This window comes from Meriones unguiculatus, chromosome 2 (assembly GCF_030254825.1).
Source record: "Meriones unguiculatus strain TT.TT164.6M chromosome 2, Bangor_MerUng_6.1, whole genome shotgun sequence".
NCBI lineage: Eukaryota > Metazoa > Chordata > Mammalia > Rodentia > Muridae > Meriones > Meriones unguiculatus.
In genome coordinates, this window is record NC_083350.1 from 95,479,181 (window position 1) to 95,623,359 (window position 144,179).

Consider the following 144,179-nt stretch of genomic DNA (forward strand, 5'->3'; position numbering starts at 1 on the left):
CTTTCTGAATCCCACAGGAGAAATTAAATTCCATTCCCTCTGATAATGCTGTTTGTTCTCTTTCTATGGATTTGTCCTGAGAGTCAGATTGCATGCATGTAAAACTGTTTACAAAAAATTTCCATTAGTTCATGTGTTGGATATAGCAAAAGAGGAAAAGAAAGAAGCCTCTGTAAAAATAGATGTGAAAGGGGGCTAGGATGTCACCCCATATTCAGTCAACATTTAAAGTCATATAAACAAAAAGGGTTATAAATATATGACCACTAGAATTTGAATTTTTCTTTTACTTACCAACTGTGGGGGATGGGGTGAGGGTGGTTATTTTGCACTGCAGTATTCTGGTGGTTTAGAACAGAACCTGGGAAATATTTGTAGACTTAATAATGACTCTAGTAAACACATAATAAAGTGATAGATACAAGAAAGGGAGAGAGAGAACTGGAATTGATGGGTGAAGGACACGTCTGAGAGGAGCAGGGTCTGTCTCTGACTCTTGCCTGGATCCTTTTCCCCTAACTGGGCTACCTTGTCTACCCACAATAGAAGAAAACGAGCCTAGTCCTACCGCAACCTCATCTGCCAAAATAACTTGATATCCATGGGAGCTCTCCCTGCCTCAGAGGAGAAAGGGAGAGGGAGATGAGGTGAAGTGATGGGAGAGAGAAGGATGGCAAGACAGAAGGGAGGGAAAGCTGTGATAGAATGTAAAGTAAATAAACAATATAATCAAAAAAGTTATAGATACAATGTTACTTTGTGAAATATTTAATCAGATGTTGGTTGCTTTCATCTGGTAATGAGTATGTCTTCTTTGTAATTATGGATTATTATATATCACTTTGTACTTATGAACCATTATATACCAGAGATACATTCTCATGTTGGTAAGCACAACTCTACATCGTCACTTTAAAAGTTGGACCACAGGGCCTATGGGATGGCTCAGTACATAAAGAGATTTGCAGCTGAGCCTCACAACCTAAGTTTGAGTCCCTGGCCCCGCACAATGGAAGGAAAGAATGCTCCTGAAAGTTGTCCTCTGACAACTTCATGCAATGACAAGTGTATGCCCACACATACCCACAAAATAAGTGTAAGAAAATTTATGGAATTTCCAGCCAGCGTCAGAGAAGTGTCCTTCTGCAGCAGGTGGGAACAAATATAGAGACCCACAACCAGATACTACACAGAGAATGAGAAACCTTGGAACACTCACCTCAGAAAAGGATGTCTCCATCAAATCTCCCTGCCCCCACCAGGAGCTCAGGGAACCCTGCAGAAGAGAAGACAGAAAGGATGTAAGAGCCAAAGGGGATGGAGGTCACCAAGAAAACAAGGCTTTCTAAGGCAACATGAGCAAAGCTTACATGAACTCAAGAGACAGAGGCTGAGGCGGCACGCACAGAGTCTGCATAGGCCGACACCAACTCTTCTGTGTTCATATTACGGCTTCCCGTTTGTTGTTTCTATGGGATTGCTGAGTGTGCGAATGAGTGAGTCTCTGATTCTTGCCCCTCCTCTTGCGCACTCTTTTCTTCTTGTTGGTTTATCTTGTTCAACTTCAATGTGATAGTTTTTGTTTTATCTTATATTTTATTTTTATATATTTTTAAAATGAATGAATGAAAGGAAGCAGTGAGGAAGGGAAGAAAGAAAAACAAAGAAAGAAGAAAGAAAGGAGAAAAAAAAGAAAGGAAGGAAGGAAGAAAGGAAGAAAACCTAGCCACGGGATAAATGTTAACAACTGAACTGTTTGCTTATACCTTCTGGAAGAGGAAAAATTCATTTTCTTCAATGGAGTGATACTGGGTGTATCACCACAGCTTTTTGTGCACTTTTATTTGGTTACAGTTTGGTTGGTTTTTTTTTTTTTTTTTTTGGAGGAGGATGAGAGTTTATTTTGTTTTCTTGGTTTGGGAGAGAGTTCTGCTGTATTGGGTTTTTGCTATTTTGAGAAAGAAACTAAAGTTGGGTAGAGAAGAAGGGGAAGAGGATCTGGGTGTATTTAGAGAAGAGGAAGAATATTATCAAAATATATTTAAATGTAAACATTGTTTTAAATGAAAAAACATTAATGCAAATTTTTGGAATTATATATTACTTTTAGAACATGAAAATAATTATGTGAACCAGTATTTTAAAGTTACAACTAGCTTCATATATTTAGCATTTTAAAAATCTGCAAAAACAAAACAATAAAAAAACTACTGACCATCCATATTTTGAACTTGTGTGTTTTTTCCCTCATAAGCAGGTATCCAGAATTATATCAGAACTAGAAGATCTGTTGTCATTATTAGAAAATCTCTGACAACAAATGAGCTATGCACAGATGTCACCCAGTAAATATCCCTACTTTATGTGCCTAGTGGAGCAGAGTGGCAATGCTGAGGGTGGACATGGGCATAAGTCAGGCATCTTCTTGGTCACTTCCAGCAGGAGAAAGTGATTTAGAGAAAGATGGCATTTCTACTGGTTCCAAGTTGTATATTCTCCAAAGAGTGGTCATTACCCCAGGAAGTGGAGATATGAAGCCTGAGCCCTGAAGCTGAACTGGCCCAGGTTACTTTTTCCAGGGCTAAAACATTTGGTCATAATAGTTTTTCGTGGGTTTTGAAGAGCAAAGAGCTCACCACTAGTTTGTATGGCCCAAGGCTGGTCTGATTTTGCACACTTGGTTGGTAGCCATTTGAGCTGTCCTAGGTATGATGCTGATGTGCAAGAGGCTGGAGTCTTCTTCACCAGATCAACCTATATTTCAAACATTACTATAATTTTAGAGTATTCAGACAACTTATTTTCATATAACATGCTTTTGACCCTCTCTCCCTCCATTACTTTGGCCAGCAGTCCACGAGATGATAGTTGTGAATCTGGAATGCAAAGATGCTTTTCCAGAGAGAGAGAGAAAAATATGAGACAGACCAAAGCAGACAAGTTGAAGATCAGCCCTGACCTCTGGAAACCACAACATCACACAGTGAATTGCTGTAAAACTGAGAAGCTGAATAACTTTGACACAAACTTTTAAACACATTTGGGATTATAAATAGTAGCTTTGCTTTCCTTTTTCTGTTTGTATTGGTGTTTGGAAACTGATATAGGTAGATTCAGAAACAGGTCCTGACACCAATTCTGGAGTTTAGGAATCAACCAACATTTAGTTCAATAGGAATAATAGTTATCTCCTAGATCTCTATGTATGGTTTTCTGTAATGCTTCCTGCCAATCCCTGTGGAGGGCATCTTTATTCTGATCCACTCTAACCTGGAAAGATGGCAAGGATTCGGAGATGAAGCAAGAGCAGCAGCTGATTCAAATGCCCAGTGTTCATTTTCTCCTAGCAAAGTAGTTACTTCATGGGGCTCCAGTATTCTCTTCTATGAAAGGGATTGGCAGTGATTCACCTACCTTTACTGTGGAATTCTCTGCTCTTACAGGAAGCCAATAGCTGATTCCTATCTTGGAAGCACCCACGAGTGTCGCTAACATTCCAATAGCAATATCTGCTTTAACGTGAACAGTGTTGGCTCTGTCAACACCACAGAACAGCTGTACAACAGCTGGCAAAATTCCCTGTGATTCAACTATCGTTCAACATGTGTGTTGTTGCATGCGTGCATAGACTATGCTTTCTTGGTACCTAAAAAAAAGACCTAACTCCTATTTCATTTTTCACTGACTTTTTTGAGCATCTATGATGTGGTTGACTTCATGTGAAGCATTTACACACAGTTTATTTTATTCTGGTTTCACCATGGCCCTAACACATAGCTATCATTATCTCTGCTTATGCAATGAGCATTCATCTCGATAACTGATAATCCCTGGAATTCTAACTGGATCTCTTGACTCAAAATCAAATATCTTCTGGAACAAAGTAATGTTCAAAGGAAATCACAATGATGTTTTTAAAGAGTTCCTCTCTTTCTACCTTCCTTTCCCCTTTCTTTCCTTCCACAACTTCATGGCTGTCAAATATCTTGTGCCAAATCCTATCTAAACCAGGGGATATCCTTAATATATTAGTTAGCTTCTTCATTGCTGTGACAAAACACCTGATGGAAACAGCATATGGGAAGGGAGCTTTATCTTGACTTACAGTTTCAGAGCTACCAGCGAATCACAGCAAGGAAGCAATATGACTGCGAACAGGAAACCAGGTGGGTCAGAAGTGAGACAGCCTTTGGCTCTCAAGGCCTACCCCCTAAGGGTGGGTGCTACAACCTTCTATCTGCTGGCCCCTCCCCCATGCTTCAAACACTTCAGAACCTTCCCAAATAGCACCACTCACCAGGAGATCCAGAAACCGAGCACATATTCTCATGGTGGGGGTTTTATATTCAAACCTTGACACCTGGGACTGTATGGAAGACGGCTGAGAACGTGCTTGGATACCAGTGACACCTTCAGAAGCACATTTGCATCGTATTGCTCCGAACATTTTATTAGCAAAACAAGAAGTTAAGCTATGGTGGAAAGCCTGTGAAAATTGGAGTTAGGCAAACCTGAGTTCCAAGTCTGTCTCCGTAACCACCTATAGCTGTGTGGCCTCGGATAAATGATAATGTTTCCCTGTCACACTCCGTTTTTCACCAAGAAAGTAACTATAATATATACCATAACATTCCATCTTCAGGGACTGCTCCAACCATAAGTAAAATAAGATGCTTGACACGACACTTGAAATGCGTTCAGAGGATGGCTTATAAGAACATAGTCATCATCAGACACACTGGTCCACACCTTTAATCCTAGCACTGGGAGGCAGAGGCTGCCACATGTTTGTGAATTCAAGGCCAGCCTGGTCTACATTAAGAGTTCCGGGACAGCCAGGGGCTATGTAGAAAGACCCTGTCTCAGGAAGAGAGATAAACAAAACAAAACCAAAAAAAGAAAAGAAGAAGGATGTAGTCATTCACCTACATAATCTTCCCCTATAAAACGAACAAGCAGGCACCGCCTCGCCTCGCAGCCTTGGTGAGCACCTGCAGGCCTCTGCTGACTTCCTCCAGGCACCTTGAGGAGAAAGTAGAGCTGAAGACATCTCCGCACACCTAGGCTCTGAACAGAAACAGCACTCCTGTGGACCACAGCTCCTTTGGCTTGCAAATCCTTGCTCCTTTGGCTGGCGACTTCAAGGGGTGGAGGGCCAATTCGCCATGGCGGTTTGTATGTGCAGGGTGCCTGACAGGCTGGGAGAGGAAGGCGTTAATGTTTTCTGACAGGCGACCCCTAATTGTGGGAGCTTTTCTTCTGGGGCTTTCTGTGAAATCCTGACTTAGGCGAGCAGCATAACGAAGCGCTCAGGCATTGAGCAGGGCTTGCCCTACCCTGAGCTGGGGATCTTGGGGGTGGCGGTGGCCCAGGATTATTCATGAAAACTTTCAGCTGGTTTTGTCTTTTAACTAACCTTTGATTTGATCAGAGGGCTGGCCGGCCTCCCTTTCGCCAAAGGCCCTGCTGGCACCTGGACAATGGAGACAGACTGTTTTTCTAGTAAAAAGCGATAGCTGGGGGAGGCCGAGCTGTGTGGACTCTGAGGGGAGGGGCACAAGCCACCATTGCTTCTGTCTGGGTCTTCTGGGTAGGGAAGGTGGTTGACAGAATTCTCACCCCCCAACACGGAGACCACCGTTCTGTCTGCTGCCTATCCACACTCAACAACTCTATCTCCCCCATGCAATGCACGCAGTGGGCTGATTTTCCCATTAAAGTCACAAGTGCCACGCTTTTCTGCTGCCGTCTTCCTTTGCTCTCTCTTCCCCTCCACCTCTTCACTTCTTCCAAAAGGCTTCTTGGCTAAAGCTGCTCCAATGTAGAAATGTTTGGTTTTGCTGTTGGGATTTTACACAGGAAATGGCGAGGGGGGGAAAGGTAGAAAGAACAAATGAGTGGAGAACGGATGAATTAAGGAAGAGGGTGGGGTCGACATCAAGGGCCGCTGCGGAATGATGCAGATGAAGAGCTCCTGGGACTGCGGAAGGACGGCCCAGACGGCAGAGGCTGGGACTGGCGCTAGGTCGGTCCGCAGGGACAGGAGTTGGGGAACTGGACACTACCCCTTGCTTCGGGCAGGTGCAGAGCTTTTGTCTCCTACGTCCACTTCCGGTGCCGCACAGCTCAGACTCAAAGCCCAAACCACTACGCCGTACTTTACAGAAAGTGACTCCCTTCAAGAAGCGTGGGTTGGCGCTTTTCCTCCAGCTCATCCCCAAAATAGCCCTGATAGCCACCGCATCAAAGGCGGCTTTGTGAGCCGCTGGCCGCCTGCAGAGGGGCGCGCGCCGGACGTTCTGGGCTCTGCCTCTGCAAGGACTCTTCCCCCATTCTTGGCGTCCTTCCTCATTTCTCCCTCTCCCTTTTCCCTCTCTTCAATCTCTCCTTTTCCTTTTCCTCTCCCTTCCTTCAATCCCTCTAATTTGAGTCTCATCTCCTACCTATTCTTTCCTTTCACACCTCCCTTGCGAAGGGTCCCCAGTCTGCTCTCCCTTCACCTGGGCCCCTTACCCCCCTTGCCCACCCCCTCTGGATCAGGTAGCCCGGCTAGTCCCCAGCGCACGCAGCTGACAGCAGACGCATGCCTGCAGCCAATCAACGCCCGGATGCGCTGCAGTTTGAATAAATCATTAAGCCCGACACGCGCTCAGGGCTAGCGCTGCACACTGCAACTTGCTTCCTGCCATTAACCTACACACCCTCTTTTGTAACAACCTAATCTTGCATACAAAGGAAGAACGCAGATAACTTGGGCCCGCGCTAGAGCCGAGCCTTTCTCTCACGCAGCGGGGAAAGCTCTTTAGAGTTAGGAAATACGTTTACTTCCCTCTCTTTGCCTCCAAAACCTGGAATTTTGGGGGAGAAATCTGAAAAGTCATTTCTCTGCCCAAGAGTGGAGGGGAGTTCAGAGGCTGCAAAGCAGTAAGAAAAGAGAAACACATGCAGCCACTGCTTTCGCACACGGAAGAAACCTCCTTAGTGGGTTTTTTGAAGTGGAAGTAGATACGCTTCCTAGAGTGCTTATATTGAAGAGTCAAGTTATGACTACGAAGCTGTAGAGATGCTGGCTACTTAGCAGCACTTCCTCACTGCCCACTCCCTTTTAGCGAATACTTGCTAATGACCCTGAGGGCTAACTGGCTCCACCTGCCCCAGCCTTGCCTTAGCTTACCTGTGAGTCCCAGGACCGCCTCTGTACCGGGTTCCGAAAGATCAGTGGGAAAGGAGGCGGCTGAAAGACTGCCCTGGCAGCTCTAAGGCCTCTTCATGTTGTATTCATCCCATTAAAGTTATTATTATACTCCACTGTCATGAATCACATAAGTAACTTCTCTTCCAAACTTGCAGGTAAGTCATTGCTGGTCTAAAAAGATGGAGTGGTTTTCCAGAAATGGTGTTGAAGAGAGTTTTGTGTCAACTTTAGAAAGTCTGTTACTTGAAAACCCTGAAGAAAATCTTACACAACAGCAATCCATCTGCCTGATCCTGAGGCATGGTGGTTAAGAAGCAGTCAGGGGGAGCAGAAGATAATGGTCGCTCCTTAAAGGGGCAAATGAGGAGAGTTAATAAAGAGACAGAAATACATACGGGTGAGGGAAAGTAAGCCTGGAAAGGCAGCCCCTGACAAGCCCAGGAACAAGGAGAAGCCACAGTTAGTCATCTCTGAGCCTGTAAGAGGAGGGATGGTTACTGACTGCCAGCAAAAGCTGTGCCTGTGGCAGAAACAGGTTAGCAAGCTGTGGCCTTGGACCTAAGAGTGTCTACCTCCAGAGCAAGCAAATAAGAGAATAAGGACACCCCCTAACCCATCTCCCCTTGCTTTGTGGCCTTCTTCTTGGTGCCTCTCCCTAGCCAAGCCTAGCAGGAATTTTAGAGAGCATAGGCGCTCTGTTGATGAACTCTAGGTCATCTTGCTGAGATACGGGGGGGGGGGGGGGGGGCAGAAGAAGACAGAGAACAAATAACTGAGGGTCCAAGTTGTCTGTGTTCTACCTTTGCAGAATGGGACACAGTGGAATACTGCAGACCACCCAGATTCTTTTCCCCAAGCAATTGTTTCCAAATGAACCAAAGGGTTAATAATAAGCAAGACAGGTATGGTCCAGTCTCGTGGTCCCTGTCCTTATGCGTGGAGCTCACTGCTGCATACATGGCTCAACAATCATGCTAAGAAGCAACAACACAGAATTTTCACCGTGTGGCTAAATCCTGGGCAGAAATGGAAGGGGAGATCACAGAAAATGACTGACAGGTGAAAAGACAGGGTGGGGGTGGGGAACACTCTTGGAGGAATGATACAAACTGGAGTTTCTAAAAAAAAAAAAAAAAAAGCAGACTTTGATTCTCCTCCAGCACTCAGATACTGTTCTGTGTATCACAGTCTGAACTGTGATTTCGATACGCCATGAAAACTAGAGTGGGAAAGAAAACATGGGGCCCTGCTTACCGAGGGCTTGTAATTTCTACTTGTAATTTCTTACGAGCATTTCTTAGATCCCTTTATACAGCTTAATGTACTTGCTCTGCGGAACAAGGACTCAGGTCGTTTCTTCCCTGTGCTCTGATGTCCCAGTGGTGAGGCCGGTTGGGGAGCCATGCTTCCTCCTCTGCTGTGTGTCAGCCTTTGAAATTCTAGGTAGAAGATAGCAAAATATTTTCCCCTGTTGCCTGATGGGGCTACCTGGATCACCCTCCAGGCATAGGCTTCTACTCCCAATGTTAAAAGATAAGGGGGGGGGGATGTGGCCTGGTAGCTCTCTACCCCAGGCTGTGAGGAATAGCTATGCAACCAGCTCCAGTGCTAATGAGGACTCCTTCCCTCTCTCATCCCATTCCCTAGCTCTCCCTCCTCTGTTTCGGGAGGATTTCCAGCCTTAACTAGTGGTCTTGGTCTCTGGCTGTTTACAGAATAGGTAAGATCTCCCAGTCAATAACCGAGTCTTCCCAGAGCGCCCCCCCCCCCGGCACAGAGGCTTAAAATGGGGCGGAGGGCGCGCGATTGCTGGCCGCTGGGGTCTACATTTTGTATTTCGCTGACAGCCCTAAGCCCGCCGCGCAGCCAATGGGCAGCGGTGATTTATGGAGCTGACTAATGCTAGCTGAATGCGGCCTGTCAGAGCTCCGTGAATGGCTTCCCTTCGCTGCACAAGCCCCGGCTTTGTGTTGCTAAGCGATTAGAGCAGATGTAATGAGATTTTGCCCATTCCGAGCTTCGGCAAAATTGTGTGTGTGTGTGTCTGTGTGTGTGTGTGTTTTGTGAATTTTTTTTTTTTTTTGGAGTTTGCTTTCACATCGTGACAAACAACCAGCTAACTTTGCTCAGAGTTTAACCAAGTCTTGATATTTCCCATTCAGAAGCCGGTAAAAGAACACCTGTCCTTACAGGCACAACAAGAAGAAGAAAATCCCTTTTGTAGGGTTGAAACATTATCCTAATGTTATATTCATAGCCACAAATGACTTGCAACACTTTCTCTGCTTACCTTAGGCAGCTAAGCCAAACGGAGCAGGAACGGGGCGGAGGGGCGCCCAGCTCCGGTCTTCCAAATGGGATAAAAACAAAGCCCGCACTACAGACGCAGTGCTTCCCCCAAGTAAGCTCTAAATTGGCCCACTGCTGGCAGCAAGTCCGATTATTTATGGCGATGGGGAATTTACTGATTTTTTTCCCCTTAATTACGCCCATCTCTATGAAAGGGACCGAAGCCTCCGTGCGCATTCTATAGAGGGTCATTTAGCAAAATGACATCAGACGCTGTGGCATGCTCCACGCATAGCAGCTTTAAAAAAATGGTTATTCTGTGCCGCTAAATGGTATAGATATAGCAACACAGGCTAGATTTTTAACTCTGGGAGCCATGCGGGGCCCCACTCTTTGTTGGGTTTTGTAAGATGCATTTTGCGCCTGGCTTTCCGCTTGGGTGGAGACACGCAAACTGAATCTGCAAGGGATGCAGGCAGCGAGCAAGGAGCAGGCGAGAGGCCGAGTAGGATTCCAATCACGTCCTTGCTAACTGACAAGAAGCAAGCCAGCCAAAAACCCACCAATTTCTTTTTGAATCTTGGTAATTGGGTACTTTTACACGCTGCTCACGCCATTGGGATGGAGTCAGAGGCTCCGATAGGCCAGCGTCTCAGAGCGCCCACACATTTGTTCGGCATTCGCATATTCAAGTCTAAGTCCTCCTGCGAGGAGCTTGTATCTTGTGGGTCTTTTGCTTAAAATTGGTATGTAAAGTGCCTAGATCCACTGAAAGGAAGTGTGTATACACTGAGTGGAAACTGTGCAGCAAGAAGTGAGGGCAGGACTCTACCCTGTCCCTAAAGTTTGTTTGCAGGCAGGGAGACCCACTCCAAGCCCCACTTTGAGCACTACCCTTCCAAGGACCCAGGCCTAGACTAAACCAGAACACCTAGCCCTTCCACCTCCTCACCAGGAAAACTTCAAAGGGGCTGAGAGGAAGCATGGAGGGAAGGCGGTCCCTCCCAGGTTACTGTGTGTGGCAGGGTGCGGTGGCTGGGAGTCACCTCTGCTCCCCTGGGGGCTGTGCACGCGTCCTGGGAATGGGACCCTGCACACACGGCCATCGCAAAGTTTCCACCAGGGCGGGGCTCCACCCAGTCCTGCCACCAAGCACCCTTGGCACCCCCCCCCCAGCCTCCCTTCGGGTATTTTGGTAGCTAAGCCAGCAGCGGCAGAGACGAAAGAAGACATAGAGGCAGCTGATCATTCTCTCTCTCGCTCTCTTTTTTATAAAAAAGGAAAAAGTTTTATTACAAAACTAGTTTGTATAAAACAGGGTTATACATGTTCTTGTAAGTTTGTAATAAAACAGTAAGGGGGGAAAAGGCAGTGGTAGAAATTTCCAAAAGGCAACCATGGAAACCAACTGGCTGCCACTTTGCGTTTGGACAGTAGCTGCATAAACTTTGTTCTCCTTGAACAGTTTTTAATAACATCATTAATACATTAACAACGTTTCTAATAAGTAAGACACATTGGTGCTGAAGCCATTCTGGTGGCATTTAGATCTCGCCTATGAGGAGAGTTCTTTACAGAACCACATGGGGGAGGGCAATGGCAGTTGTGAGATGGACTACACATCTACAGTATGCAGAGGTAATTGCATTCCATGTTAAAGTATCAAGATATACACACTTTAAACCATTTGTACAAAACTTCTATAAATTCTTCTCTCTCTTTCTTATGTACAAAAATATCTTAATATATCCCCAAACTGGTTAGGATAGATACAAATAAATTTTTTTCTTATAATAAAAAAAATTCACAAAGATTGGAAGCATTCTATGATGAAAACAGAAGCAAAGACAGCGGAAGGGCGATTGTAGGGTTCGGGGAGGAGGCCACCAGGATAAGGACACGTGTCCAAGTACTGAGCACAGCACAGCATAGCTTCACTGCAGACCACGTCCACAGTTCGCTGGGGTGGGGGCGACCGAGGAAAGACGCCAGCCCAGCTCCAGCGGGCTAGGACAGCTTTGACAGAGGGTGCGAGGTGAAGGCACGGGCCAGCGCTTTCAGTCCCGCCTGTTAGCTGTCGGCTGGGTGTGTATGGCTCTCTTGCTCCAGGAAAGGAACCCACTGCATTTGCACACCAGCTGCGACTTGGGTTTAGAGTCAGGCGCCACTCACTCTTCTCAAGTCCGAGAATGATTGGAGTGCAAAGATCCTGTCGGAGCTCACCCCTGTTTGCTGAGAGCATCGCACGTTAGTCAAGGTGCCCCTTGAGGTTGTCTGTCTGCTTGTGTTTGTTTTCTGTTTCTTTTCTGGCTTTTCTCCCCCTCCCCCCAACTTCAGCGTTGCTGGCGAGAAACACTAAAGATGCGGGATCCGCAGCTACCCTGTAACAGAAACAGAAGAGGTTAGTGCAAGTTTGGAGGGGACTGGTGGAGGCTGGGGGGTCTGTCAGGCAAACACGTCTCTTTGGACAAAGTCCCAGAGCCCAGTGCCCAGAGTCTCCCTCCGCACCTCACCTCTACCCTCCATTCTGGCAAAGCCACTGGCAGGGGCCAAGACTGAAGCCAGCTAGGATTTGAAATAGACTAATAACAATAATTACCGCCCCCACCCCCCATTCCTGGAGACACTCCCCTAGTTTCCATGAACCCTCAAAAGGAAAGGAGGGCCCCACAAGAAAGCCTCTTCCCACCCCCCAAAGGGAATGTACCTGCTCCCAGGGTCCATTCTCAGCAGGGCCTGGCAGCCGCTCAGAACCAGTTGGTAAAGTCCAGCAGCTCTTGTTCCTCTGGGCTGAGAGGGTCGTAGGACCCCTCGTCGGAGGAGTAGGAAGAGACCGGAGAACCCGCCATAGAGTTCAAGTCGTTGGAGTAGTTGGGGGAGATGGTGGGCGACAGGACGCCGGCCTGGAAGGCGGCGCTCACCGCGTCGTGCTCGTCCAGCAGCTGCTGCAGCGCCCGAATGTACTCGACCGCGGAGCGCAGGGTCTCCACCTTGCTCATCTTCTTGTTGGCGGCGCCGTTGGGGACGTGCTCCCGGAGGGTGGCGAAGCCCAGGTTGACCAGCTTGACGCGGTTGCGCTCGCGCTCGTTGCGGCGCGCCACGGCGGCGGGCTGCTGCTGCGGCAGGCTGTAGCCGAAGCCGCTGAAGTTGAGCCGGCGCTTGCAGCGCATCAGTTCCGGGGAGGACGAGCGCTGGCGCTTGACCTGCTTGGCCGCCGACTTGTGACCGCCCCCTGAGGGCTGGCCGTCGGCCGCGGGGCTCAGCTGCGGCGCTGGCGGCGGCGGCGGCGGCGGCGGCTGCGCGCCCTGGGCGGCCGCCGCAGCGAAGAAGCAGGCTGCGGGCGGCAGGAAGGGCTGCGGGGGCTGCGGCGGCTGGCCCGCGCCGCTCTCCATCTTGCCGGAGCTCTCCATGCCGGGCCGAGGAGTCGCGGGGGACAGAGACAGGGGCGCGCGGGCCGCGCGGAGCGCTAGCGAGAGGGGCGCGGGAGGAGCGGTCAACGGGGCGAAGGACAGGGAGCGGGGGACCGGCCGCCGAGGGCAGTCGGAGAGGAGACGCGCGGAGGCCGAGGCCGCCGAGTCCTCGGGCTGCAGCGAGGGAAGGTGCCCGGCGCCCGTCCTCCCTGTGCGCCGCCTCCTCCCTCCCCTCCTCCCGCCGCGGCTGGCTCCGGGAGCCTCGCGTGGCACTCGCGTGTGCGGCCGCCGCCGGCGCCTTCTTGGTATTAAAAGAAAAAGGGAAAGGGAAAGCCGCAGCCGAAGTCAGCGCCGTGCGCGCTCCGCCAGGTCGCGCCGCTCCGCTGCTGCGCGCTCCTGGCTCCGCTCTGCCCTGCCCTAGCCCAGGTGGAGCCTGCTTCTGGGATTGTTTGGTTAACCCTCTTTCTTTCTAATTTCGCCCCCCAACTCGCCCTCCCTGACCGGCTCCCGGCCGGTCCGCCTTCCACGTTCCCTTGCCAGGAGTGAGAGAGTGCTGGGCGGCTGCGCCGCGGCCGCCTTTTCAATGGGACACCCAGCCCCACGCGCAGCCCCGGCCCCGCCTTGCCCCACACTCCCCGCTGCTGCAGCGGGCGGCTGCGGCCCCCACCCCCCCTCCCCCTCCCCCGGCTCCCCCCTCTCCTCTCTCCTCCCCCCTCCGGGTGCCCGCGCCCGCTCCTTGCAAACTCTCCATTCAGCCGGGTTTGTTGTTGCAGTGCGTGCGCCTGGCGCGTGCCGGACTCCCGGCTGAATAAACAGGCTGCGCGCTCGGGGCGGCGGCTCGGGGCGCCAGGGGGCGGCTCTGCAAACGGGGGCCTTCTCTTTTAAAAGGGTAAATGGCTCTCCGACTTGGGGTGCCTAGGTGGGAAGTCTGGGGGTGGGGGAAGTGTCTTTGGAGTCTCCTAAGTACGTGGAAGAAATTTCCAGGAGGATTTAGGCAGGAAAAAAGTAACAAAGTCACCTTAGGGAGGCAGAGGACTGGGGCTGTGGCTTTTCCCTTTCCTCCCTCCACAGTTATTCCGGGGGATTCTTTGCTAACCCTAAAAAAACGTATTTGCGAATTAGGTTTAGGAAGATGGGAGCGCTTGTAGACAGTGAGGAAAGTACCGGCCACTGTGTGGGAACTGGGGTTCGAGTCCCTTGAGCCAGCCCTCTTACTAGTGCTGTGGCTCTCTCTAAGCTGTCTTTCTCTCTGTAGCGCTATAACGGTGCATTAAGGCCACTACTATTCCATCAGCTTCAAGAACAGGACGTGCTGGCCACAACTCCGCAGGTGTGAAGACGGCAGCGGTGGGCGGTTGCCGGTTCTCTAAGTAGCTGAGGCAGGAGAATCTTAAATTGGAGGCTAGTTTGAACTACATTGTGCGCTCATCCTCAGCTTTAAAACGATGTGCTGTGAGAGAGAGAGAGAGAGAGAGAGAGAGAGAGAGAGAGCGAGAGACACACACCACACACACACACACACACAGAGAGACAGAGAGAGACAGAGAGAGACAGAGACACAGGGCGCACAGGCGCGAACCCTCTCGCAGGTGTGTGGCGCGATTATTGTGGTCAGTGGTGTGGGGAAACGCACAGAGGGCAGCTCTCGCGGTTATCTGTTTCTATTCTGTAACAACCTCCACTCCTCTGAAAAATGCTTTCTAGTCCGCATGCGAAAAGAGAGCACTCCCGGGATATTTAAAATCTTCCAGAGTAAGAAGGTGTGGGTTGTGCGGAATGGTGGGTAACTGAGTATGGGCAAACGCAAAGGCTTCCCTCCTTGTCCCGCCCTGTAGCGGGCGCCTCGGGGGCCTTGGCGCAGTATCCATCCCACCCCAGGCGTGTGCCCGGCGGGCTGGTGGCAGGCGACTGGGAGCCGAGCCCGCTGGGGCTGTGTGCTGGCAGCGCCAGAGAAGAGGAGGCGCCTGCAGCGCTCGCCCGCCCGGCAGCTGGGACGGTGCCTGCCTAGGCGCCCTTCCTGGGCCTCCGGCCTGGCACTCTCTGTCCGACCCAAGTCCAGCTCAGAAACGCAGCCCCTGCAGGCAAAGGTCTCAGACTATTATGGGCTATCTTGGGCTGGTCTTTGGTTGGGTCTACCAACCAAATGAGAATGACTTCCGCACCAACCCAGGCTCATCCCTCAGTGCCTGCCTCTGCTGGGGCATGAGGAACCATGGTACAGGTGAAGAAATGGGGAGGCCAGCTATGGGTTGTGTGAGCGGCGCGGGGCGGGGGGGGGGGGGAGCGCGTAGGAGGGGGGATTGGCCTGGCTACTTCCTGTGCTTCCCAGACCTATCCTTCTACAAAGAGAAAGCCAAGGCAAAATGTGTGATTCACACCCATACTTCCTGCACATGAGTGCCTGGGTCATCCCCGTGAATCCTTTAGGAAGATCCATCTACACACACATCATCATCATCATCATCAGCAGCAGCAGCAGCAGCAGCAGCATCTAGAAGTAATCATCCTGAAAGGGAAGTGGTGGCCAATGCTCATATCTCAGTACCGGGGAGGCCAAGGTAGGAAGATTGCCAACAGCTCAAAGCCAGCCTAGGCTATGCCGGGAGACACTGAAAAATAGCTCCAATAAGAATAACGACGACAACTAGATCTATTCTTTTGACTTCACCATAATCATCAATGAACTCCAGTCCTTGGTTAAAGCTGAGGACTTCCGGAGAAACCCACCAAAGGATTGCCGTCCTGTTTGGTTCTGCCTGTGTTTGCTCTCCAAGACTCCTTTATGCCTTCAAATCCAGTACAACTGAGGCCTGGCACCACACAGCAGGGCTGGCGTCCTCTAAGATAAGCCTTTGGTGAAGGTGCAGCTTCACTTAGAGTGGAGACTCCAATACAGCGAAGACACAAGTAGCACGAGATTACTGCCAAGGACAACAGCAGCTGAGGAGTGGAATCACTGGAGCCTCTGAGACAGGTTTTGTGTGCGTTGTAGGCCAGAGCCAGGGAAATGGGGCTGCTCCGGCTCTTTGGAAGCCAGAAGATTATAAGTGAGTCCCAAATGTTCCACACTAAGCTACTTATACTGCATGTAAGAGTTTGGCGTGGCTCTGACTTGATCGCGGCTGTGCCCTGATTCTTCTCTCTTAGAGTAAGAAAGTATTTAACTTATTTTTTTATTTTACAGGCATCTACTTTTAAAGAGATGTTTAGGGAAAGCACACTGGTTTTCCAGTGCCACAGGGTCATTCTTGAAAATGCACAGACAAGTAGTACTAGACAGGTTTAAGAATATAGATGTGTAAACATATTTGTATGCAATAAACATTAATGAAAAATAGGCTATAGATTTGAATGAGAACAGGGAACCGTTTATGGAAGGAGTTAAGGGGAGAGGGAAGGAAGTAATGCTGTCATCAAATTATAATCTCAAAAATAAAAAATAAAGAGATGTTGGATTTTTAAAGAAAACGGTGGCCTTTTAAAGCATTAAGAAGTTTATGCCTGAGACTTTTAAAGTTATGCTATATTTATATTGTGATTTTAGATCATGGGGATGAACAAGAAAGGAAAGGTTTGATAAATGATGTGTTTGTGTGTCTAGTCAACGACAATGGATCAATTGTTCTGGTAGGGTTTGTCAACTTGACACAAACCTAGACTAATGAGGACTCTTGGCTGAGAAATACCTCCATCAGATTGCCTGTAGAGAAAGCCTGTAGGGCATGATTGGTGTTGGAGTGCCCAGTCCACTCTAAGTCTTGCCACCCTGGGCAGGTGGTGCTGGGTGGTATAAGAAAGCAGACTGACCAAGCCATCGGGACCAAGCCAGTAAGAAGCCTTGTTCCTCCATGGCTTCTTCTTCAGGTCCTGTCTTGACTTCCTTCAGTGGATATTTCTTCATTCCTTCTTTCTTCAATATGACTCAGGATATTTAAGCCAAAAACAAAACAACACAACAACAACAACAAACCCTTTCCTCCTTAAGTTGCTTTTGGTCATGGTGTTTTATCACAGCAATGGAAACTCTAGCTAAAACAGAAATGGGCTGAAACCCCACAATCCCTTTCAGGCCTCCTGCCTCCAGGGATGTCCAAGGCTCCCAGGAGGCCTTAGCTCTTAAAGGTTCTATCACTCCATAGCATCACCCTGAAGAAAAAGACCTTTAATTCATGAAGCTTTGGGGAATATTTAAGATCCAAACTAACAAACGTGGATGGAACAGGAGACTCTCAGCTCTTGGCTTCCTGGAGCCAATTGCTCTAACTACCGGAAATTCAATACAATATCTTCCTCCCTATCACTTAAGGCTGAATCATTCCTTTTACTCTTGAAGGCCAGTGATGCTGCTGGTGAATCAGGGTGGTGGTTATTTTTTTTTAAAGATTTATTTATTATGTATATAGTCTGCTGTCAGCATGTACACATGTGTGCCAGAAGAGGGCACCAGATATCATTATAGATGATTGTGAGCTACCATGTGCTTTCTGGGAGTTGAACTCAGGACCTCTGGAAGAACAGTTAGTATTCTTAACCTCTGAGCCATCTCTCCAGGCCCAGGGGCCACATTTTATAACACTAATAATCTTGATTATGTTAAATACAGATATGCTATGTGATCGCTCATGAAGGATGGCCCAGCACTCCACATCAGCTTGGTGTGGCTCCCTTGCCACCCAGTGGACTGCTTCTCAGCACGTCCCCAGGATTTTACTTGACCAGGTCACTCGAACAAAGTTCCATTTATCTGGATATGAATGAAGAAGATATCTCATAGAAGAACTGAATACCTTGATCCCAAATAGGGTAGGGCACACCCTTTGCCTAGATGTCAAAGCTGTTATAAGAGTGAAATCAGAAGTTGTTGATGAGTTCACTCTGTACAGAGCACTGTGCATATCAGGAACTGTTTTTTCATTCTTCCAACTGGCAGTATACAATGAGTGTACTGTCCTTTGATGGGCGACTGCAATACATTGACCCACTGTTTGCTCTTACCCAGGACACAAACGTTCCTGGGAAAGGAGAATGTTGGTCTTATCTTTAAATATTATAAGGGACTTAATTTCTACCCTTGGTATTTTTTTTTGTAATATCCTTGAGCTGGACCATACTTTAAATTGTTCCTTGTCTATATTCAGTGATGATATCCCATAGCAGAAGTCTTTTCTAGTGAGCCATAGAAACTGCTTTATAGATGACCTGAGACTAAGCCTGTGCCTTTAGTCCTGGAATCTTAATTTTCACCCACAGTAGAAGGTCAGCCAGATAACACTTTATACAACTCAGAACCCAGTGACTTCTCTCAGTAGAAATGAGATATGTCTCATCTCTTTGAAAAAGTTCCATTTCTGCCACATTTGTGGGTGAGTTCAATACTAAAGACCAAACTTGGCTTTCCTTCCTTCCTTCCTTTTTTTCCTTCTTTCTTTCTTTCTTTCTTTCTTTCTTTCTTTCTTTCTTTCTTTCTTTCTTTCCTCTCTTTCTTGGCTTTTTGAGACAAATTTTCTCGGTGTAGCTCTGATGTGCTTTGTAGACCAGGCTGCCCTCAGACTCCCATGTGCTGGGGTTAAATGCATGTGCCACTGACACCTGGTTAAACTGTTTTCCATGGAACATTATCTTAATAAAATTGTATGTATAGTAGTTTTTAAATGAGGGGCCAAAATTAAAAAAAAAATGAAATGCTGTTAAGTCTTGGGCTCTCATTTTGGTCACGAGATTTTTAGTGCAATCATCAAGTTGGAGGTGTTTGAGTCCCAGAGTTCCAGGTGCTCTGAGAAACAGAGTGTACAGTTCCTGCCAGCCTCATTCCTGGAGGGTAAGCTGCCCTAAGCTCTTGCTAAATACTATCCTACCCAGGGAAAACTAGCAAGCTCTCCTTGTCAGGCTAACCTTTCCCAGGTAACTTTGGGGAAACTGCTGGGTGTCCATCAGAGGCAGAAAGAGGCACTCAAGAGGATGGAGGAGTGAGCATAAGCCTCACATTTGGCTTTGTTTTGCAGCTTGTCTGCCAGCCTGGCCTGCACCTGCATCAGGAACTCCAGACTTCTAATGAGTCCATTCACTTTTTCAATATGTCTTAAAAAGAAAAAAAGTTGTAGAAACAAATGAAACAAAACAAGCACAAAGTATATTTTATTGTGGCTTTTCGGATGAGAAGGGAAGATGGGGGGGAGGGTAATTTGCAGTTACCCTCACAGGAGCTTTTGAAGTTCTCCAAATAAGGAGAACTAATGCTAACTCTTTTTTTTTTCTAAAGCCCCATTTACATTACGATTAAATACCTTCCTTGGATGAGCATAAAGAAAGTCGTTAATCTATATAGCTCTCCAAAGAATCAATACATTCTAAACTTTTGTAGGATTTGTTACACTCTATTTTGTTGTTACAGTAGTCGGCCTAGCTCTGTCTAGGCACATGGTTCTTCTTCCCTCCCGGCTCTGTGCCTCCTCCAAGAATGAAAACAAAGCAAAGGTCTTTCACCGTAAACAAAACCAGCTGATTCTTCACAGAGAACCCCTGAATAGCTTGAGAAGGGGGGAAAAAGAAAAAAAAAACAACTTACAATAAATGGTGCATTTTTTTTTTTCTCTGCTGGGTATAGTATTCAAGGATCAGGGCAGTATTCAAACAGAGGTCCATTTTTTTTTTTTTTTTTTTTTTTGCTCAGCAAGAGAGTTTAGAAAAGAAGCGTGGGGTCCATTCAGAGCTTCCCCCTCACAATCACAAGGCTCTGTGAAACCTATCTTCCATGCCTTGTCAGAGTGTTTCTGGGGACCAATTAGCGCTTTGTTGCACGGCTTCTTTGCTGAATCTTTGAGCAGCAGGAAAAAGCGCTCTTGAGTCTCGCCTTATTTTGACCATTTCAGTCATTACTCAGTGTAATAATTAATATGACAACTGGACGCTCCGGTTTGTATAGAAACACCTCAGCGACAGGAGCGAGTTTGCAGTGGGTGGTAATGAGCCGCACATCGGCCTCAGAAGCCACACACAAAAAGGGAATGAATGGCGACAGAGAAAGAGAAGGAATAAAGATAAAATAGTTGGCACAACGCAGAGAGACATAAAACAGACTGGAATGGGGAGAGGGAGGAGGAGCCAGGACAATTAGAAGGGAGGGGTGAACCCTACGGAGGTTAACTTATTTTGAAACTGTTTTGTGAATAGAATCGCGGACGTGAGTGGCCAGATTTCAGCCTATTGCCCCCATCCCGCCCCCCACCCCCGTTCCGGACCATCTTGGAACGTGGGGTTGGAGGCGGGGTGGGGACAGGGCCTGCTGCAATCTTTAGGTTGATCTCAGTGCACGCACTGGCTGCAAAGCTCAAATCCCAACAGCCCATTCGGTGTTCAGCAAAAGCCAGGCTACCACGTCCGGACCAGAGCTACTTTACCGTCCTGGGGAGGAAGTTTGAGGAAAGGATATTCGAGACTTGCATCAACTCTGAGTAGGGCTTCACTTCAGGGCTCCGGAGCGAGGAGGTCGCTCCCGGCCAGCAGCAGTTACTGCCTTGTGCTGTGCGCCCCGGGCGGCGACCCCTATGGGAAGGCTTACTAAGTAATTAGAAGATTTAAGTGTGTTGGCCCCAGCCCATGCTAATGAGGCAGATGAGAGCTTACGCTAAGCCCAAGGGACAGTTTGCATATTAGACAAAACAACCAACCAACCAAACAAACAAAACTCCCCACACCCAAACCCTGCTCTTGTGGCCCCACCTTGCTCCTTCTGGAATTTCTGTCCCCAAACCTTTTACTTAATTCTGAATTTTCGCTCACACCTCTCCTTCCTCAGCCACACACTCATTATTCCATTTACACAGGGGTGAGGGTGGGGGTGGACGCAGGGGCTGGGGTGGGGAGGCTCCCTGGGAAGCCATCCCACCCTCTGCCTGCCTCAGACCTCTGAAAGTTCACTTCCGGGCACCCTGCCTGGCGGATCACCTAAGTGAGGCCTTTGGACAATATGGAAGGAGTCCTAGCTTACATTCTGAGGGTAGGACCTGAAAGCTCAGGAAGCCGGAGCTTCCTTCCACAGGCCGTGGACAGGTTCCAGGGGCGAGGAGAGCTTCCTCATCAGTGAAGAACAGGGGCACCAGGAGCCGAGGAATTCCTGAAAAGCTCCTACTGCCTCCGGAAAGCAGGGACAGTTTACCCAACTGTCTGAGGTCAGTCGTGTGCTCCCATTGTGTGGCCACGTGTCCTGTGTCCATCAGCACCTCCTCAAAGTCCAGACTCAGCCTGACTCCTTGTGGTGCCTCCTGGGAATACTGTGGACAGGGGAACGGGTATGCTGGCCCTGATAGCCAAGGGGAAAGTTGACTGGCAAGCAACAGGTTTCAAAGAAGGCACAAGCCACTCACTGCGAGCGCAGCCTTTCCTGCCTGGTTCTGCTCCTGCCACCTTCCACAGGCCTATATGCAGCGCAGACGAGGGACAGCAACCAGTCAGCTTTCAGTCCCTGTGTGTGTGCGGTCAGGGAGTAACTTTAACATGGACATTCCTTGACATGAAACCTCGACATAAACCACAACAAAGACAAGATTCAAGGACTTATAAAATTTATAAAATTCTGACAACTTGACAAGCATACAGAACCCCCACATGTGTGTTGAACCCACACTGAAATATGTATCACGATGCACACACTAGTCCTGTCAAGTGTGAGGAAATACTATTTAATTCTAAAGGTGATTTAGGCTGATATGGTCATTAATCCGTCACGTAACCATCACACGCTTGACAGGAAGAGAACAGGTCACAGTGCTGCTTCCCATGAAGGTGCACATGGCACAGTGGAAGGAAAGTGAGTCCGTGGAGACACAGCACAACAGCAAAGGACATCCTCCATCTTTCTGTTTCCTCTGGACTCCACCCTCCTCACATACCTGAATACCGCTCAGATACAATTTTCAGGTATAAACAGTGGGCTGCAAATGCATGCCTCTTCAAATCAGCCAGAGTCTCCCTCCCAAGCAGATGTTCTGACAGGGAACAGAATACCAGCCTGACCACACGGTGCTCTAGCACAGTCACTTTCCTCTTTGAACCTTTTTTTTTTGGCTAGTCTTCAAAATAACTTTCAGGGGCAAATGATGTCATCCTCAGCCTGCATTATGTGGGGTGCTTGAATTATGGGTCCTGCTAGCCAGAAGGCAACCCTCTGTCAGAGCCCAGGATAAATATCAGGTCTTTTCTTCGGTGCATCTTGGTTAGCATGCAATGGAATGAAGCACCACTGTTCCCTTACAGCTTTGCTGGAGAAACAGGACACTCACCTGTGATTAGAACAATTTCTCATGTGGGATTTGGAGACCGGGTAATTGCCAGGTGTTTATTATTTATTTATTTTTCCTCTGAGGGATGTGTGTGTGTCGCTTGCCACCTGCTGGGATTTTGTCGAACTGCAGCAGGATCTGTGGGGAAAAAGTCTGCAATGGGATTCATTCCACATCACTCAGCTCGATTCTATTAATTCCACTTTACTTAACACAGTTTAACTGCAGAGCACCTTGAGGTGTGGGTCTCCTTCACCGTAATGGCCACATTAATGAAATCTCTCTCTGTGTGTACGTGTGTGCACGTGTGCATGTGTCTAGAAGGAAGAGGATGGTAGGTCAACCCTGAACACACTCCTCCTCAGTCAGGCTCCACCTCACTTATTTATTTATTTATTTATTTATTTATTTATTTATTTATTTATTTATTATTTATTTATTCTGACACAGTGTCTTTCACTTTACCAGTAGCTCATCCATTTGGTGAGATTATCTGGCCATCAAGCTCCAAGAAACTCCCGTTTCCTTTTCCTCACCACGACTGGCATTTATTTCACTTTATTTTTGCTCATCTGAACTCAAGTCCACATATTTGAGCTGCAAGAACTTTCCTGATCTAGCCATCTCCCCAAACACTTGAGGTGCGTTGAACGTTTGGACTCTGAATCCTCATCCCGTGCCCACTCAAGTTCTCTCAACAAGCCACACTTGCTATGTTGAGGATGGGGACTGCCACACCTCAAGTGTGCCAACAGGTAAGGCAGCGACAATTCTGAACATTTTCTAATAAGAAATTTGTATTTGTCCTGTAAAGTACCTGGTGTTTGAAGGCAGGAGAAATGGCCACGTTGTTGCTGAGATGGCTTTTTGTGATAGCCTTAGTGGTCAGAAACCTGATTCAAAGGGAAAGGGGCCACACAAATGGCTTGCTCAGTGTCAGGGATTTCTCTTTCTTGCCTTTGCTTCCACTCTGAGTCCTCTACTGGAGGCTGCTGCAGAGGAAATTTTTGTGTGTTGTATGGATGTAGCAGCTGTCAATAAAAATCTGAGTGGCCAATTAGCTGGATAGAGAGAGAGACAGAGAGAGAGGTAGGGGGTGAAAACAGGACTTCCTGAGAGGGGAGAATTCTGGGAAGGACAAGGAGGAAGGTCTCTTTTTTTTTTTTCCAGGAGACATAAGCCCAACAGGATACTTCTTGGCCTTGCTGTGACATCATTCTCAGGTTCTTCCCTACATAATTTTATGGTCACCACAACATGGGGAACTGTATTAAAGGGTTATGGCATTAGAAAAACCCTGATTTAGAGGATCTTATTTCCTTGGTGTCTTCCTTCACCTCTGGTTCTTATACTCTGCCTCCTCTTCCGAGGAGTTCCCTGAGATCTGAGCAGAGGAATTTGTTTAAATAAATAAATAATAAATAGTTTGACTTAAGTCTTACTTAATGAGATGTAACACATACCCGACATTGTTTGGGTGACCAAGAACCTGTTCCCTGGGACCTATGGGAAACCACGAAATAATGGTTAAAAAAATATGTAATGATGAAATGACTCCCAATGATATTTTCCTCTTCTCATAGATCAGTGCCTGCTCAGCCAGCATCAGAGAGGCTTCCTCCTACAGCAGATGGGAGCAAACACAGAGACCCATAGCCAGGCAATATACAGAGAGTGAGAGAGCTTGGGACACACAGCTCTAGATGAGATGTCTCCATCAAATCCCCCTTTTTCTTGATTCCATGCTAAAGCCTGTATCACAGATTTAATAGCTTTATTAAACCGTAATTGTGCTCATCAGATAAGCAAATAAAAAGGCTTTTTTAATCATTCATAAAGAAAGGTTACTCCATCCCCTGACTTTATGTCTACTTCACCCCATTTATTTCTCACCCCTGCTGATGTTTTCACTCCACCAAAGGTCCTCAATTTCATAGTTAAGTTTGTGTGTCAGCTAGGCTGGACTAGAGATGCCCAGCTAAATGTTTTCAGTACTATGTCTGTAAGGACTTTCCTGGATGACCTTAACAGTGGCATTGTAGACTGACTGTGACAAATGACTTTCTCTAGGTTGGGACCTCATCTAGTCTGATGATGACCTGAAGAGAACAAAAAGGGAGATTTCTGTCTCTGCCTGACTGTGTTCTCACTTTTCATCTCTTGCCTCCAGTCTTGGGCTTGGATAGAACTGGTGTTGCGGGAATCTTTCTGCAATAGGCACTCCGACATCAGTAAGAGTAGGAGAGGAAATGTATTTACTATGGACTGAAGCCAGGACAGCTCCTGAAAGACCCCACATTTGGGCCCAGTTTATATTCTCACCTTATACTCTAAAACCACAAGCAAGTGGGGTTAACAAGCAAGTGAGATTTTTACAGAGGCATACGTGGCAGTGAACCTTTTGTTTTGAAAGGCATCTATTATAGTTCACAGGTGTAAGCTTTCGTGGTCATGTTATTACGGGCAACAACCCACCATTTCGACTATTTCTCCACATCATTCTGTTCCAGGAAGCAGGTGAAGTCATGCTCAGAAATCAACAGTACATTCAATGCTTTGAGAAAAATCATTGAATAAATCAATAAATTAGTATCTAATAATTGGTTTTTTTTCCTACATTACGGTACTTCACTTCTTCCTGGGTCTCTAGGTTATAAGACTTGAGGCTGAATGAAGTAATTCTTAATATATAATGTCTTATATTTTTTGGTTGTGAGCCTAGCCTTTAAAAGCTGAGCAATCTTCATTCAGAAAGGCAAACGGGATAGACATCGGAAGAAGATGAAAATAAGGAACAAGACAGGAGCCTACCACAGAGGGCCTCTGAAAGACTCTATCCAGCAGGATGTTAAAGCATATGCTGAGACTCATAGCCAAACTTTGGGCAGAGTGTAGGGAATCTTATGAAAGAAGGCAGAGATAGAAAGACCTGGGAGAGTCTGGAGCTCCATAAAGAGAAAACAGAACTAATAAATCTGGGCCTAGGGGTCTTTTCTGAGACTGACACCCCAACCAAGGACCGTTCATGGAGATAACCTAAGCCCCCTGCACAGAGGTAGCTCGTGGCAGCTCAGTCTCAAGTGGGCTCCCTAGTAAGGGGAGTAGGGGCTGTCTCTGACATGAGCTCAGAGGCTGACTCTTTAATCACCTCCCCCTGAGCAGAGAGCAGCCTGACAGAGGAAGACTATGAAAGACAGTGCTGATGAGACCTGATAGGCTAGGGTCAGATGGAAGGGGAGGAGGACCTCCAGTATCAGTGGCCTAGGGAAGGGGCATGGGAGGAGATGAGGGAGGGAGAGAGGGTGGGATTGGGAGGGGATAAAGGTGGGGCTACAGCTGGGATACAAAGTGAATAAATTGTAATAAATAAAAAATTATATTAAAATATGAAAAAATAAACAAGGACTTCTAAACCATCTACTCCAACACTCAAGAAATGTAATGGATGCAAAAAGGACATGAAATGAGGAATGCAAATTGCCTGCTTCCAGGCTATACATGTAAAATACATACATGTATACCAGTCTATCTTTCATCTATATATTATCTATTGATCTACATCATCTATTTATCTATCGATCTATCTATGTACCCATGTATGTATGTATCTGTTTACTATCATCTACCTGTCTATCTAATCTATCTATATACCTACCTATCATCTATCCATTCATCTATTCATCTGTTTTTCTAACCTCTTCCTGTTCTGATCCTCAGAAGCATCCAAGACTGATACATTCACCACTGACTTCATTTTTCTCAATGGCTCAGAAATGCTTCAAGCCCTTGACTGGCAGGGTACATTAGGCACTACCAGCTTGTGATGTTTAGTTTTAGTCATCAACATAACTGTATCTGAGACCAATTAAAAGCCAATACCTTGGGCACTCCTGTGACAGCTTGTTTTTTCTGGATCAGCTTATTTGAAGTGAGAAGAACCTACCTTAAGTAGCAGCCTAGATAAAAGGAAGCTTTTCCTTCATTCTCGCCAGCAAGTTCACACGCCTTATTGCTGCTGCTTACCTTTGCTGCTGCTAGAACCCACCTTCTTTGTCCTTCCAATGCGGACTGAAGACCAGTATCTCTTCATGAATACTCTCCTCTTTCAGCACTCTGCTGGAATTGCTGGGGCACCTAGGGTTGTGGACTGAGAAGCCACCCGGTGCTTCACCTCTCCCGTGTGAGATATCCATTGTTGGACTATCCAAACCATACAGTGTAAGCCAATCTAATAACCCCCCCTTCAAATGTTTTCATTTTACCGATTCTGTTCCTCTAAGGATGTGATTCCCAGTATGGATACCCATTTGGGGATACATAGCCCCTCAGCCCCTCTTGAGCTCCCTTCCTTGGGTTGCCACTGTTCTTATCCCCTTGATCCTAATAAGAAAGAAAAGAAAATGAGAGTGTATCTACATTTATTTATGCTTTATTATCAAGAACACTCCTCCTTTTCCATGCTCCCCAGGGACAGGTTCTTGATCCCAGTTGTAACTTACACAATGTATGGAGCCCTTGATGTCCTGCAGATGGAGGAGGAAGATATCCTCAAATTCCTTGTATCAGGAACCCGCTTAAGTGGCACCAATCTTGACTTTCAGATGGAAAGTGATGGTGACTGATCCCAGCTCGACACCCCCAGCCCCAGTGTCTTATGTCAACTGTCCACTGCTGCTCTGGGTAACACCGACTCTCTGCATTAGGTGGACATTGCCATCCCGGCAAGAACAAGGGAGCCCACTCTGTGGGTCTGATGTGGTGGATGTTGGCCCCAAGTACTCCGCATGTGTGACACCATGTTCCATGAGCAGCCATGGCAGGTTACCCCGATCTCTACCTTTATAGAGCCCCCGGGAGACTGAGGAGGAGCAGGCTGATGCTGAGAAGGCAGTGTTGTCCAGGAGCAATCCCAGGGCAAATAGACCATGCCAGCTCCTTAGTTCACTGCTGCTCAGCCAGAGGTGGCAGAATGGTCTGAGGGTGTACAGGTGCCCTCTGTGCCTATCCAGCATTTCCCTACTGAAGACTGGAATGACTGGTCAGCAGCTCCCACAGCGCCAGCTGCCAAGTGGGTTGGAGCCACCACTGACAAATATGCTGACTGTCAGGCCTGGACGCTTCAGGAACCCTTTTACACCTGAATGCCCAGCTTCACTCAATTGTCCACGAAGCGACTTCATCACACCACTAACCACACAGGAAATGTGTCCTCATTGCAGCTTACCGCCTGGCTCTGGGAGTCCGTGGCCCCCGTGTGAGAAACGTGGTGGGTGAGAACAGACACTTAGTAGCATATTGTGCCGTGTTGCCACCTTACAAATACCCTTATGAGCACAGATGGTAATGAAATAAAGTGAAGCATTAGAGAGTAACAGGTTGAGTGTCACGGATTTGATATACATACTTTATTCAATTAGGAGTTTATGTCATTTATCTTTAAGTTACAATTGCATTTAGCACCAGGGTTACCAAATGCTTGGAAAAAATCAGCTCCTAAAAGCATGGATAAGCTTCTAGTGCAGCATGCTTGCAGCACAGCAGTTGCGTGAACCTACCTTGTTCTCCTAAGCTCAGCTCACACCCTTCTCTCCTAATCCAGGTACGAGCTACCTGAATGTCTCTGACAAGTGTCCATTAATTCAGCCCTAGAGATTCTATATAGGTGTTCCTTCTATTAGAAACCCCCTTTGCTTGCAAACCTGTTCATTCAGAACCTCCTGCTGCCTCAGTTCCCAGCTCAAAGTTTCTGTGTTCAATAAACTGCCTCTTGTTTTAACCAGCCTCCCTCAAAACCCCTTTTATAATAGCTCTTCCTGAAATGCTATTTCTTAGCTGGGAGCAGTGGCACATGCCTGTAATCCCAGCACTCAGGAAGGCAGAGGTAGGTGGATCTCTGTGAGTTCGAGGCCAGCCTGGTCTACAAAGTGAGTCCAGGACAGCAAAGGCTACACTAAGAAACCCTGTTTCAAAAAACTGAAACACAAAACAAAAGCAAAACCAAAAAAACCCAAACACATTATTTCTTCTTTAATGCTGGGCTGGTTTATTTTACTTTCATTTATTTTTTTTCCTAGTCTTTGTGTTTACTGTTCCTGTTCCCACTAGAATGTGGGAAATCAATAGGAACAGTAACCTTGACAGTCCTGATCCACTGTCTAAAACAGTGCCTGGTAAATAAGTATTCAAGAACCATTTACCGAGTACATGAGCAAACAGATAACAATACCCAGTGATCTCACTATGATGCTGCCCGGGAGAAGACACTGAGGTGGCTCCAGAAGCCGAACTGCATCCACGCATATCTTCTTTTCATTTAATATACCTTTAATCAAAGGCATTTGATGTACTAACTGACTTCATTACAAGCCAATCTAATGCCTGCATTCTGCTAATATTTCCCGGAATAGCCAGCCCTAATTAGTATTCTGATAAAAGCGTGACTTCATATCGTAATCGCATTTATTGTACAGGGGCATTAGTCAACAGTGATCTACAGATTTCTGGGCTGTCTATGTGGAGAAGAAGATTTCAAAGAAAGGTGGGGTAGAAATAAAATTCTGTGGAAGGTGCATGCTTAGTGGGAATTTTCTAAGATTTGAAGTATGGCATTAAAGCATGTCCTTTCTTGTGAGGAAAGAGCAGTTTTCCTGATGGTAAATCCATTTCATATCTCCTCCCCCTCTATCACACCTTGTCAACATTAGATGTGGCTGTGAAAGACATTTCAAACAATGGCTTTAAATAAAGCAGCAGTTCATTTTTCTTTTCTACAAAATTCCAGATCAGCATGTTCCCAGATGTCAACTATCACGCCCCTTTTCTCTTATGCCTCCTCTTGTTCTGTTTAGAGAAAAGCAGAAAATGGCTGATGTTTCTAAATCTGTCTCATAATCCAACATGGCAGCTCCTGCTTCAACAGAATTTCTGCATTGGAATCTGCAAGGAAAAAAAAATGGAGGGAGAAGGGTGCACCTCCTTAAAAATCACTTCCTGGTAGCTACACAGGTTTTCTCCTTGTATTTCTTGGGTCACACATTTGATTTGTAGCTATGCTTAGCTTCAGGAAAGTCTGAGAAAGTCTCCTCCTGTACAGGGAGTTCCAGCGTAGCTCACCCTCCGGTTTCCACTCTGTAAGTGAGAACACGGCTGGACCATGTAGGTGTGTGTGCTGCAGCTCCCTCCCTGCCGAGGAGCCGGCTCTGCAGTTCCTGAAAGTGGCCTTGCCGTGCATCCATAAAGTGGGCCAGTGGGAAACGGTTAGCAGAGATGGCATCAGTTTGGTGCTGAAAATGTAAGAGATGATTCTGCTTTCATTGGTCCCTCTAATCAACTTGGAATGCCTTCAGGCAGAATCTAAGCCTGTAGTACTCTGATATGGGAACAGTCTGACGGGAGCAAGGAGCTGATGACAAGTACTAGATGCTCTTTGCCAAAGACAGGCATGACTTTTTTTTTTAACTTTTTTTTTTCTTAATAATTTACTTAATTTTATGTGCATTAGTGTGAAGGTGTAACATCCCTTGGAATTGCCTTACAGACAGTTGTGAGCAGCCATGTGGGTGCTGGAAATTGAACCCGAGTCCTTTGGAGGAGCAGACAGTGCTCTTAACCACTGAGCCATTTCTCCAGACCCAACAGGCATTATTTTTAACTCCAGAATAAAGCAAGTGGTTTTTGTCTTGAAAAAGGAGGGAGACATTAGTAACTGAAATATCTTCAGAGTTGGAGATGCTTTTTATTCTTATTATACTAACCTGGAAATGCCCTCTGACCCAATGGGAGAAACAATTATCAAGGCATTTATAAAATACTGCATCAGAGAAATACTTAGAGTAGAGTCTAGACTTTTTTAAACAGAAAAATCTAGAGGGCAATAAAATGTCACATTACAAAAGTTAGGACATTCCCACTGCCTAACACCTCTGTGGCTAGATAGGTCCTAGGCCTAGGGGAGAACCCAGTATGATTATTCTGCTAAGTGGATAGAGTATTTTTTCCTCATTTTTATTGATTCTCTAGGGAGCTTCACAACATGTACCCCGATCAAGATCCCTTCCCAGTCCTTCTATGTCTGCCCCCACCCTGTGACCTCTCCCACAAAAGAAGTAAAAGATAAAAATGATTTTAAAAAATTAGCAGGATGTGGTGGCACACACCTGTAATTTCAGCACTCGGATAGGCAGATGCAGGCGGATTTCTGTAAGTTCAAGGCCAGCCTGGTCTACAATGACAAGGACACATAGAGAAATCCTGTCTCAAAAAAACAAAACAAAGAAACAAACAGTGCGCTTGTGTTATCAATATATTCTCTGGAGCATGGACAAGTTCTTAGTGGCCTGCCTCTTAAACAGAGCTGAGTTCTTCTGCTCCCAGGATAGAAGCCATCTATCCTGGAGAGGTTCCCTTCAGCACCTCTGCCACACTTCCTAAGAATTATCTCAGTGACTTCCTGTCTAGGTTGTTTTCTGGTGGTGATGGGTGCACAGCTGGGGGAGGGTGGGAGTTGCCACAGAAGCCTTCCATGTCTCTGCTCAGCTGTGCTTCGACTGTGATCGATACCACAGGGAACATGGCCTCCTTGTTCTTCACAGTCAGTGGGAGCATGGCTCATTGGCCTTCACTCATTATCTGGTGATAGCACAGACATTGAACATGGCCCCTCCTACAGCAGAACTACCCACCCAAACAGGGTCCTTGCGGACAGCCTGGACCACAGACGTCAACATGGCCTCAAGGTGGCGGTATAGGCCACCCACGTCAATATGGGCCTGGGCAGCAACAAGGCTTCAAACATCAACATGGCTTCAGGCTGCACCATAGACCGTGGGCATCTGCCTGGCCTTTGGAGGTAGCTTGGGTCATGGACATCAACACAGACCTTAGCTGCAGTAGGACCTCAGACCCAGATATGTTCCCTGGTGGCAGAATGGGCCCAGACATTACTATCTCTTCCATTGGCAGCTCAGGCCACACTGAAAATTATGGTCCATGAAGATTGACACAGCTCATGACGATAGCACACACCACCACAGACATCTGCCTGACCTTTGGTGATAACATTGGGTATAGACATTAATGCAGACCCCGGCTGCAGTAGGTCCTCAAACCCCTATTTGCCCCCCCCCCAGTGAGAACATGGCCCATAGACATTGACATGGCCTCAGTGGACATAGTCTTAAAGCAACCCACAATAACATATTGCTATTCCCATAGATCAGAGCATCAATCAAAACTAGAGATGTTTCTGCTTTCAGTAGATAACACAGACCTACCCCCACTTTCTCCCCACCAGCGAGCATGCACAAGATCCCAAATTCAATCCCCAGTACCACAAATACTACATTTAAATATAGAAAGCATTGCTTAAAATAAATAAAAGATATAATTTAAACTCATAATGCATAAAGAATGATGAGAATTGTTAATTGATATACCTGTAACCAGCACCTTTACACTTGTTTTACTAATTGGTCTTATTGTGAGGTAACTCAATGTCTAAGTTCTTCTAAGAATTCTTAGGTCTCCTCCCTTTTTATAGGTATAGAATATAAAAGTGATTAAATTCTTTTGGATGACTGAAGGCCACACATCCACATATGAACCTAGAACCATTCACTAAATTCGTGATGGCTATTCTTTTCAATGGTTCACATTCACCCTGCAGACTGACTGTGGTAGGCGGGCAGTTCACTCGGATGGGTATCCTTTCTGTCTGAGTGTGCAGCACAGTATGGTATTCGAGTATTATGTCTGCTCCAGGAGTTTGTGTCTAGGCAAGGTTCTTCCCAGAATTCCTTTGGTGTCCTGTCCATTCGTCTGGGGATGAGGCAGGGAAGTAGGCTGCCATGAGGTCTGATACTCACTCAGGCGTCGTTTCTGAGGAGAGCCGACCTGGTAAAGAAAGCAGGCTTGTCCCAAATAGTGTAAATGACCTCTTTTCTGTGTAAACATGGCTAAGTAGACCTATCAGCTTTACTCAATTGATGCTTGGTCTTTCTTTGAGTTTGAACTTGTTGATATTTATCACTAAAGTTAGATTCCACCTCACACTGGGTGAGAATAGTTTTAGAGACAAAGACTCACATTTTGCCAGTGAACAATAAATTGGTAGAAGCCAACAGAAGAGAAAGAGCAAAGCTGAGAATAGTCTAAGTACCTGGAATTTAAATATTATACTCTTTAAAACTCTTAGGTTGGGGCTGGGGAGATGGTTCATGGTTAAGAGCACTGGCAGTTCTTCCAGAGGATCCGGGTTCAATTCTCAGAACCCATATGGCAATTCACAACTGTCTGAAACTCCAGTTTGAGGGAATCTGACACCCTCACATAGACATACATGCAGGCAAAACACCAATGCACATAAAATAATTAAAATATAAAACTCTTAGGTTATTGAGAAGATTAAATTCAAAACCTCAAACTGAACAGGAGTAAAACACACATGTACCACATTAATGGAACTGAACTACAATAATTCTAGAAATGTTTCACTTTAAATATATTTATTAGGAAACAGAGAGGACTGAAAACAAATTAGTGCTCAACCCAAGAAGCTGGAAAAAGACTAGCAAGGCTAACTCAAACAAAATAGTAAGGGCAACTAGAAAGCAATCAGTGAAAGGAAGGACAGCACATAGGAGATCGGTGTTAGGAAATGCCCATTCCTCTTGGACAAATATCAGGCAAAATGAGAGGAGACACAAATAAGTAAGACACAACACTGGGGAGGTAGCCAGTTTTCAAGGTGGTCGTTGTGCAAGCAGTAGGTTCAAAGCTGGATCATCAGAACCCAAAAAAGACAGGCACCGTGACAGATGGTATGTGCTCACAATCCCAGTACTGGGGAGAGAGAGAGTGGAGAGTGCCTGGAGTTTGCTCTCCCACTAATCCAGCCTAATCAGAGAGTCTAGGGATGATGGGAGACCGCCTGTTGAAAGACAGGTGGATGTCACCTGAGAGCCATCCTCTACTCGGACACACGTATACATGTACACATGCGCCCCACAGCACAACAAAACAAGGAAATCTAGAAAAAGTGAAAATGAATACAGATATATGGGAAAATAATGTTATGAACGGTAATACATTCATTTCATGGAGCCCCTAAGAAGCCACATTGATTTCTGGACAAACATGAATGTAGGAATGAGACAGTAACAGTTAAAGAGACTGAAATGCAACCTTGAACTTTCCCTGAACACCACCCTCCATCCCCTTATGTCAGGCCCAGTATATATAAGAAGGCCTATCAAATTCTCAAGAAACAGATAACCTGTATTTTCTGTGGATGATAACATTATGAAAACAAAAAGCTGAGCAAGGTCTTTCATAAAGTAGCTCACATCTTCAAAATGAGATGACAGACACATAAGGCGGTGAAAGTTCCACTTTCTCCATAAACATAGGTAGAAAAATGCTACATGGAATATGAACAAATGGGCCAGAGAGACAGCTTTACTAGTGGGTAAAGGAAAGGCTCTTGCCACCAAGCCTGATGACTTGAGGTTGTCCTCTGTGCCCTGCGTAGTGGAATGAAAAAAAATAGACTCTTCAAGTGTTCACTGGTCTCTACACAGGTGACACAGTACATACATAGTCACAATCATACACAAATAAATACAAAAATGAATGTAAGAAAATTAAAATGTATGAATGAACCATATGTAATAAAGCATTAAAATTAATAAACCATGAATAAGGGTTACTCTAGAATGAAAACAATTCAATGACTAAAAAATCTGTGACTGTAATTTTACATGTTATCGTATTAATGTTTAGCCACATTAACAGACTAAATGAAAATAGATCACATACTTTCCTAAGTAAATTCTAAAAGTCATTTGTTCAATTCAGCATTTTATGATGAAAACAAATGAACCTCGCTCTACAGTCAGAAGGATGTTGCAGGTTACAAGAGCAGAAACACAAATTAAGCAGCAACGATGCTGGTTACACACAGAGAATGTTTTATACCAAAACAGATCATCAGAGAACTAAGTTCACATGCCTGGGCATGCCTAAGTTTCAGAGCAGAATCTGAACTCCGTAGCACGTCTACAAGCCATAATAACTCTACAGTGCGCCACCACCTACCAGGAAAGCTCGCTCCTATTTACACAGGTGTACACCTAACATCAAACACAGTTGTGAAGGTACCCAGGGACATTATTTATCTTGAGTAATCAAGATAAAAGAAAATGAACCAATCAGGTAAGAAAAGGGACTTTAGGTTTTGATTATGTGCCATGAACTCGTGGATTATGATTAACTCAGCCCTGCGTGCACCAAGTTAAGAAGAAAGAAGCCAACTGACCAGCAATGGTTGGGAAATCTTCAACTTCTAAATGAGTTAAGTCAGCTCTAAGATTGCCAGGCTGAGAGCTAGCTGCCCACCTTGCTACACAGTGAGCAGTTCTGCACACAAGGTGCCCCAGCGGACTGCGGACATTTTCATGAACACTTCGGCACTTCTCTTTCTAGATGCTCCCAGCACCCGCCCCTGCCCTTGTGCGTCACAGTACACATTCTAGCCGGTCATCTTCAAAGTTCCCTTCACCAAGCGATCTCCTATGACGTCAGCTTATGTGCTGGTCCACAGACAAAGGTGATCCATCTTTTTGCCCAAGTAAATTTTTGTTTGTTTGTTTTTGGAGAGCTGTTTTCAGGTAGCTCTGGTTGGGCTTGAACTTACTTCGTAGCCAAGGGATAGTCTTGAATTTCTGATTTTCCTGCTTAGACTTCCCAGGGCTGAGGTTACAGGCATGTACCACCAAATCAAGTTTTCGGAAGAGCTAGGGATCAAACCTAGGACTTTTGGCATGGTAGGCAACTATGCTAACGTCTAAGCCATATCCCAGGCACAGAGGTCTTTGTGTATTTATATTTATTTTTTAAAGAAATGCTTAACATCCTTTTTCTTTATTTCTTTCTTTCAGGAGAGCAAGGGGAGTATACTGTTTTTTTCAAGATAGACTCGGAGCAATTTTTAAAATGTGAAATAGGATTTAGAACTTTATTTTTGACTAGTGTGCACAGTAAGGAGAAGGGCCATCATTCTGTATTCCAAAAAAAAAAAAGTGCTTGTTTAAGAGCCACGGCTTTAGGCTTGAATCAAACATTGTTTGAATTCCAGCTGTGGATTTAAATGTCCTGGGCAGACATTGCTTTGTTTGTGCAGAGGACAGGCTCTGTCTGCAAGACTGATGACAGGAAGAAGTGAAAGCCTGCGCTTGAAGAGCTTGGCTTGGTGTTTCAGTGTACATGCAGATAAGGCTGTGGACACTATTGCTGTCATTCATTGCTTCACTTTCACATTGCAGGCTCTTAGGACAGCACTGCCCTACGCACACCAGCGACAATAAGGGACAAAGGAGCATTTCTAAGACAGTCCTGAACTGGGGACACACCCTGTGTTACACCTACCGCCTCTAGAACCGAAGGTTCTCAGCCTTCCTGACCCTGTGACCCTTTTATATGGTGCCTCATGTTGTGGTGACCGCTAACCATAAAATTATTTCCATTGCTACTCCATAACTGTGATTTTGCTACTATTATGAATCAGCATGTAAATACTTTTGGAGCTAGAGGGTCGCAACCTCCGGGTGGAAAGCTGCTGCTCTGTGGGAATACTGGACAGAGGGGATGAAAGTCAAGCATGTGGCCTTGCAACTCATCACAGGGAAGATTAATCAGATACCCAAGGACGCCTTTTGGACAGAAGTTACTCTTACAGTATTTGTAGTCTTGCAATTCAGGAAAATCTGTTGCATTATAGAGATTCAAGAGAGCCTAAACAACAGCCCTAGACCCAAGACGAGGAATCTGGGTGGGAGTTGCTGTCCATCCAATCAGAAATTAATCCACTTGTTTTGAATCTCAAACTTGAAATTCTGTTTTGTTTTGTTCTGGTTTTTTGGCAGCTGCTTGCTTATTAGGTCAAAGAATTGTGGGAGGGATGGGGTGGACTCCGAGCACCTTCTATTATTGGCCTGTTTCCTCACAGCCCATTAACTTTGCCTGGGTAAATATTAAGCAGGCTTTGCGTCCCTTGATGCTCCCGACTTCTCAATCTTTCTGAAACTGATCCTCCCATGTTTTAATACTTTGTTTTCCCTGCTAGCAATGAATGTCTCTCTTCAGTTTCCTCCTCTAAAAACAAACAAGCAAACAAACAAAAACAGGGTTCTGATGTGCCATCTCATGTCCACTTGAGACCACTCCCCAGTACCTATCCCCAGCTCACTCCTAGTTTGAGCTTCTGTTTTCCTCGCCCCTGAGCTTTAGCTCCAACCGAGCTTTCTTTCTCCTGAGCGCTAGAACGGTGCACTGTTGGCAGGGAGGTTGTTTGCTCCTACTGCAGTCCCAGTGCCTAGGACACCACCAGGCACATACAGCAAGTGCTCAATAACTGTTGTCACATTTTTGAGACAAACTTTCAAGCGTTTTCTTCCATTTATCCAGTGTACCCAGTAGAATAAACAGTGCTGACTGAATGTTCAGCGCATCACCTCATGTGCATATGTGCAAGTTCCCAGCCATCACAAAAGTAACTGAAGAACCAGCTGGATTCTGTCCCTGAAACCTCCTGCCTCTGCTCATACTCAGCTTCGCAGTGTCATCTGGTGTGGTTTTCTAAAGAAAAGTATGGCAAGTAGGTTGACTTGTTTGGTGACTAATACAGATGAGTTGAGGGCGGAGAACATTTAAATTAGGATCCTGGCTCTATGTCTCTGCTTGCAGGGAACAATTGTCCTTAATTATTATCAGCAGACGTCTCTGGTTTCCTCTAGTCGTGGAGAGCTCACAGTCCGGGCACTCCAATGCCCAACATGTCTGAGCTCCAGGATGGAGCTCTCTGCCTTCTCTGCTTTTCCAGGGCAGTCTGCCAAGTGGGTCCTGCTGTGGCTGTCACCCTTTCCAACACACCTCCCCTTGGACGGCCCAGGACTGCTGACCTGGAGTTGGACATGGACTGCTCTTGACTCTTCTCTGCTACGTCAGCAACGCCCACTGGAAGAGTGACCTTGTAGACTACAGATCCTTTGAAACCTCTCTTCTCCTGTTCCCTGTGAGAGCTTGGTTAAAACCATCAGCCCCACGACCTGAGTGCAAGCCTTTGCGAACCTTCTGCCAAGAGCTAGAGATCTCACTCACTGAAAGCCAGCATGGCAGCTGTGATCCCGGAGAACAAAGTCCTGAGCAGAAAATTTTCAGACTTTGGGCAGGTAAGCCTGGTGGGCTTCCACTGCGGGGAGAGAATTGGCTCCCCAAATGGGAAAGTAATCTGGAAAATGCTGGTATTTTCTAGTTTCCTAAGGCCACTAAGAAATATGAACTTATTAAGAGATGATGATAATTCCCAGGAACTCAACTGAAGAGACTGTCCTTAACAAGTAGAGGCACATCTGTCATTTGGGCATCTGAGCTGGTAACTCCATGGCTTCCTCTGTTAGCTGTTTTATCTTCTGTACCCTGAAATGAAAAGGCTGGTCCTTAATCATCTGGGGGTAGGAGTCCTACTGCAACTCTTCAGTGATATTTCTACAATCTTTTCTTCTGGGTATAGAAATGATAAGAGTATAAGAAACTTTCCTTCTTTAACTTCCAGGAGATGATCTTGCATGAAGAGATTTTAGGGGGACTTACTCAGATCCAAGGAGGGAGAGAATAAGCAGAGAGAAGGATGAAGAGGAGTTAGCCCTGGGAGTGAGCGTGCTTTGGGGCCTAGGCATTTGCTGTCCTCTCCAGGGAGCACTTGCAGAACATATTCTTTGCTACGATTTATGTTCTTGCCCCAGATTGGGGCATCATGGTTTGTACACTGAGACTCAGACCCTGGAGGTGACGTGAGTGTGCAGGCAGCTGCTCTATGCAGTCCTAGGAAAGCCACAGTCTCTGGAGAGCTGGGAGGTTCAGGACATCAGGAAAGAGGAGATGTCAGAGTCAAATGTGTACTTGGCAGCATGTCATGGACTAGGAGAGATGAGATGCTCTTTCAATCAGTTCCTCTGGCAGGACTGAGGAGTGCTGAGGAGTGCCTGGAGCTAGAGACCCCAGTGTATGAATGGCAGGAACAGCTAGGTAGACTGTAAAGTCTGGAGGCGGCAGCATGTCCTAGACTAGGAGGGCTGCCTTTCTGAGCCCTTCCCCTGACAGGATTGAGGGGCTGAGGGGCACATGGTGTCAGAGACTTGCTGTTGAAGAAGGATGGTATGAGAGGCAGGCATGTCAGTCCATAGATCCTGGCTCTACCCTATTCTAGGCTCCTACGATGCTGGCAGCTTAGCCCCTTGGCAATCTGGGGAGTCTAAGCCAGTTATCTAGGGGTCTCCCAGATTAGGGGAGGGTCTTGCAGCTTTGTTTATAAAACACTTAGGTGTTTCTGAATCCATGGATTGTCTCTACTAATAATAACAGGGACACTCTAAGAAGGGCTCAGCCTCAGCCTCAAAAGCAGAGCATTTTCCTTTGAAAAATAAAAATTCACTCCCATCCCACATGTTCTAGGGTTAAGATGAAAATTAAACAATGCCTATAAATCTCTTTTACAGTTTCTAGAACATTTGAAACTGTCAATGTGCATTTGGCCAAAGCTAATTTGTTTGTTCAACGGAATGTGTCTTGAAGAGCAGGAAAGACAAACAGCGAGGCAGATGCTGTGCCTGGTGTAGCTTACTCATGGGAAATCCAACACACACATGCACACACACACACACACACACACACACACACACACACACACACACTTAAGCTATGTATTGAGAATTCACTTGGCTGAAATGAGAAGGTTGTTTAGTGACTGTAAAATTGAGGGGGGGTGCTAGAATAGGTTAGCATTTAGAGTGTCTTTTATTTCTATCTGTCTGCAGAAGAAACAAATTTATGTGTTCTTATATTGTTAAATTATATCTATTTATGTGTGTGAGGAGGTGGGGTATGTGCCATGGCGTGTGTAGAGGTCAGAGGGCAACTTGGAAAGTCATCTCTCTCCTTTCACAGAGTGGGTCCTGAGAATTGAATCCAAGTTTTCAGGCTTTATTTGCTGAGGTATCTTGCCAGGCCTGTTTGCATTGCCTTAGAACTTTTCACCCAGATAGATAGCATATGTATGATTTAATTCTAAAGAGAGGGATACTTAAGAAAGGAGCCACCATTTGTTGAAGGCATATAACATGTCAAAGTTGTACTCATATAACAAGCATAACCAGCCTGTGGGATTTAGCACCTTCACTCACCCAATAGATGCAGAAGCACCTACTATGTGCTGGTCAAACCTACTGTGTGCCAGTAACAATAATGTTTTTCTTTTCCTGGTGAAACTACTTTAGTTCAGAAGATAAATGATAAAGGAAGTAATAGAATAAAAGGATACTGTAGTTTCTTTTAGAGACAAGTGCTGTAAAGAAAACTTAAGCAGAATTGAGAGATCAGCGAGGAGTTCCGAGATAACCAACAGGAGAGACAGAGCAGCCAGTGCTGAAATCCAGTTTGCTTCCCACAACTGAGCAAGCTCATTGCTTTACTGTAACACCTCCTCCTGTGGGAAAATGCTGAAATGTGGAGACGTATTTCTTCACCCTGCCCTGCAGAGACAGGTGGCTCAGGACGCTAGCATCACGTGTTCTGATAGTTCATTGGTGCAGATGCACGCTTGGGAGTTGTGCACGTAGGAATGCCTCCTGTAAGCCCCAGATCAGCAGCGTTGGCACCAGAACATCCTTGAAAGAGCATATTGCTTGTAAATGTGAAATGTGTAGTTATTTCCAGAGGTAACAGAAGGCATTTGTGTTCGCTGCATGGCTAAAGAGAACAGTCTGTGTTTATTGCTGAATGCATTGCTCAGTGATCAAAGTTCCTCATTCTCTGGCTGCTAGTTCTTTCCCTGGCTTTGTTTCCCCCTACACAGTTTTGGAGCTACTTTTTCATCTAAGTCAAACCACATGCCTGTTAGAATCAAGTAAGATATAAAAATGCCTTATAAAGAAGATTTGCTCAAGGGCAGGGAGTGGCTAGGTGAACCTGGAATTCAGATCCACTGTGGCCCACTCCTCTCACAAACTTTGAGCTTCCTTTCATGTAAAGTCATTTATGCTTTGAAAAGAAGGCGCTACCACTGGGAAGTGGTGTGAATCTGTCACTAGGAAGCAGAGTGATACTGTTGAGAAATCTGAACCTGGGTTCAAGCCCAGGCTTTGTCACGCATTAGCTGAACTGTCTGGGACGAGCCACATAACCTTGTTAGCTCTGTGTCTTCATTTTCTAAAAAAGCAGCACCTTCCTCACAGCCATTGTGAGGACTGAACGGTCTCTTTCATGTAAACTCTGAAGAGACTGGTAGCTGCTGCTAATGTTAAAATGTATTGAGCATGAAAGAACCTGGTTTGGTTCCTGTAAATAAGTGGATTCCCATTCACAGGCAGACTGGAGTACTGTCACTTGTACTAGGGCCATACTATGTTGTAAGTGTGAAATTGCGGACAGTTGTGGGGAAAGTTATAATTTAAGAGCCATGACTTAGTATATATTTATTATCAGTGGTTTTGAAAATTTCCATGGTTGATAGTCATTAAAAATGACTTTCATGATGAAGGACATGGAAAAAGCCCTGTTAAAGATAGGGTCATTGTGGAACACTCAGAGTTAGAGTCATGTGATGGCAATGGGAACAGCAGAAAATGGCCTCGCTCTTAAGAATCATTTCTCAAGATGACACTGGACCTGGTGCTTGCTGGACATGCTCAGGAGAGAGCTGGTACAGGGCACTGCCTGGGTTTCTCTTACAGGAATCTTCAACTCTGAAGTGCTCTAGTTTAAGGCAGCCTGTGCTGATATGTACTAGAAATGCCTCGCTTTTTGTGGAGGTCAACAAGAGAGAAGCAAACTAGAAACATGAAAGGATTTTGTTGTATCAAGGAAACCAGAAAGGACTGAGAGCTCAGTGTTCTCTACTGGGAAAGGAGAGTGAAGTCAGGCTCATCTGTGAGTGTCTGGCAGGGTTTACAGGAGAGAGAAAAGAAGATAGAGAGAGTGAGAGCGAGAGCATGAGAGAGAGAGAGAAAGGGAGAGGGAGAGAGAGTAAGAGGCAGGCTGAGAGACAGAGACACACACAGAGAAAAAGCCTGATTTGTGTGAAAGAGATAGAGACACAGAGAGACAGAGACAGAGATACAGAAAGAGTGTTCACGTGTATACAGTTGTCCAAGTGTGCATGCGCCAGAGGACAACTTTGAGAGTCATTTCTTGGGCACCTTCTATCATACTTATCAAGATGGCTGTCTCACTGGTCTGGAACTTGCCACACAGCTAGCCTGAATTTCCAGGGAGCTCCAAAGAACCACCTGGCTCTGTCTCGCCTGTCTTGGGATTTAAAAATCACATGCCTGAGCAATCTCTATAGTTCAGCCTGAATAGTGCCATCAGTGAAAGGGGGGACTTGGTGCACAATGAGACCTATTTCCTGGCTTGATTTCAGCGTTAAATGAGATTGTCCAAATCAAGTGCTGGCATGGAACATTAAAATCTTTAAAAAATGACACAGTTATTTGTTTTAAAATATTTATTTATTTATTGTATGTGCATACCTGTGTGCCCGAGTGCATGCATGCAGGAGCCTATGAGGGTCATTGGAGTCCTGGAATTGGACTCACAGATGGTTGTGAGCCACCTGTAGGTATTAGGAATTGAACCCAGGTTCTTTGCAAGAGCAGCAGGTGCTCTTAGCACCGGGCCACCTCTCCAGCCTCAACGCATCATTGTTCTTCAGAAGACAGATCATGACATCATCCACACAGGGACACATAACAGGACAACCCTCTAATTTATTTGAAGCATCATCCTATAATCCCATTTTCTGATGAATTTGGTCCTTCCAATTTCATATAACATCCTGGAAAAAAATCTGAATCTCTGAAGTTACAAATTTTTGTCCTAAGAGACACCAGTGTTCCCAAACTTATTTTTCTGAATCCCTGACGAGACTCTCCCCACTACTGCCTTCCGTCCCTGCGATGATGGATTACCCACACCATTACCTTAATTAACTTGTTTAGAAGAGAGCAATTGTCCTCCCCATTTTCTCCTCCTTTTTAGGGATGTGCTGTGTGGGGACGGGTACATGCAGAATATTGTATATTATTTTAAAACGTAAGAAAATGTCTTTTCAAACTTTGGAATGCTTAGTTTGTTCCCTCACTGAAGGATCCCATCGTGTGATAGCTGAGTTCCCTTCCATCTCTTTTTGTGACTCGTTTAGGCAATGAGCTAGATCCCTGCATAGGGGACAACTTGATGCTCCATGCCAAAACCCCAAAGGCCATCGACATACGTGCATTTCCACCGTTTTACATAAAACCCGAATATTTTATCTAAACTTACATTTACTCTTTGTTTTAACACTTGGATATTATTTGGCCAGGGGTGATTCTTACTATTTTGTAGGTGAGGAAGCGAGGCTAAGTAATATTCTCAAAATGGTTCCAAAAGGGTTCCAAAAGGTTTCAAAAAGGGAAAACAGATGAGAGGGGAGAACAGCTAGGTCTTGGATCAAAAGTGTTTATGTCTATGCTTAATGTTTATTTTCCACATTGTGTTTACTGATGTGTGTTTTTTTTTTTTTAAGATTTTTTTCCACCATTTGATCTTTGTCTAAGACTCTCCTGGCCTGTTGTATATGTGTCTGCTAGTCAGAAATTTGGCTCTGAAAGGATGGACGCATTTACCATAATTCAGATTTACATGTCTGGAAGATACTAGATATGGTCTTGAACTAGATAGGTGCTCGTTAAAAGAGTGATTATTGCCTAGTGATATCAAAGAGTCATGCAGGATTCTAAAAACTGAAAGCCAACCGAGGAGTGACATTCAGTCTGTCACTGTCCTCTACTTATGTACCTCCAGTTACACTGCCCTCTGTGTTCTTGTAGCTCACTGTGTTCCAAAGCTTGATGAGAAGAAAAAGTTTATGCTTACCCATTCTTTGGTGGTTTTAAGGGAATGGGTGCTAAGCTGTGAAAAACATTTTAACCAAGTGATCTAATTATGTAGGAAACAAGTTATATCGAAGACAACTCCAATCAAAATGGTGCTGTATCACTGATATTCTCACTCAAGGAAGAAGTTGGTGCCCTAGCCAAGGTCCTGCGCTTATTTGAGGTAAGCACTGTATTTTTGTGTATCTTGGGTAATCATATACTCAGATTCTTGGTATTTAAATTTTTTTAATTTCTTTTTTGTTTATTATTATTATTTATTTTTATTTTTATTAATTACAGTTTATTCACTTTGTATCCCCCCTGTATCTCCCTCCATCCTCCCCTCCAACCTTCCCTCTTTCTCATCCATGTCCCTCTCCCCATCCACTGAAAAGGGAGGTCCTCCCCCTCTTCCCTCTGATCCTAGTCTATCAGGTATCATTAGGAGTGGATGCATTGTCTTCTTCTGTGGCCTGATAAGGCTGCTCCCCCCTCAGGGGGAGGTGATCAAAAAGCAGGCCAATCAGTTCATGTCAGAGACAGTCCTTGTCCCCATTACTATGGAGGCCACTTGGATACTGAACTGCCATAGGCTACCTCTGTGCAGGGGTTCCAGGCCATCTCCATGAGCAGTCCTTGGCTGGAGTATCAGTTTCAGAAAAGACCCCTGTGCCCACACTTTTTGGATCTGTTGCTGTCGTTGTGGAGCTCCTGTCCTCTCCAGGTCTTACTATCTGCCACTTCTTTCATAAGATTCCCTGTACTCTGCTCAAAGTTTGGCTATGAGTCTTCGTATCTGCCTCAATACACTGGAGGGTAGAGCCTTTCAGAGGTCCTCCGTATTAGGCTTCTGTCCTGTTCTCTATTTTCTCCCTCCTCTGATGTCCATCCTCTTTGCCTTTCTGAATGGGGATTGAGCATCTTAGCCAGACTCCTCTTTCTCATTAGTTCTTTGAGAACTTTGTATAAAGTATTTTGATCATATTCACCCTTCTTCTAGATTTCTCCCAGATTTGTTTCCCATTCCGTACCCTTGCCACCCAACTTCGTTGACCTACCAGGGCCACACCCTTAGAGAAGAATACCCAGCTCTCCCTCTTCCACCAACAACCGTGTGCGAAGAGCTCCTCAGCTAAGGGTCTACCTCCCCTTTCTATGCTGTCATTGTGTCTGGCTTGAGCGTGTTCAGGTCTTGTGCATGCTATCACAGCTGTTTTGAATTCACATGCATAACTGCATTGCTACGTCTGGAAAGCGCTGTTCTGTTTTAGTCTGTTCTTTATCTTTGGCTCTTCTCATCTTCCCATTCCTTCTGCAATGATTCCTGCGCTGTGGAAGGAGTGGTGTAATACAGATCCCTCTTGTAAGCTGAGTGTTCTTGTCTCTTATTCTCTGCATCTTGACTAGCTGTGGGTCTCTGTTAATCACCGTCTCACACAAAACAGAAGCTTCTCTGATGAGAGAGTTGAGAGGTTCACTGATCTGTGGGTGTAACAATGGTAAGTTATTAGGAGTTACTTTAGTATTACGCCAGTTTTGCTGAATAACAGGAGTAAGTGTCCACCCTCCAGGGCCTATGGCTCGCTGACAGACCATCACCAACACAGCCAGATGTTTGTCTTCTGGGTGGCTACCAATCCAAGCAATAAATAATGAAGACCAGCCATTATCGGGAACAAAGGACATTAAATACAAGTTAACAAAATACCAATGACAATGGCTTGGTGCTGGGTATGAAATCTGGAGTTTCGCAGGAAAGGGCTCCAGTACTCAGGGACACCTTCAGCCCTTTCAACCCTATTTTGGACATCTGACATTGCTCTAGGAAATGTAGTGTATTTAAAAAGTAATACCTGATTTTCTAAAGTGGTAGTGGTAGTTGGGGGCAGATGAACGTCCAAGAGCGAGTAGAGGGAGTGGAGAGAAAAAATGTTTTCTGGAAGACAAACTGATCCTGAAAAGGGCGCGTCTATAAAATCCTCCAGGGTACCTACTTAGCCTTTGTGTTAGGGAGTCACGTGCTCTTCCTGAGCAGTTGTCCCTTGGGACTGAGGCAGAGTTAATGGATTAAATAATAATAAATGAAGAGGCTGTTTACAATCTAGTTATCAAAGCACAAAAATGAATTAGCAGAACTAGATGATGTGCCCCTGGTGCACACATGCGCTGATGAGTGCGTGTGTGTGGGGGGGGGTGTGTGCACTCTGGGTAGATTCTTTGGTGCATTATCCAAACCTCTGCTCCTTGGAGGCCTCACTGTACCCACCCTGCAGAGGAGGACAGGGAGTTCAATGTGCTCGTCGGTTGGTGGAAGGTTGTTGTTAGTTTATACTGATGTTTTTTTCTCCCCAGCTACCTTCCGCGGTTATCATGAAAACTCCCCATCCCGGAATACCTTTTATGTGCTTGTTAAGAGTCTGAGAAAAGCTCAGAGTTAAATTGTAGTCACACAAAGTAGTGAGTTAAGGGAGAAAGCAAATTCTTGTACCCATGACACCACACATACAAGTCAGGCATAACAGGTTCTTGATTTGATATTCATGAAATTCAGGGGTGTAAGCCATTCTTTTATTGTATGGTTGACGGAGAGGGGCCAAGTAACCCAATCAAGATCATACAGGAAATGTGCAGGTGGAGGTGGATTTGAACCCTGGATCTCAGGCTTCTAAGCCCATGATCTCTCTGCGACACCCACAGGTCTGCCAAGCAAAGTAAGTTTGGAGGATAAGGGAGAGGGGGAAGGTGCTGAGGTCACAGCACATTTACGTGTTTGTATCTTTTATTACACCTTTGTGCTGTGACAAAGTTTTTGGATATTAAAAGTGAAATTAAAAGGAGTAAATGACAAAGCAAATGAAAGAATCTCCATTGTACATCAAGGCAATATTTTCTTTAAAAAACATTCCGGAAAATTCTATATTGTTAGAAGAGAATTCCAGCAAGTCATTTTGTATCTGGATTTTCGAGAACTGCAGTGCACAAGACACACAAAGGACTGGGAAGGCTGTGGTGGAAGACCTGGGCCCCATTGTCACACTTCGTATTTCTTAAACGCTTTTGACCATGGTTCTTTCCTTAGTGAAGACTTATTATCTCCTAGGTTTCAGCATTTTGTTAAAAGTACCGTGGCTTAGGCTTTGAGCTTTAAACTATCAGCAATAGCATGTGCTGTGTGAAAGACTTTTCCTGGGGAAACACAACACTCATATACAACACAAGTCTACAGAGCCCACAACAGGCTAAAACAATGATTGCAACGAAGTCCAAGCTAGTGGACCAATGAGTTTTTACTGGGGTCTCTGCAAGAAGAATGGGTGAGCTGTTACTTACAGACACAGGAAAGCAGAGGTGAGAAAGAAAGAAAGAAAGAAAGAAAGAAAGAAAGAAAGAAAGAAAGAAAGAAAGAAGCAAGCAGTTGCCTCACCAAGCAAGAAGCCCTCTGTGCAACCCCACATCACAGTTCTGGAAAGCTACAACCCTGGAGCTCTCTCACAATTTGCAGGCAATTCACAAGTCCAAGAGTTTAGTCTCTTTGCAGCTCAGCAGGTTGAAGCACCTTGTGGAGCTCCTTCCTGGGTACTTGTTTACTGGTCCTATAAACCTGAAGGGGACCTTTGAGAATCTTTTGAGTTTTCACTTTCCCAGACATGTGACCCTTTGTTTAATTCCCAAGTCTCAGGAGCTGGCCTTATAGATCTCAACTGGTAACTACATCAGAATGCACAACAATGGAACCAATGTACATAAAAGAAACAGAGTTTATCGTGTTGGTGTATGTTTGTTGAGTGATAGTTATGAATGAAGTAGATGTTCTGGTAACTTATTGTGTGAAGAGGAGCATGCTCAGACCTCTGCTTATGACCTGTGAATGCCACTGTCCTAGCACATTGTTCTCACTCTCAGCTCTCCATGCATCTATTTAAACATTTTCCACAGTACTCTTTAGCCCCTCCTAACTCATACCCTATGTTTCTTTAGGAAAACAGCCTTTCTTACAAGACACTTAGTAGTGAATCATAAAATCAGAAGCAGTCTCCTTGGGGGAAGGTGCAAAGAAATTCTTTCTTTCTCTTTACCTGCCCATGGATTCCCAGAGAAGGGAACAGGCAAAGAAACAACCACAAAGCTCTGATTCTGAGGCTATCTCAGACATTCCGGAAGCCTCAAGTAGACTGTTCCACTGGTGGAGGTAAAGGGATGCAGGACAAGCGAGCTGCCCACACTGAACACCCACAGCCAGATATTGCTTCCAATTTTTACTCCGCTTTTATGGATATGATTGATCTTTTAGGAACAATTGGAACTGCCTACATTTGTTACATCATTTTCCGTGCCCTACCACTGCCCGGGGACACACTCTTCCCATTCATCCATTGTTTAGTGCCCTCAAGCTCACTCACTACTATCTTTGGAGTTAGATACTATTGTTAGGTCCTATATAGATGATGGAGACAGTGAGGTGAGCTACGTAGCCATCCTCTGTATCTAGAATGTAGACCCTTTGTTAGGAGGTAAGTAAAATGGAGTTATTGTTGATATCTTGCATTATAAAACCTGTAGTCACTGCTTTATAGGATTTCATTAGATGATTGTGCTACAATCCATTTAACTATTTCCCTACTTAGGGTTTTTAGTTAACTTCCAAATCTTAGTGAAAGATTTTGTGAAAAAAATTTCCTATGTTAGATTTCCAGTTTCATAAAAAAAAAATGGGGTCATGGTATATAAACTGTTTGGTAGTTATTCCCAAAGCAAGGACCTGGGACTGTCTCACTGTCCTTCTCCTCCTCCTCCTCCTCTTCCTCCTCCTCTTCTCCTTCCTCTTCCCCTCCCTTCCCCATTTTCCACATCCTCTCCTATTCCCTCTTTGTTTTACTTTTTATTGGGATAATGTCTATCTAGATAGCCTTAGCTGTCCTAGAACTCACTATGTGGATGATGCTGGCCTCAAACTCACAGAGATCCTCCTGCTTCTGCTTCCCTAGTGTGCCAGCACTTCTGGAGAGCTTCTTAAAGAAAGTGGCTACTTCCAGGGATGTCCTGTGGATGGGGGTTCAGTACCCTTAAAGTGTGGTTTGTCTTCTGGTATTTATTCAACCCTGTGCACATACTTCTTCTGTCTTTGTACCTTCTCAAAATACATGTTCTCATCTTGGTTCTGGGCTTTACTATATTCTTTTCTCTGCTTTCGGCCACAAAAGTAAACTTTCTTGCCATTATTTTTTTTAAATTTCACAAAATATATTTTGATCATGTTTTCCTCTCCCCTAATTTCTCTCAGATCCTCCTCACTTTTCTCTGTACAACACAGACCTTGGTTGTCTCTTAAATTTTAACAGAGGTAAACAACAGGGAGGGATTACACATTCTCTTTCTTCCTGAGCCAAGAAACATGACTTTGCTTTGTGCTTTGTTTAGAAAATGAGCTCTGTTTGCCTAGGAAAGCAGTCCCTCCCCGGACTTGTCTCTCATCCACCTCTTCTCTACCCAGGGCTCTCGTGTGGGCTTACTTGGGTGACACGTTCTCTGGAACTGAAGCTATGACTAGTGGTAACGTCTGGGGCCTCAGGGGTCATAGAGAAAAATCAGCAGGAAGAGAGCCTGAGTCAGGTTCCTTATTCTCTTCCTGTGCCAGAGATTCTGATTCTTTTGTGTTTGACATAATATTAATGATAATGAAAAAATTGACATTTTAAGAGTGCTTTCTGTGTTCCTGGAAGAAAAGGCACTGTTTACAAATGAACAATGACTGTCCCACTGGAAAATGTGCTTTCTCCACCTATTCTTCACAGCAAGGCATTTTCATCTTTCATTTTCTTGTTTTCCTTAATTCTAGCAAAGACCAAAGGGAAGAGCACTAACCTATAAAATGGCATTTGAAAGTGGAAGCTGTCACATTGTAATGGCATTTGCTCTTTTCAGTGTTGCACCACGTATGACTGGGCATGCATTGCCTCTACCACAAAATGGCTGAACTTCATCTTCATTTAAAATTTTAGAGCTATTCAAGTTATGGGATCTGTGGGACAAATTTTGTCCATTTAAATGTTGGTATCTGTTTAATCATGAATGCGTGATGTATCCCAGTTTTCTACTTAATGAAAAATGGCATGGCTGTACCAGTGGAATCAGTTTTAGTGGATAGCACATAACTTGTGAAACATTTTTAAAATTTGGGAGCCAACTTAAATGATTCTACGTGTTTGCGTGTGTATGTGTGTTAGTCATTCTATTACTGTGAAGGGACAATGTGACCAATGCAATTCTTATAAAAGAAAGCATTTAATTAGAGGGTTGTTTATAGTTTCAGAGGTTTAGTCTCATACTATCATGGCAGGGAGCAGGGCAGCCTGCGTTGGAGTAGTAGCTGAGAGCTACATCCTGATCTGCAGGCCAAGAGAGAGAACCTGGACCTGATCTGGGCTTTTGAAATATCAAAGCCCACTTCCTGTGACATACTTCCTCCAAGAAAGCCACACCCACTCCAGTAGAGCCACACCTCCTAATCCTTCCAATCCTTTAAAACAGTTCCATTCCCTGATGACTAAAGATTCAAATATATGAGCCAGTGAGGCTGTTCTTGTCCAAACCACCACAGTATGTTAAGAACCTTGTGAGTTAAACTATCACCATCTAAAAACATTAAAGTTGAGGAGAAGCTGTAGTAAGCAGCCCTTGCTTTTGTATTTTTATGACATTTATAAAGCAGGTCACAGCTCTTTATGTGAATGTGAAAACAGGTGTTCTGATTTGTCAGAAAGCATCTTTGTTGGGGGAAACTTTAAAATGATTACAAGCTGACTTCTTTATTTTGGAGTTCAGTGTGCTTTATCAGATTTCATGAGTAAAAAAATTTACATTTTAGTCAATTTCTGCTTCTGAACAAATTTAAAGCACAAACATTTCGAAAGACTTGTCAATAATAGAAATAGACCAATAACCAAGACACTTTCATTTCTCCAAAAGAGAATCCAGAGGTAAATGAGACATTTGAGCTCTGCCATTTTGAAATCAGTATTGTTTTAGGGAATTAATTTAGGTAAAAGACACCACTGGCTTTGTGCTTGTCCATGTTTTGGTGATCCTTCACCTGACCCTTCAGATGACAAAAGAAACCAGAGAAGCCCGTGAAACTTGGCTGAGGGGTTCTTTGGACACACAGAGGAAGGAATATCTGATACTCAGATATTCCTCAGATATACACAGAGAACAATAAGGCACAAGTTTCCATTTTCTGAGAATGTAGTGCAGGACCATCCCTGAAGAATGCCCAGATTGTTCTCACTTTCTGTTTTCCTGCATCCTCTGAGACTGCTTTAAATGTGTGTGTGTGCAAACAATTAAAATTCAACAAGAATAATATTATCTTGAAAAAATAATACACAACAGAATACCAATCTATAAACAAGTATTACTGATCAGGAGAAGTAGATTTGCCATAAAAAAAAAAAAGTCAGGAATCACAAAAGAAGAAAAAGTGACTAAGAACCTCAGAAAAAGATTACTAGTTTTATTAGCAATTGCGTAAAAGGTTGAATAGTTAATTATAAGCTATTTTTACATGTCAGGTAAAAACAAAGCAAAACACTGGGAACCCTGATAGTTGGTACTGGTGAAGAATATAGGTTTGCTCCTGGAAAGCAAAACAGATGCGTATAGACCTTTTTGAGAGCAGTGGGGTATAAGACACATGCAGAAACTTCAAAGGGTGAATACTTTCTGGTTCAGCAATGAGGCCCCAAGGCATTTATGCTAGGAAATCAGATAAGTAATCAGGGAAAAGCATGTAGTTAATGTCAGCCATTGTTTCTAGCGGCAAAACATATGAGGAAACTCACATGCCAGGCACTAAAACACTGGTTGCAGAAATCAAGGCTCATCCAGATCAGATGCTCTGGTGAGTGCTGAGAGATGGGAGGATGGGTTAGCAAATGGGCTCAGAGGGTGAAGGGGTTTGCATCAAAGCCTGATGCTTGTTTATCTCTGGGATCCACAAGATAGAGAGAGGGCACTGACTCTTGCAAGTTAGACTTTTACCTCACACTCACTCTATGGCAACTATGCTCATGTGTGCTTACACACACACACCACAAATAAGTAAATATTTAATAAATGGTATGATGAGAGCAGATATGGTAGGGGTGGCTAATGTCCAATAAGACATGGCTGCTTAGTGTCCAAGTAGATTCCATAGTAATGGGAACAGGGACTGCCTCTGACATAATCTGATTGGCCTGCTCTTTGATCACCTCCCCCTGAGAGGGGAGCAGCCTTACCAGGCCACAGAAGATGACAATGCAGCCATCCCTGATGTGATCTGATAGACTAAGATCAGAAGGAAGGAGAGGGGGACCTTCCCTATCAGTGGACTTGGGGAGGGGCATGCGTGAAGAAGGGGAGGGATGGTGAGATTAGGGGGAAGGAGGGAGGGGTTTATGGGGGGATACAAAGTGAATAAAGTGTAATTAATAAAAGTTAAAGAACGACCTTGTTTCTCTCTGTATCTTTGCTATAATATTTTATTCAAAGAAGAAACTCCAGGGAGATGTGTGTGTGTGTGTGTGTGTGTGTGTACTTGTTCTTTCTTAGGAATTCTGGATTCTCACTCAGCCACACAGTGTATCAAATTGGAGGATGGAATGGTATCTAATGATTCTTTTTCCATTTTGTTATGTACAAACTCCTCCCATCGTTCTTATCATTTTGACCTTTGAGGCCATTGCATGAAGTACCAGCATATGACTCTTCCTGCCGTCTCACACTGGCCACCATGGCTACAACCAGCTCCACACCCACTGGTATTTCAGCAATGACTGAGGCCTCAGCAAGACTTGGTGGCTCTGCCAGGTCTACAAGTTTAGTTTCAACGTGGAAGTCTTGTTGGTCATGTTAATACAGTGAACCGGTTTGTTTGTCTGATCAAAACTCATAAAGACTCTATGTCTTTCAGAATGAAGGCCACACTCCTTAAAATGATTTGCATAGTTGTCCTTCATCTTTGTGGCTACTTGATTTATCAGACTTCTAAAACACAAACAAACAAACAAAACTTCTTCTAGGCCAATCACACCATCTCCATGGGGTCTTCATGTCCATCAACTCCTTTAGGATGTGCCTTTGTCTTCTTTTCTCAAGGAAGCTTCAAGTACAGATCCTCTTAAACACTAGAGTATCCTAACCCTACCCTAGGACAGCTCAACCATTTTATCTGGTCTGCCTTGTATTTATTTTATCCTCTATCATTATAAAACAATACACAAATTAGTTGTATGCTAATTTTATGGATGCTATCTTTATTATTACTGCCTTATGTTATGTTCTGGCTCTGTGTATTTGGACTGTGGAAGTAATGAATGCCAGACCCTCACACCTATAATTTTTTTTTTCTTTTAGGAGAATGATATCAACCTGACACACATTGAATCCCGACCTTCTCGTTTAAACAAAGATGAATATGAGTTTTTCACCTATCTGGATAAACGTAGCATGCCTGCTCTGAGCAGCATCATCAAGAGCCTGAGGCATGACATCGGTGCCACTGTCCACGAGCTTTCCAGAGACAAGGAAAAGAACACAGGTGAGTCTGAAGCATCTGATGACCCAAACAGTATCACACTGTCTTCATACAATAAAGCATGGGTAACAACTTACAGGTGGGTGTAACAGAGAGGAGGCAAGCCTAGGCCTGGTATATCACACACACGATTATTAGCTCCTTTCTCCTTTCTCAGTGTAACTGTTTCTTATACTCACTGAATATGTTTAAAAGATAAGATACTGTGTCTCCCAGAGTGGTCTCAAACTCACTAAGTAACTGAGATTGCACTTGAACACCTTCCAAGTGCTTGAATTTCAGGTGGGCTCCACTGTGCCTAGTTTTACAGAACGGGGTATCAAATCCGGTTCATTGTGCACATAATTTTTATGCATATTAAAAATTTTCTGGGCTACTATACTCTCTGCAGGTGGCATGGCTATTGTATTGTCCTCATTTCCCTTCTGATGCTAAGATGAAATACCCTGAGAAAAAGCAACTTAGGGGAGGAGAAAAGATTTATGAATTACTGTTCCCGATTAGCGTCCATCATTGTGGGGAAGTTAAGATGACAGAAGCATGAAGCAATTAGTCACAGAGCATCAGGTCAAGAGCGGAGAGAGAGTGAGTGCGAGTGCACGCCTGCTGATGACTCACTTTCTCTTCTCCTACACATGCCAGGGTCCACATCTAGGGGATGGTGCCGCCCACTTTTAGGATAGATTTTTCTATATCTGTTACTATAAATGGGACAATCCCTCCCCCAAGACATGCCCACAGGATGACCTGATCTCGACAATCCCTTGCTGAGACTCTCTTCCCTAAGAGAGCCAAGTTGATAATTAACCTTCCCTTCCAGTGTGGTTTCTATGTGAGTGCAGCCTGAAACAAGATGCTTAGTTATCTACTCCCGACCAAAGAGCTCCCCAGATTCTCACAGCACCTCAAATCTGGATGAGGGATCCCTCAGTTCCTTGATCCTGTTGCTGTCGGTGTCATCTTTCATCCATCCACCTCCTTCCACTATGTCACAACCTCTTGCGCACAGGTCGTCTCTTCTACTCATGTCTGTGTTTGTGGCACACAGTAGCGACTGACGAGTGAGCAGCTAATACAGGCTGTTAAAACCTGCTGCATTTCACTGTCCATTTACGGTAAGAATTATAGGTAGGACAGGCTTGGAGTTCGGTCACCTTGGGTTCAAGTCATCCCTTCAGCTTCTGACTTTGAAATCCCTTCTTTCTGTCTTCCTAGAGCTTTCATTATGAAAAAGATCATAGCACAAATATCGCTGAGCATGGCGTCTAGCATACTATAGGGACTGGCTCCATGGCAATATGTCAATATGTAGGTTACACTTAGGTGTAGCCTACAGAGAATACGGACAAGCAAGATGCTTGGTTCCTTTTCAAGATGCAGAGAATATTCAGATGAACAATTTTAATAGAATTTATTTTTTAATTTTACAGAAAAGAGCAAAATGTACAGAGAATTCTTATATATCTTATTCTCCCTGTTACCAATCTGCATTAACACGATGCATTTTTAAAGAAAAAATTGGTGAACCAGTAGTGATTTATTTCTGGGAAGTAAAGTCCACAGTTCACATTAAAAACCTGCTTTGTATTGTAGAGTTTTATTGGCTTTAACCAATGCAGGGTGCTCCGTGTCTGCCACCACAGTGACATATAAAATAGTACCAGTGTTTCAAAACTGCCTGCACTGTCCACCCCTCCTTCATCCATCCTTCTCTCTCTTATTTGCAGTCTTGAAGTTTTGCCTTTTTTAGAAGCAACAGTTTGGATGGGCTTCTTTCACCTTTGACTTTATATATATCATTTAAAATTTTCCTTGAATAGTATCCCATTGTATTAACTTAACCTTAGATTGCCTATTCAGCTACTTTAAGGACATCTTGGTTTACTCCAATCTGGTGTTATTATGAACAAACATATTATATACATTCATGTATAGGTTTTTGTGTGGACATGTTTTCAACTCATCTTGGTAGACACTTCAGAGCGTGCTTGTTGAGATGAACTTAATTTAATAAACTCTTTTTCTACTTCAGACTTCAGTATTAAAGTAGCCTTCCTGAACACCTAATGCTTTGGGTTAAGCACACACTGTTACTGAGGTACACCCAGGTACAGGTGTACACCCAGGTACAGGTGCTGAGCATTAGTAAGATACAAGAAACAAGTCCTGTACTGATTCTTTAAAATGTTCAAGGTTATGTGCTCAATACTCAGAAGAGAGGAGGGGAAGGAGAGGGTGGAGAGCTTGGATGACACAGCGATGTTTTCATGCACAGACTTTCGTACAAGTCTGCTGTACAAAAGGATGACAACAATGCACTCTTATCTAAAATAAAAGATAGAAGAGACATTTTGAAACATTTGACCACCAAAAGTGATTAGTATTTGAGGGGGATAAGTACAATTACCCCAATCTGAACATTCTATAACATTCGTGTGTACGAAACTCTGATGGGAAAGTATAACTGACGGGAACCCCATCTCTGGCTTGCCCTTGCACAGCGCTCAGAGGGGTCAGGTCTCAGGAGGTACCCTCATAATTCCTCCTCATTCAGACTTCCTTGCCTCCTCCCCTTTGCTTCCCAGGCTGATGATGGTCCTCTTCTACTTTCCAGGCCACCTGCTCCCAACAGGAACTTCAGGCCCATCTGGGCAAAGAAAGGGCCTGCTGGGTCCTGGGGCAAGCCCTGCCTCTGGTCGGAGCAGGTGGAGGCTGGGCCAGCTGGGCTCTGGAGTCGGAAATCAAAGCAATTGACAGCAGGCAGGCGCCACTTGGAGAACTAGGAAGATGTATGTAGGCCAGCTGGAAGGCTGTAGCCTGACCTGGAAGCTGCAAAGGGAAGTTCTTGGAGAGGATGTAGACAGTTAAGAGCCCAGTTTCTTGAACCAAGTCATAGCACACTTGGTGTGACCTTGAACAAATTTCCGATGCTGATGATCTCAAGCTGCATCCAGTGGAAGAAACAAGAGTTCCTGGTCTTATTGGGGCTAATGAAACTACATCCGCAGGCACTGTAAAACAGAGCTAAGGATATTTAGGGGCTTTGTAAATGTTTTATATTCTAGGAATTATTTATAAAAATGGCTCGACAATCCCCAAACAGTATAACAAGGTACTTTTTTTTCATAGATTTCAGGGTCTGTAATATGACCTCAGAGGTCCTGTGGTCCTCCAGGCTCCTACATTTCTCATTGTGAAAATGGAGTCTGTGGCTTGCCTTTAAGGCGGAGAGCGAAGTCTGGGTAGTTATGGAAAACAGTGTGTTAAGTACCCACTGATCTATGTCAGACACAGTGTTAGGAGCTGGAGAGGAAATAAGTCCAGTGCTGGTTCCTAAGTAGCTCACAGTTTGGCAAAAAGCACAAGACACCCAGGTAAATAACAAAGAGAGACTGCTAGAACGAGGAGACAGATGCTGTGTCATGTAATCCTCAGGGTGAGAAAGGGAAGAAGCTAATGTTGCCCGCCAGAGGTATCCTGCAGCCACTGCCCAGCTTGTTAGACACTGGAAGTGGCCACACTCAGTGCCTTAGGAGGCTGCTAACATTATTGCCCAGGATGGCCGGTACGGATGTTTGAGGTGTATGGAGCTGTGCAGGGCTGTGTGTGAGTGAAACGAGGGTGGCAACTTTAATGTAGCAAAAAAGACACTGTCGGTACTAACTATTTGAAATGTGTTTTGTGACCCTTGTCACCGGTATGGCTATTTCCACCTGGACTAAACTTATCTGTGACTCGGCAGCTGCTGGGGCTACGGCAGATGCCGTGGTAGGTGACACGTGCAGGGAGAGACTGGCAATCAGGGCTCCAGTGTAGATTTGTGGAGAGGAGTCTGAACCCGGAAGTGGGGCTTTTGAAAGAAGCAAGCATTGCTCTGCACAGTTGCTCTTTTCTATCAAGCCCCACTGGGGGAATGATGAGAGGAAGAAAGCCTAGGAGTAGATCGGAACCTTTGATTCTTTTCTCTGGACAAAATACCCTTTTTAATGAGGGGCTCAGATCTCAGGGGCAAGTCTGACAGCAGGTTCAAGTGAGAGACCTGAACCCCGCAAATCAATTAAGCTAAACCACTTTGCACTCTGGTCTCTAAAGCGTTCAAGCAGTGGTGTGGGCGACAGAAAATGAAAGTCTCTCAGTTTCTTAATTGCCAATGTTCCCCAACCAAAACAGCCTGAAGGAAGGTTAATTATGGTGACAGGTTAAAGAAACCCCAACCTCCTCAAATGCCTCCTGGAGAAGCTGATGGGAACTTAATAGGATTTTAATCCAGGAGCCTTTTGAATACTTAGTCTATTCTCCTGCTGCCTTCTCTCCTGATGAACTCAAATCCTTCTTCAACCCAACATGAAAGAGCATTAATATCGGCCATCGATCCATCTACTAATCCGGTTACCTTTCCCTTTGAGTCTTCTGCATGACATTGCATTTAGAGGGGGTGGGGAGAGTTGGGGGGGATGCTTACATGGAGACAGAGTGCAGCCAGGGGAAGCAGAAGGACACGGACACAGTGTCTTAGTATTCAGAGGTTAGGGACATGGCCTTTTGAGAGACTTGACTCTTTGTAGATTTTTCTTAAAAGCAAATGAACATTTGCTAGACTTTATCCAGTGGGGGTTGACTAACAGGATACTGTGTGGAAATAGTAAACACAGATTTCCATTACTTTCTATTATATTCTGTGTAAAACAGAAAGACTGGCTAGTAACTATCTATCTATCTATCTATCTATCTATCTATCCATCCATCTATCTATCTTCCATTTATTCACCTGTTTCCTATCTATCTATCTATCTATCTATCTATCTATCTATCTATCTATCTATCTTTGTACTGTCTCTTATTTATCTGCCTAGCCTAGAGCTAAGGTTAATGATAGAAGACAAAAGAATCATTATTACACACATTTCTTCCCTCTTAGTCCAGTGCCCTACAGGTTTCCCTTTTTCTTAATATCACTGCTCTGAAGAGCCATATTGCGTAAGTCAGATGCTTAACATTCATTTAGGTTTTCTGTGATCAGTGATAGGATCCCTTGAAAGGCTCCGACCTTCCCCTCTCAGGACTTGGCAAAATGGTGCACATGTGTGCATGGCTATTTGTTTTTAAGACAAGAAGACTTTTCAAAGGAGTCATGGTTCCCAAAGTGTTAAGAGTCTTTAGAAGAAAGCTGCTTAGGGCTGAGTGGTCCAGATGGTGGGAGTTTCTTTAAACTCACCACCTGCACCTCTACTTTTCTTTCCCTTTATCTATCTACATATTCTGTTTCTAACTTCTCCTTCCCCTGTCAATTGGAAACTTTCCCTCATGCATTTTGTCCCCCCCCCCTGCCCCCGTGTCTGGATTTCACAGCTATAGCAGTAGATGCTCATGGTCCTGCAGGAGGCTGCATATCTTTGTATTGGTGGAAACTCACAGTTGCGTTACTATTTTAAATCTTCATTTAGATGCTCACTGGATGTACTGATATTGCTTTAAGTCCTGGTACCTAGGGAGATGTCTTCTTTGTCTTCAGACTGCCCTGTTGAGACAAGGTGGCCCCATCTGGGAGAAAAAGAACATCCAGAAGGAGAAGAGAAATTTTGGGACTCTATGTAGAACCACTTAATGCTGTTAATAATCTGCTCCCCCAACTCTGTCAACATTTCATTGTCAAAGAAAAATCTGAACAAATGCCCTGATGAAGCTGATCTCGTTGGCCAGGCCACTGAGCTCAAGCTAAGGAAAATCTTAGAATTATAAACAAGCTAAGAGAAGACTTCCCATTCATATTTCAGATCAAGCTCTTAAAATTCGTCCTCATCTTACTTGTCTCACTTAATCTCTGCAGTACCTAGAGTAACCAGAGAAAACATCATTCATGCTTTCAGTATTAGAGAGGCAAAGCTGGGAGGTTTTGTGTTCTCCATCATCCCACTTTAATCTTTGCTCTGTAGCTGTTTGACCAACCTATTAAGTCTTCTGCGTGTCATTTGAAAAGTGAAGATACTTAGTGCTAATGTGATTGTTTGAATTACACAATATAATTTTGGTAGAGGTGCCAACATGCAGGGCTCATGTTGTCAGTATACTAAATCTTGATTTTTTTTTTAACAAGATACAGAATGCTTCTTATGGTTGTTCAGGTCCAGAGGCCCCAAACGCACACTCTTTGTTAAATAGAGGGCACACTATTTGGGCTAAGACTGTGAAAGTTAGAAGAAATAGACTAAGAACACCTTTCTCCATGTGACATGTATGATCTCTAAGTTGCAGGAGTGGATAAGAGGACAAAAAATGATTTTAACTAAATGCCAATTTGTCATGTGTAGTGGATCAAGGGAATCTCTTAGTAACCCAGAAAGAGCAATAATTTTGAAGTCGAGTCAACACTTGGTTCTCTACTTTTTACATGGCTATTTATTGCCTTCAGTGGGCAAACCCACTAGCGTTTTCTTCTTCATCTGTAAAATACAACTAAACCCTGCTCTGGAACCCTCTACACTCATTGACAAGATCACACGAGAGGCTTTGATCTTTGGGCACCTAAATGATTGAGTTGAACTTGATTGAAATGACTAGGATCTTAGTCTCAGACATGTTTGGGCCTCCATAGTGAGATAATCCAGAACTCCAGCCAACATCAGGCCACTTGTTACCACCAGCTCCATGGATGTGGACTCAAGTTAGTAATGAAGAGAGAATTGGTAGCAGCCTTTCTCCACATTGGGGTTGACTTTACCTATCAGTCAAGAACAACTTTCATATGTGGGGTTTGGTGATGGTCATGCAAATAAGTTCCCATTCCCAATCCTTCCTGTGTGTAACAGTGCCACTGGCTCTTTGTTTAGTCGGGAATGGCAGGACAAGAGAGACAGGAAGCCATAGTCTCTCCTTTCTCCTCTTCTATTATCTTTCCTTCTTCCTTTCTCATTCCTTTACTCTTTTTTATGTTTTCCTCCTTCATTTCTCTTCTTCTTCCTTTTCCTACCATACTGACAACACTCATTACCCAAGTGATATCTTTTGAGGGAGTATTTTCATCATCTTTGACATCTTTTCATCATTGATGCCCTGTCTTTAGCACTATATACATTATATGGTCCTTCCTTTAGAATCCCATCTGTTGTGTTTTTCTTCCTTTTACTACTGTTCTTTTTAAACTTGACTCAAGTTAACTTTCCCACTCTTTTCTCTTTCATTCACATTTACCGCGATATTCCTTCACTCACGCCATTCAGGGTTAGCAGGAGGAGGAAAAGCAGATGTGGTTCCCAGCTTGGTGTGGAGTCATTGCTGTATGACATGATATATGGCAATGGTAGGGAGATACGCTATTCCTAAGGACTGTCCTTTTGGGCACACTGACTCATTCTTTGGTTTAGCAGACAAGAGGAAAGGCAGTGAGGTCAGGCAAGACCTGGGTTAGAAAAGGCATTCTGTGTATTATTTTTGACCATAATTCATTCGTTATCTCAGATCTCTGTGAGCTCTTAGAAGGCATATCGGATGTTTGCGGGATGAATGGGCAAGTGGCCACTATATACCCTCAAGAGACATGTAGTATCTTCGGGGCTGTAGAAATAGATGGTGAACAGTTTAAAACACCCATTTCTCTTTCTGAGGATGGGAGTTGGATGTCCAACACTCAAGTTGGGTGGCTCACAACTTCCTGTAACCCCAGCTCCTCGGGGGTTCAATGCCCTGGCCTCTTCTGGCTCTGGCACTTATATATATTAAAAGTACAGAGACACATGGCAGACACATTGGAAGTGACAGTGGGAGAGTAGCTCCAGTTTAGGGGATGGATGGAGTCAAGGGCCCTACAGGTTTTTATTTATGTATAATTTCAATAATTCATTGAAATTTCTAGTCTTTGCTCATTCATTTATCTGAGTCTAAGAAGTTGCTCTTAAGTAACAAACAAGCTGGATGCTTTGCCTGGATGCCATCATTGCTGACACTGCTCTGTCTGGATGCAAAGACAGAGATAGCTTATCCTGTCAGCCAGGCGTTGGCTCATTTATTCTTGACAGCTTTTCTTTCCCTAGAAACAAATATGGAAGTCCTTTAGAGGCAGGGTAAGACACAGGAGGCCCTCATTTGCAAGGCCTGGCAGCCATGCCCTCTCCCTTTTCAGTGGCTCCTGGAATTCACACAGGGGCTGCTTCCTTACGAGGCTGGAGGCCATGGCCTCAGAGGAGACACAGGGGAGTCTGGAGTTGGGGTGAAAACACCCTTCTGTTTTGGGTCTCTCAATTGGAGGATTTATTGCTCTTCCGGAGACAGGCTGCCCACCATCCTGAGTGCCTTGTTGACTCAGCCCCCCCCCCGGGGGGGGTGACTGTCAGATGGAGGGTGAAAGCTAGATTGGGATCTGTCTGCCTTGAAGGACTGTGGGTTGGATGGGCTCGCACTGACCCATCAGGCAGGAAGTAGGCTCTTGCCTGTGGGGCCTTTTCTTTGGGAGCACTCTGGAGCCAGTGGTCCCCTGGCGTCTGGGTAGAACAGTTGACCCTGACGTAATGGGACCAACAGCGTGGGTGTCCAGGGTCTGCTCTACGGCAGGCTGCTTCCTTTGGAGCCAAATCAATATTTATTAATGATCTGCACACACCCCCACCCCCGGCTGCCGCTGGCTTCACAGAGAGCCTCTGTTGCAGCAGCCGGCTCGGTAACTCATTAACCCCAAGCCCAGCGCCTGTGGAGGGGCTTGTGCAGCCCGACCCACCACTGGGGTATTTGGCAAGGTCATTAATGAGCTAATCTGATTTAAGTTTTCAAAATGAAGGCTTGGGTCACTGGGGGTCAGTGCCTATTCCCAGCATTGTGAGTGAGACCCCCTGTGTGAGGCGTGGGGGGGGGGGGGGAGTGTGCAACCCAACTGAAGAGGAGAAAGTGTGTGGAGGAGAAGGCAGGTTTTGCGAAGTTACCATTGATATCCAGGAAGGTTTGGATGGAAGGCGGAAAGAAATTCTCCAAGGCCCCGCAGAGCTCTCCTTTAGCTCATCAAAAGAAAAAAGGTAACAAGAACTTCATGACCGAAAACTTGGTCAGGCCTATGGGCTGAGCAAAGTGGGCTTGGGCTCTGACACCAAACCCCAAATCACCATATTTACTTAGCCAGGCAAACGCCTCCAGACTTTGTTCTGAGGTCCAAACGCAATGGTCTGGTGACAGATCTACCTTTGGTATGGTTGCTTCCCATACCAAAGGGCGGATTCGATGTCTGGTGACTTTCACAGAGGAGAAGCCAGACTCTTGGGGAGCAGGAAGCTTGCCGGCTGAGGCGGAGGCTCTTTAGCACACGGAGAGACCTGCCAGCTTCGGTCTCGGGGGTGTTCAACCTTGTGAGCATAGCCTCAGGGCGGATGTGCTTGGAGCTGAGTGGGGCAGGCGCCCTGTCTGGGCTCCCCGTTTTTAACTTTGGGGAGTTCCCGGACTGCCTGCCCTTCACCCTCTGAAGAGAAAGGAAGCCATGTGCCCCAGGACACTGTTAACCCTGATCTGGGAACTTGTTTCCCCAGGTCTCTTTTCTTTCTTAAATCTTTAATTTTTTTATTGATTATTTGTCAGTTTCACACCATGCACCTCAGTCCTGCTCAGCTCCCTGCCCTCATATCTACCCTCCAACCTTCCCTCCACTAGCAGAGAAACTCTTCGTGGAGGCTGCAGTGTGTCACGGTGTCCCACAGCACACACTTTTGCTCACACTTCTTTACTTGCAAAGGTTGTAGAACTGCCGCTGGCGGCTTCTTGTAGGCTAGGAAAGGGCTCAGCGTTCTTTCTCTTTCTTTCTTTCTTTCTTTCTTTCTTTCTTTCTTTCTTTCTTTCTTTCTTTCTTTCTTTCTTTCTCTCTCTCTCTCTCTCTCTCTCTTCTTTCTTTCTTTCTTTTTTTCTTTCTTTCTTTTTTGCTGTAACACCAGAACCAGAAAGACACCCATGAGATATATCACTTATAAGTGGATATAAGCCGTACAATACAGGATAACTACATTACAATCCACAGGCCTAAAGAAGCTAAGTAACAAGGAGGACCCCAGGGAGGACGCTTAATTCTCATTCAGAAGGACAAATAGATTAAACACCAAAAGAGGTTGAAGAGAGGGAACAGGGGGTAGAGCCTACCATAGATGTCCTCTGAAAGACTCCAGGTCTCTTTCTTAAGTCGTTTATTCCCAGACAACAGTGTGCAAACTTTTAATTGACCTGTGTCCTTCTATCCCACAGGACATAGGCTGATGGCAAAGACCTTGGAAGAGGTAGGGGTTTGCGTTTAGGTAGAGCTGGGCAGCAGCCAACAAGATGTCCCAGACCTGTCACCTTTTACCCTATGGCCATTTAATAGCAGTGAGAATTACAATACTACCAAAAACTTTAAAATCTCCTGTTGTGTGTTAGACACTGTGGTAAGCCCTCCTCATCTGTGTATACATAGCTAACCATTTGTAATCCTTGTGTGCACATGCAAGTGTCACAGCATGAGTGTGGCAGTCACAGGACAACCTCTGGTTTGGGCCTCCCTTCTCGTTTGTTTGAGACAGGCTCTCTCTGTCCCACCTCCGTGGGCACCAGACTAGCTGGTCCCTGAGCTCCTGGGGTCTCTCCAGTTGTTGCCTGTCATTTTGCTGTGGGAGCATTGGGGTTACAAGAGCATGCTAGATTAGTTTTACATGGGTTGGGCTCTGCGTATCTGAGTTCAGGTCTTAATGTTTACTAGGAAGGCGATTTACCAACTGGGCCCTCTCCATCTCCACTGATGTCATTATCAATTCTCTGAAGGACATATTTCTTTTAAAATTCTTCTCTCATATAACACATCCAAACTATAGCCCCCCTCCCCAGTCTTCCCCACACCTCTTCTTTCACCCAGAAACACCCCCCTTTGCCTCCTTTCAGAAAAAAAAGCAGGTCTCCCAAGGACATCAAAAGAAGGCACAACAAGACCAGGCACACACCATTATGTCAGGACTGGACGAGGCAACCCTAGCAGGAGGAAAAGAGTCTGACCAGCAGGCCACGGAGTCAGGGACAGCTGGCTGCGGTTGCTGACAGCAGCTCTGCTTCTCTGTTAAAGAGTCCTGAAGGTGATGCGGGCAGGCGGCTGGAAGGAGATTGAGTGACCATTAGAAATAGTCACGATTTGTAATGAGTGGTAATGTGTTGGGGTGTCGAAGAGGACAGGTAAATGTAAAACATGCCAGATGTTCACGTACCAAGAGATATGTGGTTTCTTTTTTAAAGAATTTATTAACACAAGTAGTAACTTAGAAAAAAGTTTTACATTGGTGTTCAGCCTCTATGTATGTTCGTGTGAGGGGGTTGGATCCCCTGGCACTGGAATTACAAACAGTTGTGGACTACTGTGTGGGTGCCAGTGCTCTGAACTGCTGAGCCACCCCTCCAGCCCCAAGACATGATTTCTATGGTCATTTCACAAATAAGAAACTAGGGAACCACTGAGAGATTAAATAATTTGCGTAAATTTCAAAAATTGTGAACTAGCAGAGAAATCTAATAATCTAAGCCTATGTTCGGAGTTCCCAAGTTCTTCCATTTTTCCTGCAAAGCCTTGTGTTTTGGCCATTTCTGTATGACAGTGGGGCTCAAAAGCCATCAGAGCCATCTGCACGTGGGTGGACACCCCAGGCCCTTATGAAGCGGCCTTGGAGTCTCCTGCGGTCTCTAGACCTGGCCCTGAGCACAAAGGCGTGGTGCTTACCTGCTGTTTTCTTCTTTATATCTTAAGAGTCTTTGTAATTTTTCAATCTCTATAATTTATTCAGTTATGACAATTAGTTAATTAATAACTCATTTCCTTTCTGCGGAGAGGCTTGAAGTGACCAACGAGGTTGTTTCTGCTTTGTGGGAAGAACCCATCAGATCGGGGACTGGCTGGCTTTGCTGCCCTCTGGTGTTCGGTTAGAAGATAGCACCGCCCGCTCCCTGGGCTCTGGTGAAGGGATCTTGCGGATGGTGCCTGGGGGCTGTAGTGTCGGTACTCCCAGGAGATAAAGGCAGCTGCAGTACTGACTGCAGTGGCAGCATCTTTTCATGTGTCAGCCTCTCACAGCACCCCACACATCTCAGAACACAAAACTCACTGAGCACCGATATTAGGAAAGACATTGATATCAGAGCTGGATGGAGAAGCCATTTTCACCCCAACCTCTCGTTCCCCTCTTTCATTGCTGCCAGAATTATTAAATCTGGCATCATAGTAAGCTCGGATCGAGCCCCTCTGTGTGTTGACCATTTGGCTAAGATGTGTCATGTCAGTTCATCTAACAGTGAAGAAAGACAATTTGAATCAATTTTGTGGATCTAGAAGACAAAACACAAGTGTGTGTGTGTAGAATTACACCTCAAAGGAAGGGACATGCTTACCAGTTTGTTGTTTGTTTGTTTTTGGAAATTTTACTCTGCTTTTGGTGTGATGAGGAACCCAACTCTCTTTCTCTCAATCCCTCTCCCTCTTCCTTTCTCTCTTCTTCATTCCCTCCCACTTCTCCCTCTTGTGTGTGTGTGTGTGTGTCTGTCTGTCTGTGTGTGTTTACAATAGACCAATAACACTATTTGTTATGTGCCATAACTTTTCAGGAAAAGCATATACATTGGTTCATTTAAGCTCGTATTGTTTTTATGAAAGCATACTCTGTCGTAGTTCTCCCATTACCATTTTACAGGGGGAATATTGAGGCCCTGGAGCTTTAGTTACTTTTCTGGTACCTTAGACAGTAAGAGCAGAGACAGAATGCCAACACAGGCAGTCTGGCTCTATGTTGGGGCTCTTTGCCATTTCTAGCCTGACTGTCCTCAGAAGATACAGGAAACCAGTGAAGCAGGCGAGAACTCTGACTGTCCAAGAGCCCATCAAGCTCTGGCAGAGTAGGGCTGAGCCACTAGGATCTCCAGACTGGAGGCTTCTATGTCCTTTATGCAGCACCTCGTAACTCACAAATGAAGAAGAGATAACAGTGTTGGTGAGGGCTTTGGAAAAAGAGAATCCTTGTACGCTGCTGATGAAGAGTAAATTGCTTCAGTCTTATGGAGCCCAGTATAAAGCTGTCCCTCATATTGAAATAGAACCAACATATGACCCAACTATACCTCTTATGAGTATCCATTCAAAGACTATGACATTAGGCCAGAAAGTCAAATTCACAGGGGCAGAGAATGGTGCTTTCCAGGTGCTGGTTGAAGGAAAAATAGGGAGATATTGGTCAATGGAACAAAGTTTAAGTTGTAGCATGAATAAGTTCTGGAAATCTAACCCTCAACATACAGTAACAATAGTACAGTGTATACTTGAAATTGATGAGAGACAGTTTGTGTCCTCAGCACTTACACACACATGCACGCATACATACAGATACATGCATATGCACAAACACACACAGTGGTAACTGAATGAAGCTGAGTTATAATGAATGAATGAATGTAGTTACAGAATCTATTATTCTATCTGAATGATAGACGAGTTCCTTAGCCTGCCTGTGGTAGCCACTTCACAGTGCAAGAGGTAAATGAGCAAGAAGCAACAAAGGGTAGGCTGGGTTGTTAATGGCTCCACAAAGAGGAGGGGGCAGGTCTTGTTGTCCAAACCAGGGCCATTCAGAGAGGACCTTTGGTGGCAACACCTGAAGAGACAGGTGAGGTCTCACAGGAGACCCGATCTTTCTGAATCTGGCCAGGAAACAGACACCAGCACCAATGCTCATAATAGAATTTCATTATGGCAGGAAAACCCTGGGCTGGAAGAGAAAGGACAGCTTGGGGAAAAGCTTAGGGGAGAGAGCTGGAAGACAGTTCTCCTGGCTGTGGGGATCCCTGCAAATGTTACAGCCAGCAGGACGCAAAAGAAAATCTGCTTCAACACGACCTTGTTATCCATTGTTGGTTCAAACTTCTAGAGTCTGGATCCGGTCAGTTTACTTTTTAGGCACTTAAGAAAAGCAATATTTTGGAAAAAAGATTTTCTGGTATCATTTCTCTCAATCCCATGTGCATTTTGAGGACCTGGCGAGGGGCATCAGGTGTGGTCTCAATCACATTGATGTGACCTTACCCTTAAGGGATGGGTTCTACTGCCTGGGAAACAGTGTTCAAGCTAAGTGTCTAGAGAGGAAAGATCTGGGCTAAACGGGACAGTCAGGGACTCAGGTGTGCCCTAGCCTTACAGATAGCACAGATCACCTTGCTGTTAACTGCATCCACTCCCAGGGTTCTGGGTGGAAAACAGGATACACATCCCTTCCATTGAAGAGACAAGCCTACGTGCTGCGCTTAACATTCCTGGCTCGCCTGCCTATCTGCGAGCACAAGGACTCCACACCCTCTGCACCTGGCAGGCAGGAAGAAGGTGTTGCTGGGTAGAGGCGCCAAAGTTTCAGCAGCCTCGAGTAAGAAGTTATCTTTCGAGACTCTCTCCCTGTTCCTTGGCGCCGTCCTCTATAAAATAGGAAAAAAGAATGTGCCCCACTTCATGGTGTCATGGTGAGAATGGGAGGGGGCAGCTCCCGAAAGGTGCTGAGGATGATACCCGTCACCTTAGTGGTGTCAGTATGTAAGCTAAGAACGGTTCTGCTGTCGCCTCCCTCCCGAGGGGAGATGTAGGCAGGAGACCCGTGCTTTAAAGCCAGTGTGAGAAACTGCAGAGCCAGCCAGGCTGCAGAGTCAGAGCAGTCAAGCAGGTGTCAGTGCCCCTTGAGACCCAGCAACCAGCATGAAGGCAGCTAGATGTGAATCCTGGGTGAGGACATACATGTGTGTGTGCATGTGCTTGCTATGGGCATGTGCTCCTGTGCCTCTGCATGTGTGTGTGTTGTCTATGTGAGCTCCAAACTCCTGGGACCCTTGGGACTCTGATATTGAGTCAGACTGAGTTATTCCAGATATTAGCCAGAAATAAAGTGTGGGTTTGGGGATAAGTTCCTCAGCCAAGGCTGGGAAACACTTGAAAACCTGTTCATCTGCTCTTAAAAACCAGAGCGCTTTACAGTCACAGAGCCTTTGAGCACCTCCGTGCCATAGTTAGAAGAGCCGCACCCAGAGATGCCCTGCATTGCTGGTGTGGGAAGCAGGGAGCTCGGGCAGGTCGGATCCACAGAAACCAGGCTCTGACTTCATTTTATGAGCGCAATTGGTGAAATTTTAGGGAAAATCCGTGCTAATTCTTAGATCTCCAGAGGGCAGTTCCTCAGAAAGACCGCTAGATGGCACGAGCGGTCTTTCTCGCCCACTTGAGCCGGTAGACTGCAGGACCTTACTCTGGCTGTATCCATTACTCCCCTGTCCTTCCTCACAGGAACTGCAGCTTAAAGAACACATTCCACCCCAAATGCTAACCCCAGTGCCTACCACGTGGTAAGGCTTCAGAAGACATGTGCTGCCCTTCCTGCTGTTACCATGTCCATTTTCACAGAGAAGGGAGTGAGCACAGAGACGCTGACCAGCGGAAGCCAGGCTGGGCCTGCTGGCCTGCTTGCAAATTCCGCTCCCTTGGCTCACCGCATGGACCCTGCATGACTATCTATCTGCTCGTATCATTCTGGCACCGACTTAGTCCCTGTGTGATCTTAAGCCAATTATTTTGATTTTCAGGCTTTTAAATACTCAGTTTTTCATCTGTATAGTAGAGGCTGTAATATCGTCTTTATCTGAGGAAGACTTCAGACACAGAAAGTAGGTCAGAGCAGAGGCTGTGAACAGTGGTCACTTGTTAAAGTTTTATATGTTCATATAACTAGAGATCCTTCCTCTGCTCTGTTCCCTTCAACCTCTTCACAGCCACGAAACCCTCATGGCTCCTGCTTCCCTCATGCCAAGGGCACTTAGAGTTCAAATCTTCCTACTGTCTGTCCATACACAGGACACTTGGACGCAGTGTGTCTGTTTCTTATAAGCCGCAAGGATTTGGGTGGTGTCGTCTGCTCCTCCCTGGCCCCTCTCTGGGAAGGACACAGTTACTGCTGACACAAAACTCATGCAGCCTCTCCGCCCTCATGACGTTACCTTGGAAAGCAAGCCCCTGACCATGTCACTTTCACAGGGGCTGTCACTGGCTTTGAGATCAAGAGGTTTCGTGGGGTGCACAGGCACTCAGGAGGGGGTAATGTGGCGGGAAGCTGGGGGCCTAAGGGCTAATCTTTATTTAATTTTTGTCTAATTCATATTGGGGCTATACACAATATTTTGCTGCAAAACACCGCACTGTTGACAGCTAATGTAAACGGTAGGCAGCAGGAAAATGTTCAGGCCTGAGACGGAGCCAGCGCATGGGCTTCAATCAGAGTTCCAAAGGTCTAATATTCCTCAGTGCAGAACTTCCTTCGTCCTTTGTTCTGCAGGCAGGGAAGGAGTCCCTTAAAGGAAGGGATGGAAGACCTCCTCATTCCTTATTCGCTGAGACAGAGGTCCCAAAGACCAGCAGAGGCCAGGGCTCCATCTAAGTCTGGTGGCCTCTTTGGGGCCTCTTTAAAATCAGCTTCCCAAGGAATGGCCTTAACAATTTAGGAGCGATGCAGAACCCTGTTTACTGTCAGTATTGGCTTGGCAAACTGGGTTTCAGAAAGGACATTACCCACATGTCCCACAGTCTGCACTCAGGACTATGCCCTTTCTGTGTTGCAGTGCCCTGGTTCCCGAGGACCATTCAAGAGCTGGACAGATTCGCCAACCAGATTCTGAGCTATGGAGCCGAACTGGACGCAGACCACCCAGTGAGTCCAGGGCTCTGAGGATGAGAGTCTTCCAACCTTCTCTCCGCCTTCTCTGCCTCTCCCCTCCTCCAACTCTTTAGCTTGGAGCAGTGTGTTTGTTTATTTGGTCAATTTTTAAAACTGAGTTCCTACGTATGCCAGGACTGGGAAAGCAAAGATTAACGAGACCATGAGACCTCGCTGTCGTCATTACTGGCGTCATTACTGTTGGAGTGAATGTGAGCAAATAGGCAGAAAATGCTATCTCTCTATACAGTTGTGTGTATTCATTTTTCTGCCCTTGTACATTTGATGGACATTTCAGTCAAGCACAGCTAAGGGACAGTGAGAGAGGTGACATCGGGGAGCTGAGTAGAAGGCTTTAGACAGATGGGGAAGAAGGGACATTGGCTGAGAAGATCACACCTGCTTCCAAGAGCATTCGCCGTGGTGGAGGTGGATGGATGGCACCTTAGGCATGACGGTGAGAGAGGCAGCTCAAGTACAGATTCAGTCGGATTTTCAGGAGTGGGGAATTTCCCCGTGCCTGCATCTTGTGGGCAGAGGACATCTTCGGTTTGTTTTTGGCTTTTTTTAAATAGTTCTCACTAGAGGAGTGTGTGTGTGTGTGTGTGTGTGTGTGTGTGTGTGTGTGTGTAGGCAGTCTTCTTATTCCTTCTTTGTCTCTTGGCCAACGGTCCTTGGAGGTGAACAGTCCAGGCAGAAGCTTAAGGTGGTCTGGCAGCTAGCTTCCTTAGGTGGGCTGTGTGTCATTATGACCTCGTGTTCTCTACTCTTTGCCGGGCAGTGGCTCTCCGGCCTTTAATAACCAGGAAGCTGTTTATATGAACACGGTTTTAATGTGGGTGGTGCCATTCCATCTCCTCTCTGCTTTGTGGTGTTCAATAGCTAACAGAAGGCTGGTTCTTCCTGGGGGCAGTTTCCTTAAGCTCGGAGGTGCCCATCTCACAAGGGCCCAATGATGACAGGTACCCACTTCTCCAATGTCCTGTCAATCGAACCTTGACTCCTTGGATGTTACCCCAGTACTCTGGGTAGTTGAAGACACAGACCTCGCTGGTGGCAGGAACTCAACAAGTGGGGAGCCATGGGCTGGCCTTCTAAAACAGGGGTAACTGGCACCTCCTGCAACTCGAGCAGCAAACCCTTGTGAGAAGACTTGAAATGCATGAGGAAGACCCCAGCAGCTTCAGTTATTCAGAGTTTCCTTTTTATTCCATCCTTCAATTAATATATATATATATATATATATTTTTTTTTTTTTTTTTTTTTTGACCAGAAACAAGGTGAATTGATCCATCCTCTATACTTCAAAGCAGGAAAAAAACCCTTACTTTCCCACTTTTCTAAAATAATCCTGATGTCTGGGAGATCATCCCTTACACTCACATCAACCCAGACTTGTCACTCACGAGGCGTTGCCAACCACAAACCCCTCTTCACTGTTACACAGAGTGAAGAGCTCTGCCCAACATTTTCGAATGGACTTTCCCGAATCTTAGTTGTGATGTTAGAATGAAGTGTCCTGCGTTAGGACAGAAGTTGTGTTTGAGCCTCCTGTTTAGGCCTGGCACACTCTGTTACACAGACATGGTGGAGCACTGCTGAGCCTCACTCAGGAGGCTCAGGAATTCTGAGGCAGCCTGGGCTACATAGTGAGAATCTGTCTCTAGAATCAAGCCAAACTAGACCAGACCAAAACTAGGTCAAACCAAACGACATCTACCCACACTAAACACAGCGAAAGCACCAACTCTGGAGACAGATTCTCTTTTGTCTCCCTGTGTGATACAGCTCATTTCTTAGAGCCTCAGGGTAGCAAAGGTCACACTAATCACATTCTGATCTCCCCTTTCACAAGCTTCTGCTTGAGTCTCTCAGCTGTGGGCCTTGCAAGCAAAAAATGTCTCCAGAGATCTCTTCCCTCAGGAAAGCACGTCTGACCAGCCTCAACCCACGGGCTGCACACACCAGAGCTTTTCTCATCAGCCCCTCATCCTGCCTTGACCTTCTGTTCTTCCCATTGGCCTCAATCCTAATCGTTTGGGCGGGAGAGGCCAGTCGAGAGAGAGAGAGAGAGAGAGAGAGAGAGAGAGAGAGAGAGAGAGAGAGAGAGAGAAGTGTCCTTCCCTTGAATCTCTCTGGAAGTCCCTGGAATTCATTTCACTTTGCCAACCCAGGCCAAATCTTTGGCTTCCCAGCCTCTCAATGTCATGAATTTTATCATAAAAACACAGCATATCAGGTACACAGTCCCCCTGTAGGGGAGGCGCCAGGCTCTCTCTGTTCCCTCGTCTTTCATCAGAGGCTGGCAACAGGGGCCAAGCACAGAGCAAAGTCGTGGCCTGGCCTCAAGGTGTGAACTGCAAGCAGACACCAGCCTAGCTGTGAAGGGGCTGTTCTTTTTCAAGGACCCTCTGTTCCACTCTGTCCCTTGCAGTCAGTGTGATCCCTTCCTCCCCTGACCCCCTGTCCTTGGCAGGATCCATTTGTGTCTGACCTAGTGATTCAGTGCCTCCCAAACAGCCACTTTGTGAAACGAAGGAAGGGAAGGATTGTTCTAGAAATGCAGGGTAAAGGCACCCTGCCTGAAGCTTCAGTTAACTGAGGAAATGGGATAGGATGGCAGTCTGTCCTTCACTCTGTCCCTCTGGCCTTATTTGCTCTCTCTCTTTCTTCCTCTTTGTCTCCCTTCTTCACTCTCCCTCTCCCTCCCTTCCCCCTTTCTGGTTTTCCCTCTTCTCTGCCCTCCCTCCCTCTGTCTCCCTCTCTCCCTTTTTCTTTTCCCTTCTTTCTCCCTCTTCCTCCTCCTCTCTCTCTTCTTCCCTCCTTCCTCTTTCTTCCTTTCCACAAGTATTTGTCAAGCATTCCTAGTTAATCTTTTCTGATCCTCTTGTGTACTAGGAACTATACTAAATTCTCAGCATGTCATTAAATCTATTGTCAGTCAGCACCCTGGGAGGGTTGTACTTTTCATTTTCAGGTGAGGAGTTTCTGGAAATGGTGTCTGTGAGAGCTGTGTTCCATAAAATTAAGGAAAGGGAGCAGAAGTGATAGTGAAGATCTCATCTGTGCCCACCAGCGTCCACTTCTTTCAGAGTGATGCCAGGGAAGCCTGAGATAGCAGCTATAAGTTTTGTAGGCAGACTCCTAATGGTTGTGTTTGATTTCCGTTCCCCAGACTGACCACTTGCTGTGCCCTCTACTTGAGCGGATCCCCATCATCCCTGTTCATTCCCACTGGCAAACTCCTGCTGGTCTTCCAAGGTTACATTAAAAAAAAGTCACTTTACATCCTTGTTGTAGCCCCAGCCCTCCTCCCCTACCAGTCCCATCTCCTTTCCTCCCCTCCTCCCCTTTTCCTCAGAAAAGGGGAACTCTCTTTCCCATCAGACCCAGCTCATCAAGTTGCATCAGGACTGAGTGTGTCCTCTTTCCCTGTGGCCTGGCAAGGCAGTATCTCTAGGGGGAAGTGATAAAAACCTCACAAATTAGTCTGTGTCCTATGCAGTCCCCACCTCCCTTACTAGAGGACCCAGATGAGGCCTAAGCTGCCCATCTGCTACATCTTTATAGGGAGGCCTAGGTCAAGTTTGTGCATGGCCCTTGGTTGATGCTCCAGACTCAGCAGTCCCCTCTGGGCCCAGCTGGCTCTGTTGGTCTTCTTCTGGAACCCATGTCACCTCCATGTCACGTTCCTCCTGCTTTTCCACAGGACTCCCTACACATCTTGCAATGTTTGGCTGTGATTCTCAACATCTGTTTTGAGGCATTGCTGGGTAAAGCCTCTCAGAGGACAACTCTGTCAGGCTCCTGTGAGCCTAGCAGAGCATCATTCAGAATTTCAGGGGTTGTCATTCTCTGACGGGGTGGGTCTTTGTTTGGGCCAGGCATTGGTTGGGCATTCCCTCAATCACTGCTCTATCTTTATCCCTGCACATTTTGTAGGCAGGGTAAATTTTGTGTCGAAGTTTTTGTGGGTGGGTTGGTGTTCCCCTCCCTCTGCCAGGAGACTAGTCTAGTTAGAGAGTGTCCTCTGCTACTAGAAGTCTCCGGTTGAGTACCCATCTTGGCACATTCACACATTTACTCATCCATTTCAAAAAATCATGACATTTGCAGGCAAAAAATGCATGGAACTACAAAAGATCGTCCTGAGGGAGGTAACTCAGAACAGAAAGACACTCACAGCATGTTCTCGCTTCTGAGTGGACTTTAGCCATATAGTACAGAAGAAGCATACTACGAGGCACAGACCCACAGCAGGCAGGTAGCAGAGAGGACCCATGGTGGGCGTGTAAATCTCACTTGGAAGGAGAGAGAGAATAGGCAGAGGTTGTGGTTGAAGAGAGAGAACAAGGGAGGAGAGGGGGCGCAGAAAGTTAAGAGTGTGGAGACCTGGGGAGAGCAAGGGCAACAGGACAGAAGAGCCATACAGAAAAGAGAAACTGAGGGCATCTCTGTGACAAGTTAGAGACCTAAGCCAGGGCAGGCTCCTGGAAGGCTACACTCTCATCCCTGGACTCTGAAAGCTATTCTCCCATCTCTTCTCCAGATGTCAGCATTGAACTCTGTTACCATGGGAGGGACTGTGTGAAGAGTCTGCATTTCATGATTCAAGAGACCTCATATCATTTTCTGTAATGGCTACACTGTTTTTTGTTCCCATAAATAGAATTCAAGTGGTCCCCTTTCTTTTCAAAATTTTCAACCCCTGTTATCTTTTATTTTAAAAATTATAAGCTGGGTTTGGTGGCACATGATCTCAGTCCCAGCACGCAGGAGATAAAGTCAGGCAGATCTCTGAGTTTGAGGCCAGTCTGGTCTACATACTGAGTTCTAGGACAGCCAGGATGATGTAGAGAGAGGCCCTATCTAAAAAAGATGAATTGTTAGAAAGATAGAATGCGTGTGCATGTATGATGTATATGGATGGGTACATGCGTGGTCTTGCACTCCTGTGGAGAGCAGGGAAGAGAGAGGGAATTTCTACCACCATGTGGGCCCCAGGTACCAATCTCAGATCACCTGGCTTGAGCAGCAAGTGTCTTATCCTGCTGACCCATCTGGCTGGCCCTGTAGATGCCTTTAAAAGGCCCAAGGACTTGTGAAGGAACCCAGGGTTTCATTCCATAGTGTACGTCCTATGTTCTGAGCCGGACTCCCCAGGTTTCACAATTGTGCTTTTTTGCATAGCTGTGGCATTCCCTGAGTTCTTGTCCTGTGCTCACATTTGTGCTTGATGTTCTGTGACTTAACCCTGTCCACGAGACTCTGCGAAGCAGATGTGATTCCGATCTCATTTTCCTTACGAGGGAACTAAAGTCAGAGGAATAAACTGACCAAGAGGCTGTGCTCCCAGTGAGTGCACCATAGCAGCTCAAGACCCATGATCTCCTTGCTGTCCTTAAGATGGCATGCCTCTGTACGCAGCTGTGACATGAAGAAATGGGGCATGAGATGTATCAGTCTAGAAGGATGCTCAGAAGGCTTGTCAGAAATGCCCGTAAGTAATAGAATTTCCGAGACTGAGAAGGGGCTGCATATAGGCTCTGGTGCTGTCATAATTTCTTATCTTGCAGACGTCTCTGTCTTCTGAGCCCTTTCCCTTCATCACTTCTTCACTGACAATATGCATTCCTGTCAAAACATTCTTGGTTACATGCCAGGCAACCCAAATAGCTGCTATTAGCTTAATTGAGACAGGGTAATTATAAATAAGGCACGTGCAGTGCTAGTGAAATTGCTGCTATTAGTCTAAGTTGAGACAGGGTGATCAGTTGGCACCAATTACAGCTTAATCCAGAATGCAGTTTGTGGGGGTGGCCACGGAGACTTGTGTGATCACCTAGCAACCTAGAAAACAGAAAGCCAAGTTCCCAAAGGATGAACTACAAGGTCACAGATCTAACCAGAGATATCTAATGAACCAAAGTCCCTGAGATCTGATTGGTGGGAGGTCTTTTCAGCCTGATACTAAATGTTTTAGAGACACATTGCTGGAGAGGAACATAGTAAGGGCCCTTCCCAAGTGATGAATCTCCACAAGACACTACACATGTCCGTTCATGTATTAGATGCCCTGTCACTACCCTCAAGTGATTTGAAATGGAGTTAGACTATTACTTTGCTTCCTCCCAATTACAAAAAATTTACGTATTCACAGAAGAAAACTTCAAAAATGTACAAAGCATTTCTGGCTAGCCACTATCGCCACCACCTCCACAGAACATTTGTTAGCACCATTTCACTTGTATATTCCCCTGGACACAGGAACTGTCTGCTAGATAAGCAAGTTTGCATTGGGCTTTTATTTTCACAGGTGGGAAATCCCTAAAGACCCAGACAAAGACATTAATGATGAATAATAGCTGAGTGGGGGTGAATTAGGCTTGGGCATCCCCTTCCCGGAGGCAGCGGGAAATAGAAATCTTTTCACTGAATGAGTTTTCTCTCGTGTCCGCACTTTCCTGCCACAGCTCCCAAATCTCAACTTGCCAGTTTGGGAAGGATTGGAAAACATTAATGAAAATTAAGTATTTTATCTTATTTTTTTTACACTTCTGGACCTTTCAGAAAATAGCCTAACAGGGCTTCACTGCCCTTCTAATACCAAAAGAGAAGCTGACATTCTTCAGGGTGCCCAATGAAAAATCTTTCTTTTATATTTTGAGGGGCTAAAGAGAGGGACGTACTATCAACTGCTAAGACTGTCTAGTCAAGATGACAATTGTCAAATTTAATTTGCTATTTTGAGTTCAAGTATGAAGAAATGGGTGAATAAATGGTTATTGTTTAGCCTCCCCCCCCAATGACATACTGGAGATACTTGGAAATTTAACTTTCTTTCTAGACTACCCAAAGGCAGTCTAGAAAGCAAAAATGAACCCGATGTTAACTGCAAGTTCTCAGGTTCCTGCAGCCTGGTGTGGTTGCTGTACACCTGTGATCTTGATACCATGAGGCTGGGAAGATGGCAGGCCGGCCACAGAGTAGGAACCTGCTGTCTCAAAGGCGGGCAGCAGATGAACAAACACTCCCCATTTCCCTCTTTGTTTTATTTTATTTTTTTGTTGATGCATGGGTGTGTGTATTTGTGTAAGACTGCATGACACATGTGTGCGAGTGCCCGTGGAGCCCGGCAGAGGGTGTGGTATCCTCTGGAGATGGAGTTACAGGTGGTTGTGAGCTACCTTAGGTATGTGCTAGAAAAGGAGTCTGAATCCCCTGGAAGAACAGCAAGAACTCTTAGCTGCTGAGCCGTGACTCTGGTCCCCACATTTGTAATTATTGATATCAGTCCATCCAGTGTTTGAGGGACAACAACCACTTGCAGTTTGTAACAATCATGTCACAGAATCTTTAAACTGAGTAGTATTTCCTATAATTGGGCTTTGGGTTTGGAATAACTATGTGGTATTTTTTTTTTTACTAGAGTAAAACATTTGGATTTTTTTTTCTCAAAATTCCTCCGGGTAAATGTCTAGATATCTCTTTACACACATCTTTTTTAATGTCTTTCTCTCCCTCCCTTCCTCCTCTTCTCTCTCCCTCCCATCTTTTTTGCTTCTGGTTCTCCGATTTCTTCTTTCTATATTCCCATATCCAGGTTCTCATATGAGGTAAAATTACCTCATATAAATTGCCTTACTTTTTTTTGACCATGCTGGCTGGCCCTGATATGAAAAAAATGAACAAAACCCAACAAGCCAGTCAAGCCAAGGAAACAAAGGCAACATTTGAAAAATAGGTAATATTGACCTTCTTCAAAGGCATCCTTAAACACTGTGCATGACACAGCCTTAGTTCTCAGGTCAGTCAGTCTATGGTTTGGATGTCTGGAGAGACAGATAAATTGGAAGCTGAAGCACCTTCTGGAAGGGCTTGTTGGGAAATGTTTGCAGGGAACATTTCTATGCAGGGAAGATGTCTATGGCGATAGACCAGGCTCTTGTCTCACCAAAGATTCAGAGCGCAGTGAACATTTCTGTAAAATATGCTCTTCGTCGTTTGGAACACTTCCAACTCACGATGTGCCCCACTCCACCCTAAACACTCACAGACACACTCGGCCTCTTTTCCCTTGGAAATGTGCTGCTTGGCAAGCCTGGGAAGACTGTCTGCCAGTCAGCCTCAGAGAAGTCCCTGTCATCCTGCTGTCTGGGTGGCTTGCTCAGTCAGTGGAGTGCCTGCCAGGTCAGAAAGGTTCACAATTACTCAAGTGTAGTAAAAAGAGCAGAGGACTGGGTGAACCGCAGCCTGGCCTCTCCACCATGGATCTGCTTCCCTGCGTTGGTGTTGATTCTGGAAGAACACACATACTGATCTAGCTGGCAGGTTTGTGTCCAAAGCTGCCACAGGTGTAGAGACGGACGTGGAGAATGACATTTTCAAACATTGCCAGCAGGGCATGGTGGCTCAGGCAGGCCTATAAGCCAAGCACTTGGGAAGTTGAGGCAGGAGAACTGAGGCCAGTTTGGGCTATCCAGAAATACCCTATTTCAAGAAAAATAAAATGCAGAATATAAAATTTCCATAGCAGTAGGCACATATCCATTTGTCTAGCAAGGAATGAAGGGAAGTCTCCATACTAATTTCTACAGTGGCTTTTTTTTTTCAAATGGAAACTGCTATGATAGCTCAGTTAGGAAAGTACAGATGTAAGGCATGATGACCCATGTTCTTTCCCCATGGTCCAGGTAAAGAACTGGACATGGTGTCATATGGTTATCTCCTGAAATAAGGCAGAAGGTTCCTGAGGATTGACACCCAAGGTTGGCCTTTGGGGTCAGCATGCTCCCAAAATCCACCCCAACAAGTGTTCATATATCTCAAAACACACCACACACACACACACACACACACACACACACACACACACGAGGAGGCATTACTAAACATACTACTTGCTTGAAACTGAGTGAATATTTTATGTCTTCATCACAGACATCTGATTTGGTTTCATCACGTTAGTTTAGAAGCTGGGAATGATGTAGATGATACTTCTTTACCACCAGAGTATACCTGCAGATATTGGAATCCCAGGGAGAAGAAAATCCCACTGGCTTGAAGGTGTGGCAGAGCATGCGTCATCCCAACTCTTGGAAACTGCCCCTGCGTTTAGCTACGACTTTGTTTTAGCACATCATCAATGTACTGTCATAGCTCAACAGCTTCCACTCAGACCATTGCTGGAGGTGCCAGGCCTCTCCCTCTGCAGACTTGAGTCATCAAGTGTCTTCTCTCTCTCAGGGCTTTAAAGATCCTGTGTACCGGGCGAGACGAAAGCAGTTTGCTGACATTGCCTACAACTACCGTCAGTAAGTCTCCCCATCGGACAACTGAGAGAAGAGCATACTCCTGATCCCCCCCCTAAAGGCTGGAAACACTGGCCTAGAATGCCCTGTTGTGTGTGTGTGTGTGTGTGTGTGTGTGTGTGTGTGTTTGTATGGTGTGTATGCATGTGTGTGTGCATGTGTGTGCGTATGTATATGTATGTGTGTATATGATGTATGTGTGTGCATGTATATGTGTGTGTTTATGTGTCTGTATGTGTGTATATGTATATGTATGTATGTATGTGTATGTATGTGTGTCTAAGCTCTCTCCTTAATACATGTTTTAAAAAGTTGCCTCTAGATCAAACACTGCTGAAACCCAGTTCTCTCCAGAGCTTTGCTAGTTAATTATTTATTGTGTCTGAAATGATTGGAAAGGCTTCCATCATGAATGAAACACCTCTAGTCTCCACACTAGATCAGGGAGAAGAGAGCTGGCTGCTCAGTGGAGTAATGAGTCACGGGAGCCGCCAGAGCAGCCACAACCTGTGTGCTACCTGTCTGGTTTGAACCAGCCGTGAGGGGCAGCTGGCAGATGGGATTCGTTTTATTCCTGCTCAGAATTCTATTTTATTTTAGCCAGAAGAAAATGGCCATATCAGATGTGTTGTTTGGGAACATTACGGCTCTGCTGTTGTGAGTCCTCAGGGAATATGTAAATTGTGACTCAGAAAACTTGGTGTTTTGGGGCAGCAGTTTCTGAGCTAAGGGAATAAAAAGGAGAAACACATAAAAGAACCTCCAGAACTGTCCCAGAGACTGAGGTACGAGTAATTTAACAGCTTCTGTAGGATGTCAGTGGCATAAGGAAATGCTGGGGCTTTATGTGGCAAACAAAAATCTACCTGTGGATGGAGAGACATACCAAACCCCGCCTTCTCTGAAGTGTGTGTGTGTGTGTGTGTGTGTGTGTGTGTGTGTGTGTGTGCGCGCGCGTGTGTATTCAGTGCTGTAATTACTATTCAGATGAGGAAGCTGAAGCTGAAAGAAGTTAAATAACTTGTCAAAGTCAAATAACTAGCCTGGTGACAAAGGCAGGATTTCACTTTATCTGTCCCCAGAATAATTCTCACCATTTCCACCGTGTCTACTAAACCCTGGGCCTAAGCAGGTCCAGGGTCGGGGTCTCATGTCATTTTTCCAGCTCAGGTCTTTAGGACTGTTGCCGTTTTTTAGGCTCAGTCTCGTCTGTCTCAGAGTTCCCATGCGATGTCCCAACTCAATGAGAAGTTCAGACTGTTTCCTATAGAGTGCCAAGGTTCTGTGATTGGGTCTTGTTAGTTCTGAGACATGGGCCATTTGTCAGCCAGTCACTGTGGTCAGGATAAAGAGGCTCTATGAGTGGGCCACCCTCGGCACACTCCCACCTGCAGAGGCAGCACTCTTCCTTCCCTTTCTCAAACCTGAAAGAGGAAAGAGGGGGAAAGAGATGCTGGGTCACCAGAAGAGAAAATGTCAACTAGGAGGACAGCTGTGCGTTCAAAATGTCACCACTCCAAACTTGTTCCAAAAATACCAGTTGCCTTTCTTGTTTTTGCAGCTTGTTTGTTTGTTTGTTTAGTGCGGTGGTGGTGTGTGTATGCGTGTGTGTACCTGCCATGACTCATGTGTGGAAGTCAGAGGACAATGTGTGTGAATCAGTGCTCTCGCCGTGGGGGTTCTAGGCAGGCTTGGTAGCAAGTGCCTTTAACCACAGAGCTGTGCTGCTGCCCCATCAATGTCTTTCTTTAAAATGAGAACTAGTTATTTTAATGATCAATGGTTATTGCCAATTCTAATATTAAGATTATACATTAGGATATGTATATATATGCACATATCTATATGTTATGAAAAGTAATATATACATGCATATATATGTACACATATTACTTTGTGCATAACATTTTGTATAATCTTATCCAAGAATACTTGTTAACTGCAGGACTAATGCTCACAGAAGTTTCCTAAATTGCCTGAGACCACACATCTAGAAAATGGCAGGGCTGGGTTTTGATCAGTTTCTATTTCCAAAGCCTTTTCCTTTTCTTCCTTCACCACTTAACCCTGCATTAAGGTGTAGTCTTAGGCGAAAGCTCCCGTGACACGATTGTGCAGTTCCTGCTGGGTAACCAGAAGATCCTCTGAGCTTGAGTCCTTTTCATTTCTCAACCAACAATCTGTCTTTCTTCCTCACCCCCTGCCCACCTTCCTCTAGAAAATAAGTCTCTGCTCTAATGTCCTTGGATGAGGTACAATTTTGAAAGTTCGGGAGGGCCTTAGTTTGGAACCAGACACACAGTTCCAAGGTAAACAGTCCCATTTTGTCCTAGACTTTATGTCCCTCGTGAGTGGAGCAGGCCTGCAGCCCAGCGAACAGTCCCTGGCCCAGGAGGTCAGGCTTTGTTTGGTTTTCATTGTTTTCAGGACACAGCCCAGAAGCTCCCAAACTAATGACTCTTAAATTGTAGCTTGCACCACTCACCTCGGAGCTTATTAAGGTCCACTTTGGCATTCCCTTCCCAGTGCATTCAGGACAGTGGGGCTCATGTAGATGCTTCAACAAACTTGGCACATAGAAGCAAATCTTATATCTTAGCATGGCCTTGCTTATTTGTTCCTCCATCCCAATATTTATAGACTTCTTACGTTTGGCCCAGAACTTTGTTAGTTGACAAATCTTTGTGCTTATGATATGTAGCAACACACACACACACACCTTAAACTATCTTAAACTATGTAGATTTATACACTGTGGCACCTTAACCTGCATTTAAACAGCTTCATAATTTCCCAGGATCAAAAACATCAAACTCACCAGGTGCAAACTCCCCAGACAAGTTTCAAACACATACCCTATCTATTAAATTCAGGCTAGCCAGAAGTTATTGCTTTAGTGGACATAATGCAAGACACTCTGATGTTTTTAAAGAATTTGGGTGTCTTTGTTTGGAGAGAGGATGCATTGTCTAGCTGTCTCAGCTCCCACTCTTTGTACTGTCCTGTACATACTGCCTTACATATGTAGGTCACCTGCCCAGCCCCTGAAAGCAAGCTTCTACCTTGAACAACTAGTTTAGAGCAGTAATTCTCTACTTGTGGGTCATGGCTCCTTTGGGGTCAAATGATCTTTTCAAAGAGGTTGCATATCAGATATTTTGATTATGACTCATAACAGTAGCAAAATTCCAGTTATGATGTAGCAATGAGAAAATTGTATGGCTGTGGGGTCTCCACACCCTGAGAAATTATATTAAGGGATCGCAGCGTTAGGAAGGTTGAGAACCACTGAGTTAAGCTGTGAGAGGAGCGAGCAGAAAGGCCACACGACTTCCCAGAATGACAGCAAATCCTCAACCAAACCGTGTTTTCATGCGGGAGCCAACACAGCCATGTTTCCTATGAGACTTTTCTCTTTCAAACAATTCTTGAAGTCCATGCCGGTCAGTGGCAGCACCTTTCGGGGCCCTACTGCAATTGTGCACCCTGACCCCCTGACACTTCCCTGCTGGAGACACCTTTTCTGTGCCTGTATTCTAGTGGGCAGCCCATCCCTCGGATAGAGTACACAGAGGAGGAGAAGAAGACCTGGGGGACGGTGTTCAGGACGCTGAAGTCCCTGTACAAAACACACGCCTGCTATGAGCACAACCACATTTTCCCACTTCTGGAAAAGTACTGCGGTTTCCGTGAAGACAACATTCCGCAGCTGGAGGACGTTTCTCAGTTTCTGCAGAGTAAGCCACGTCAGGGTCAAAGCCCTGCAGACAGTGGAGCAGGGATGGGGGGAGAGGGGGTGATGGGGGTAGAAAGGGGTGCGGGGTAAAGGGGCATAAGGAGAAGTGGGGGGAGTAAATGGAGGCTGCTGTGAGTAGTGGTGACGGAGTGCCGATGAGCGTCCTGCGGAAGAACCCAGCTGCATCGTCCTACCTTCCCTCTCACCTCCATCACTGAACTTCTTCCATCCAAGCAAGAACGGTGTGGGCCTTTGCCATATAGCTGCTTTCATCGTCAAAGCCTGAGGTGCCCAGTCGGTGTTTGGCCTGCAGTTCCCACTGTTAGGATATGGTTGCAATGCCAGTCCACGGAAAAAAAAATGCTCTGTGGACCTGTGCCAAGAGTCCCTCGCTCTGATTCTCTGCATCTGAGATGGATCCTGCCTTTGACCTTTTCGGGTTGTGCAAAGCTGCCTTCATGTTGTCATCTGTCAAATAGACACTGTCTCCCCTTTGGCATTCCTCATAGGGAAATTACGAGAACACAGTGAGGTGTTGCATTCGAAAGCAAGCACCCGGACAGAGCTGGGTCCACAGTCAGTGTTCAGTGACTCTGAGGCTTAAAGGTGATGTGAGACACTTGGGGTGCCTCCTGAGGGTGATGAGCCTCTGCATAGCCTTTCCAAGGCAGATTATGGTTTTCTTTCTGACAATAGGGTGTTCATTCAGCAAAATCCAGTCAACTAGCTCACATTAAACACATGCTATATGCTAGGTAGAATAAGGAGATATAGGGAGACAAACCACAGTCATGTAGAAAGAAAGGATTTTTCTATGCATCAGAACCCCGAAGAGATAGGAAAGAAAGCAGAAATGTATATGGCAGGGAGGGAGGTTAAAGTGGGAACAGACTGAGAGATGATCTTCAAGGTCTCTGCTATTTATAGAATAAAGTGAGGAGCAAGAGTTCAAATAGTAATTAACAGCCTGAAAATGTAGTGTCAAAGGAGAGAAAGCCAGTCCTAAAGACAGTCTCCAGCTTTGGCCTCAATGCTGTGGCCAGTAGTAACAATGATAAAACATGAATGCTAGCAGTTGGAGAGCTTTGATGCCATGTGGCCTGTGGCTTATGGCCCTGGACTAAAAGCTTTAACCCATGTCTCAGCTTCGCCATCTTGAAAGTGGGGATGATAAAATGTCTTCCTCACAGCATTTCTAGGGCTAGCCTGTGCAGAATGCTGAGAGCTGTGCCTGGCATGTGTTAGGCAGTATGTACTGTTAGCTATTGTCATGTTCAGGGCCACAGCTTGCTTCCTGGTATAGAGTAGATTGAGAAACAGATGTAGGAAGCAGAGGACGGTTACCGACTGGTAGCGTTCGTGGTAGAGATGTATGCTCAAAACCTTCTAAATATTTCCCTTGATTAGGAAAACATCTACCAGTTTTCAGTGCCTCCTTTATTGTTGAACTAAGAGGAACCAGCTGGCACTGCTTTATGGATAGAAGAGAGAGAAAGGGAGGGAAGGAGACAGACAGAGAGAGGAAGAGAGGAAGGGAGGGAAGGAGACAGAGAGAGAGAGGAAGAGAGGAAGGGAGGGAAGGAGACAGAGAGAGAGAGGAAGAGAGGAAAGGAGGGAGGGAGGGAGAGAGAGAGGAAGAGAGGAAGGGACGGAAGGCATAAGCCACAGGCCACATGGGAGAGGAGAGAGAGAAATGGCTAAATTGTATGCAAATTCTCTCTTCCCATTTGCTGCAGCCAGATATGGCATTTCTCCTCCCGGGATGGGCTGTGTGTAGCATGGTAGAGAATCTGGAAGTGCTGATTGCACACTGTCCTCTGGATGTTGATCCTACATTTCCTTCCTACTCTGGAAACATGAGAAGTAGTGGGAAAGTGCTCCAAACAAAAAGTAACAAAAGGGAAATGTACTGGACCTTTGCAGTGGTCTAGGCTCTGCTAAGTAACTTCTAGAGGTTATGGTTTTGATGTTTATGACATCTCTCAGGAATGCCCAGCCAAATCCTGCAGGTGAACAAAACGGAGGCTTGGCAACCTAAGTTTATTTGATCCAAAGCAGCCAAGGGGGCAGAGACCAAGAAGCCAAGTCTCCTTGGTAGCAAAGCCCACATTCACAGGTATTGGTTCTCTACTCTGTGGCTTCACCATAATGCTTATAGTTCTCAACCTGCCTGGTGCTGTGACCCTTTAATACAGTTCCTCGTGCTGTGGTGACCCCCAACCAAAAATTACTTTTTTGCCACTTCATAATTGTTATTTTGCTAGCATTGTATCCATAACATCTATGCACCTGATATGCAGGAGAGTGGGTTGAGACCTCTTACAATAAGCTTTGAGTTTTAGGCTCTTTTCTCCTTTCTAGCTTGTACTGGGTTCCGCCTCCGACCTGTTGCTGGCTTACTGTCATCTCGAGATTTCTTGGGTGGCCTGGCCTTCCGAGTCTTCCATTGCACACAGTACATTAGGCATGGATCTAAGCCCATGTACACGCCTGAGCCGTGAGTATCGTTCTCCAGCGACTACTGCCAATCACAATGGCACCAGCCCTCCCTGCTCTGAGGACACTGCTTAGGTTCACTGCAGCTGGTCCACATGTTGCATGCTTTATTAGGTCATAGTTCTAAGAGAAACTCACCCTGTGGATGGTCTCTGTCCAGATACACGAAATTTGGATGCACATTCCAACATCCCATGAACCAAGGATTTGGACCTCTTTGGGCATCAGGAATAGAGGCTCCTTCAACCTCCAAAGTCAGACCTCTGAAGTTCCAAATAGGACAGGAACAAGAGTAGCCAAGTGATCTCAGCATCTCCTAAATGAGCATCTAGATGATTCCAGGTCTTTGCTGAGATTATTGGCTAGAAGGAGAGAATGGGTGGCCACTGTGCTTTCTGTCTGGGTGTTTAGCCATTAGCCACATAGAAATTGATCCAAAGATAGCAGTATGATGCCACCTGTTAATTCTCCTCTTCATGGCATTCATGGCTACTAATTAAAAGAATCTGTTGCTATGGACCTGGCACTGTTTTAGATAAATGTAGTCTTTCTCTTTTGGCTGCTAACCCACTCTGGTCTAAGAGAAGAACAACACATTTTTTTAAAGTTCTTATTGGAAAAACTGGGCACATTATCCCTCTCCAGGAACAAGGAGACCTGGGATGGGAGCATTCTGTGACCCACAACTCATTAAGGTGTCTGAGAAGAGGTCCATGGGAATTCTGGCTCCTGAGCTCAGCACCTCAACCCCTCCTGCCTCCCAGAACTCTTAAGGGCTCTGTCTCTTCTTTTTTTTTCTCCAATTTTTCTTTTGTTTTCATACTTTATTTCAAGACATTCCTTCCTCTGCATAGGACTTATTCTTGACAGTGAAATCCCAGGCCTCAGTGAGTTATTTCTTCCCCACTCTTCATATAAAAATCATTGAGTCTATCTTGGCTGAACCTGCCCCTCCTCTAAATGCTGTATTTTCTATGTTTCAGTGACATCTGCCATGAACTCTTGGGACATGTGCCCTTGTTTTCAGATCGCAGCTTTGCCCAGTTTTCTCAGGTAAGGAAAAAAGACTTGGTCATCAGGATGTGACTTCATTGCTGGAATGAGTTAATCCCTCATAAAGAGACTGTCACACGCTCTGTAAGAGTGGAAGCAAGATGCAGTTAAATGACCTTACCCAAGAAGACCAGCAAAGAGAAGCATGTGTGGTTCCTTGGGATGACTTAAACACTCATTCTAACAATGGCAGCCTGGGGTTGGTGAGAGCCTTTTCACTGATGAATGCATCTCTGATACCTATGCAGACATCACCTGGTACTTTCCATCCAGTACTCTTTTTAGAGATGTTGGCATTTTCCATCTTGTTATTTGAACTAGATAAGATGACATTTGCCATGAATCCAATGTCAATGATCTTATGTATAATTGACTAAAGAAAGAAAGAAACCACAAAAAGAAATACAAAAAAAAGAACCAAATGTCTCGTGCCACTGTCAAAACAGCACCATAGCCTTGATTCATCTTTTACAGTATGAGAAAGTTCAAAACTGTTTCCGGATGAGCTAAAAATTATGCCAATTCTTTCTCATCCCTGAGAAGAAGTCAAAATGGGGTTGTGTGGGGTGGAGGGCAGGGGCTGGGTCTAGGGAGATGGCTCAGCAGTTAGAGGAGTATTTTTTTTTCCTGCAGAGGACCACAGTTTTTGTCTAAGCACTTACACCAGGCAACAGATAACCACCTGTAACTTGAGCTCCAAGGGTTTGATGACTGTGATCTCTGCAGGCATCTCCACTCATGTGAACATACTCACACATAGACACATAGGCATTTGAATAAGTGAAAGGCTATAGAAATATTTTAAAACATAGTTGGGTAATTGGATTCAAGGAAGACTGAATCATGGTTCTCAGGTACTGATAGGCCCAAGCCAGAGCATTGATGGCCTGTAGCTGTGTGGACTAGGGCGAGTTATTAGGCTGTCATGTGCCTTGGTTTCCACAGTTTGGATAAGTGACATGCCTTCCATATTAGTCTTCTTCCTCACTAGGAAGAATGAGGACCCAAAGGTGACTCATGAGTAAATACTGCTCCAAGTAGAAATTTCAGAGAAATGACATTGTGTGCAAAATTTACAAGCATTTCCCATTAACTGAAAGAAGTTATTTCCACTGTGGACTGATGAAGCTGCCACTTGCTATTTGAAACAAACCAAATAAAAAGTTCAACCTATTCCTTGACTGCCTAGAAGATGTAGGCTCTCCAAACAAAGAACACCTGTTACTTCCATGTGAGGTTTTGGGAAATCCGGAGCCCAGAGACCATTGGCCTGTAGACATGGGAGTGTCTGGTTGAACTTTAACTGTAGAAGTGTTATTGCCAGTAGTGTAGTTACAGCTGCCAAGATGGTGTTGATTGCTCAAGACAGTTTGAAAACATGGACTTGTTACTGTGACAGGAGAATTAGAAGCTTTCTCCTTGGAGAATAGGAACCTTGAATTTTTAACACCAGAGATATTCTGTTTAGCTGTAGGGCAGTTGGCAGTCTTCCTTAAGTCATTTGCATTTTGGATAAGCCTGGAAGGGAGTGGACAATTAATGTCAACAGACATTGTAGGATCTCTGCTTAGCATACTCTCAACTTTGACATGGATTGTTCCAAGGCAAAGAAATGTTCTATAAGAACATTTTCTTTTGAGTTAAGGCAGAAATTTCCTACTGCTATAGGGCAGAATTGGGTGGTGGTGGGGTGCAGAGGAATATTGGGGGCTCTTGTTTTAGCCAAGCTCTTGGATTTCAAAGATGACAAGACATCAGGTGTTGTGGCATACACCTGTTACTTCAGCACTTAGGAGACAGAGGCTGGAACTCCTTCTTGCCTATATAGTCAGTTTGCGGCAAACCTGGGATACATGAGACCCTATCTTAAAAAATGATGACAAGAGAAAAAGGTAGAGATTTGATGTCAGTTTATCAAGGGACTCTGTTAAATGCAGAACTGGTATATCTAGGAAGGTGGGTAGAGAAGAGATGGAGGAGAGATGGGTAGTAGAGGCAGGCCAGTGGCTACCTGAATTCAGTTTACCTTAAGTCAGACAGTACGTTTTATAAGGACAATGTAGGCCGGTCTCCAGATGGGGCCCAAAGAAGGGTACAGTGACACAGAACATGAATGTAGCCTCTTGCTTCAAGGTAGACAAAATCCTTAGCCCTACTCTCTGTCCACACACATTCTTCTGGTCATTTTAGCCAACTTCATGACCTTGAATACTAGCTCTAATATAATAATGATCATTCATGTCTTATCTTCAATGCTGAATTCAGGCTTAAATATGAACCATCAGCTCAGAATCTCCACTTTGATGTTGATTAGGCATCTTTATATTCCTTCCAAAGCTGAGTTTTGAATCTTCTTTACAACTTCTCTACTTATTAGTTTCCTTGTGTGAGTCCATGGCAACTTTGTTCTTTGATTCACTCAAACAAAAAACACCTTTGGGGGTTGTTATTGACATCTTTCTTTGAAACAACCAAGCATTTCTGAAAAATCTATTTGTTTTAGTCTAAAAACTAGATAGAAACCGATTGCTTCTCATCATATACACTAACACTACTGTATTCTCGGCCACTATCACTCACCACTTGCTTTTTGTAGCTCCTTGCTGGCATCCTGCCCTTGATCTTGTCTGTTCTCACAGAGTAGCTGGAACAGTCTTTGACGACATACATTAGATTGTGTCCATTCCAGAAAAATTTATATACATGTATGACATTACCAAAGAAGAACACCAATAAAAGTAATTTTAAAATACCAGAAGGGACTTTTCATTTCAGTAAAAAGAAAAACCCAAGTCTTAAAGTGTCTTTTTAAAAGGTCTACATGATCAAATTTAGGATCTTCAGTGTTACCTATCAGTACTGTCACTATGCTCTAGCCATGTCTGTCCCTCTTTGCTCCTTAAAGTAGCCTACATTTCCCTTGCTTAGAGAGTGTCCTCACTAGAGTATGCTTGTGTTTGCTTTGCGTTATCCCTCCTTCTGTTGTCAGCAGAACCAATAACATTCAAGTATTTCCCCAAATCCCAACTCTTTGATGTTGCTTTCCCGGAACCCAAATTAATAATACAGCCTTCCAAGTTTACTTGCATCTCTCACTTCTCTTTGTCTCCTCCTCATTTTTCCCTACCCCAAGACCATGCTAACCTTTTACATACCTATATACACATTAACAATTGCACATTTTTACTGTAAACATAAGGTCAAGGGTATTTGCCATTATTATGTATGTCCTGACACGTAGGAAGCATTTAACGCACACTTTTGGAGTGGATGAATGTATACATTTGGAAAGGCACAAACAGAAAGAAAGAGGAAGAACTACTGAAGAGACAAAGAGACCGTTAGAGGAATTCTGTACTCAAGGCTATAATTAGTGGTGAATGGCAGGTCACATTCTCCAGCTGTGGGTATGGCTGGAGTGGTTAATCACATCCCTGTAGTTTTTCTGTGGTATTTTTAAGGTACCCAATTAAGATTCATCCCATATCCCAGATTGTCTGTCTCATGCTGTGTGTGGGGGAACTACTGGGCTGCTGTCAACAGATGATGTGTTAGATGGTAACTGTGTGACTGTGCAGAGGCCACCTTCTTATTCCTTTCTGTAAAGTGAATGCAAAGGAACCAAGTACTGGTGGCACATTTTTCTCCGCTCCTGAGGTCTGTGCCTCTGTGCCATGCAGAATGGCCAGGACATCTAAGAAAATTTAGAGTCCATCTGGGTCCTTCAGAGGTACTAGTTGCACATTATCTGCCCACGATTGGAGGTTAGCACTGAGGGTAAATTTTGTATATGTACCATTGACTCTCATTTTCTGCACATAGGAAATCGGGCTCGCTTCGCTGGGAGCACCTGATGAGTACATTGAGAAACTGGCCACGGTAAGTCTCTGTGTCCATGGGGGAACTTTGAGAATGCTATGGGCTGGCTGTGGCCTTCAGATCTCTCAAGATTTATTCTCAACCCAGCAGCTGGGCCATTTGAAAAGTAATGCACGTTACGTTCACATGAATGAAATGTCATATTTTGATTTTTAACAGGTTGAGATTTTTTAAATTAAATTTTTATTTTTTTTAATATTAGTTACAATTTATTAACTTTGTATCCCAGCTGTAATCCGCTCCCTCATTCCCTCCCAATCCCACCCTCCTTCCCTCATCTCCCCCTGCCCCTTTCGAAGTCCACTGATAGGGAAGGTGCTCCTCCCCTTACATGTGACCCTAACTTATCAGGTTTCTTCAGGACTGGCTGCAATGTCCTCCTCTGTGGTCTAGCAAGGCTGCTTCTCCCTTGGGATTGGGCGGGGGGAGGAGGAAGGTCAAAGAGCCAGCCATTGAGTTCATGTCAGAAATAGTCCCTGTTCCCCTTACTAGGGTACCACCTTGGATAATGAGCTACTATAGGCTACATCCTAGCAGGGCTCCTAGGTTATATCCATACATGGTCCTTGGTTGGAGATATAGTCTCATAGAAGACCCCTGTGCCCAGATATATTTGGTCCTTGTGGAACTTCTGTCCTCTCCAGGTCATACTAACTCTTTCTTCCATATGATTCCCTGTACTCTGTTAAAGGTTTTGTTATGAGTCTCAGCATCTGCTTTGATACACTGCTAGGTAGAGTCTTTCAGGGGCCCTCTGCGGTAGGCTTCTGTCCTATTACTTGTTTTTTCCTACTTCCGATGTCCATCCCATTTGTCTTTCTAAGTGAGGATTGATCATCTTACCCCAGGTCCTCTCTCTTGTTTATCTTCTTTATGTGTACAGATTTTAGTATGTTTATCCTATCTTATAGGTCTAGTATCCACTTATAAGTGAGTATATACCTTTGTGTGTCTTTCTGCTTCTGGGATACCTCATTCAGGATGCTCTTTTCTAGATCCCACCATTTGCCTGCAAATTTCATGATTTCCTTGTTTTTAATTGCTGAGTAGTATTCCATTGTGTAAAAGTACCACAATTTCTGTATCCATTCTTCCACTGATGGACATCTGGGTTGTTTCCAGGTTCTGGCCATTAGGAATAAAGCTGCTATAAACATAGTTGAGCAAATGTCCTTGTTGTATACTTGAGCATCTTTTGGATATATGCCTCGGAGTGGTATAGCTGGATCTTGAAGAAGGGCTATTCCTAATTGTCTGAGAAAGTGCCAGATTGATTTCCAAAGTCGTTGTACAAGTTTGCATTCCCACTAGCAATAGAGGAGGGTTCCCCTTTCTCTACAACCTCTCCAGCATGTGTTGTCACTTCAGTTTTTGATCTTAGCCATTCTGATGGGCGTAAGGTGAAATCTCAAGGTCATTTTGATTTCCATCTCTCTGATGGCTAAGGACGTTGAGCATCTCCTTAAATGTTTCTCTGCCATTCTATATTCCTCTACAGAGACATCTCTGTTTAGCTCCATACCCCAGTTTTTAATTGGATTGCTTGATTTATTGCTTTTTAACTTCTTTATTTCTTTTTATATTCTGGAAACCAGCCCTCTGTCAGATATAGGGTTGGTGAAGATCCTTTCCCGGTCTTTAGGCAGTTGTTTTGTTCTGAAAACAGTGTCCTTTGCTTTACAGAAGCTTTTCAGTTTCATGAGGTCCCATTTATTTTTTTTCTTTTATAAAAATTTTTTATTTAACTTTTATTAGTTACACTTTATTCATTTTGTATCCCCCCATAAGCCCCTCCCTCCTCCCCTCCTGAACCCACCCTCCCTTTTCTGCATGCATGCCCCTCCCCAAGTCCATTGATAGGGGAGGTCCCCCTCTCCTTCTTTCTGATCTTAGTCTATCAGTTCTCATCAGAAGTGGCTGCATTGTCATCTTCTGTGGCCTGGTAAGGCTGCTCCCACCTCAGGGGGAGGTGATCAAAGAGCAGGCCAATCAGATTATGTCAGAGGCAGTCCCTCTTCCCATTACTATGTAACCCACTTGGACACTGAACTGCCCTGGGCTGCATCTGTGCAGGGGTTCTAGGTTATCTCCATGAATAGTCCTTGGTTGGAGTATGAGTCTCTGGGTAGTTGCCTGTGCTCAAATTTCCTTGTTCTGTTGCTCTCCTTGTGGAGTTCCTGTCCTCTCCAGCTCTTGCTATTTCCCACTTCTTACATAAAATTCCATTCATTCTGCCTGACAGTTGGCCATCACCCTCAGCAACTGCTTTGATAGTCTGCAGGGCAGAGGCTTTCAGAGGCCCTCTGTGGCAGGTTCCGAGGTTGTTTCCTGTTTTCTTCTTCTGGCTTTCAGAGGCCCTCTGTAGCAGGTTCCTAGGTTGTTTCCTGTTTTCTTCCTCTTCTGATGTCCATCCTCTTTGCATTTTAGTTAGGGTCCTCTGTTTTGCTTAGTTTGTTTAGATGTACCGATTTTAGTGGGTTTATCCTATGTTGTATGTTTATATGAGTGAGTATATACCATGTGTGTCTTTTTGCTTCTGGGACAATTCACTCAGGATGATCCTTTCCAGGTCCTACCATTTACTTGCAAATTTCATGATTTCCTTATTTTTCATTGCTGAGTAATACTCCATTGTATACATGTACCACAATTTCTGCATCCATTCTTCAGTTGATGGGCATCTGGGCTGTTTCCAGCTTCTGGCTATTACAAATAAAGCTGCTACAAACATGGTTGAGCAAATGTCCTTATTGTGTACTTGAGCCTCTTTTGGATATATGCCTAGGAGTGGTATGGCTGGATCTTGAGGAAGCGCTATTCTTAGTTGTCTGAGAAAGTGCCAGATTGATTTCCAGAGTGATTGTACAAGTTTACATTCCCACCAGCAGTGGAGAAGGTTCCCCTTGCTCCACAACCTCTCCAGCATGTGTTGTCACTTGAGGTTTTGATCTTGGTCATTGTGATGGGTGTAAGGTGAAATCTCAGGGTTGTTTTGATTTGCATTTCCCAGATGGCTAATGAGGTTGAGCATTTCTTTAAATGCTTCTCTGCCATTCTATATTCCTCTACAGAGAGTTCTCTGTTTAGGTGTGTTCCCCATTTTTTAAGTGGATTACTTGGTTTGCTGCTTTTCAGCTTCTTTAGTTCTTTATATATACTGGATATTAGTCCTCTGTCAGATAAAGGGTTGGTGAAGATTCTTTCCCAATCTGTAGGCAGTCACTTTGTTTTAATGACGGTGTCCTTTGCTTTACAGAAGCTTTTCAGTTTCATGAGGTCCCATTTATTGATTGTTGCTCTTAGAGCCTGTGCTGTTGGTACTCTGTTGAGGAAGTTGTCTCCTATGCCAATGAGTTCTAGGTTATTCCCCACTTTTTTTTTTTTTTAGTCCATTTAATGTGTGTGGTTTTATGTTGAGGTCTTTGATCCATTTGGACTTTAGTTTTGTGCAGGGTGATAAGTATGGATCTATTTGCATTTTTCTACATGTAGACATCCAGTTGGACCAGCACCATTTGTTGAAGATGCTATCTTTTTTCCATTGTATGGTTTTGGCATCTTTGTCAAAAATCAGGTGTCCATAAGTGTGTGGGTTTATTTCTGGGTCCTCTGTTCAGTTCCATTGATCCACCATTCTGTTTCTATGCCAGTACCATGCAGTTTTTATTACTGTTGCTCTATAGTACAGCTTGAGATCAGGGATGGAGATACCTCCAGAAGATCTTTTATTGTAGAGGATTGTTTTAGCAATTCTGGGTTTCTTGTTATTCCATATGAAGTTGAGAATTTTTCTTTCCAGATCTGTAAAGAATTGTGTTGGCAATTTGATGGGAATTGCATTAAATCTGTAGATTGCTTTGGTATGATTGCCATTTTTACTATGTTAATCCTGCCAAGCCATGAGCATGGGAGATCTTTCCATCTTCTCATATCTTCTACTACTTCTTTCTTCAGAGACTTGAAATTTTTTTCATACAAATCTTTGACTTGCTTGGTTAGGGTTACACTAAGGTACTTTATGTCATTTTTTGGCTATTGTGAAGGGTGTTGTTTCCCTAATTTCTTTCTCAGCCCTTTTGTCTTTTGTATACAGGAGGGCTACTGATTTTTTTGAGTTAATTATGTATCCGGCCATTTTGCTGAAGGTGTTTATCAGCTTAGGAGTTCCCTGGTAGAGTTTTTGGGGTCACTCATGTATGCTATCATATCATCTACAAATAGTGATAATTTGACTTCTTCCTTTCCTATCTGTATCCCCTTGATCTCCTTCAACTGTCTTATTGCTCTAGCAAGGACTTCCAGCACTATGTTGAAGAGATATGGAGAGAGTGGGCAGCCTTGTCTTGTCCCTGATTTCAGTGGGATTGCTTTAAGTTTCTCTCCATTCAGTTTGATGTTGGCTATATGCTTGCTGTATATTGCCTTTACTATGTTTATATATGTGCCTTTTATCCCTGATCTCTCCAATATTTTACACATGAATGGATGTTGGATTTTGTCAAATGCTTTTTCAGCATCTAGGGAGATTAACATGTGTTTTTTTTTCTTTCAGTTTGTTAATATGGTGGATCACATTGAGGGATTTCCATATATTGAACCACCCCTGCATACCTGGGATGAAGCCTACTTGGTCATAGTGGATATCTGATGTGTTCTTGTATTCAGTTTGCAAGTATTTTGTTAAGTATTTTTGCATCAATGTTCATAACGGCGATTGACCTGAAATTCTCTTTCTTAGTTGAGTCTTTGTGAGGTTTAGGTACCAAGGTGACTGTGGCTTCATAGAATGAGTTTGGTAGTGTTCCTTCTGTTTCTATTTTGTGGAATAGTTTGAAGAGAATTTGAGTTAGCTCTTCTTTGAAGGTCTGGTAGAATTCTTCACTGAAGCCATCTGGTCCTGGGATTTTTTTTGGATGGAAGACTTTTGATGACCGCTTCTATTTCTTTGGGGGATATAGGACTATTTAGTTGATTTACCTGGTCCTGATTCAGCTTTGGTAAGTCAAATCGATCAAGAAAATTGTCCATTTCATTTAGATTTTCAAATTTTGTGCCATATAGACTTTTGAAGTACGTCCTAATGATTGTTTGGATTTCCTCAGTATCTGTAGTTACATCCCCGTTTTCATTTCTGATTTTGTTGATTTGGGTGGTGTCTCTCTGCCTTTTAGTTAGCTTGGCTAAGGGTTTGTCGATCTTGTTGATTTTCTCAAAGAACCAGCTCTTGGTTTCATTGATTCTTTGAATTGTTTTATTTGTTTCTAATTGATTGATTTCAGCCCTGAGTTTGATTATTTCCAGCCGTCTACTCCTTTTTGGTGTGTCTGCTTCTTCTTTTTCTAGGGTTTTTAAGTGAGCCATTAAGTTGCTTGAATGAGCTGTCTCGAATTTTTCTTGAAGGCACTTAGTGTTATGAACTTTCCTCTTAGCACTGCTTTCATTGTGTCCCACAAGTTTGGGTATGTTGTGTCTTCATTTTCATTGAGTTCTAGGAAGACTTTAATTTCTTTCTTTATTTCTTCCCTGACCCAGCTGTCATTTAGTAACAAGTTGTTCAGTTTCCATGTGTGTGTAGGCTTTTTGCTATATCTGTTGTTGTTGAGGTCCAGCTTTATTCCATGGTGATCAGACAAGATACAAGGGATTTCAATCTTTTTGTATTTGTTGAGGCTTGCTTTGTGACCAACTATATGGTCTATTTTGGAGAAGGTTCCATGAGGTGCTGAGAAGAAGGTAAATTCTTTTGTGTTTGGGTGTAAAGTTCTGTAAATGTCTGTTAGGTCCATTTGATTCATGACCTCTGTTAGAGACATTGTTTCTTTGTTTAATTTCTGTTTTGTTGACCTGTCCTTTGTTGAGAGTGGGGTGTTGAAGTCTCCCACTATTAACGTGTGGGGATCTATATGTTGTTTAAATTTTATCAATGTTTCTTTAACAAATGTGGGTGCTCTGGTATTTGGGGCATAGATGTTCAGGATTGTAATATCTTCCTGGTGGAATTTTCCCTTGATGAGTATGGAGTGTCCTTCCCCATCTCTTTTTATCAATTTTGGTTGAAAGTCTATTTTGTCAGATATTAGAATGGCTACTCCTGCTTGCTTCTTGGGTCCATTTGCTTGGAAAGTCATCCTCCAACCCTTTACCCTCAGGTAATGTCTATCTTTGTGCCTTAGGTGTGTTTCTTGTATGCAACAGATTGCTGGGTTTTGTTTATGTATCCATTCTGTTAATGTGTGTCTTTTTACTGGAGAGTTGAGTCCATTGATGTTGAGAGACATTAATGACCAGTGGCTGTTAGATCCTTTGATTTTGACGTTGGCTGTGGTCATAAGGTTATATGCTTGGTTGCTTTTTGTTTTACTGTAGTAGTAGCTTTAATTATTTCCTGTGTTTTCTTGAAAGAAGCTAATTTTCTTGGGTTGTATTTTCCCTTCCAGTGTCTTCTGTAATGCTGGATTTGTGTGTAGGTATTGTTGAAATTTGTTTTTGTCATTGAATATCTTGTTTTCTCCATCTATGAGGACTGAGAGTTTTGCAGGGTATAGTAGCCTGGGCTGACATCTGTGTTCTCTTAGGGTCTGCATGATATCTGTCCAGGCCCTTCTGGCTTTCATAGTCTCTGTTGAAAAGTCAGGTGTGATTCTAATGGGTTTGCCATTATACGTTACTTGGCATTTTCCCCTTGCAGCTTTTAGTATTTTTTCTTTGTTCTGTATACTTACTGTTTTGATTATTATGTGGTGGGAGGATTTTCTTTTCTGGTCAAATTTTTTGGGTGTTCTGTAAGTCTCTTGTATTCTTATTGGCCTCTCCTTTAAGTTGGGGAAATTTTCTTCAATGATTTTGTTGAAAATATTTTCTGGGCCTTGGAGAAGGGAGTCTTCTTTTTCCTCTATACCTATTATTCTTAGGTTTTGTCTTTTCATATTGTCTTGGATTTCTTGGATGTTCTGTGTCAAGAATTTTTTGGATTTAACGTTTTCTTTGACAGATACATTGATTTCTTCCATTGGATCTTCCACACCTGAGATTCTTTCTTCCATCTCTTGTAGTCTATTGGTTATGCTAACCTCTGTAGTTCCTGTTTTTTTCCCTAAGTTCTTTCCCTCTGCAATTTCCTCTATTTGTGTTTTCTTTAATTTTTCCAATTCTACCTTCAGATCTTGAGCCATTTTGTTGATTTCCTTCACCTGCCTGACTGTATTTTCCTGTTTTTCCATCACTTCTTTCAGCTGTTTGTTTGAACCAACCTCTGTTTCTTTTATTTCATTCAGTGCTTTAAGCATTTCCTTTCTAAAGGCCACAAACTGTTTGGCTGCACTTCCTCTATTTCTTTACGGATGGCAATATTCTGTTTGAGTTTATCTTCCTCTATGTCTTTACGTATCTTATTTGTTTCTTCTGTTATCATCTTCATGAGCATAGTTGTTAGGTCATCTTCTTGGATTTTAGTTATGCTGAGGTGTCCAGGGCTACTTGTCCCTGGGTAACTGGGTTCTGGAAATGCCATATTGCTCTGTCTTTTGTTGCTTGAGCTTTTACGCTGGCCTCTACCCATTGGACTATCTTAGGTGTTTGGGGTTAGTTTCTAGTGGTTCCTGGGGATCCTGTGGTGGAGAGAATCCCCTTGGCAGCAAGCTGTTTTTTCTTGAAGGAAGTCTTCTCTGCTTTTTGGGTATAGCCCCTGGATGGCTGGCGTTTTTTCATGAGTTGCTGCTGCTCACCTCAGGGATAGAGACCTGAGTGGTAACTGTGCTCTTTGTTATTTGAGAGGGTTCTCCTCTCATCCAGGGACGTCCTAAGACAGCTGCCCTGTTTCTGGGTTTCTTGCTGTAAATTTAATGATCAGCTGCTGTGACACAGTTGGGCATCTGGCGCGCAGCAACTGTTTGTGCCTGTGTCTGGATCACAGCTCAGTGATGGCAGCTGGGCCCTGCTGGTCTGTGAGACTTTTTCCAGGGAAGGACTGGGTGATTTAAGTCTGTACAGTTTCCTTCCTTCTCTGTGGATTCTCTGGAGACAAGGATTCCCAGTCTCTTTTTTGCCCTGGGGTGTACTGCTCAGTCTCCGACAGCTAGCTGGCATACAGAAACTACCTGTGTCTGCCTTTCTGGCCTTTGGGAGCCTGGGCGTCTGCTTAAACTGGGTAATTTTCCTGAGACCTTTTCGGGATGGGGGTGTCGGCTGAGTGCTCTGAGATCAGACCAGCCATTTCCCTCCCTGTGGGTTTGCACCGACAGTGAGACTCAGTCTCTGATGCTCTGGGGCCCACAGTTCTAGCTGAGGCAGGGAATCAGGCGAGCAGGCAGGGCTCTGTGCCAGAGCCTGGGTCCCTGGCTCTGGCTCTGGGCTGGCTCCAGGCTGGCTCATGGGGTGCCCAGGGAACCCGAGTCTTTTCCAAGGGATATCTGGGTGACCCAAGGTCGGTCCCAATCATTTCCTGCACCGTGGGGTTATCTCTCGATTGAAAATTCCCGTCTCTGATAGTGTGGTGCGCATGGTTCAGTCTGGGAAAGTAACCAGAACACACTGGTGTGTGGCACTGGGCTGGGGCTGGTGACCAAGTGTCTGGCGGAACCATGATCTCTTCTGTGGTTTAGCCGGGTGAGTTAAAAGCTGATTGAATCCCCCACCGTGGGGTATCCTCTCACCTGGGAAACACAATCGCCTGTGTTTTATGGCCTAGAGTTCTGATTGCTGGTCACTGTGCCGATCCTGCTGTGCTGCTGGTCAGAATGAGAGTCCTCCCGGTGCCACCATCTTGCCCCGCCAATCGAGGTCCCATTTATTGATTGTTGCTCTTAGAGCCTGTACTGTTGGTATGTTCTGTTCAGGAAGTTGTCTCCTATGCCAATGACTTCTAGGCTCTTCCCCAATTTTTCTTCTAACTGATTTAATGTATCTGGTTTTATGTTGATGTCTTTGATCCACTTGGACTTTAATTTTGTGCAGGGTGATAAATATGAATCTATTTTCATTTTTCTGCATGTAGACATCCAGCACCATTTGTTGAAGCTGCTGTCTTATTTTTTTCATTGAATGGTTTTGGTATCTTTGTCAAAAATCCAGTATCCATAGGTGTGTGGGTTTATTTCTGGGTCTTCTATTTGGTTCCATTGATCCTCCTTTCTGTTTCTATGCCAGAACCGCACAGATTTTTTTACTATTGCTCTGTATTACAGCTTGAGAACAGGGATGGAGATACCTCCAGACGATCTGTTGTTGTACTGGATCGTTTTGGAAATTCTAGGGTTTTTGTTTCTCCATATGATGTTGAGAATTTTTCTTTCATGCTGTTGGTATTTCGATGGGAATTACATTGAATCTGCAGATTGCTTTTGGCAGGATGGCCATTTTCACTATGTTAATCCTGCCAATCCATGAGCACGGGAGATCTTTCCGTCTTCTGATATGAGTTTTTTGTTGTTGTTGTTGTTTTGTTAGTTGCATGAGGATATTCCCACACACTTGTTAATAGAATCTTCTTGGAAACACCAAACAGCTACAGTAAAGGTCCTGAAATACTTTGGCCCCAAGTGTGTCAGAAACTGGCTGGATTTATAGCTCTGCTCAGAGAGCTCTCTGCCTCTGCACTAGAACCAGCCTTCGCAAGGCTCTCAGACAGACAGTGAATATGGGACTGGGCTTTGCACTCTTGCCAAACATTCTCTCTCACAAGAAAGCCAGAGGCCATGCACATATGGAAGCTCTGGAAACACCAGATATGTACCACTGGCAGCTTCCTTCCTTACATTTTTCTGGTTTCAGTATATACCTCTCCAGGTTTAAAACCATGTTTTTTATCATATTCCCAGCCTGGAAAAATCAAAACCCCAAACTTGATATTAAATTAAAAACTACAGTGAATGCAAGACTAACATTGAGATATGTCCAGTTAGAAGTTTATATGTTCACTTCCTCAGAAAGGCTAGAAACTTCTAGGTTTTGTTCACTGACCATCGCTCTGAGATTCAGGGTAATTGATTTTTGGTTGTTCTATAAATGGGCATAAAAGTTAGTTGCCCATCCCGAAAGGATTTCATGAGTGTGTAAAGAATTTAATTTCTGTGAACATGAGATTTTACATTTTAGGTATCTTAGAGAACCAGCTTTCAAAGGTGTTTGAGAAAGTGGCTAGAATTTATTATTTATAGGAAGCAAACTCTTAGAATTCAGAATGCCTCTCTGGGTCCCCTGCTGATGAGAAAAAAGACCCACTGTATGGACATGGCTTTTCTGTGCCTTTAGTTCTGTGCACCACTATAAGCATGTTGCCTTAACTTCCTGGGCTGAAGATTTGTTGGATATGATGAAGTCACATTGACTGGGCTCTGAGGACCTCCTTGCATTTAATGTTTCTTAGTCTAATGAGGAGACCTAATTGTTAATGCATCGCTAATTCTTCAAGATGGTGACCATCTCTAGCTTGCCATGGAACCCTGGTCTTCTATTAGTGCCAGAACTCCAAAAGTGCTACCCAGGCCAGATATCAAAGATATGTTTGAAAAGGAGGCACTGGAAGAATAGGGTGTGATTATTTGGCACATGTAGAGGTTGACTTCAGCCGCAACCCACCCCCCATGTTTTTTTTTCATAACAGATGGAGTGTGGTCTTCATTGACTCTCTTACTATCCTTAAATAACCCATTCTTTGCCTGATAAAACTACTAGCTGAACCCTAATAATCTAAGAGCATCTTAGGAATCTACCGTTCTAGTTTGTGCCACAGAGAGAAAAGCAGAAGGCATAGAGGCATTCTTGTTACAGAGAGAGGAACTTACTGGGGATGTTTCTGCGAGATCCTAGTACACTCTTATATGTCTTATCACGCCACGATTCCTCCATCACTGATTCAACAAGCAACTGGATAGAACAAGACAGAACACGGAAGTGATCCTAGGTCACAGTGGTTCAAAGGACATATCTGCACAGACGCCTACCTACCAGATCTGTCCTGGCTCTTTGGGTATCTGATACCTTGCTCATCCTTGCCATGTGTCTTCTGCTTGCTTTCCACTCCAGATTTATTGGTTTACTGTGGAGTTTGGGCTCTGCAAGGAAGGGGATTCTATAAAGGCATATGGCGCTGGGCTCCTGTCATCCTTTGGAGAGTTACAGGTACGAGTCTCACAAAAACCAAGCATGAAGAATTAAAAGCAGGGGTTTGGAGGATAACTCTCATCCTCCTGGCTTTCTCAAGTGCTATTAGTAGAAAATTGGAGGTGCACTTCCTCAGGCAATTGGTACCTTAGCAGCTATAATTTGATCCCAAATCTGTTGTTAGAGAGAGAAGTTCAAGTGCAATTCTGCAGGGCTGAGTGAAGGAGAGGCCTCCTGAGCCCAAGGCTGACTTAGAGACTACAACTTTGTAAGCATGCAAACATATGCCAAAAATTATATCGGCTCTCACAATGTCTATTGTACTCCCTGTTAGAAAGTGTTTGAAGCAAATTGTTACCTTCTAGCTAACTGTAGGTTTTAGATGATCTGGGAAGAGGTGACTCTAGTCCAGGCTATGTAACTTGGCTTTCTGCATTTGCATTGAAGTAGGAAAACAGTGAGATGAGAGAAGCTTTGCAAATGGGATACAGGAGGTAGCAAGGCCCTCACTTAACTGAAAACTTTTCGCTGGTCTATGCAGTACTGTTTGTCAGACAAGCCAAAGATCCTGCCCCTGGAGCTAGAGAAGACAGCCTGCCAGGAATACACCGTCACAGAGTTCCAGCCCCTGTACTACGTGGCGGAGAGTTTCAACGATGCCAAGGAGAAAGTGAGGTGAGAAAACCACCAAAGAGGGTCCCTGGCTCTCTGGCTCTTCCGGGTCAGGCGGGCAATGCTGTCTGGACCCCAGTGTCTACACCCGGATCAGGCGGGACTTTTACCTGGACCCCAGTGTCCACAGCAACTGTGCACAGCAGATGGTGTCTCTGCCCCTCAGCTCTCCACAGGCATCCTTTCCACTTTTTGGGAGGTTGGACCTAATGACCCCTACAGAAAACCCTGCTACCTGATCATCACAGACACAAACTGACAGGGAAGGAACCCAGACAGCCTGAATTGGGAACTTTGGATGCAGCTCTTGCTAAACCTGCGGTGACTTACAGTCAGTCCTGATAACTGTCATTTTCAATACAGTAGCTTCCATCATAGGCTAACCTAGAAATAGTATCTGAGATGTCTGTGGAGTGTATTGTTAATTATATAGATCGATGTCCCTTATAAAGGCCCTCCTGGGGGATTCCTCCAGAATCAGGAGTCATGCATAGGGAAGGCAAGAAAGCACCCGGATCAGAATCAGGCAGCTTGTTAGTAACAGCATCACCTAATTTTTAGGGCTTTTGTAAATGGTAACTTAGGAATGGTATTTTTAATGAGTAGAGCAGTTAGAATTTAATGTGGTCCTCCTTTCATACCAGACACCTAATCTATGCTGCTTTCACTGTCACTACAAGGTGTCATTCAACTGTCCAGAGCTTCCTCAGATGACTTCATTTAGCTGTATTCCACATCTCAGCCCCAGCTTCTGAACCTCCGCTCTAGGAAGTTTTAGGGTTCACAGCAAAGTAAAAGCCACTCAGAACTCTTTCAGAGTAGCCTCTCTCTAAATGGTGTCATTCACCTGGACTCTTGGTTTTGGTTTCAGGGCTTTTGCCGCCACTATCCCACGGCCCTTCTCAGTTCGCTATGACCCTTACACTCAGAGGGTTGAGGTCCTGGACAACACTCAGCAGCTGAAGATTTTGGCTGACTCCATCAATAGTAAGTGGCTCACACCCACTGGAAGCACTATCCATTCCCAAACTCATCTACTGCTGCTGCCCTTTTGCCCTTTCTTGAAAGTAGACAGTGCAATTATTACTCTTGAGACATTGCTGGATTACCCTGTTCACACCTGGTTCTCTATAGCCACTGAAATTACCCTCTAGCAGCACGAATCAACCTCTGTTCCCTGCGCTCTCTCCTGGCTTTTGCTGCGGCTTTCCTTTCTGTTTCAAATGCCCATGTGAGGTGTCCAAAGCCAGTTGTGTAGACATCTGTTTTTGTACGGGGAGACTGGCTTGTATGGTCTTCCTATGTCATTACATATTTACAGATTTCTCTGTGTGTCTCTCTGTCTCTCTGTCTCTGTCTCTGTCTCTGTCTCTCTCTCTCTCTGTGTGTATGTGTGTGTGTGTGAAAGGATTCTGTAAATGTTGTTTTTATTTCCTCAGATAAGGAGATGAGATGAGAGCCATTCTCCCATCCAAGTACTAGTCTCCCATCCAAGTACTAACCAGGCCCGACCCTGCTTAGCTTCTGAGATCAGACGAGATCGGGCACGTTCAGGGTGGTATGGCCGTAGACGAGAGCCATTCTCAAGCCTTCTAACTCTGAACTCTTGCTGGCTGGTTCAACTCAGCTCTTCTGGCCTAAACTGAATATCTCTCCAAGCTATCTGATTCAAACTGGCTTCTCTTGGCTTTTGACTGAATTGCTCTGCCTGGCCTCAAACTAATTCTGGTAGTATGTTTTAATTTTCTGGCTTCTTCTCATTCTCTGGCTCATTCAGTCTTCACCTGTGTCTACTTTGTTCTCTCTGAAAAAATGTCTCTGTAAAACTCCCAGTAAGAAACTCTCAGCAAAAACCTCTCTCTCTTTGCATTGCTCTTAAGTAGCATCTCTTTATGTCCTGTTCTCATGAGAGTTGGGTATATCCTATCTCTGACTCATCCTGTCAAATCTTGCTCTTATTACTTTGTCACTTTCAAACATGGCTGCTTCTTTCTATAAACTAACTTTGCTGTCATTGTTAGGGATTAAAGATATGTGCTTTGAGTGTGCCTGCATTCTACCCGGATCACATAGACCTAGAAGGTCTTTGACAGTGAGCCCTTACTGAGGCAGCCATGTTGCTAGATTCCTCATTGTATTATTTTAAATTTATTTGCTTTCTGTGTCCTTAATTGGACCTGAGCTGAGCTCAATATTAGGTTCTTTGTTAAGTTCCTAGAACCTTTAGGTCATGCTTGCTACATTGCTACATTCACACAGAAAATGTGTGTTCACACTTGAGTGGGTAGCAAAGGTAACACATCAGGAAGAGTAAATACATTGTGAGAATATTCAATCTCTAAAGACAATGAGTAGATAGTTGGGAAAAAAACTATCTTTCTCAAGACTAGAAGATTCACAAATTTCAATGTTTTATTCTTTGGTTTTTCAAACAAACAAAAAAATAAAGAGAAGTAACCACCCGATTCCTGGAATAGAACTATTACGAATTTGGTAAATCATAAAAGCCGTCTAAAGACTCTATTTTAATTAATACATTTAATTGGTATGACAATCTACTTTCTCTCATAAGACATAGTATTTTTCAGTTAATGATAAATTGCTAAGGAACTCTCTATAGACAAGAAAACTCATGTGTTATGCTCAATGTAGCAAGCATGACCTAAAGATTATTCTTCTTCACCTGCAAATATCTCAGTGTCTAAGCTCTGTCTTCATGCTCTAACGTGATAGATTGTAAAGTAAAGCAATTTAAGAGGGCTCTATCTGAATTTTTTTGAGACCAGAGGTATTTCCAGTTTTTGAGTGTTCAGATTTGGGGATATTTACACTGAAATTAAAACATAATTTTTTTCCCTATGCTGAAGATTAGCAGTTTTCCAAAACTCTTAAATGATCTAAAAATCTATAAACTTTTGAATGGTAATTGTACTCAGACTTTTATATTCCCTTATGAAAATAAAATTTCTTTCTACACTGATTTTCCCAATAAATATTGTATATGTGTCTTATATTATATACTTAAGAGCTTTCAAATGAATGGGTGAGAATGACTGCAAGGAAGACTAAAAGTTTTCTATAATTAAATCATGTTTCTATAGGAGCAGAAAATTTTGTATGTATCATCAAAACACTGCAGTTCTTAATTTATAATAGTCTCATATATAAACCCAGCTGTTTCAGGCAGAGTGTGTGGGTGTCATGGGGCATGATGGCTGGCAAAGTGTGCATCTTGTGTGTCCAGAACCAAGGCTTCAGTGCACTGGCATCACATGACACAGGCAAGCCCTGCCAAAACCACCTTGGTTCATTATGCATCCAATTTTCATTTAGTTTTTCATTGTTGGGTATTCAAAAGCCTTTTATGATTACCAAAGTCAATTACAACACTCAATTACATAAACATGGGTCTGAAAGTCTAACAATCTAGGCTGGGTTTCTTGTGTAAACTTTGGTGTGTATCAGAACCTTTGGAGAGCTGCCTTAGTCATTCTTTTATTGCTGTGAAGAGACACTATGACCACAAAAACTTTAATAAAGAAAAACAGTTATTTGGCTTTGGCTTTCAGTTTCAGAAGCTTGGTCCATTATCAGTATGCCAGGAAGCATGGTGGCACACAGGCAGACATGGTGCTGGAGAGGTAGCTGAGAGTTCTATGTCCAGATCTACAGGCAACATGAAGAGAAAAAGCCAGTGGGCCTGGCTTGGGCTTATGAAACCCCAAAATGACACATTTCCTCCTACAAGGCCACACCTCTTAATCTTTCTCAAGTACCTCTACTCACTAATGACCATACATCCAATTATTCCAGCCTATGGGGGCATTGCTATTAAAATCACCACAAGAGCTGAAAAAAAATGTAGTCCTGAATTAGGGTCTCAAACTAAATTTACTAAATTTGTTCAGACACTTGGAATCTCAGGTGATTCCAACATGGAAGAATTAAATGAACTCCACTCTTTTATGCTTAACAGTTTAGTGTCTTGAAGCTTTAATGGATAGCTATGTCATAAAGAGCCTACAGACCTAGGCATTTGCTTGGAAAATCCATTGCTTAGAAAAAGCCCTTAAGTTCCAGGAAACAGCTTGTAAAAGGAGGAATCAAATTATATAGGCAACCCTAGCACTCACCACACACATTAGAACTGGACTAGGGTTGTCTCCATAATTAGGTTTAAAGTATACATCCCAGTGATCCTATTGGGCTTTGCATTTATTAATGAGTGTCTCATCTTTGTGTTGTTCCCCTTTGTAGGTGAGGTTGGAATTCTTTGCAACGCCCTTCAGAAGATAAAGTCATAAAGAGAAAATGGCGTCACGGCAGAGTTTGGGAGGCCAACCAACAATCTGCTGATGGAGATATAATAACTGCTTCTTTTCTTTGAAGACAAAAACCCTAATTTGAAATGTCAGCTTTCATTACTTTTGCTAACAAAGTGGGGCAGCACCAAATAAATCAAAATTCTCTGAAGTAAAAGTATATTAACCTCCCCCTGCCCCTAGTGGTAGATCTTTCAGAGTTTTGTTTGATTTAGACATCTTATACCTTCAGTTTAGTTAAAATGTAATTTCTTGCCTCTCATCAACACTAATCAATTTTATGGCCTCTATCATTCAGGCTTCATTGACTTGTTTTCACTTTACACATAGCACTGATATAATATATATGGCTAAGTTTAAAACATAAGGTTGTCATCAGGGATGAATCGCTCAGTTCAGCACAGATTTTAATCTGCCAAGCTTCACTTCTATATTCAGTCATTATGGCTCTGCGAACTGCTTTCCTGCCCTGACTATGTACATCTCCTACAGTTTGAGACTCTATCAAGATAGTTACAAGGAATAAAGTTTTAGAGCATTATATAAAACACTCTGCGTGGTTTATTATACACCTTTCATACTCTTGGGAGATACAGACCTGCCCACCTGATCTCACAACTTCTGACATTTCTGTGTTGTTTTTAAAGTATGTTTGAGAAATATTTTTTGAAGGTACTTGTGATTCACCAGATATTATCTAAAGCCAGATATTAATTAAATACTGGGAAAATAGCTGGATCCATTTAAAAATAGCAAATCCACTAGAAAAGTGAGAATTGTGCTTATGTTGGAGAAAATATTAATGTCATAAAACTGTAAAGTTTCAAATGCTTCTTTGAGTAAAATATTTCTCTTACTGCTTTAGAAATCCATTAGCTGGAAAATCCTGTGCCATAAATGAGAGGCTCAGTGGCCCAGCCTGCTGCATAGATCATTGTGGTAATTGAAGTCAGTTGTGGGGAGTCAACAGGCTTTGGTTTTTGTTGGTTATGAATTTTACGTGAAGACATGTAACATATGAGATGCAATGGTGAGATGTCATGTCTTTAATGGTGTGATTTAAAATTCTTACATGCTTCACAATTGACTGTTAAACATTTAAGTCTTAGGGGATTTACACGGTGCTTCTCCAAGTATACTTCTCAGACCAGCCATAGTATCAACAATCAAACTGGAACACTGTCCTGTTTCTTCCCATTTGGAATTATGAGACAAGATGCCCAAAGAACTATATTTTGAAGCATCCCTGGTTATGCTTTCTTTTATAGTAACTTATTTATTTATTTAATTTATTTTTGTTGTCTGTGTGCATGTGTGATGTATTCATGCATGTGCGTGTTTGTTTATCTGTGTGCATTATATATATATACACAGATGTGCATGCTTGCTTTGTCATATGAAGGTCAGAAATCAATGTTGGGTATATTCCTCTAATATTGACCACCTTAATTTTTGAAGCAGGGTCTCTCATTGAATCTTGAGCTCACCGATTTTCTATATCCACTCATCCCATCGTCGTCTGGTCTCCACTTCTCAGTGCTGGGATTACATGTAGATGCAGGTGCACCTGCCATTTTGTTTGGATGATGGGCATCTGAACTTAGGTCCTCCTGCTTACACAGCAAAAACGTTACCCATCAAGCTATTTCTCTACCCTCCACCTGAAATTGAGAACCATTAAACACATGAAAAAAATGAAAGAAGACACACACAAATGGAGAGCCATCCTATGGCAATGGGTTAGCACAAACAACATTGTTAAAAAGTCTATCTACAGATGCTTTTGTATCTTCACAGACATGTGTTTGGGTAACAAAATGGACTTGATGCTGTATGTAAATTTAGAGAGGGCATGAACCTGGGAAGGGTGGAAGAGAGGAGGATGGATCAGGGGGAAATCATGCAGAAGGGAATGGGGTGAATATGATTAAAATACACTGCATGTAGTCAACAAAAATTAATTTAAAGTGTTCATCTACTCTAAAGCAATTAACAGATGTAATGTAATCCCTGTGAAAATTTCACTAATCTTAACAAATGAAAAACTAAATCCTAAAATTCATACAGATACCTCAAAGATCCTTCTTAGCTAAGAAAATCTTGAGAAAAAAAATTAATAAAGCTTGAGAAGTTATGCTACTTGGTTTCGTAATGTCCTATAAATCTTAATAATCAAGATAGCATGGAATTGCCATGTGAAGGAGACACACAGACAAATGGGATAGAACAGAGATCACAGCAGCAAAGTCATATTTATGATCAGTTGAAATTTGGCAAATGTACCACAGATATACCAAAAGGAAAAGACAAATAAAAAAATAGTATTGGAAAAGCTAAATATACATATACAGAAGTATACAGTTGGAATTTTTTATGAAAATCAGTTCAAAGTGGATTAAAGACTAACTATAACAAGACAATCAACAGAGTGAAATAAAAATATTTTCAAACCCTATATTTGCTAATCCAGGCAAAATTTAGAGAAAGAGAGCTTAACTTAAATGCAAGGGAAAAAGATCTGATTACAAAATAGGCAAAAGAGTGAGCTCAACAACAGGCTCCTGGCAGAGGCTGTGGAAGGTGGGACTGACCACTTGGCCATGCTAGCCAGGACCAGGGACAGCTCCTACTCTCTGGCCCTTGTACTGTGAATCAGTCTCCAGTTCTAACCACAGAAGAAGCATTGGCCTGATGCTTCTTCTAGATACAATCTTTCACTAGACTGTATGTGCCTACCCATGCCTAGGTGTTTTCTGAGTCCAGTCTTTATCTAGGAGATGCATAAAATTCCAAAGTCAAAGAACTGAAAAAGGAATTTCCACGAAGGACAGCTGAGCTGACTGGAGCTCAGCTTCCATGTCCTCATATGCTAACAGAGAAAGAGGCAGCTAGAGGACTGCAGATATTAAGTAGGGCTCAAGGTTCTGCTTTTTCTTCGGGGCATGAGGTGCAAGTAATGGTGTTGGTGAGATGAGTTGTTGAAAAGAGACTAGGCCTGCTTCCTTTGTTCATTTCCAAGAAAGGAAAAGATGAAAGAGAGACATGTCACACACTGGAGAGACATCCTTACATAGTAGAGATTAGATAGAGACAGAGATAGGTAGACAAATAGATAGATGATAGAGAGAAAGAGACAGACTGACTGATAGATAGGCAGGCAGACAGACCGACAGACAAACTTATCTTTATATCTCTGTGTCCATGTTTTATGTATGTGTAAGTATGTGGTATATGTGTATGTGCTTATGCGGAGGCAAGAGGTCAACATTGAATTTTTTTTTAACTGCTCTCTACCTCATTTTCAGGGACAGGGCCTCTCATTGAACCTAGAGCTCACCAATTGAATAAAACTGACTGGCTAAGAATGGATCTGAGGCTGTTATAACTGGCAGTGTCCCTCTGCTCTCTCTGTTTCTCACCCATCTTGTTGTTCTACCACACTCATCTGTTTGTGTTAAATGGCCTGGCTATTTGATATTGCTGTTCTCAGTGTTCATATTTCAGCAGCAACTGGAGGTTCTTCACAATATTGTACTCCCTTTCTTTTCTTGTAAAATTAACATTCTTATTTATTCTTTGAAAATCTCATGTATTTATACAATGTATTTTGACCAGAGCCACTACCTTCCTCTAACTCCCCTACTGCTCAACTTTGTCAACTTCCTAATTTGTTGCTTCTTTTTAAGCTATTATTAATTATACCCTCAGCCTGGGTATGAAGCCATCTACTGGAGAGGGGACAACCTACCAGTGGCCACATATCCAAGGAAGTGACTATCCTTCCCTCTGTAGCCATCAATTATCAACAACTCATGCACTAAGGTCATTCCTCAAGGGCTCTGTCAGCATCCATGTTGGAATTTTGACTGGCTTGCTCTTGTACAGGTCTTGTGCAGGTAACCCTAACTGCTATGACCATGGAACATCTATTATGTCCAGAAATCAGAATTTCCCAACTCTCTTTCTAGCCTAATTTTTACTGACAAAATGACACAATCTAGCATCATCTGGGAAGAGGGACTCTCAAATGAAGAATTGACTTCGTCAGACTGGCCTGAAAAAGTGTCTTTGGGACATTATCTTGATTGCTAATTGATGGAGGAGTGCACAGCCCTAGACAGGTGGACCTGGGCCAAGCAAGCAAGACAGCGACATTACTGGTTCTACTTTGAGTTCCTGCTTAAGTTCTGGCTACTCCCAATGACTGATTGAAATGTAAGCTGGAATAAACTGTTCTTCTCGAGTTTTGTTTTTTTATTTTTTATTTTTTGTTTTTTCTTAGAATGTTTTTTTAAATCACAGAAACAGAATGAAAATAGTAGAGCACAGCTCCATTCACTGGTGCTTACATTCTTGCCACACCATCTAGTATCTGACTGTTATCTGACATGACCATGAGTCTGATTGCTTAAGCACAACTTGCATAAGTTAATTATCCAAAACAGCTTGTAATAGCAGCTTTTAAAAGCTTTTTTTAACCTTACATTTGTAAATGAGTTTTATAGGTCCAATACCTCATACCAGAGTAGCAACATACATACATATGTGTATCAAAATAACCTTAAATTTGAATCAATATATAAAATTCTATACCAATTTATCAAAATAACCTTATTTCTATATCAATATGCAGATTATATACCAATGAACTAAAAACATATGAGAATGACAATAGTTTTTATGGTTGAAGAGCAGATTCAATAATCTGTCATTTCTCCTATTATTTCTATATACTTCTATATGATAGTCCTCTATTATCCCCTCTTCTTTTTTATTATGTTGATGTTCTTTTTTTTTTACTTTACATCCTGATCCCAGACCCTCCATCCTCCTTGTCCTGCTCTTCCACTCTCTTATCCCATTCCCCCTCCCCTTCTCCTCAGAAAAGGGGACAATCCACATACCGACTTACCTCGGCACGTCAAGTCACATCAGAACCAAAGGCACCCTCTACCACTGAGGCCAGACAAGGCAGCCCAGCTAGGGAAAAGTGACCAAAAAATGCAATAGAGTCCATGTCTGAGACAACCCCTGCTAGATCCCACTTGTTAGGGGACCCACATGAAGAAGCTGCCCATCAGTTACATGTGTGTCGGGGGCCTAGATTCAGTCTATGCATGCTCTTTGGTTGGTGCTTTAGTCTCTGTAAGCCCCATGGGCCTAAGTTACTTGAAACACATTGTTTTAAAGAGAAAAACTGATGTGGTTGACATTAATTTGAATTTGATTTTGACTTGATTTTATTTAGTCCAATATCTTAGATATGATAAATATTATTGAAATCAGAAAATACCCAAATATGTGAAGATGCTTTTCACTGTTTTTAGTACCTTCTTTTAGCCCTTTGAAGATTTACCATTTATAGTCTAGAACTGCTTCCAAAACCAAAGGGTATTTATCCTGAGGTAAATTCACAGGAAACGACATTTCTAAGTGTAGTGCCAGCCTATGAATCTTTGTCATAAAAAAGCCCAGATATGTGCAAGCCTGCCTCAAAGGATGCACCTTTGTGTTTCAGGCTTTATAAAGCGAAGCAGGCAGAGATGATGCTCTGTTGGCTGTCCTGGATCGGCTGTGTGTGCTAAGATTGTTTCATCTTAAAGGCAGTTCTCAGGACTGCAGAGTGCTGTGGTCTATTCAGAGTAGTATTTCAAGCTTTGCTGACGGGCAGGAAGCAGAACATAATAATCAAGCAAGGAAGTCATAGAAGCCAAACCCTGGTTTTCTCAGTCACTGAGTATATATCGCCCCAGGCAAGTTTTAAAATTACGTGTATTTAGTCTTGTTGATCAGTAAAGGAAGCACAATAAAGCCAACTGGGTAAGAGTGATGGGGGAGAGAGCAGATGTGTACAGAGTTTAGGAGATCGCTAACTGCCATCGGTCTTGCCCAGGAGAATCTGAGGTTAGTGGCAGAAGAAGCTTTGAGAACCAATCTGTATGTTTTTTAGAAAAAAAATTAGCCAGTGTCAACAAGAAACCTGGAGCTGGAGAAGCAGGCGTAGATTAGGAAGCCAGACATTTTGGCTCACAGCCACTATCTCAGCATGGGAGGTTGAGGCAGAGCAAATAATTATCACACGGAGGCCAGCTACAGTCCTGCATAAAGACAGATGGGATACCATGATGGATTTCAGAGTCAGGCTCACTGGATTCAAATCCTGGATAAACCAAGTGCCAACTATTCCTACATAGGCAACTGAATTTCTTCTCTGTCCTTCTCTTAACTATAAAATGCCAAGAAGAATGGTACCTGCACTACATGGGATGATAATTTCTACACATCCAGAAATGTCCTATTAAAGCTACTGGTTTCTGACACTGTCAGTAGCCAATTTATTTCTTGTGCTGCTCTTCTTTGGTGTGACATGTCTGAGTTCCAGCTCCTAAAGGTTTAAAATTACGTGTATTTAGTCTTGTTGATCAGTAAAGGAAGCACAATAAAGCCAACTGCGTAAGAGTGATGAGGGAGAGAGCAGATGTGTACAGAGTTTAGGAGATCGCTAACTGCCATCGGTCTTGCCCAGGAGAAGTTGTATTCTGAGGTAACTTACTTTCTCTACGATGAATCAGAAATTCATGAAAATGAGTAACCTCCAGTGTCCTCCACCAATGATTGGGAAGAATCAACAGAAACACTGGCTCCTAAGTTTTACCCCGTAAGATTGTGCTCAGTTGCCCATGATCAGTAGCTGCTCAATCATTCTGCCTTTAACCATTGTCATCTTTTCCCGTCTCTCTTGCCCACTTTCCTCTCTTCAATAATAATAAGAAACTATTTGCAGTACAATCATTCCCTTAGGACATACTTCTGGGACAACTGCCACTAACGCAGAAGCAGTGATGACACAAGGGCAGCCATGATGACAATATTGATGGCAGCCATGATGACAATATTGATGGCAGCCATGATGACAATATTGATGGCAGCCATGATGACAATATTGATGGCAGCCATGATGATGATGTCATCTGATGTTCATGCAAGCTCCAGAAGGGTTTCCTTTCAAGATTCTTAGTCACAAACTCTTATCTAAGAAAATTACTAATTTTTGTTTCCTTTTTCTTTTGCAACTTAGATACATTCACATCTATTTTGTAGAGTTCCGTGGTTTCCAAGGAAAACACAGAGCTACCCAACCATTAGCTGTTAACCAAGTACAAAATTAATATGAGCTGCTATCACTCTGTAAGCACCCATCTTGGCCATCAGACTATCTTATATCTTATGACTTATCTCTCCAACAGTAAAGCAGAGGATTCTGACTTCTTATAGGTACCCAAAATAAATACTGCCAAGGCCAGAGTCATGTAGGATTTTTGACAGGCAGACGCTTATCTTTCCTAAGAGTATGTGGAGTATGTACGTGGATTCAGGTCACTACACTTGATACACTATAACCCCAAATTCATAGACAGCTGTAAACTGAGCTTTCCTGCTCACATATACCCAGGAAACATGACTCCACATACTAGCCTGGGTGGTCTGGAAAAGCCTACCTTCACATCCTGGCTGTTTCATTGTTAGGTATGCAACCAATGATTCATATATAGATAAATATCTTAGAGTTTTCTCTTTGATAAGAATGAAACAAGTTACTAAGTTTTAAGTTCCTGTGTATCTAGAATGTGTTCGTTCCCACTTTTCCTATTGACACTGATAGCATCATTTTATGAGAGAACTATAAGGGAACACACGGAGTAATGGGACTTATAGATCCAGATGTTAAAAAAGTACCATGCCACCTCAGAGAACAGCAGTCCTGACTGGAGTCAGTGGAGAAGATATAAGACATGATTCAACAAGCAAACATATTTTAGCGTTGTTGGTCCCAGAGCCACTGTAGGCAAAGGAGAGAGCTTGTTAGACAGTCGAAAGGCTTTAGGTCTGTGTAAGTACCATATATTGCCATCTAGCAAGACATCACAGGTAACAACAAATTTCTATTGCCAGAAATCTGTTTATCTTAGGAAGGTAACTGAGTCTTACCACGTACAGTTTTCTAGGAGGAGACACGGTATAACTGGATAAAATACTAAGGTGAGGTAGATAGAATCATGGCTTCCTTCTGTTTCAGTGTTCTCAATGACTCACATCTTAATCAATTAGTTTCTAGGAGAGAAAGATATCTAAAATGCACAAGTTCCATTGCTGTTAGGAGAAGACAAAGTAGAATTTACCATTGGAAAAAATTGGACGTTTCCTTAAAGCCTGTGCCTGGAGAAGCTAGTGATGTTATTTAGAAACAAAGATGGCTGCCATGCGTTCTTGCCCTACACATGACTTTCTCTAAGAACCATTATTGTCATGCTGGCATGATGCCTCTGTTGTGAAAAACACTTGCTTCTCTTTCCGAGGGCCCAGGTTTGGTTCCCAGAACCTTGGTGCCAGATACAACCACCTGTAACTCCACTTCCAGGGAAGCTGACATCTTCTTCTGCCTCCAGAGGTACCACGTGCGTGCACGTGTCACACATACATACATGCAGACAGACGTTCATATACATAAAACAAAAACAAAAACAAATAATTAAAAAGAAGCATTACTCTCATGGAAAACTACCTTATTAAACAATTCATTGTGTATCGGAACCTTGGAAAGGATGAGAATACGGTAAGATTTTTGTGGGGAGGTGCATTTCACACACCTCTACTCTGTCCAGCAAGGGGACCCCCATAGTCCAATGATCACAATGAAGACGACCTGGTGAAATGATGAGTTTTTATTGGGGTTACTAACAAAAGTGTGGGTGTGGGGTGATTACAGGAGCAGAGATAACTCAGAAACAGCAGTTCTATCACCCCAACATGCCTAACAACTCAGGAAAGCTCAACCTGGAGCTGTCTGCACAACTTGCAGGCAGCTAGGCTGGCCCATGAAAGATTTCTGCAGCGCAGCTGGATTGGAGTCCCACATTCCCTTTCCCCCACTTCACTCCCAGCAGCTACTTACTGGTTCCATCAAGCTGAGAAGGGCTCCTTGACAATTTCTGCTTTCTGAGACATGGAAAGTCCGCTTACCTTTGGAGTCTCATGAGCCCTACCTTCATTATGAGATAGGAATTGGGGAGCTACCATGTGCCTTTGCTGTCCCAACACCCTCAGAATAATCACAGTGCCTGGGAAAGATTTCTTATGATGATGAAAAAAAAACATTAACATTTATAGAGAAAGTGCTTCAGAAATACTGACTAGCACTTTTTATTAATGACTTTAACATTACCATGACTATAATTATTAGCATCATCACTGAGGAAATCAAATCAGACTGTGGGTGGGAAATGATTTAAATATACGACTTGCTCTGTGCATCATGGAGGAGCTACTAAAACTGCAGAAACTCGTGTTCCCTCGGGAGCAAAGCACAAAAGGCTTTCCTCGAGGCTTAACCCTTAAGGGAATTTTTTATTTCTATAACAGTGAGCACATGGCCCTGATAGGCATGGTGCAGTGTCACTACTCTGAACTCTATCCCATCAGTGTGCTGTTCCTTTGTGCTAACGATGTCTCTTGCTTACAGAGTAGCAGATTGTATACACTGCAGTCAAGTACTTTCTTTGTATTTCCAACTAACTGACCAACATTCAGGAGCTCATATCAGTATCAAAATATTTCTTTTGATTTTCCTTTTCCTTCCTTCCTTCCTTCCTTCCTTCCTTCCTTCCTTCCTTCCTTCCTTCCTTCCTTCCTTCCTTCCTTCCTTCCTTCTTCTTCTTCTTCTTCTTCTTCTTCTTCTTCTTCTTCTTTCTTTCTTTCTTTCTTTCTTTCATTCTTCCTTCTTTCCATCCTCCTTCTTTCCCTCCTTCCCTCTCTCTCTTCCCTTCTTTCTTTGACAGGGTTTCTCTGTATCCCTGGTTGCCATGGAACTTGCTCTGTAGACCAGGTTGGTCTCGTACTCATAAGATCTGCCTTCCTCTGCCTCCTAAGTGCTGGGATTAAAGGCGTGTACCACCACCACCATCACCACGCCAAACTGTTTCTTAGTCAAGTACCCATACACTGATTGCCTTAACTCAAGTGTCTGGACTAATAACTGGCGACTGTGATACCGACACTGGGTTGCATTAATCATCACACTTCCCATGAAAATGGGATGTGAATCACACAATATCCTAGGGTCTCAGTGAAAGCAGATGACATGCTAAACATAGCAAAATGAGGACAATTGAATAAAGTGACTGAAGTAGTGGACAAACATCAAGGGAGTCGACAACAGGTGGTGCCGATCCAGGGGCTGCTGAGAGCAGACAAGTGGTTCTTCCATGAGCTGGATAAAAGGGAAGCTGATATTAGGCATAGGCCCTAAGATCTGCAAAGAGAGAATTTCTGTTTAGTACCTTTGCCCATTTGTAGGGGAAGTCTGGAGCCTGAGACTAGTAATCAAGGAGAAAGCTAGCAGACCGAATGCTGACATCACTCTGAAAGCCACAGTGCCATGGAGCCATTGATATAAGGCTATTCCCTGAACAGGCATCCAGAATGGGTTAGAGTAGGAAAGGACAAAAGTGCCTTTAGAGGAGCAAAGGGACATTAGCACAAATGGGTGCTGAGCATGTGTGGGGTACAGAGGAGGAAGGGGATACATTCATAAAATCATGACTTGGGAGGCAAAAGAGAAGGAAGTTTCTGTGGATGGCCAGCAGGATTCACTATGAGTGTAACTGTTCAAAATAAAGTTATTTTGCTTCTTTCCCAAATATAAATTATCTGAAACTGCAGACATCTTTAATTTGCAAGTACAAATTCTCTTGGGAAGAACACAAGAAGATAACAAAAGGCTGAGCCATCACTACTTGATGAGGGATTCAGGGAAAGGAGGGTGTCCTGACCTTTCAGGGAAAACTGAAGAAATCTACTCCCAGGAGGGTTTGCAAAGGGAAGTGGCTGTTCCCTCTATAAGGCCAAGGAGGGCAAGCTTAATGAGGAGTGAGCCAGTTACATGGTGTAATTTACTGAATGGTGTTGGCTGCCTTGCAATGTTTCAAGAAAGTTTTTTTCAATACATAATTAGCAGGAAAAAGAGATTTGGATGTTGTCATTTTCCAAAGGAAACTTGACTATGCTCAGAAATAGAGAACAGCATCCTTGAGAAGTCTCATATTTCTATGCAAAGTGGTGTCTCAACTCAGAATTTACACAACATGTTATTGCCTAGCCCGTGAAGATCATCTAATTAGTTGTGAACCAAATGCCAAGATAAACAAACCCAGTCCTTAAAGAATTCCAAGAAGTCACGTGACCAAGAGGCACCTCCAGGGGCAGGGAGAGGGCACACTAATGGTTCCCCGCTGGCTGCACATTAGAGTGCGGGGCAGCTTTCAAACTCGATGCCAAGGCTCCATCCAGGGCAACTGTTCTGTAATTTCTTTCAGTGATGTGATGTGCAGGTTTAGGGGTTTGTTTGTTTGTTTGTTTGAAAAGCACCTATAGCTGTATGCTGCCAGAGTTGAGACGCTTTGGTCTATAAGACACCCCTACATCTCTAATGCATGCCCCATGCCTGAAGCCATCGGATGAGTTGCTTTGCTGATTAGCCAGTTCCTCTCCAAAAGCCATCCCGGCATGGAGAGCCTATGGCTTCTCTTCCCCTTTGTCTTTTTTACCGTATTTTGAGGTGATATGCCAGAGGTGTTAAGAATAAGGGCTCTGAGATTATGCCGCATGAGATGAAGATCTGATTCTACTTATGGGTGATGTGACTGCAGGCCAGTCATTCAATATTGAGTTCTACTTTTCGTCATGTGAAGACCAGAGGTGCTGGTAGGAACTATAATGGCCTAGGTTAGGGCTTCTCAATCTTCCTGATGCTGCAGCCCTTTAATACAGTTCCTCATGTTGTGGTGACCCCCAAACATAAAATTATTTTCCCGTTAAGAAGGACATTCTTGTTAAGAAGGCCTCACACACTGCCACATGGCTCCATGGCATAGCGAAGGGAAGGGCAGGCACTGGAGAGCTCGTTGAGTTACAGAGAGTGAGGAGACCCTCCCTCGGTGGCCTTGCATCCAGAGCTTTTATTGGAAGGAGAACTGTTTTTTTCTGTAAGGAATGGCACGAGGCTAGTACTTGCCTTTGGTGCCTGGCTTAGGCCTGGCTCTCATGCTTAGCAGTGGGTGGTCATGCATGGATGGAAGAGGTGCACCCAGACCATCTAGAAGATGCTCACATCTTCCAGATTCTCTGCAACCAAAGACTCTGCTACCTACCTAATCCCAGGCAGGGCACCAGAGCGGTCCTGATGCCACATTGTCCTGACCCCAGAGACTTGACAACAAAGAATTTTTTTTTCTTACTTTGAAAAATACTGGGTGAAATTTCTCACAAAGAAAAGAGTACTAAATTAATCGCATCTACACACACTGCATATGTGCACTTAATGTCTCTCTGCGGAGATAAAAGGGTGAAATACTTTCCTAGTATCACTGAGATCTGTCTAATGACCTTTATATTCCCTCACTTAAGACTTGCCTTAAAAAGTGTGAACCTAATCGTCAGCTGGGGGGACCATGGCCCATCGAGGTCACTAATTTAACCAAGGGGTTCTGAAATACATCTCTGGTAGCTAGCAGGATTCAGCAAGAATCAGGACCCTTGGTAAATGGAGAGACTAGATGTAAGGAATAGATACAGTACAAAGAAATCTAAGAGGGAGAAACAGTGGCCAAGGTCCCACATTTGTGGTGAAAGACCTTTGAAAGGAGCAGTGACTCTGAGTGGACAGAGATCACAGGATCCACAGGGAAAGAGTTTGCAAAACAGGTAACCTCCTCACCTCCTCACTGTCTTTCTGCAGTGTCCTCATCCCCTGACTGGCAATGCATAAGGCCAGCACTCACTGTTGGTGCTCTCTGCCTAAGCAATGCCCCGGTTTTCTTCCCATCTGTCTTTTCTGGTGTCAGTGCATGAACATTCCCAACTCTTAACCAAAGAGCTCATATTTAGCAAATACAAAAGAGAAGAAAGTGGAGAACAAAAGGAAGTAAGGATGGCTGGAGAGGCTTGGTAATGAGTTCTTCCCTGAGATGGTCCTTGTGAAGAAACCACGGCTAGGTCTCCACTTTGTCACACTGCTGTTTCAGTGAAAAATCCAGATTAGAGGGCAGTGTAGCGTTGCCGAGGCTGGCTGTTTCTGTTAGTTGAGTTTGCTAGCTAGCTGTTCAGCACCTTTGCATCTTCACAACTTTGTTCAGCACTGAGCTGATGTCCTCCCTCAGTGAGAGCTGACCTCTCGCAGAGGAAAGGTTCTCAGTCAGAATACTGCGGGTCACGTGGGGCCAGAGCAGTTCTCTGAGCTTCCAGCACTTTCTGTCCCTCTTTGTCAAGAACTCACTGGCTAGTCATGCAGATACTTAATAGTCACCTACCATATATACTTGCAGGAGTCACAGATAGGAAGCATTGTATTTTCACAAGACAGATTTAGAGCCGAAGCTGTGGCTGAACCCTCTGCCTGCAATGTCCGCTTTTATACCCTGTGTTTTAATAAAGAATGCCTTGCGAGATGTTTAAAAACCGCAGAAGATTCGCCAACATCAAGGGTTTGTTTCAGTTTCCTCTTCACCTGTGAGCGCGGCTCTGCCTTCTGTCCAGCTGGGGGCAGCATTCCCTTACGTAGAAAAAGACCTTAGAGGAACCAACCCATTTTTCTGTTGAGTTCCTGGCTTTCAAATACAATGTTCCCCAAATTACCGACCCCCGACTGTTCTGAAGAACTAACTGCACAAGAAAATGACAATCCTAAAATCAGGTGAGGTTGGGAAACTGCGGGTTAAGCAGGTTTTAACAGGACTTCTCTTAACATTTACTACTCTTTCGCGGTACTAAAGAAGGAAGAATTCAGACGTTTCACCACGAGGACACAGTTATCGGAGGAGACGTGTTTAACCTGATTTGCACATCACGCTCTGAACACGGGCACAGAAACCGCACGGGCTTCCACCAGCGTGCACACCTTCGATGTTTTATGAGTCACTTGGAAGATCAACCGGATGACGAAATCCCCAGCACCGCATGCCGACTGCTCCAAGCGCTTCACCTTACGATACCAAGGCAGCACCCACGGAAGCCACCACTACTTGCTGTGTTCTACAAATGAAGACACAGAGGTACAAAGCTTAGAATGAGCAAAGACTGCGTTTCAAATTGAGGCCGTCCAGCTACAGGACTAGTATGTTTAACCACCACGCTGTGACCACACACCATATTGTAAGGGAGACTCCGTGAAGGGGATGCGAGAGTGCTTCCCAGATGCGTTTTCTTGGGAACTCCTCGATCCTTCCAACAGCGTGCAGTATCAATGTTTAAAGAGCTGCACTAAAAAAAATCTCTTCCATGACACCACCCTTCTCCATCTGGCATATTTCTTCAATTACAGCTGAAAGTATCAAGTCCACAGGTCTACTAACTAACGGAATAGGTACTTGAACACATGATTTGACGGGGAATCCACGTGTCACGTGTCCATTCTCAAAGCAACTGCTACCAAACCAGCTATTCCTCACCTTTAAAGCAGCTCAAATGCCAATCAAAATGATGGAGCTTGTAAAAGAGGGAATGGTAAAGGGGCAAGACTGGGAATCTGGAGGGGATCTTGGTTAGGTAGTGAAATACAGCATTCTGGAGAAGCTTGGTTATGTTCACTTCCTCATATAAATTCCAGAATACAATACAATCAAGCTGATGCTGGAGTGTCAGGGTCGTAGTACGCATGGCACCTGTGATACACAGGCCTTTACAGGTATGCCGTATCAGGACTCTGAGTGCCAGACAAACCTGCTGGGAACCTTAGGCCGTGTTTTCAAAACTTCAGACATTTCTATAGTAACTCCAAGATATTCTTTTCCCACAAATATTCTACTACAGTTATATGCTTAGTATCCTCTTTACATTGTTTTACATCATTTCCTAAATTATTTTGCACTTCAGTCTGATAGCTAAACACCATTTGGAAATAATAAGGTTTTTAAGTTTGTTTATTTGTTTATTTGCTTTACATCCCAAAGTAGCCCCCTTCCTCCTCTCATCCTGGACCCACCGTCCCTGCCTTCCTCTTCCCTTTATCCCTCCTTCCTTACTCCTTAAAAAAGGGGAGCCTCCCCCCATACCAACCCACCCCAGCACATCAAGTTGCATCAGGACTGAGCACATCCTCTTTCCCCTGTGGCCTGGTGAGACAGCTCTGCCAGGGGGAGGTGATCAAAGCAGGCAACAGAGTCAATGTCAGAGTCCCCTTATTAGGGAACACACACGAAGACCAAGCTGTCCATCGCCTACATCTGTGTAGGGGGCATAGTCCGGTCCATGCATGGTCCTGGGTTGGTGCTTCAGTCTATGAGCACCCCAGCTAGGCCCTGGTTACGTGTCTCTGTTGGTCTTGTGGAGCTCCTGACCCCTTGGGGCCTTCTATCCTTCCCCTGCTCTTCCACAAGACTCCCTGTGCTAATCCCAATGTTTTGAGACAGATTTTTATTTGTTTGCTTGTTTTTGTAGTCTTGGCTGCCCTGAAGCTTGCTCTGTATACCAGGCTGGCCTCATACTCACAGAGATTTACCTCCCTCTGCTTGAGTGCTGGGATTAAAGGAGTTTGCCACTACTGACTTGCAAATTTGAGCATATAAATTTCAAAAATATAAAATCACTTGCATTCTGTGTAAAATAGTTTGTAATATACCATTCTTTGAAAGCTACCATCTAAAAGTAAGAAAGCGTCTCAGTGAGAATAAGAAACAAGCCAAATTGAAGACACAGTTAAAGGAGGGGGAAGTAAAAGGATGAGGGTGAAAATGAGATGGGAAATATGTCCGCTTATATTTGGAAGTGTGATTTAAAAGGTTTTATGTAGGCTATTTTAGAACTTCCAATTTGCTTGCTTCTGCTTAAACATACTGTTGAATAAACTGGAGATCTAACTTCATATAGATAATATTTTCTTAGTTCTGTTTGGTACATTGCTGCATATACGACAATAAATGCTTGTAATATAAATTTTCCGACCAAGAGGACATCCTTTGAAGCAGTTTTAAAAACTACTGACCCATAAACATTCTGTATCAGACCAACATTTAGACAGATTTGGAAAAAATTCTTTTATATTCAACTGCAATATGGCAAAATAAAGTGCATTAATATCTTTAACTGTTGGATATATTTTAACCACATATGCAATGCCATTGGCTCCAAGTTTATCAATTTAAACAAAGAGACAAGATTTCTACTTAAAAGAAATGTAATTGTTATCTTTATTTTAATTAAAGAATTTTGGAAATTATGTTTTAGAAATTCTATGATTAGGAGAGCTAGATTGTTTTACTTTTATTATTTATTCACTTTACAACTTGATTGTAGGCCCCTCCCTCCTCTCCTTCCAGTCCTGTCCTCAACACCCATTCCTCAATCCTATTATCCTCAGAGAAGGAGTGTCCCCCAAGGGGTACCAACCCATGCTAGTACATCAAGTCTCAGCACGATGTGGGGCATCCTCTCCCACTGAGGCCAGAAAAGACAGCCTAGCTACGGGAAAGAAATCTAAAGGCAGGGAACAGAGTCAGAGACAGCGCCTCTCTAAAAGTTAAGGCACCCTCATGAAGAACAAACTGCTCATCTGCTCCATATGTATAGAGGGCCTAGGTCTGGCCCACTCATTCTCTTTGGTTGATGGTTAAGTTTTTGTAAGCCCCGATGGGACCAGGTTAGTTTACCCTGTAGGTCTTCTTGGGGTGTCCTTGATCCCTCTGGCTCCCTCAATCCTTTCTCCCAATTCTTCCACAAGACTCTCCAAGCTCCACCTATTGCTTGGCTGTGGGTCTCTGCATTTGTTTCCATCAGCTGCTGGATAAAGCCTCCCAGAAGACAGTTATGTTGGCTCCTGTCTGCAAGCATAGCAGAGTATCATTAATAGTGTCAGGAGTTGGCTCTCTCCCATGGGGTGGGTCTCAAGTTGGGCCAGTCATTGGTTGGCCATTCCCTCAATCTCTGCTCCATCTTTATTAATTAAGTTGCTTTTATTCTAAAAGAATAACTTGGGTATGATAAAAAGGTATTATGTCAATGAATGCGTCATTCTTTTTCACAGGAGATACCAAAACATTATTATGTGTTGGCTTTTATCCTGGTTTGTAGACAACAGTAAAATGAAGCCAGAACTTATCTAGAGGCTGTTATATAGCACTATGGAAGAACCATCTGTCTTGTGAGAAATTTGTGCCAGTCATTGACTGGTATAGTGTGATGCAGGCTGTGCTTAAAACATGAGCAATATGATATCATATGTACAGCACATCCATGTAAAAATGTACCTAAACAATCTATTCATCGTTCATTATCTTCTGTCAGGATTCTAGGAAGACAAGAACAAATGCCAATTTGCTCTGATCAGACTTGCATGTTTTGTTTTGTTTTTTCTTTCCTGATGATGCTCTTTTTAGATTTTCTAGTAGCTTAAATTATATTTTCTATATTGTCATTTGGCAGCCACTTGCAAGACTATTAGAACTCAGGAATGATCCTGGGGGTACAAGACAATATGATTTCTGTCTATGTGGACTAGCTAGGTAAAGTGTGTTGGTATAAATTCTCATTAATGAAACAAAAGCCTGTGGAGACATGGGAATCTCATTGTTCTGTGTGTCAGTCCCTTGTGTATCCTTAAATGTGTGAAATCAAATCTTATTTATAATCCAAATTTTTCTAGATCACACTGGATCACATATATGTGTATATATACACACACGTGTGTGTGTGTGTGTGTGTGTGTGTGTATGCCACTGAATTTTTGTGGAGGCCTGAGAACAATTTAAGAGATTTGGTTTTTTCATTACACCATGTGGGTCTAAGGAATCAAATTTAGGTCTTCCAGCTTAGTGGCAGTTACCATTACTCACTGAGCCATATTTGCTGATCCACAAATGTATACTCTTAAATGTTCAAATAAAGCTAACTGTATAGCTTAGATTTATCAGCCAAATGAATGTGTTGAACTATGATTTATAGGCAAGAAAGTTTCTATTCATAAAACAACACAAGTGGAAACTTGGAGGCATCTAGATTATTTTTCATGATAGATGATGGCTAACAATCCCAGAGACTGGCAGATACTGTAAATGTAATAATGTAGATTACATATAAACATCTAGAAGGCAAGAGGCTTATTTTCCTAGTAAGGTAACTTCTAGCTACTCTCAGTTGTTTGCTAATGTGTTCTCAAAAAAGAGCAATTTTATTTGTTAGTAAAACTAAAGAAGTGTTATCTAAGGCCTAAGATGTTTTATATTCTACAGAATTGTTTGAAGACTTGGAAGATAACTATAACCTTAACATTCACACTTAAATATAAAACAGCCTATAAAACAGCAGTCAGCCAATCAGCTCAACTAGTTTGTGGTTAAGTTGTACTTAATTTGAAATGGGAAATGTGGCTGAACTTAACACTAATGTGCTCAATAGACTTGACAAGCTTATAAAAAGAGAGAGAGAGAGCAAAGAGTGTCTGGTATCACACACAAAATGGCAGTACCAAACCTCTCTGGAAAGCATATTGAGTCATTGAGTTGCCATTTACAAGCACTGAACAATGTGCTCATTGTCTAGACAAAAAAGTCTTATCCAAGAAAGCCAAGTAGTTATATGAATTTCCACAGCTACATAGAATCCTGTCCTTGATGATAATTGTCATTGTTTGGCTCCTGCCTGAGAGTTTGTACCCAATGTGTGGGAAGGCTTCTAGCCATCTGACTCTGACTCATCAGGATGTAGTTAGTGTGTAGACATGTTGTCCATACCACAACTGTACCCAGGAATTTGCATTCTGCCCTACACAATGTGGTCTATTGTTTTACTTCTTTCTTTAGGTGTTTATCTATTCTACTGTAGTCCATTCAGCTAGCCAGCCTGTCTCTAGTCAGTTGACAAATTGGAGTCAGTGAACCTGTTGGTACAATATGGTTATGATAAAACCAATAGTGGTTTCTTAAAACAAAACAAAACAAAAAACAATGGCCAAACGGAATAACAAGTAGAGATTATCTCCTGAACAATGCAATTGGCTCAAACATCTCAGAACTGTTTTGGAAGCCTGGAACCTGCTAGCAGGTTGATGGCAGGAGACAACTATGAAGGCTAGGAGAACTAAGGTTAGGGACAGAAAAGCTCTCTTGGTGAAAGCTTAGAATAACAACTGCTGTGGTCACACAAACTCCCATTCTCTCTGACTTTTTGAGGACAGCTTCTCCTCCTCTTCCTCCTCCTTTTTTGTCTTTTCTTCTCCTCCTCCTTTTTTGAGTGTAATTCTCAGAACATTATATATATGGACTTATAGAATGTCCTAAATATGTCAATGCCCAGAACTCTCCTGGGTGCTGAGGAATTCACAATGAACAAATTAGACTTAATTCTTGACTTACCTGAATTTATAGTCTGACTAAGAACAGGAAAAACTAGGTGTTAATCTTGGCTCTTTGAGCCACAAACTATATGACATTGGACTGTCCATTGTATGCCTCCCGTTTTCCATTTTAACTCCGACTTCAGGATAGTCTGGATGTCAATACCTTTGAAGAGTCCGTGAGTTCCTATCTACATTGGCATTTCATTGGTACTGTGTCTCTGTCTACCTACCATTCACTGTTTATTTGGTTCTGGGCCATGCTAGATCAATGAAAATACTTTCTTTTCTACATAGCCTCACCCAAAGAACCCTGGGGCCAATGACATCAATCCCTTTTGACGTTTGTTTTCCAAATTCATTGTCATATGGTCTGGCTATGTGAGATGGTCACATGAATGGCCACCCGTGGGGAGTCTTGTAGCCCACTGCAGCCTCCTCCAAGAGCCACCAGTGAAGTGGTGGCAGAATGCGCCCCCTCTGAGATGTTTCAGTCCCATAAAAAAAAAAAGCAAAAATCATCCCAGAGTCCGAAGAATCACTTCTAAAATCATTCTCGCTTTATAGCTAGTGTGATGGAGAACTGGAGGAAAGAAATGACTATTACCCAGAGAGGCCTGGGGGAGGGGAGACCTCTCAGCAACACACCTGTTAATATTAGGAGAAGGTTGTTTTGGTTTTTTTTTTCCCCCATCACAAGTTTATCCAAGTCTATTAAATTCTGTTGTGACGTTTTCCCAAACATTTTGGCTGAATTTGGTTTTTCTCAATTATGAAATTGGTTCAGAAAAAAATAATTAGGGGGGTTCTATACACATCAGTTCATTGAATACATATCTAGTCTCTATAATAGTGTTTGGCATCATTATGGTCCTTGGGTGTAATGATAAACGGCAGTCTTTAGGGCTGGAGAAATCAGCACTTGTGAGCACTCGCTGATTTTGCAGAGGCCCTAGTTGGTTCCCTAGTTGGTTCCACATAGCAGGTCACAATGCATGCAACTCCAGGTCCATCAGATCTGATGCCTTTCTGGCATCCATGGGCTCCAGTGTTCATGTGACACACATAAGCTCAGGCAGGCACAGATACAAACATTAGAGATAAAATAAAACTTTATCAACAAGACAACAAAAAAAGTAACTTTATCATAGTAATCCTAACAGGGAAAGATGATGAAATGTAAAACCACAGAATTACCCAAAAAAGACATGCATGATCCAATGTCAGAAAGTGATGGAAAGGATGCTCTTTTTACGGTGCATGGCCAGGAATGTCTGAATGACGGAGATGATGTTTGAGTAGAAGGTCACGTGAAGGAGGGGGTGACCTAGGCAGATATCTGAGGAAAGAACGTTCTACATACAGGAAGCAGCTGGTCCAAGTGTCTACTGAGGACACTGCTTTGTGTCCCCCTAGGACACTGCTATGTGGCCCCCTCACACATTAGGAGTGTTTGCTGAATTAGTTGAATACAGGTATTTTTCCTGACATTTGAGAAAACTGGGGAACATAGAGGTTAAGTTATGGGTCCAGGGCCACCCAGGAAGCAAAGAGGCAGAGCTGAAAGGTGAGCTTCGCTCATGATTTTTATTTCAATGCCATATTGTTCCAGTACTCATTTTTAGGAGGGACCAGGCACTCCCACGATTGATTCCAATCTGAACTCGTACTCCTCCGTTCTCAGGCTCATTCCTCCACCCCTGTACACTTAAAGCAGCTCCAAGTTCTAGAAAGTAATGCAAATCCTACCAGATAGCTTGGTACCAATGGCCTAATTGTCAGAACAAAACCAGGTAAAGTGCTAAGAGGTTTTGACATGTGGAAGCACCTGGAGGCGTTGAGAGGTCTTTACTGTCTTGTGGGTAAAGCCAGCTTGCCTCACACATTCAGCCACTGCCTTTATGACCTGAATTCATTTCTGTCTGGGGAGAGAACTAGGTTTGGGGTGATTGGTGTCAGGTTTGCCCTCCCTGAAGAAGGAAATGTGCAGAACGGAAAGGCAGCCATTCCCCAGAGCTGGCCATCGCCTCCTTAGCAACAACAGCAGCATACACACTCACACACAAACACTGCACCAAAACAAGCAGAGGTCACTCTCTGTGGGCACTTCCAAGAATGATCTCAATTTTTCATAAAACAATGTTTATAAATTAGATGGAGCCCCAGAGCAGTCCGGGAATAGAAATAACCATTTTACGAGGCTTCCTGCCATTACATTATTGCTTGTTTGCTTGGAATGAGCAAAATACAGTGTGCAGCCCATCTCTTCCAGAGCCAAGCTAAGATCTCCTTACAAAGCCCCTAGGCGAGTGAGCCTTAGCTGGGTGGTGTACTTGGTAGAAGCAGCGAGGTTCATTTTGGCCCTTTTGATTGGAATCATCTTAGGTCCAGGGTCCCAGGTCCCTCTTACCTTTTCTCCTCGGCCTCTCTCAAATTACTGGTCTTACACAAGCAAAAAGCAAAGTGATTTGAATTGACTCAACAAATAAAGAATGAAAAGCCTGCCCCATGGAAGATTTGCACACCTTTTTACGTTCCTGTCCCCGGTACCTGGAAGGCTTTTCTTTGTATGTGAGGACACTGAAGGCGTGGCTTAATTTTTCCACCCTTCTTCCTGTTCTCGTGGCGTTTCCTTTATTTCCCCAGGGCAGTTATGCTTCTTTCTACAGGGCCTGACAAAGACTGATTTCATCCTTCGCCCCATAACGCTCTCTGTTTTTCCCCTGTAATACCCCCTACCATCTCAGTCCTCTGACTATAAATCACTGACTTTAGGAAAAGCATGTAACAAAGTAGCTGCACCTGCTGAGCTCTCCCAGTGCAGAGCCCAAGGCCAGGCTCCAGCAGTAGGTGACTGACTTGGAGAGACTGGGGGACTGGAAGGCACCTAGGGTGAGAAACTCAAGCAGGCACTGCTGTGCTGTGGGCCGCCTGACTTTAGTTGCTTGTGAGAACTCTGAACAAATGGAATGGGAGACACAGCATCTCCACGGAGTTGACTCACCCAGAAGCAAGGGTACTGGGGTTCTTTGCCAATTGCTGGTTGAAGATGTTAGTCTTCTGGCCTGTCTAGGCTTCCTTGCACACGGGCAGATATCAGATGGTCCATGGAGGAAGCTAGCAGGCAGAGTGATGTGTATGCTGTGCCTTTCGGGAATAACTGGGGTACGCAGAAGCAGTGGAACTGATGGAGCATCGTACACAGAGCACTGACAACAGCCACCTGAACTCTTAAGGAGCATGGCAGATGATTGTGACTGCTACAAATTAGCACTGTGGTGGGCTGTGATCTTCCTAAGAGTTTCTGGGACAAAGTCTTAACCCAAATGAATGCCTCCTTGGTTGGGACATAAGAGGAAGTACAAAGCTTTGGAGTGGAAAGAGGCATTGGGGCCCCCTTTTAAATGGGAATAGTATATGTGAACTTTTCTTGAGAGGCTAAGTGACGTAAGGACTGTTTCCACAAAGGGCTGGCAGAAGGGCCAGTATTCGCTCTATGAAAGAAATCTATCAGCAGCTGAGCAGCTCCATTAAAACTTTCCTGGATGCCTTTCAGCTACCAAAACCTTCTACCTTCTCAGAGAACCACATTCCCTAATTACAAGACACATTTTCCTGCATCATCTTGTTTGCTCACAACTTTTGAGAAAGAATGTAAGCTTAGGAAATACTATAAATTTTAACCCTAGAAGGAAACACACAGACCCTGTCCTCCAAGCTTGTCACTGTCATTCAGCAGAGTTGACCCTAAAGTCTAAGATGGAGAAGTCTCTGGTACGTTATTACACAGTAGTTGGTGGCAGACATGTTTCATTGGGTAGTTCAGTCAACTAACTATAGTCACTTAAAATCTGTCAAGCAAGAGATACCCATTTAAAGCCGAGAAACACGTTTAACAGAATCATTGAAAAGGCTCAAGCAGAAGTCAGGAAGAATGCACCAGCCTTGAGGTTGTAGTTGCAAAGTAATAAAACCTTTGGGCTCCCAAGTATCTGGAATTCAGCTCTCTCCATGGAGCTGAAGCGAGAGAGTTTCAGGAGACCACTGTGCAAGCACACATCTGCACAGAATCTCTTCCTGTGCCTCTGAGAAGAAAAGGATGGCTTTGCTCTCTTCAGCCTTCCATCCTCTGTGTGAGCATACCTTGCTGGCAAATTGTAGATTGTGATGTGATCTCAGTTACATTAACTAATGCTGGAAGCAAGGAATCAAGGACACTTAGCTTCTTGGATTCAAATGGAAGCAGATTTGTCCCAAACTAAACAAAGCAATCCCCAGCATTGCGAGGATCCCCACCAGTGTTGCGAGGATCCCCACCAAGTAGGCAGAGATTAGCCAGATAAGAAGGGTCGTTTTAGTTTGTTTTCTCTTGCTGTGACTAAAGGTCATGGCCAAAGGCAACTTGGGGAAGAAAAGGTTTATTTAAACTTCTGGCTTACAGTCCATCATGGGATTATTCAGGGCAGGAATTCAAGGCAGAAGCTGGGAGGCAGGAACTGAAACACAGGCCATGGGAAATGCTGCTTACTATAACATGTACCACTGATTCTATACAGAATATCCAGGGAGGAAGTGCAAAAACCAGTACTGGCCAGGAGTTTTTTCCCCCTAGACTTGGTCTTGTGCTAAGCAGAGTTCTAAGGACTTGATCCAGAATTTCTTTTCCTAGTGTCAACTTATTGCCCACCACATTTGCCATCTTCAGTGTTCTCTCCACCTCTCAGCCTCTAATACCCTGCATATTATGTAGTGGCAGCCCTAAGATAAACACTGGGATCCTCACAGGGCACGTGGCTACGAGGAGACCAACTGGATGTTTCCCTTTCCATGAGGGACCCTTGCCGGCTCCTCTTGAAAGAATATAGAATTGAATTGGTAAGGCTTGTTGATATCCACTGCTTTGAGGTAAATTGGCTTAGGTTGTGGCTTTTATGTAAGGCTGATGCATGAATTTTGACAAGATTTTTTTTTTTATCTCTGGGGGAATGTTATTGGGCCATATTTTTGTTACCCATTGTGATGTTCCAGTATTTTGACCCTAAACATGTTATCTTAATTAGAAGATTACAACACTGACCTGAACCCTCAAACATGGCAAAGATTCACTTGACTCTGGAACTTTCTAACCAGGAGAGGAAGGTTCCTTTTAGTTCATTATTTCCTGACCTTTTTCTCCCTTAACTAGAGTCATAACTGACTCTTTCATGTCCTCAACGTCAACTGTGGTGTTTGGCTAAAAACAAAAGTCATAAATCACAGTGTCCAGTGCAATTGTAAGTTTTCCATGATAAGTCAATATCGAGGATAATTTTTTGTGCCAGACTTGGGAAACGCCAGTATCTCTGCTTCCGTTCAGATATCCATTGTATTTTCCCTGATTCAAACTCTTCTAGTGCAGATAGTCACACTCCCAACTCACGTTCTTCCTCACTAATCACACCTAAACAAGTGTCACTCCTTCCTAGGGTCCTCTTTCTGCACTGGTTGTATGATCAAATCCTTGCAAACTTATCAATGAATAATTTCATAATCACACTTAATTTATGAAATGTTTGAGTTAATTTAAAATATGAGACTTATTAGAAGTGTTTTTATTGCTATTGTGACTCATGTAATATTACCTAGTTATTGATGACAATGGGGATGCTCTACTTTGAGGTTTCTAAAATAGAGATGCAAGCCTCAGAAAAGCTTGAAGCTATGCTTAAGATTACTGATTTGTTTAGTAAAAGACAGAAAAAAAGCCCTTATGACCTGGCCTCTATTCCATGCTGTGTTCATCTAATTTTTCTCTGTTAGGAAGAAAACCCAGGTACGTCTCACAGTAGAGATAGATGACTGAGGAGGATAGATGCACCAGACAGAAGAGCAGATTCCCCCGTGCCTCCCATCAGACAATTTGGCCTATAGTTCTTCACAGCAAAACCCCTATCCAAGAAGAAGATCATGCATCTGTTTGACAGGATGACCTGACCCTCATGGATAAAGGTTTACCTATATATATCAATCTGGTGTACTAACAGAAGAAACACAGGAAGGGCCCCTGTCTTTGTGACAGTGAACACCTCAGAGCATCTGGAGGTCTTTTTTATAAGATAAGCACTACAGATTTATATACGAATAATATTGGAGGGGGACTGCTAGATTGGGGTTGCTCGAGGCAATGGGATAAAAGATAAAAGGAAGAGGAACCGGACATCTAAAGAAGCAGATTGTCTTTTAATCAGGACCGTGAGGGGCAGTGGCCTCTCTGTGGGAGTGGACACTGTGTGCCCACATGCAGGAGGCTTGAGAATTTATGGGGCAGAAGAGAAACTGTTGGGGTGGAAGATTCCATATGCAGACCTGTTCCCCTGCAGGCTGAAGATTTTAAGTATCAGTGGGGGTTGGGGTGTAGAGTCCCTGAATCCAAACATCATCCTGAAGGAGAGGTTCCGACATGTCAACCTTCCTATTCAGAGTTTCTCAATTCTCTGGAGGCTTTGGGGTTATTGGCCATTTAGAGATAATAAAGTGACAAAGAAATACATGTATATAGTATATTGGGATCATATCTATTTGGATCACTGTCTATCTCTACCTTCTCCCGGTTTTGCCCCCATTTCTTCCTTCTAATTTCATATCCCCTTTTGAACTCTTTATTTTTTTAATAATCCACTGAGCTCGATCAGTGCTGCTCATAAGTATAGGACCACCCCCTGGAGCATGGGAAACCTACCAGGTACCACACCCCTGAAGTAAATTAACTATCTCTCTTCCAAGAGCCACCAACTGCTGATAGCTCTCCACCTGAGAAGCTATCATTACATCAATGATGTAATGTTGACTGGCTAGGTCTAGTGCAGAAAAACATTGTAAGAACCAGAGGTGTAGAGAACTGCTTTAAAATGGCATCTTTGCACTCACGAACTCTCTCACAGCAACTGTCATTGCCTGCCTAAGACTTACAGAGGGACATTTTTTTTTTTTTGAGAGATGAAGATGAAGGATCTTGGGGAAGGGGCTTGATCTCCCTAATTCACTTAAACTCAGACAGATAAATGCATGGATACAATCTCAGGTGTGGATAGATGAAAGATAAGCAAGAAAACTTTGAGCACTCTTTGTTTAATTATTAATTCATCCCACATTGATTTGGACATGTATTGATTCCTTTATGCATTCCACATTCATTTAAGGACCAAACTTCAAGTGGTGGCCTATGTTAAACCTATGCCAAACACTGAGATGGTTAAGATCAAATTCTTGCTCTAAAACAGCTTAATCTAATGTGAGGATCTGAAAACCAGGTAAGATTCCTTCAAATTGCATCCAGAGACAAACAAAACAAAACAAAACAAAACATAACAAAACATAACACAGCCTTATGTGGGAGCTGCTGCACAGGATGGGGGAGCTGGGGAAAGTTCCTTTATCACCTGGGTAATGGCCCAAGTGTGCTTCAAATTTAGGAACAACCCACCCAACATCCAGGAGGCATGGGGCTATCCTCAGCACTTGACTTGTGTAATCTCCTTGGACTGTCATGGGCCTGTCAGGAGGGTTATCACTAATCTCATTAAGCGGAAATAGACTCACACGGAGATTAGAGAGCTCATTCAAGGCTACTCAGGTGATAAATAGGAACGTAGAATTCAATCCAGAGAATATAGCTCATGCCACTCTCTTTGACCCCTTGAAAGAATAGAGTGTACAGGTGTCTTGGGAAACTCCAAGTAATCAGTTTGGTTTGATGGCTGTCCAGAGCTGGGTAAGGAGAGAAATCTGAAGGAATGGTTAGGTGTGAGCCAAGGCCCAGCACCTCCTATGGTTTCATTCAGGAATGGTTGTAAGAACATGAGCCTTCCTTAGCCCAAGTCAGTGACTCCACCGTTCCCCTTGGCCGCTTCCTAGAATCCACTGCCCAGTCCTCCCAGAGCCCCCCTAAGAAACTATGGAGATCCCAGGAAATTACTCATCTCCCCCATTTCACATTTGTACTGATTCCAGACATTTTCCAGAAGTTTCTTGGCCAATTTTTAAACCTAATTTTCACCCAGTTGTTTGGTTGTTATGAGCCTCTTTCCCAAGTGCTGAGCAATGGCCAGGATGACCCCCAAACCAAGCCCTTCCAGCTCATCATGAGTTTTCTCTATCTATTATTAAAAAAAAAAAAAAAAAAAAAAAAAAAAAACTTGACAAAGCGGCACAAATTTAAAAAGATCTGTCATTCATCCTCTTGAGAGGCTTTAGTCTATTTGATCAGAGTCAAAATTTATCCTGGAGAAATTCTTTGAAAAAATTAAATTATGACTTAGTTCGGAAAATAACTTCTTCTGTGAATAAGTGTGAGAGCTAGGAAGATCACTTAGGGTCACAGAGTCCTAACCTAGTTCTACTGTTATCTAGTCTTGGGACAATCACCCTACTTTTTATGCTTGGTGTCTGTAGTGGATTAGACTCTGATCTCTCAAGACCTTGGCTCTTTCATTCTACAGGCCAACACCCTTCTACTAACAGAGACAGGCGAAACACCATGGATTTAACTCTTACCCAAGGCCAAATTCTACAAACTTTTACTGTTAGGGTTGAGGTAGTAAATATCTTAGACTCTTGTGTTCATTTTCTCGGTGACACAGCTACTCAACTTTGTCCTTGTAGGGTGAAAGGAGCCTCTGAAAATACCTGAATAGATGTGACTGTATGCCAACAACTATCATTTATAAAGAAAAGCAAAAGGCAATGAGCAAGATTCAATCAGTAGTTTCTGACCTATGATTTACCCCAGGGCTTCTGAAACTGCTTTCATTTGCAATCCCTTTATGCGTCACAAGACATTTTTATGTGGCATTGGCTACAAAAATATATGTAGGTATATAACTCAAACATTTAATAAAAACGAATCATAAATAAAATTATTTAAATGACTTATTGATAATATACAATTGTTAAAGATGAACTATTTTGCCTATTAATGAGATAGATGTGATTCTTAATTTTACATAAAGAACTAAATATTGGTTGAATAATTGATACTGCAGAATAAAGTTCATCAACGCTTTCCAGAATTAAGTGATATTTTGGTTTTTATAATTCTGAACATTGTCGCTCTGTATAAATACATAGTATGAAATGGAACAAGTATATTAGGGGCCATTTATGAAATTACTGAAAGCTCTTGATCGCATGGCCAAATTTATTGAATAATATGAAACTCAAGTTAGCAACTCAAACAGCATTTTAAAAATTGAAGCATGCTTCCCCTGGAGAGTGGGATTGGGAGGGTGGGACTTGGAGGGTGGGACTGGGAGGGTGGGATTAGGAGGGTGGGACTGGGAGGGTGGGATTGGGAGGAGGCCATAGCTGGGATACAAATTGAATGAATTGTAATAGATGATAATACATACATACATACATACATACATATATATATACATGTATATATAATTCAAACATGCTAGTAACACAACACAATGTAAAACCACACTAATTATATATATATATAATTATATATATATATATATATATATTGAGAAAAGACTGTAGGGAAACAGTAAAAATCTTCATTTTCTGTGATTACACTGTTACCGTATGTTTCTATAGAAAGTCCTAACTCGCAGTGGTCTCAGCCCTGAGACTAGGCAGTGTTTCTGATTATGAGCAGAGTGACAGACAGCACACCATGTCATGTGTTCAGAAACAAGACTGCAGCGAAGCCATGTGCTGCAGCAAAGGTGAGAGCGACAGAAACACCATGCACTGGCAATGCATTTGATTTTAATTAATTTCCAGTCATTGCAGTCAAGTTCTTCCACTCTAAATTCAGTTACTTAATCCTGCATGGGGTCATGAGACACAGTTTAAGAAGCTGGGATCTGGATAATGGCTGTAATATGGTTAGCGATTCAATAAAGATGGGATAGTGGCCCATTTCCTGGACTTTATGGGAACAAGGAGGTTGTATGAACCTGCTCCAGACCCACCTCATAAAACCATTACACCTCCTAAGAACCAAAGAACACATTTAGGTGTTTCTCATGCAGGGGTGGGAGAGTGAAGGCAAGGAGAGGCACCATTGCTCTTCCTTTGCGAAACTACTCCAGTTGGCAGTTTGCTCTGCCATAAAGCTGCTATGCATTAATCCCCACGATTCTTAAGTTGAAGAATTTTATTTAGGTCCCTGTGAAGGTTTTCTTCTGCCAAGAATGGACCTTGTGCTCACACTGCAGGCTGCCTGCAGCCAGATGCTCTCCTCAGTCCTGACGACAGTGGCCATCCTCTTTGCACACATCCTGTGTCTTCACTTATGCTCCAGTCTGGACTCTTCCCTCCTTTTCTTCTAATTCTGTCATAGTATGTCAGTCCACATGGATCCTCTTTGGCAAATCAAAGGGGCCCATCTCAGCATGGAAAAGTACACAAGTGAACAATGGATGTATTCACCTTGTTAACCAGGATCCCAAAATACTAATGTTTTAGGTAGACTCTGGAGTCTGTCACAGATTAGTTAAGACACAGAGGGTGGTGATGACAGACCACTGAAAGTTAGGGTTACATACCTCTTGAAAGTCAAATGGCAAAAACAGGCGTTTTTTCTTTTTTCAGGTTAATTAAGACAATAGCAGCAAGGAATGCTTTGTTTGGTATGAATTGAATCACTTAACTAAAACCGAAGAGCAATAAGTAGCTCTTAGCTAACTTAAAAACTTTCTTTTTAATTTTTCTTCATTTTTAGGCTACAAAAGAAAAGGAGTAAGGGACCAGATGGGATGAGGACTTGGTGAGCCTCGTTTAAAGTAAGCTCCTGGGCTGAGGACATGCGTGGCTTAGTTGATAAAGTACTTGTCTAGCAGAGACAAAGCTCTTACTTTATAAATAGGCATAGTGGTTTGTGACTATAATCCCAGAACTCAGAAGGTGGAGGTTGGAGGTTCAGAAGTTCAAGGTCATTCTCAGCTATACTGGAATTCAAGGCCAGCATCTGCTAGAGACCCTGTCAACAAGTAAAATAAACACAGGAATCAAGTCAGCCTCTCTTGTTGCTCTAAGATCCTATCTATACACAGGCCCAGTCACAAGGGGAGTTTGATACAGTGGTGGTGGTTTAGATGGAGAGAAACCAAGCCATCACACACTCAATCACATCTCCATTCTGTGTTTCATCAAATCATGGAGGAGCCTTGGATTTGCTGGTCAATAACTTAAGTAGAGAGTTTCTCCAAGGAACCTTCTCATTCATCTGGAAACTGCCTAAAGGAAGTCACTTTCGCTGCATTAAAACAGTTTTTCACTTTAGGTCCCTGTAGGTCGTACTGGTCAAGTTGGCTGTTTTTAAGAAGTCTGGTAGCAAGTCAGATGTGATGGGGTGGACAGAAAAAGAGCATACAGGGTTGAAAGACAGTGCTGGGCCTGAGTGCTCACTGAGCACATTCAGCACACAGTGTGCAGGTTTGTGTTAGGCCAGCTCAAATTCTCCAGGTTAGAATGAAGGGACTAGAATAATCATATTCATGCTATGCAACGTGTTTTGAGTCTTTACAGCATCCCGGGCTAGGATAAAGACAGGCATATTTATAAATATTTAACCATGATTCTAAGTTGTGGCAAAAGTGGTTTCTCTAAATTTGCTGTATTATCCCAGACAGTGTCCTGGAACCTCTGGTGCATCCCAGAATCCAGTCACTGAAAAGCTTTGTGCCCATCTCTTCACCCAGCTCTGCTCCATGACAACAGGAGAACTTGTAATGGACACTACCATAGCAGTTGTTAAGTACTTTAACTATCACCCCTGGCCGCAAGCCTTCACTACCCCAAAAAAGATATTTTCCCTGGAGAAACATTTTCAGAGACTCCAGAAAAGCTTCTTCTTCTCCAGCCACACAAGAGTGTTTAAAATCACACAGAACCAAAGTAGAAAGTTTTACCAATAATTCACTTACCTCTTTATCAGACATCTGAAACACTCCCAAGGTGTACTGAGCAGTGGAGATCAGTGCTAACACTGTTGAGTAGGATCACAAGGAAGAGAAATGAATGTGCCCCCATGAGACAATGATAACAAGGAATGAGGATCCCGTAATATTTACTTATTGACAATAATGATTTGTCCTGACAATGTACCAGGATCTGGTCTAGGTTCTAGTCTCAAAAAATCAGGAAACAAATGTGCAAATGCAACAACTGTAGTCAGAGATGCTATGTAGCAGTTTAAAGCATTAGAAAATTATTGGTGGAGGAGATTTTAAGTTCAGACTGTTTAGAAAAGGCCTCTTGGAGGAGTCGATCTTGAAACAAGGCTTTGCACAAGCCATCCAGGTGAAGATGAGTGGGAGAGTGAGCGCTGGTAGGAGCGGGCATGCCACTAAAAGACAAAAGACAAATCGGTGAATCATCCCAACCAAAAACTCTCTGACAATGGAGACTAGCTGGACTTTTAATAGTGTTTGTGGGGCGACAGGAGAAAGCAATAAGCTGGAGAAGAAGGGGAGGTCAGAGGCACTACGGCTAAGCGGTCCTCCTCCCAATCATCCGGGGCAACCCCAGGGAACACTTTCTCCTCAGGGCTGTCTGCTGCACATCAGGAGGTCGTTTCTCACAGTGTTGTGTTTGGGTGGGTGAAGTTGGAGACTGATGAGAGGTTCAGCCCTCTGTGCAGAAGTGCTGGAGAGTTCGCGGCTAGTACCTCTGAACAGTCTTATAGAGATCATCAAGTCAACCCCAGAAGGGAGGACAGGAGCGAAGAACTCCTTGTTAGGGGAACCTGCTTGCCTAAGGTCACATAGTCCAAGTTTAGGTCTCTCTACCCCTTCATTCCTGACATCCCTTCAAGCTGCTTATCATTCAAACTGTGGGTTAATTGTTTAAAGTGGCTCTCAACATGCTTTCTCTCGTGGTAGGCACAATCTATGTTCTTGACAGAATTTTGGAGTATTCCAAGATCAAGCACTGTAAGAAGACAAGTCATTATATAACATATAAGTATTATATATTTCTAATATAATATAGCCTATACAGTAATATATTAAAATTACATATATAAATAATATGATATATTAATTATATATAATTAATTATTGTAGGCTTTGATTTTTTTAAAAAACCTACTTTATTTTGTGGTCCTTAAGCCTCTACCTCCCTTCCAATCCCCAACCCTTGGTAGGAGAGAAAGAAGGTTATTAGGGACAGAGGATGTAGACCTCTTTAGACATAGTTCCTTAGGATGATTCCACTCTTCATCGTCAGCATATTCAGTAGTCCACCAAACTAGCAAAACTAACAATCCAGAAAACCGGCAATCCGGCAATAGCAAAAGCAGCAACAAGGACCACCACCAGCAGCAGAGGCAATAGCAACCTCAAAAGCTTCTTGAAGTGAAGTTTTCGCTCTCTCTGGGTTACTATTTATAACTTCTCAGTGTTATATACCCCACCAGGATATTTTTCAGCTATCAAAACCCATGCCCCTGCCCTCCCGCCTTGCACGAGACAGTTTCCAGCTAACAATTACAATGAGTTCTCTCACGAGGCTCCTTATCAATTGACAAAGATCACATGCCTCTCAGATTATTTTTTATTCTACCTTAATAACCCCTCAAATCCCATCTTGGTAACCTTTGGTCTTGCTGAAATCTTACCTAACACTAGAGGTCACTATACAGAGTTGCTTGTGTGTAGATTTTCCAAAATGCTGCTTTCTCTTCCAAAGACCTCAGTCCCTGGAAGAGATGGAACATTCTTATGCAGAAACAAACTTCAAGTGGATCCTTGTTATATAACCTTTTAAGGGTGAGACATGAACAAATGACTGTTCTTCTGAGATATGACACCAGCTATAGACCAAAGAAATGATTTTACCTACATTTAGCATGGCGAACCAGAGAGTTTATTGAGGCTGTTTACAGGATCGTGTGTGACTTGAAGCACTTGCATAAGCGAAAAATCCTGCGAAAGCACAGGTAATTAATCACGAGTGTTATCCTCAGAGCTCCCTGCTGAGCGTAAAAGCAGTTCCATGTTTGAAAGTCTGTTCCCCAGCGATTGTAAATCCTGTAACTTTCTGAGTCCCTGAATCTTGGTAGCCTCCCTCCACCATTTAGTGTGGAATTTTCCAACCCAGAGGAGACAAAGACCATAATGACCTAAAAGACCTGAGCTAAGGGCTCCCATGTGATTCAATAATCTTCCTACTAGGGGTCCATGAAAGAGAAATGAGATAAATATATCAAAGAGATACACGAAACTTCTTTGTGGTAGCACAGTTCTCCACTGCCATGAATTAAGAAGCTACATCGCACAGAAAAGGGTGCATTCCACACCCTATCAACACTTCAGAGGTAGGCCTCCGAGGAAGGCTCATGTGGACACATGGGTGTCCAAAATCTTTCCTCTGAAGAAAAGATCCAGTTTTAGTCCTTACACTGAAAATTTATTTTATATTAATAGTTCCCTAATCTTTAACTGTTGAGTCCTTGATCATGTGGAACCATATCCCCTTGCCAGATAGGTGCCTCGTACAAGCAGAGTGATGATCACACATGTAGAAAGCAAAGTCATTAAGTAAAGAATATGATTTTTGTTGGACACAGGATTTCACAGGCTCAGCTGACACCTGAACTTCCTACATGACCTTCAACCCGCAATTCCCCTGCTTCAGCCTCCTGAGTGCTAGAATTACAAGCGGGTCTCATTATGTTTAGTTACTTACATGGAAAAATAATAGCATCTCTCCTTTGTTGTAATAAACATAGTCTTGGTTCTGCCTTCAATGTTCTACTGCTCTCAGTTATCAATTGCTTTAAGCTATAGTTTCCATTGCTGCGGCCATGTCACACTGGGGCAACACACACAGTAGCTTGCAGGGTGGCTTCATAAAGCCTCCCAGGCTGCTAAGTTCTCTGAAGACATAATTCAAACTTTTTAATAATAAGTATTTCTATTGAGATCAGAGAGATGGTTGAGTAAAGTACTTGCCACACAAGCTTGAACATGCGAGTTTGACCCCCCTGCCCCCCTCCGAACCCACGTGAAAAGCTGAGCACACGTTTCTAATTCCCACACAGCAGAGAAGGAGCCCTGAGATTCACTGGCCAGTTAGCCTCACCTAGTTGTCAAGCCACCAGTCCCAGAGAGAGGCCCTGTGTCAAAAACAAGATGGCTGACGCCTGAGGAATGACACCTCAGGTTGACCTATGGCCTGCATGCAAACCCAGCACACATGAATATACACACACTCACACATTCACATACATAAAACGTATCTATGACCTTCCTAAAATGGAACAGGAGTTGGAGAGTACCTGAGTCCCTCCATTCCTTTAAAGCCATAGATAGTGCTCTTATGCCATATACGACTAAACACCAAAGAGACAGATCAGTAAGCCAAAAGGCTGGCTAATCCTAAGTACCATAAATTTCTTTTTTAATTAATTAAATTTTTATTAATTATTATTTATTAATTTTGTATCTCAGCTGTAGCACCCTTCCTCATCCCCTCCCAATCCCACCCTTCTTCCCTCTTCTCCCATGCTCCTCCCCCAGTCCACTGATAGGGGAGATCCTCCTCCCTTTTCATTTGACCCTAGTCTATCAGGTCTCATCAGGAGTGGCTGCATTGTCTTTTTCTGTGGCCTGATAAGGCTGATCCCCTCTCAGGGGGAGGTGATCAAAGAGCCAGCCACTGAGTTCATGTCAGAGACAGTTCCTGTTCCAATTACTAGGGAACCCACTTGGACATTGAGCTGCCATGGGCTACATCTCTGCAGGGGTTCTAGGTCATCTCCATGAATGGTCCTTGGTTGGAGTATCAGTTTCAGCAAAAAGACTGTGCCAAGATTTTTTGGTTCTGTCACTCTCCTTGTGGAGCACCTGTCCCCTCCAGGTCTTTCTATCTCCCCCCTTCTTTCATAAGATTCCCTGCATTCTGCCCAAAGTTTGGCTATGAGTCTCAGCCTCTGCTTTAATACCCTGCTACATAGAGTCTTTCAGAGGTTCTCTGTGGTAGGCTCCTGTCCTGTTCCCTGTTTTTTCCCTCTTCTGACAAATCAAGTAATCCAATTAAAAAATGGGGAACAGAGCTAAACAGAGAATTCTCAAAAGAGGAATATTGAATGGCAGAGAAACACTTAAAGAAATGTTCAGCATCCTTTGTCATCAGGGAAATGCAAATCAAAATGACCCTGAGATTTCACCTTACACCCATCAGAATAGCTAAGATCAAAAACTCAAGTAACAACACATGCTGGAGAGGATGGTGGGAATGTAAACTTGTACAACCACTTTGAAAATTAATCTTATGCTTTTTCAGACAATTAGGAATAGCGCTGCCTCAATATCCCAGCTATACCACTCCTAGGCGTATATCCAAAAGAGGCTCAAGTACACAATAAGGAAATTTGCTCAACCATTTTTGTAGCAGCTTTATTTGTAATAGCCAGAAGCTGGAAACAACCCAGATGTCACTCATTTGAGGAATGGATGCAGAAATTGTGGTTTATATTTACACAATGGAATACTACTCAGCAATTAAAAAACAAGTAAATGATCAAATTTGCAGGCAAATGGTGGGAACTGAGTGAGGTATCCTAGAAGCAGAAAGACACACATGGTATATAGTCACTTATAAGTGGATATTAGAAATATAATATAGGATAAACATACTAAAATATGTACACCTAAAGAAACAAGAAGGAGGACCCTGCGTAAGATGATCAATCCTCACTCAGAAAGCCATGAGAGTTTTTGTACTGTATGAGTTCCTTACCCCTTACTAAATCATTCATATCGTGTATTTCTCTTAACTCTTCAAATTTTATCTTGATGGCAATTTTTTTTATTTTTTATTTTATATATATATATATATTTATTTATTACACTTTATTCACTTTGTATCCCCCCATAAGGCCCTCCTCCCTCCCCTCCCGGTCCCACCCTACCTCCCCCTTCTTCACACATGCCCCTCCCCAAGTCCATTGCTAGGGAAAGTCCTCTTCTCCTTCCTTCTGATCTTAGTCTATCAGATCACATCAGGAGTGGCTGCATTGTCATCTTCTGTGGCCTGGTAAGGCTGCTCCCCCTTCAGGGAGAGGTGATCAAAGAGCAGGCCAATCCAATTATGTCAGAGGCAGTTCCTCTTCCCATTACTATGTAACCCACTTGGACACTGAACTATCATGTGCTACATCTGTGCAGGGGTTCTAGGTTATCTCCTTGGTTGGAGTATGAGTCTCTGGGAAGTTCCCTGTGCTCAAATTTTCTGGTTCTGTTGCTCTCCTTGTGGGGTTCCTGTCCTCTCCAGATATTACTATTTCCCACTTCTTACATAAGATTCCATGAGCTCTGCCCAACAGTTGACCATAAGTCTCAGTGTCTGCTTTGATAGTCTGTAGGGAAGAGCCTTTCAGAGACCCTCTGTGGCAGGTTCCTAGGTTGTTTCCTGTTTTCTTCTTCTTCTGATGTCCTTCCACTTTGCCTTTCGGGATGGGATTGAGCATTTTAGTCAGGGTCCTCTCTCTTGATTAGTTTCTTTAGATGTACAGATTTTAGTAGGTTTATCCTATGTTATATGTTTGTATGAGTGAGTATATACCGTGTGTGTCTTTCTGCTTCTGGGACAGCTCACTCAGAATGATCCTTTCTAGGGCCCACCATTTACCTGCAAAATTCATGATTTCCTTATTTTTTATTTCAGAGTAATACTCCATTGTGTAGATATACCACAATTTCTGCATCCATTCTTCAGTTGAGGGGCATCTGGGCTGTTTCCAGCTTCTGGCTATTACAAATAAAGCTGCTACAAACATGGTTGAGCAAATGTCCTTATTGTGTACTTGAGCCTCTTTTGGATATATGCCTAGAAGTGGTATGGCTGGATCTTGAGGAAGCGCTATTCCTAGTTGTCTGAGAAAGCACCAGATTGATTTCCAGAGTGGTTGTACAAGTTTACATTCCCACCAGGAGTGGAGGAGAGTTCCCCTTTCTCCACAACCTCTCCAGCATGTGTTGTCACTTGAGTTTTTCATCTTGGCCATTCTGATGGGTATAAGATGAAATCTCAGGGTTGTTTTGATTTGCATTTCCCTAATGGCTAATGAGGTTGAGCATTTCAAGTGTTTCTCGGCCATTCGATATTCCTCTACAGAGAGTTCTCTGTTTAGCTCTGTTCCCCATTTTTTAATTGGATTACTTGGTTTGCTGCTTTTCAGCTTCTTTAGTTCTTTATATATACTGGATATTAGTCCTCTGTCAGATAAAGGGTAGGTGAAGATTCTTTCCCAATCTGTAGGCAGTCCTTTTGTTTTGATGATGGTGTCCTTTGATTTACAGAAGATTTGCAGTTTCATGAGGTCCCATTTATTGATTGTTGCTCTTAGAGCCTGTGCTGTTGGTGTTCTATTCAGGAAGTTGTCTCCTGTACCAATGAGTTCTAGAGTATTCCCCACTTTTTCTTCTAACTGATTTAATGTGTCCGGTTTTATGTTGAGGTCTTTGATCCACTTGGACTTTAGTTTTGTGCAGGGTGATAAGTATGGATCTATTTGCATTTTTCTACATGTAGACATCCAGTTAGACCAGCACCATTTGTTGAAGATGCTATCTTTTTTCCATTGTATGGTTTTGGCATCTTTGTCAAAAAAAAACAGGTGTCCATAAGTGTGTGGGTTTATTTCTGGGTCTTCTGTTCAGTTCCAATGATCCACCATTCCGTTTCTATGCCAGTACCATGCAGTTTTTATTACTGTTGCTTTATAGTACAACTTAAGATCAGGGATGGAGTTACCTCCAGAAGATATTTTATTGTAAAGGATTGTTTTAGCAATTCTGGGTTTCTTGTTATTCCA

General features: G+C 43.8%; 2 protein-coding genes across 2 annotated transcripts; one reads left to right on the top strand and one right to left on the bottom strand.

The window, feature by feature from the left end:
- Positions 1-11,729: 11,729 nt before the first annotated feature.
- On the bottom strand, positions 11,730-13,043 carry Ascl1 (achaete-scute family bHLH transcription factor 1). Its single transcript, XM_021660994.2, has 2 exons — positions 12,192-13,043; positions 11,730-11,865 (listed from the first exon to the last, which is right to left on the bottom strand). The coding sequence occupies exon 1, from the start codon at positions 12,892-12,894 to the stop codon at positions 12,232-12,234; it is 663 nt and encodes a 220-aa protein (XP_021516669.1). The 5' UTR covers positions 12,895-13,043; the 3' UTR covers positions 11,730-11,865; positions 12,192-12,231.
- Positions 13,044-36,971: 23,928 nt separating this feature from the next.
- Pah (phenylalanine hydroxylase) lies at positions 36,972-106,535 on the top strand. The gene is made up of 13 exons (XM_060377860.1): positions 36,972-37,396; positions 43,215-43,322; positions 52,535-52,718; positions 69,324-69,412; positions 78,665-78,732; positions 82,270-82,466; positions 84,827-84,962; positions 85,945-86,014; positions 89,837-89,893; positions 100,916-101,011; positions 101,535-101,668; positions 102,537-102,652; positions 105,923-106,535. Exons 1-13 carry the CDS (start codon positions 37,337-37,339, stop codon positions 105,967-105,969), a joined length of 1,362 nt encoding a protein of 453 aa, XP_060233843.1. The 5' UTR covers positions 36,972-37,336; the 3' UTR covers positions 105,970-106,535.
- The last annotated feature ends 37,644 nt before the right edge of the window (positions 106,536-144,179 follow it).

Bases quoted from the DNA above. Each gene is read 5' to 3' on its own strand.
- Pah (XM_060377860.1), top strand. From the start codon at position 37,337: ATGGCAGCTGTGATCCCGGAGAACAAAGTCCTGAGCAGAAAATTTTCA. The intron at 89,894-100,915 runs GTAAGTCTCTGT...TTTCCACTCCAG, and splicing joins ACATTGAGAAACTGGCCACG to ATTTATTGGTTTACTGTGGA. The intron at 101,012-101,534 runs GTACGAGTCTCA...TGGTCTATGCAG, and splicing joins CATCCTTTGGAGAGTTACAG to TACTGTTTGTCAGACAAGCC.
- Ascl1 (XM_021660994.2), bottom strand. From the start codon at position 12,894: ATGGAGAGCTCCGGCAAGATGGAGAGCGGCGCGGGCCAGCCGCCGCAG.